Here is a 144179-nt window from a genome sequence, read left to right on the forward strand (position 1 = left end):
TAATATTTTCATTATTCAGTCACTGTGCAGAGACTGAGCCGCACGGCCAGCTAAGTACGAGTGACCACAGCATGATGATGTCATGAAAAAGAAGCAGGCTAAGGCAATAAAGTGCACCCTGCAGTTCAAATCAGAGGGACTCAAGAGGACGTGTAGAAATGCTGCTCCGGTCCTTTGAGCTTTGAATTAGCCAATCACACATTAGCTCAACTCCTAATTCTTCCCTTCACTTTGCTCCTCTTCGCACATCCTTTTGCAAGCAGATTTTAAATTATGCCACACAAAATTGAATTGTGCTTTAATTTCTAAAATGTACGAGTGCATAAACTAAATGTCACTGAAACCAGAAATATAAACAGAATTAAACATTTTATTGTGTAAATTAACTAGGTATTATTGTAAAAGTCTACAGAAATGTAACAAATCTGAAATTCTAAGCAAGGTGTCCGGAACGTATTCAGTCTTACTGCCATCGCAGAGAAGGCCTGCTCCCTGAATGTGCGTGTTTTTGTTTGAAAACAGTGAGCAATTTCTACCCTCTGATGTTAAGGATTTGCACACAAAACAGTCAGCAGTGAGACTGACAATGTACACAGTGTCTCTGTGTAGGGGAGGTGGTGGGGAGAGGGTCAGAGCGAGCAGTGCCGCGGGGGAAGGTTAGAAGCCCCTCAGCGGAGATCGTGGTGTTGACAAAGAGCAGGCGGCAGGCCGTGACTCCGAGGTTCAGACATGCTCTTGTCCCAAAACCTCAGCTACAAGGTGCAGAAGCCGGCTATACAGCCCAGCCATTGCTGTGCCCCAGCCCTCGTTCATTAAGCACTCGGATGCCGCGCTTGCAGCTGCTGTAAATGCAGCTCCAACCGCAATAACTATTCACAAAGGCTGAGTGCGCAGGTGGACAAGGCGCCAAAATTGCGTGTTTGATGCATTTTAATGCGGTGATGCGGACCACCACATTAAAAAGCGTTAGTCTAACGCCTGATGCATGGCACTTGGCAGCACTGGATACCACCTGCCCCGTTTTTAGGTCGAGAATGAGCGCGTATGAGCTGTCTGCAAGACCTGCTGGAATCACTCGGAGTGTAATCCTGCCTACTGCTTGCAATTGGTTCAATCTTCCGTTGCTTGTATTTCCTGTATTCGTTAGTGCTCCACTACATCATTTCCGGTTTTACGGCAAAGAGCACTGGTAAATTGCAGTGTCCTTTCTTGTGTGTTCTTTGGGGACTACTTGTTTAGGGATGACAGCTTGTTGAATAAGGCATATTACATGTCTTTTTTTTCTATTTCTTTACTTTTTACGAAGGGGTGGTAAGTCATTTTAAGGGGGCGTGTGGAAAATGTTCACCTGAACAGTTACCAGTTAAATGATGACACGTAACAAAACAAAATAGCATTTGCAGGAAACTTTGAGAAGCTTTGCCTCAGCATTTCAGAGATGAGTGCACACCTTCTGTTCATTTGAGGACATTCCTTTGGGAAATGGCAGCGCTTGGAAAGTACAGAAACTGCATGGAGAGAGCCAACATAGTTACATACCCTGATCGCAGCTTGCAGACCAGTGGGGAATTATGTGCATAACAATCGTCAATGTGTTCTGCTGATATGCATTATCAAATTGCTTATTGATTTTGGTGTTTGAATATACGGTACATAACGCACATCTGCAGGGTAAGGGAAAATATGCATTATGAGTTAAGTGAAGATTTCATAGCTAGAAAATTAATAAACTCTGAGTGATTTGTGAAGGCGGTTTCCTGGAAAAGCATTTGTAATTCGGCCTGGCACAAACGGGCATGCTGTGTTCTGTTTACTTGTCTACAAAGTGCAATTAAGGCCTGCCTCAGTTGTTTTACTTGTTTTCCATGGAGTGGAGGAATCCAGCTTAAGCATGGTAAAGAAGTAAATTGATTTTGCTGAAAGAGGAAATTTGGCAGCTGACTTTGTTTTTAGGGATTTGAGAGGGAAAAGCAACAACAAGAAGGGTATGAAGTTGTTAAGATGCTAAGGGGCCCCTGAAGGTTTTTCATCAGAGGATGTACTTTTTGAACTTCTGCAGTAAGTGATGCTGGCTGATGCATGAAAGATCAAGCAGGTGCTATAATGTCTAGACGTCTCGTCAGGGCACAAGCAGGGCATGCATATGAGGGGAGTCAAATTTAATTTTAAGGGCAAGAAAAGTAATAAAGACCATTGAGTATACGCTGAACTTTGTCCAAAGTCCCAGGGGAGGGTCAAAATCACAATCTTTCATGAAAGGTATTATACTAATGTTAAAGGGAAGCCAGATGTTTTACATTTTTTTCATGGAAAAATACAGATAGGGAATTGCACAGCTCAGCAGAAAACTCAATGAACTTTGTAGTAGAAGCTGTCTGGAAGAGAATGTTTTCTCTCAAAAAATGATTACTCGCTGATTAAATTAGAGGATTTTTAAGTCCCTAATGGCCAGGTGATTGGTGGCTTTAGCAGAGAGGCTGTAGTCTTGGCACCATATTTTTAAAGAGATTTTCACTGATGTTTTGCCATTTCTTCAGAAACCTATAAGAAGGAATGGGTGATACTTGAAGGACAGGCACATTTCAGAAATATTAAGAGCTGATTCCATACACGTTAATTACATACTAATGAACTCATATCATTACAAACAAGGGCTTGGACTGGGATGTTGTAAAGGCACTACAGAATGCAGAAGTAACGTTATTTCAGTTTCTGAAGCGGACAGAACTGGGATGAGTGATAGATAACCTGCTTCATCTGACTAGGCAATGTGAGAATCAATGGGAGACCAAAGTTGTCAGTTCATGCTTAAGAGAAGCACAGCACATGAAATAGTGTTATATAAACTGAAAATAGCTTGATAAGTGGGGCATAAACTTCCACATCTTACTCAAACGTTTTGAGCACAAAGGCGATAGGATACAGTGGAACACAGCACATTTGCTGGAGAAGATTTTTTTTCAGTTTTTAGGTTGAGCCAGGGCAGCGCAGGCACAGATATGCGAGGCAAGCTGTATTCGACTTGAAGTGAGAAAGCAAAAGACACGCAGTTGATGCACGGAATGCTGAACAAATCAAAACATTCACCCCCAGTCAAAAGATATGGGTTAAATCCATCATTCTTTTGCTCACCATGCCACCCCAGTTTAGACCTGGCCATATGCAAATCAATACACAATTACAATATCCATGGGTCTATACAAACAAATGGAACCACAAAGAGGCCTTAAATCCACAACAATTAAACTATACAACCCTTGCAGATTATAAAAAGAAATATCCTATAATAGGACGGATTCCCATCATTCACCAATGGTGACATGCTTCATCATCTGGGTCTCCTCCTAGTGTCACGCTCGTGGCACTAAGGGCTACGATCCTTTCAAAAGGAAAGGGGAGCTCGAGGATGTTTTTAAAAAATATATATGTATAGCTATACTATTTATAGCGACACTACATGCTGATTATAGACCTACAGATGTGAGTTATAGATTCATGTGGGAATTCTAAGTGCAGTGAAAAATGTGAGTTAAAATTGACCAATGAGAGAGAAAAACTTTTATTGATATCCCTCAGAGATCAAAATTAAAAACAGTGCAAACGACAGTTTTCAACTAATGACTGTCTGGATGTAAAGGGTCAATATGTTTCCGCAAAATTGGACATATTATCCTATGCCTTCTTCAGGACCACAAGATTGCTGCTACTGCAAGAGAGTGAAGTGTATATAAAACAAATTTATAGTGTATGAAAGGTTGGAACAAATACAACCTCTTCACCTGTATTCAGGAGTGCAAAACCAATTCCTCTGTAAATGACAAACTGATGTTAGTTTCTTCAAGAGAGTAAAATACAATGATCTGAAGTGTAAAGGTTGGTACGATCTCTTAAAAGAACTCAAGGATCCATAACAAATTATTTTTTTTATATTGAATGTCGTGACCAATCAAATCAATTAATTGTGCCATTACTTCATTGAGTATAATGCATGCTTACCCGTCTTTTACGAGGATAAGATGTCACCTGGCCACGGCTCAGGAAAAAGGAGGCACCGCTCTGTGAAAAAAAGTAGGAAGAGAACAAGAGTTGTACATGATACCTACTTTTTTCTCAATCTCTATCAAGCTTTGATATAGTGAGAACAACATGTACACAGACTAACAACGGAACAAGATGTCTAATTGGCTGACGGAATATTTAGAAGGAAAGTATATTTTAAAATCATAACGTATAAACAATTGAGACATCTGGTTAAAAACAGCATCTATATTGGACCACTGATGTCCCTACTTATCCCTTGATCCAAACCAGGGATACGGACGGTCTGCATCTCAGCCTGAATGATGTTCTAGCTTGAATGGGCAAACAAATGTATATCTCTCTCATTCTGCGCTGGTAGTATCAGGTATAATGTTTACCAATATATTGTTTGGGTATGATGTAGTGTTTACCAATATATTATTTGAAGTCATCCTGCGTCTAGCATAACACATTCATACTAAATTGCGTGTCACTCGCTGGTGGTTTCTGCGCAGGAGGTACATAGAGTTTGATTGTCTTCTGCCTTGTTTACGCTGGTAGTATCTTATATGGTGTTTATATTAATCAAAGACAACCAGCGTTTATCTTAATGCCTTCATACTCAATTGCATATAGCTCATTGGTGGCTTATGTATAAACAGTACATTTCATATCCGTTCTATGCGACCAGTGTGCCAGCTGCCCGAGACCTATATTTAAACGGTGCATCACGCATTCGTTCTCCACTCATGAAAACATATCTAGCAATTACTCCTATATACTTGTCGCTGCCCACGATATGAGGTCTGTGTTAGTATACTACTTGCTGGCTTATTTCCCTGAAAGGGGTGTGGGTATCTAGAAGAGCTTGTACGACTTTGATCTGTCGTAGTTATCACCGAACAACTCATTCATCTTAAATAGAGAAAAAAGGAAAACCGGCAAACGCAAACATTTATAAGAAAATGCCCGCTTAACCACCGCAAACGCTTACCTATCCGTCGGTACCTCTTAGCGGTACATAGAGCCGAGTGGGGAGGTAACAAGCAATGTGAAACGCCATGTTTAAAAAAGGAGAATTACGTATCACGCAGTGTTCACCGAGCCACCTCTCCTTGTGTTCCATTACAAACCAGGAACTTGGGAATTGTAGTTTCGAGGACAGTAATGTTATCGTGTGCCTCCAGACGGTGACGGAAATAGAAATGGAAAGGGAACTAGAATTTGATTGTTTGTTGCCTCGTTTACAGATATAAGGACTAACATAAAACAATCGATTTCAACAAACAGAACCACACGTGTTCCGCGCCTATACGGGATCATGGGAGTTGTAGTTTCCAGGACAACTCTTGTGTTTCTCTAAGCGGTGATAGAAACGAAAAAAGACTGAGCTTGACAGTACCCATGTACTTATTTCCAGACCTCAACCCATTGCATCAAGAGTATTACCAATATTCAAATATCGAGACCACATCAACTGCTAATGAGGAGGAGCTTTTGAACGTAACAATTTTCAAACCAGCACCAGTTTGAATAAAAAACAAAAAACAGCCAGTTGAAATAAAAAAACGGTTAAATAAAAGAACATAACAGGTTGAATAAAAAACAAATTCAATGCAAAACAACAGATTGCTTGAATGGTTTTTGACCTGCCTGTGTCAATAGAGGTGCTGGTGTTCAATGTATGCCTCGTCGTCTGTATGTCTTAAGATAGCCAGGTACGAGAGCATATTCCTGTATGTATCATGTATAATATATGTACCTGAATCGGTCACTCTCCCTGACATATAGCAATTTGTTGTAAAATTTATCAGTTCTTATATACCAGGACCACTATTTCACAAACTTCCTGTTCCTTATTTACCGTTGTGTTAGTTATCACAGTGTTACCCAAGGTATTGCGTCATTTAGACCAGACTTGTCACTCTGCAATCTAAAAACCCATCTTTTTTCTTCAATCAATAAGAACCTAGAGATGTCTGTAATGTGTTCAGGAATAAACGGTTTTTCAAAACAGTCCATCTAAATTCTTCAGGGCGATGACGCATTTCAAGAAAATGGCTTGTCAACTTTGTAGCCTGTTTTTTACATCTCACCGTGCCTTTGTGCTCGAGAATCCTCAATTTTACCCTACGAGTGGTCATGCCCACATATTTTAAATCACATGGGCAGGTGATAATTCTCGCCTCGGTGCCTACTCTAACCAGGGATCACACTCGGCAACTCTGGGCATTAGCTTGCCTCATCTCCACAACGGCCCCCCACATTCGCCGGGGATGCCTGGTTTCACCTTGGAGATACCCAGGAGGGACCATCTCACAGGGATAGCCAGGATGGGTTCCCCAGCGGTCTACAGTGCCACGACGCCTCAGGGCAGCAGTGCGCTTTACAAGACACATACATTTACATTTACATTTACATAAGGTAAATGAGTGTGTCACTGTTACAATTAGTACATTTCTTTTGCAGCCATGGTTTGTTGGTCCCTGTATCAACTGTTTTAGATGGTTGTGTCTGTGGGCAAGCTTCACATGACCCACATGTAAAGTGGCCCTGCACTGCGGGGAGATTCCATAAGGTCCCCACTCCTGGGGCAGGTTTGGTTTCTGGTCTTGCGTGGACAAGTTGATCTCGAAGGCTGGTGCTTCTTTTAAAAGAAAATAGAGGAGGTGGAATGCATTCATTGCCTATATTAAGTCTCCGCCAATGTTTGCGTACACTTCTTTGAATGCTGTTTGACATGCTGCTGAATGTGGTGACGAATGTGAGCATAGTTAGTTCAGGTTTTGGTACAGGCAGGTCTAGGAAGGCCTCCCTGTTGTTGTTAAATGCCCATTTTAGTGACCGTCGCACCAATCTTTTAGGATATTTTCTAGCACGTAGCTGAGAGGACAGTGTAGAGGCATGGTTCTCAAATCTCTCCTTCGTGGAACAATTTCTCTGCACGCATAGAAATTGGCCAAAGGGTAAATTATCAGTGATTTTGGATGATGGCTATCATAACACAATAAAGAATTCCTAGCCATCGGTTTCCTATATAGTTCTGTCTCCAAGCCTGATGGTGTAGCCACAATCAATAAGCCCAAAAATGCTAATTTGTTCCTGTCATATTCCACAGTAAATTTCAGGAAGTTATTCCTGCTGTTGAGCCATGTTAGAAATTGGCCAATCAACTCTGTTTCGCAAATCAGTCTCGACCCTGTGCCTCATGGGAACAACCCAGCCCGAACAGCCAAGCCAGGCCCTCCCTGGACCGGAAACAATCATCCTAGGACCAGTTTCGGGGTTTCACCCCTCTTCAGCCAGGATAGGTTGATTCCAGTGGCACAGTGAGCCCAAGACCCAGGTCTGGGCATACCTGGCGCACTTAGGGCGAGAAAGCAAATGATACACAATTGATGGACGGAATGCAGAACAAATCAAAACATTCAACCCCAGTCAAGAGATCTGGGTTAAATCCATCATTCTTTTGCTCACCATGCCACCCCAGTTTAGACCTGGCCATATGCAAATCAGTCTTGACCCTGTGCCTCATGAGAAAAGTCCAGCCCGAACTGCCCTCCCTGGACTGGAAACAAGCATCCTAGGACCGGTTTCGGGGTTTCACCACTCTCCAGTCAGGATAGCTTGATTTCGGTGGTACAGTGAGCCCAGAACCCACGTCTGGACATACCTGGCGCACTTAGGGCGAGAAAGCAAAAGACACACAATTGATGGATGGAATGCAGAACAAATCAAAACATTCACTCCAGTCAAGAGATCTGGGTTAAATCCATCATTCTTTTGCTCACCATGCCATCCCAGTTTAGACCTGGCCATATGCAAATCAGTCTTGACCCTATGCTTCATGGGAACAGTCCATCCCGAACTGTCAAGCCAGGTCTTTTCTGGACTGGAAACAAGCATCCTAGGACCGGTTTCCCATGAGACATTTAGTGAGTGGGGGCTTTAGAAATGCAACCACAAGCTTTTGCTTGTGGCCTAAGGCTTGCTGCTACGCGCGCGAGCACGCGCACCGCCGCCATCTGACTTTCTTCTCGCTTGCTCTCCAGACCAGCTCAAGCCCCTCCCCCACCACAGAGTGCGTCTCGCAGCCGCAGGGCAGCACGTTTTTTGCAACGTTTTTCGCTTCATAAGGGCCATGTAGTGTATGCAAATAATTCACTTTTCGTTTTCAAAGACCGAGCACCTCAGGATTACCTGAGTGCTTCCATGCAGACTGCCGCTGGGTGACCGGCTCCAGCGCTGTGGTCTGTTTGAATCGGTTGTGTCGTTTCCAGTGTCGGAGCACGTCAGGCCGTGGTGTCACAGGGAAACTGGGAGATGAAGTTCCATCTTGGCGCTTCATCTTGTAGCATTATGCAAACATTGCCAAATGTTTCGCATTTGCAGAACTAGATAGGCCGTTCTCTGTGGTGTTATCAATATCTTATATTGTTTTTTTGCCCCGAGAGTCGGATATCTCGCATCCGCCAGGGGGCATTTGCCATCATTGTCATAGAAACCCTTCAAGCGACGTGCTCAAACTTTCCCCTTTGTACATTTTCAGTCAGTTTCTTGTGCGCTCGAATGGGCCCCATCAAGAGTGCTCACTCGTCGTCCCTTAATATTCACTCCTCTCACATGCATACTGGACTCACTTCTTCAAAGACCGAGCACTTCGGGATTACCTGAGTGCATTCCACGCAGACCGCTGCCGGGTGACTGGCTCCAGCGCGGTGGTCTGTTTGAAATGGTTGTGTCGTTTCCAGTGATGGAGCATGTCAGGCCGTGGTGTCACAGGGAAACTGGGAGATGGAGTCTCACTACCTCAATAACTATCGCACTATCTTGCTCACTCAATAACTACATCACTAATTCTATCTTCATCTATATTAAACAAAAAACAAAATACATCTCTCTAAATTACTCTCAAATACTACCTAAATAAATATCACACTCTATCGCTAACTAACTAGGTCTCAACAATAACTATCTTCCATCTCTAGCTAACTCAGCGCCACCACAGCATCATTCAACACCACAACACCATCACTCAGTGCCACCACCCACTCTCTCATTGACTCACTTACTCTCATGAACAAACTCTCACTGACAGCCTCTCTCACTAACTGACTTACTCACTCACTCACTCTCACTTGCTGACTGACTCACTCTCACTAACTGACTCACACACTGAAAACATATTAGGGGCCTATACGCGTATAGCAGACACTATTAGGGATTCACTGAGAAGGGAAGCGAAAAACGGAAGGGTAGGAAAGAAGGCTGGTTCGATAAAAATTGTACAAGAGCATATACAAATCTTAAGAATGCCCTACATAGGAAGGAGCGAGAGGGAGTAGAAATAACTCAATCAAGGAAAATATATAATCACGTATTAAAATCAAGAAAGAGAGAATTAAAAAGGAATGCATGGGCTGAGTTACATAAGGCGCGAATAGAAAGGAACAGTATTGCTTTTTGGCGGGTGGTAAACTCACCTTTTATGAGACCTGAGACGACGACGAGACTGGAAACAGCTATAAGTGAAGGCCAATGGGTAGACCATTTTTCCAAAATGTATGCAAAGAAAAATGAATTCAGCCGCCAGTTAGACTGCCCTGCATTTTCTAGTCCCTCAAATGTGTCCTTCTCAATAAATATAGATTTTACTTCGGACGAAGTTGAACTTGCCTTAAAAGCCAGAAAGGGTGGCAAGGCACCGGGAGCAGATGGGGTGCCCATAGATATATTCAAACAGAACCTGGAGCTCTGGGCACCCCTAATAAAACAGGTACTTGCAGCAGCGTGCAAAGTTGCTCTAGTAGGGTCCTGGTCCAAATCATTAATGGTCCCAATCTTTAAGAAAGGTGATAGACAAAATCCCATATGTTATCGGCCAATTTCCTTACTAGATTCAGTGGGAAAGGTGTTGGGCCGCATTATTCTAAACCGCCTCCAGGAATGGGCTGAAGATAACAATGTATTAACTGACTTGCAATTTGGATTTAGGGAAGGTTTAGGGACAATAGAACAGGTCCTAAATTTAACAATTCTGACAGAAAAATACACAAAAGCTAAAAAAGCGAAACTGTACTTAGCTTTTGTCGATCTCTCCACCGCTTTCGACTGGGTATCCCACAAGAAATTGTGGCAGATCCTCGACGTGAACCTAATCCAAGTTGTAAGAGGACTATATTCTGATGGCAGAGCCAGGGTAAGGTTCGGACCAAATGGAGAACATACAGCTCCTTTTACAGTGGAGAGGGGGGTGAGACAGGGCTGTGTCCTGGCACCCCTCTTGTTTACTTTGTATACAAATGGTCTCGAACAGGAGATGCTTGTGGGGTGTCAGGACCTGCCTCAGATACAAAATCGTCCCATACCCACCTTGCTCTACGCCGACGATGCGGTGATAATGGCCCAAACACCACTAGAACTGCAGCAGGCCCTACACAAATATAACGAGTACATGGAAAGCCTTGATTTAAAGATAAACGTTACAAAAACCTATATAATGACTTGTGGGAAGGTCACTAGGAAGGAGAAAACTATTTTTATTGGCAATAATAAACTTGAAAACACAAAAACATATCCATACTTGGGCATCCTTATGGATAATAAGGGTTCCTGGAAACAGGCCATAAGGGCTAAGAAACTCTTATTTATGAAGACTACAACCGCTCTCGTGAATTTCACACAGAAATTAGGTAAAAGGCCGCCACTGGAACTACTCAAGATCTACCAGGCCAAGTGCGTCAGTGTGGTTATATATGGGGCAGGGATTTGGGGATATTGTAATGTATCAGAGTTACAGAAAGTAGAAAATGCTTTCATCCGCTATGTCCTGGCGGTTCCTCGATCCACCTCAACTTTTGTTTGTCACACAGAGATGGGGCTGCAATATTTAACGGACAAAATAAGTGTTCAGCCAGTTTTATTGTGGCATCGTATCTGGACCTCACTAAAAACACCTCTTAATCAGAGTGTTATAAGAGATTCCCTTAAATTATAGCAAGCCCTAGCTATTAGATGGCTGAAGTACATCAAAGATTTTATGATGGACTTCGGACACGCTGAATTTTTTAATGACCCATTAAAGATGAACAATATCTCCAGGAAGGATTTTAAAAAACAATGCATGGCACACCTGGAAGAACTTAGATATGGAAGTGAAGTCCACAAGTCCTCAGCCCGCCTAAATCAGATGATCCTATCGTCTGCAGAAATTCAACCGTATCTGACCTATAGCGAAACTGGATATGATAGATTTGTATTGATTCGTTTCAGACTAGATTCTTTTTACCATCTAGTTTCATTCCCAACAACAAATGATTGGTCGAAAAATCTAGGACCCTGCTCTTGCGATGGGGTAGCACCCCAAGCGACAAACCATATTGTTTTATTTTGTAAATATTATGGGGAACTCAGAAAAAGGTGGGTCCTTCCAATTTATAAAATTTGGGGTATGAGGCAATGTAGCCCGGCCTACCTTGCACTCCAATTATTGGAGAATGAATGTTATGCAAGAAATATAGCACTATTTTTAAAAGCTGTAATTAAATCTATGAAACATATATGATTTTTAGGAATTTACATAAATTGTATAAACTGCTTTTAGAACGTAATGTTATATGGAGAAAGTTATTTAATGGGTATACGTGAAAATGAAATAAGAATATAATATGATGGGCGGTACCTCATGGTAAATTAATTCAAATAAGTGTATTGTATATCTGTGCATCATGCTTTTATGTTTTTTTTTTATCTGAAAACGAAAACCGAATAAAGTGAATTTTGATGATTTGATTTGACTCACACACTCACACTCACTAACTCACTGACTCACTCTCACTGACTCGCTCTCACTGACTCACTCAAACTCACTCTCACTTACTCTCTCTCACAAACAAGCTCACTAATGAACTCTCACTAACAAACTCTCACTAACAAACTCTTACTAACAGACTCACTTTCCCTCACTAACTAACTGACTCACCCACTCTCTATCACTTACTAAATCACTCACTCTGACTAACTAACTATACCACTCTCTCTCACTAACTGACTGATTCACTCACTCTCACTGACAAACTCTCACTAACAAACTTTCTCACTCTCACTAACTAACTAACTCTACAACTCTCTCTTACTAACTAACTCTCCTGCTCTGTCTCACTAACCAACTCTCCCACTTTGTCTCACTAACTAAATCTCCCACTCTATCTCACTAACTAACTCTCTCTCACTTACTAACTGACTAACTCTCTCTCACTCACTAACTACTTACCTCATCAACTCTCTCTCACTGAGTAACTATCTCTCCCATTCTATCTCACTGACTAACTCTCCCACTCTGTCTCAGTCACTAACTCTACCACTCTCTATCACTAACTAACTGGCTCACTCTCTCTCACTAACTAACTATTCCACTCTCTCTCAATAACTAACTCGCTCACCCACTCTCTCTCACTGACTAACTCTACCACTCTCTCACTAACTAACTCACTCTTTCTCACTAACTAACTCTCCCACTCTGTCTCACTAACTCTCCCACTCGCTCTCACTAAGTAACGGACTCACTCACTCATTCTCAATAACAGACTCTCACTCACACACTATCAGTAACACACTCTCAATAACAGACTCTCGCTGACTGAATCACTCTGCCACTCTCTCTCAATAACTGACTCTCCTACTCACACTCACTGACTCATTCACTCACACTCACTGACTCTCCCACTCTCTCTCACTCACTAACTCAATCACTCTCACTAACAAACTCTTATTAACACACTCTCACTGACTCAGTCTCTATAACTCACTCTCTCTCAGTTACTCTCTCTAACTCACTCACTCTAACTCACTCTCTCTTACTCACTCTCTCTTACTCACTATCACTAACTCACTCTCACTTACTCACTCTCACTAACAAACTCTCACTTACAAACTCTCACTAACTCTCCCACTCTCTATCACTCACTTACTATCTCACTAACTAACTCACTCCCACCAACAGACTCTAACTCACTCTCAATCATTATCTGTCACTGACTCACTCTCACTGACTCACTCTCAATCACTCACTGTTACTAACTCACTCTCACTAACTCACTCACTAACATACTCTCACTCACAAACTATCACTAACTAACTCTCCCACTCTCTCTCACTAACTTACTCTCCCACTCTCTCATTAACTGTCACTCTCACTAACAAACTCACTAACTCACTCTCACCAACTCACTTTCGCTGAATCATTCTCATAAACTCACTCTCACTAACAAACTCTCACTGACAGACTCTCACTGACATACTCTCACTAACAAACTCACATTCTCACTAACTCACTTACTCACTCTCTCTCACTCATTAAATAAATCTTCCACTCTCTCTCACAAACTAACTCTCCCACTCTCTCTCACTTATTAACTAACTCTCCCACTCTCCCTCACTAAATAACTCTCACACTCCCTCAGTAACTAACTCACTTACTCTCACTAACGGAATGACTCACTCTCACTCTCAGTTACTCACTCCCAGTAACAGCCTCTCACTTACAAAATCACCCACTTTCTTACTCACTATCTCACTCTCAATTACTAACTGGCTCACTCATTCTCATTAACAGACTCTCACTAATAGACTCTCTCACTCTCTCACTAACTCTCACTAACTCCCCTAAACAAACTCAATAACTAACTAACTCACTCTCAATAAATCATTAACTATCTCTCACTAACTAACTCTCTATCACTGACTGACTCTCTATCACTTACTCTCTCTCAATAACTCTCTCTCACTAACTAACTCTCTGTCACTAACTGACTCTTGCGGAAAAAAATACTAACTCTCTCTAAAAACCAAAATCACTCTCGCTGAAAAACTAACTCACTCTCGCTAAAACACTTATTTACTCTCTCTAACTTACTATCCCACTAACTCACTCTCTTTCACTCAATAACTAACTAACTCACTCTCTCACTCTCACTCACTAACTCTCACTCTCTCACTAACTAACTTACTCTCTCACTCTCACTAAAACACTAACACTCTCCCTAACTAACTCTCTCTCACTTACTGACTCTCACTCACTCTAACTAACTAACTACCTACCTAACCTTCACCGTCCTGTTATTTATGCCCCCCCAAAACAAAAAAACATTGGCATAGCCAATAGGTCTCGCCTTGGGGACCTTATAAATGTTTAGCCATTCAACGATTAATGTTGTTGCACAAAGTATATTGTGCTGCATAACTAAATACATATAAGGGCCAGAAAGCGAGACCTACTGGCTATGCCAATGCTTGTTTTGCATTTGTCACCCCGAGTGGGACGGGTATGCCCAGACGTGGGTCCCGTGCTCTCCATGCCACTGGAATCAAGCTATCCTGGCTGAAGAGGGGTGATACCCCGAAACCGGTCCTAGGATGCTTGTTTCCAGTCCAGGGAGGACCTGGCTTGGCAGTTCAGGCTGGACTGTTCCCATAAGGCACAGGGTCAAGACTGATTTGCATATGGCTGGGTTCAAACTGGAATGGCATGGTGAGCAAAATAACGATGGATTTAGGCCCAGATCTCTGTACTGGGGTGAATGTATGACATTGTTCTGCATTCTGTCCATCAACTGTTGTTTTTGTATTCGACTTGAAGTCCCGCCCCCTTTCCGCCCATATTTGTCATTGGCTTGTGTTACTGTCCTTCGTAAATGCTGGCTTCTGATACGTTAATGGGCTTGTTAGTCCCTCCTTATTACCACCTTGTCTTCATTTGTAACCTCCCATGAGGACTGTCCTTTTTAGGTCTCGCCTGACGAAAGCAACGCATGCACTGCTCTCGCTATTGCGAGTACCTTTTGGAATCAATTCTGTCGAGGGCTTTCATGCACGCATCTGCATGGACAAACATGGCTGCTCTCGCCATTTGTCTATAGCAAACAGCATGCTCGTGTCCGTAGGGACTGTGTACAGTCCCACGCCATTTTGTTGCCATAGCAACGAAAATGCCGCTTCGCGTGTGCTTATATTTTTTCTGTCCTGCAGTTCCCCCAGGGCACAAGCAGGCATCCACTTCTGTCTTTTTGCTGCGATCAGCTGTCCTGTAGTTCCCCCGGGGCACAAGCAGGCATCCACTTCTGTGTTTTTGCTGCAATCAGCTTGTTTAAGGAGAAATCTAATTAACCACCCGAAGGGCCTCTTTGAATTACAGCCAGCCTGTGGCGATGGTCCGGGATGCTCTTGAACTCTATGCGCTGGCACCGCTCCCCTCGGGTCCTCACCTGCTGGAGCAATTTGAATACGGCTATTAATGACAGCTGGAGAGTTAACACAATAATAAAAAAAAACATTTAAACATGATCCATGCGGTGTGAGTATTCGCTAACTTGTGCCACTTAGGAGACAGACATAAGAGAACACACCCCAGTAGGGCGCGTAAAGGCCGGCGCAGGAAACTAACTCGCCGTGAAGCGCCGCACTGGAGGTTGTCTGTGTTTTTTTGTTAGGAGTTGTCCTGTGTTTTCAAGAATGTCGAGTTTTTCAAAGTGCTGGAGGGTCACCACAAGTGAAGTACCAGAAATGCACGAGAATTGTGAGCACTGCCTGGTACGAAACCCTACATGATCATTATGTTTTTTTTCCCATTATTGCACTGCTGCAAGATCTAGAGAACTGTTTGTCCCATTACAGGCAGAAGTGGAAGAGTATGGATTTAAACAACCATTATTAAGGATGCTATTAAACTGTGGCTCTTAAGTGTTCACCGGATCCAAGAGGCTCTGCTAGAAAAGTGTATAAGCTCTATTTTAGCCAGAGCTGGTTATATTTGCAGTTCTTTGATGTCTAGACAATTCATGTAGAGAGGGTTCCTGCAGTGCATTCTTCGGGGACGCAGGTGCTGTGGCGAATGGCTGGTTGTTCCAGTGCTCTCTGTTATCCTTAGTGATACTCACAAGTCGATATCAGCATATTCCTGATGGATCTGCCATACAAATACACCATGATAGCCTGTTGCAGAGGGCTGAAGGGGCCATTAAAGGCCCGCTCCTGAGTTAAAGTCCTGATGTGAAAGTAAGGGCCTGAGTTTAACGAATGGTATAACTGTAGACTTAAGGGCTATAAATCTATTTCATCTAGTAAGGGTAGTGTTAAAAACAAGTATTGGCAAAGCTAGTATGTCTCGCCTATAAGACCTATAGGTTTTGGCAGTTTTTATAGCCATGCTCTAAGGCAGTGATACTCAAACTACATCCCTGGGCCGCATGCGGCTATTCTGAGCTTCAAATGAGGCCCCTTGGTCAACAGCTGCTCTGGGCTGCCGTTTACATGAAAAATATGCTAAATAAACGGGCAACATCTATTTCATGGTTAATTGAAGGTAAAGAAAGGAAATAACTAGGGTGTCCTGAACCACTTAACTTTAGGAACACCTTCCTTTTTACAGACATCTTGCAGCAAATGTGTAAAAATATGATAGTCTTTTCAAAGTTCAAAAAGTGTATTTCATAAACATGAAGAATCCTTTCACCGTAGTACATCGTGTCAGTGCATTTAGGATTTTTTTTTAAGCGCATTGAGGACTTTTTTTAAGTGATAGGTTTCAGACATGAATTTAGAAATATTCATGCTTTTCCCTACCTTCACAACAATGCCAATAGTGAACTAAGAGGCAAGTCAGTTGTTATGTGCACCCTTTGGGTGGGCTGGCTTGATAGATATTATACATGAACTACATTATAGTTTATTGAATGAAACACAGGAGTAGGTTTTGTACAGCACACAGCCTGAAGTCACGTATTTCTAAGTCCTCTTATATTTGATAATGAAGAACAAGCATTGAAAATGCAATAGGTCTCGCCTTTGATGAAGTTAAAGCTATTTGCTTTGCTAATGGTATTGTATATCAAAGCAAATGGCTTTAACCTAATGAAAGGAGAGACCTATTGCATTTTTAATGCTTGTTACTTCTGTTGTTACAAGGTATGTCTTATTTGGTTTGTAAGCACTATTTTCTTTTCTGAGTTTCTCCTACTGCAGGCACGACATGCTTTCCTGCAACATTCAGCGCGCTTTCACTTTCCAAGCAGCCCGGACAACAGTGGCTGCTTCTCTGAAATGAAATAGGTCTTGCAATTACAAGAGTTTGAGCTATTGGCATTGTAAATGACAATGCCTTTTTTATGTGTTAATTATTTAAAAAGTTAAATAAAAGGCATGGTCATTTACAATGCCAATAGCTTAAACTCTCGCAAATGCGAGACCTATTGCATTGCAAATGCTTGTTCATATTTATCATGACAAAGTGGACAGAAATAAAATGAGTAAAGAGAGTGCAATAAAAATGCAAGCTCTGTAGATTTAAAAGAGCGACAATCGAATAGAAACAAACACATACTTTCAGCCAAGTGAAAACATACACTCTCAGGCTCACGAATTAACATAGGCGCTCGAGATAATGCACCTGTTAATTACTTGAAGGCAAAAGGAAAGTGGGATATAGTAATAAAAATAATCGGAAGCATGTATTTATACCATTGACTTCTATTGATACAGAGGCAATTTCAGACGGGAGACACAAAAAACGAAGAAATGTATTTTGCCTTAAAAATCTGGAGTCTCCAGCCACCATCGGGTTTATTGGCATGTATGTTTCCCTCCCACACGTTGTTTGCCCACGCCAGAGAAGCCCCCGTCTACAACAACCGAGCCCTCCGCTTTGGACACGGACAGCACCCCACCCATTAACCTTCGTCTTCGGAACGCTTTTCCAGACAGGCAATCACCCAGGCAGCCATGCCGTGGGAAACAGAGCACGCCTGGGGTCCTTGGGAAGCCGAGCCCCTTCCTGAATGTACAGTAGATGTGTGTGTATGTGCAAGAGGAGGGCTTCCTGCCTGTCACCATCAGGGACACCCAGAGGCGCGGGGACCCGGGGCTACATACACAGGGGCTGCACTACAGAGGTTTGTGTAACAGTATGGGGCGAGGGAGTGGACAAAACATTGACTTGCGCTCTGCAGAGACCCCGACTGCAGGTACTTAGGCTTCACAGAATATGGGGATCCTTACTCCCTACAGGCAGATGTACTGGAGCAGCATCATTTGTACCTGTGGTCGTTTCTGTGGAGGGCTGATTAAATCATTGAACTCATTGTTGTGTGTCTGCGTTCACTGAACATGTGACCCCTATTTCTCGTAGTATATCTGTGAACCCGACACCCGGCTGCAGCTGTGTGGGAGGGGGGGGGGGGGTGTTGGCTTGTCGGCACCTTTTGTGTGGATCTTCTCTATCATTTCTACGAATACACCATGTAGTTCGAGAGTGTGTCGCTCTTGGTCTTTGTCTCTGTCATTTCTCGTCAACTCGTCATTGTGTCTGTCATTTGTGGGATAAGCATGCCTGGTATTTTATTGTCTGTATCTGTCATTTGTGGGATCGAGTCTACAGATTTAGCTCTAATTTCAGGGATCATCAGTATCTGTCATGTCTCGGATCCCCTGTGTCTCTCATGCCTGAGACTCCCGGTATCAACATGCTAAGGGTCCATGTATGTGCATCGGTCATGCGATGAACTCGTTGTGTCGTTTGTATATGACATGCTAGGGGCCCCTGTATCTGTAACTCTTGTATGGGAACCTCTGTAGATCAGATATGCGACACCATGCCTCTGTCATGTTTGGTGCTCCCTGCATATATCTGGAACTCTCTGGGTCATGCATGTGGGCAACTCTATGAGCGCATGCATGGTGTGCCATGCATCTGTGTCTATCACGTCAGTAATACAGATGCTGTCACGGAATCGCCGAGTATGTATGTGTTATTAGGCTGCTGCTACTCTGGAGTCTGTGTATCTTGAGCAGAATTTCTTGGATTCCTGGTTTCTCTTTGTAGCAAGTCTTGGAGGCAGATTTCAGCCCTGTACATTTTTTGTCTTTGGCAGGTATGTGAGACCAATTACTTCCGGTTGCAGCATGTCTGACCTATACTCATAATTTCATATAGCATGTGTGAGAGACCAGTGACAACCCTGTGTAGCATGCATGGAAGGCCACGTATAACCACGTTCGGCTGTGTAGTATACCTGGGAGACCAGTAACTGTGCTGTACTCCTTGTATCGGTCTATAGTATACCATCTCTGAGGTGCAGCGTACAGCTCTGCTCTCTCTGTATCTGTATATCACCTGTTTACTGGTCCAGTATTAGGTTTATCTCTGTGTAGCATTTGTGAGGCTGATTACAGTGTCCTTTTATGCAGCATGTCTACGAAGCAGATTTCACCCCTGTATTTGTGTATTTTTATTTTTAATACTTTGCAAGCATGGTGCATCGTATCTTGGTACAGAAAATAATCAAACATTTGCTAGTGCAAATTCATGACAGAATAGTAATAGGAATGATTCAAGTATTGAACGTCACCATAGGGGAGGGAATAAGCATTAAATGCGGAACAGGAGGAATAAGGGTATTCCATCAAAAAATAAATGTTCTGGTGGATTATTGAAAGAAATTGGATTATTAATTGGGGTGGGTGACTACCCATCTCGGGGAATAATCACAACCCTTGTCAGGGGGAACCCTTACAGTTACCAAATAACCTGAGCTCATTGCTTTGGTAGCTAAGAAACAAAGCAGGCAGGCTTAACGCTGGGCTATGTGTAAAAATATTTACGAGGACCTAAACAGTAATAAGATCAAATTGCAAAACAATAAAAATCCCAAACCGCATTGATAAAACAGAGTAAAATTCAGTAAACACAATGGCACCAAAATGACATAAATCCAAGAAGGAGAAAAGGAGTACACTTAAAAAAGCCCCTAAGGGAGGCAATTAGAGACTCACAGGGTGTCAGGCAGAGGCCAACAGCAGGGCCCAGTTCAGGTGCCATTACCACTGGTCACCTGAGCAGTTGCAGGAATAGCCTCTATTGCCTCGTTGTATCCCTGTAGCTTCAACAGGAGGTCAGCCTTATGACCCTTTGAGTCCACTTCTTTGTCTTGAGTACAAGAAGGAACCTGCCCAGTCCTTCAGGGCTCCTCTCAGGTCACAGACAGCAGGTCCAGTCCACTTCTTCTTTTTCCTCAGGTCCAGGAGTGTTCTGAAGTGGATGTCTGGAGGTCCTATATATAAACGCATGTCATGAGCTTGTAGGTGGGAATGAATCTTTGGCATGCCATAACCAATGGTATAAAAATTCTTGGGTCCAACCGTACGCGCCGTGGGAATTTTTAAGTCACTCAACTTGGGCTCTGAGGGCAGCATATGTGTTTGGAGTGTAATATGGTAATCCTAACTTCCTCCCATATCTGACAAACAAATCTAGTTTGAGGCTGCCAGTGTACCCACAGTTAACCCAGAGACAGAAGTATTGTAGAACAAAAGCAGGGGCTCCCAGCAGTTGATATACAACAATTGACTTGACAGTCTGTTCTCTGCCTTTCATGTGCACCCCAAAGTGTTATATTTAAACCCAACACACATGTCACTCAGGATTTGACACTCAAGCAGTATGTGACATGGAATGTCAAAAAGGATCCTCACAGACCCCAACCAGAATATTGGGTGCGGTGCAGAGGAGTCATCACTGCCTATTCAGGTCAGCCTATAGTTTACACCTAGGAAGCATTTCACACTGTTTTTCACACCTACTCAAATACTAATCCCTGCCTGGGAGACGTTTGAGAACAAATGTAAATTAGCCTTCAGGAAATTCAGGAAGGGGTAAGGTAACTTTCTAAAAGTTACAATTCCTTAATATTTAATAAAAATCTGTCTTCATCATTGGATTGGATTTTAATACCTATCAAAATAGTTGTTTAATAATGTTTCTAACTAGTCCCATTGTTGAGATATAGCATTAGAATTTTTAATCTGCACTCTGGTTTTCTACACAGGACAGCTAAACCTCCCGCAGGGAAAAATTGTTTTTGGGTGCTAGTCACTGTAAGGAAATGTTAACAGTAAAATTCTATATGCTATTTTTAAGAACCTTGCACCCTACCTTGTGGACTACAAGGCCTACATAGGGGTGACTTATTAATATTTAAAAAGGAAGAATTGACCTGGCAGAAGGGTTTATTCTGACAAATTGAATTGCAGTTTTTACACTTTTAATGTCAGGCTACAGTAGGCCTGAAACCATGTTTCAACTACCATTGTAGTGGATGGCACAATAGGTGCTGAAGTCCACCAGTGGCATTTAACTTCTACACCTTTGGTACAGCTTGTACCATGTATGAGGGACTTTTAGGTAAGTTAAATATACCAATTGGGAGTATTCCAATTCAACCATGTTTAAAGGGAGAGCACAGGCACTTTATCACTGTTTATCAGGGAAAAGTGCACAGAGTTCTTAAGCCAGCAAAAATATACGGTCTGGCAAAAGGCGGAAAATACGGGGTGACCACGCAAAAAGGCAGAGATCCGAAAATTATGACTGCATCAGATTTTAGAGGTGTTTGGTACGAGAGCGCTAAACAATGAAGGCAGGAACCATGAGAGTACACAGTAAGATGAAGGTGTTCCTAAAGAATTTAAAGATAAGTTGGAAGGGTAATTCCTGATATGAGGAGCGAGAGAGTGTTTGCACCTTCAGTGCTTCACCCAATCAAGGCATCTTCCAGAACCTCTAAAGACAAGCCAGATCCTTCCACTGCTGGAAAAGGCCACACTAGACCCTTATGACCTTATCAGATACAAGCCCAGGATTAGTCTGGCTGCGGCATTCGGGACAGTCTGGAGTTTGCGAAGGAGTTTCTTGTCGATTCCGGCATTGAGAGCATTGCCGTAGTCCAACATGCTGCTGATGAGTATGTGTGTGACAGTTTTTTTGGAGTCGGTTGGGATCCATCTAAAAGTCTTTGGAAGCATGCGGAGGATGTTGAAGCAGGTCGAGGCTCGATGTTGATCTGGCGGTTCATTGTGAGTGATGAGTCTAGTATGATGCAGAGGTTTCGTGCATGGTCCGTTTGGTGGGGGGATTTTCGAGGGCGGAGGATCACCAGTAGTCGTTCCACGCGGAGGGGCTGGAGACAAGGATGAGAACTTCTGTCTGTTCTGAGTTGAATTTCGAGCAGCTGTTCTTCATCCATGTGGCGACAGCTTTCATCCCTTCTTGGAAGTTGCGTTTGGTGATGTTGGGTTCGTTGGTGAGGGAGAGGATCAGCTGGGTGTCGTCGGCGTGAGAGACGATGTTGAGCCTGTGGTTCCTGATGATGGTTGCGAGGGAGCTCTATATAGATGTTGAAGAGGGTGGGGCTGAGGGAGGAGCCCTGGGGCACTCCACAGTTGATCTCTGTCCGTTCTGATCGGTAGGGCGGGAGTTTGACCCGCTGAGTTCTGCCAGTGAGAAAGGAGGGCCTTGCCGCAGATGCGAGCGTTGTGGAGTCTGGTGGCTAAGGTGTGGTGGGAGACGGTGTTGAATGCAGCCAAGAGGTCCAGGAGAATGAGGGCTGCTGTTTTGTCCTGGTCGAGGAGGGAGTGGATGTAGTTGGTGGCAGCGAGTAGGGCAGTTTCGGTGCTGTGGTTGCTTCGGAATCTGGATTGGGAGCTGTCCAGGACATTGTTAGCTTTGATAAAGTTTGCTAGCTGGGTGTTGATGCCCTTTTCTTTTACTTTGGCTGCGAATGGAAGCAGGCAGATTGGCCTGAAGTTCTTGAAGTCCGTCAGTTCCGTTTTGGGTTTCTTCAGGAGGGGGTTGACATCAGCGTGTTTCCAGTCGTCGGGGAAGGTGGCGGTCTTGAAGGAGCAGTTGATCGTCTGATGTAAATCAGGTGCGATGGCAGAAGCGGCTGTGTGGAAGATGTGGTGTGGCAGGGGTCTGAGGGTGCTCCAGAGTGGATGCTTTTCATAGTCTTTAAGGTGTTTTCTGTCGTGAGCGGGATCCATTTGAGCAGGTTCTGTTGGGTGGCGTTGCATGAGGGGGGAGCTGGAGTGGTGAGATTGTCTTGGTTGTTGTAATTGTTGTAGAAATTGTTGTAGATCATCTTAATCTTGTGGTGGAAGAAGGTGCTGAGTCTGTTGTAAAGGTCTTGGGAGGGTGGGACGTCTGTTTCCTTGATGATGGGGAAGAGCTCCTTGGTGTTGTGTGCAATGGTGAGGATTCTGTCATGGAGGTATTTCCTTCTTGTGAATTTGATGAGTTGGTGGTGTGCGGTGGTGGCTGCTTTGTAGGCGGCGCGTGTTTCCGGGGATTTTGTTGTTTCTCCATGTCTTTTTGAATCGTCTGCATTCTTGGAGTGCAGGGTTGAACCAGCTTACTTTCTTGATGTGTCTTCCGGTAGCTTTCTTGAGGAGGCGGGTGTGTTAGCGCTGTTCGTGATCCAATGGTGGAAGTTCCGTACGGCAGTGTTTGCATCTGACGTAGTCGTGATGGGGTCCTGACGAGGGTGGAGGTGAGCTGGTCTTCGGTGACTCGTTCCAGCTTCTGCGGGGGAGACGGTGGGCATAATTGTGTACGGTGCTTTTTTTTTAAAGGAGCAGTGGATACAGTGGTGATCTGTCCAGGGGAGTTCCGTGGTGTGGCTGTAGGAGATGCTGTTTCCTCCGGTGAAGACTGGGTTAGGCGTGTGTCCCACTGTGTGCGTGGGGAAGGTGACTAGTTGTTTCAGTCCTATGTTGGTGAAGTTTTCTAGGAGGGAGGCAGAGTTTGAGTCATCATGATTATCCAGGTGGAAGTTTAGGTCTCCGAGTAGGATGTAAGTAAGTAAGCAAATCTTTATTTGCATGATTACTTAAAACCATTGCACAATAAAAACAACCATGTTAAAATCATTTCAAATTCATAGAAACATAATTTAACTCTGAATGAAGCCGTTATATATATGTATGTATGTATATTATCTACTGGCGGTCGCCAGTAGATAGTTATAGTTAGGACCGAGTTCCCATAGGAAATCTGAAAATTCTATTTTGAATAACTTTGGCGCCGGTTGACTTACCTTCGTGAAAATTTTTCGAAACTAAGGGGACGCTCCGCTCAGCTCCTACCCTGAAAGTCTCGGGGTGATTCGTCAAGCGGGGGCTGAGAAAAAAGGGGGGTCCCAAAACACGTTTTCCCCATGCATTTTCCCATAGGACCTTTAGTCGAAGGTACAGCCCGAACGGCTGAACGGAATTACACCAAATTTGGCAAAAAGGTAGCCCTTGGTTCACACTCGTGCCTTTTGCTTAAATGGTGTAAATCCGTTCAGTAGTTCCTGAGAAAATCAAAAGTAAAATCACATATATATCTGGGCGGAGCCTAACCACACATCTCATCATGAGATCTGATTGCCTGTCAGCACTTCATCCAAGAAGTGTTGGCAGCCATCTTGGGACCAATATACATGATAGCACCTCATTAAAAAGCATTGCGGTTAATAGAAGGTTTTAAGACTTTAGTTACATTATAAATCATTTGTTGATGGTACCATACCCATTTTAGGAATTGTGGTGTGTTCTAAGTGATTTTACCATGTGAAAAAGCCTTCTGCTGTGATATCATGAATCATGTTTGCGAGAACTATTTTCTCCTGCTTTTCCCACAGAGGTTTGGAAGGTGATCTATAAGCTAAACTGAGAGCATATTTTCTGTAAATTCACATTATCTTTCTCAGTCATGTGAGGATGAAGTCTGACATTCTCAGTAAAACATGTACATCCAACAAGGGCAGAGACTGTCAGTTGATTCCTTTGTGTTCTACTGCAGCTTCCCAGAGTGTTCTAAAGAACAACTAGAGCGCTAACAGTCCTACTTATGACAAATGTATGGCACACCTGAAGCCATCTTGGTTGAAATAAAGTGGTAACTCTTAAAACATTTAATTTACAAAGGAACAAAATGAGTGGGTTCATTTTGCCATAGAAATTAGGATTAGTGCTGCAGAAAGAAAAATTAGGGCACATTTTGACTTCTCAAATCCTCTAATATTTCATTAAAGAATTCTGACATGCAGACTGAAACATGCACTTTGAATACCAGCAGCAGACTTCCCAGGTGAGCAGTAGCTTTACTACAGTGATCTAATGAGCAACTAGAGTGCTAACATTCAGAATTTATGGCAAATGTGTGACACATCTGAATGCCTTCTTGATGGAACCAAAGTAAAAAACTGAAAGTATTTCCTACTGAGGAAACTGCAGTAAATGAGGAAATTAGGAAACTTCATAACAAATAAATCTCCCAAGATGGCCACCAGAGACAAGAGAGCCCAAATGTAGCCCAAATATCACCCAGATGTAGCCCAAGTATAACCCAATGACAGAAGTGTGCAAAACACTTATTTGTTGTGTATTTGCAGTTTTATATAGTGCAGACTTGTCAGGTATTGGAGTGCTTTACATGAGCATTGGTTACATCACACAAGATCAAATTCATTTTGGTTGTAGACATGGGGAGATTAAGTGATTTGACCAGAATCACAGAATGTTGAGCTGAAGCAGAAACTCCAACCTGGTTCCCCAGTTGCAAAGTCTGCAGCTCTGGAAGTAACACCACATCCTCTCCCCTAGGTGCAACATTTAATCAAGTGGTCAACTGGATAAAAAAACATAAAGATTACAAATAATTTAAAAGTTCTTTGTCACTATTTGAAAACTCAGAAAATATGTCCTCATTTTAGTTTTTTAGAGCACTAACCATAATTTTGATGCAAATAAGACCCTCTCATATATGTAATTTCTAAAGGAAATACTCTAGGTATTACAGTTTTGATTACATCAAGATGACGTCAGGCGTTCCACACTTTTGTAATAAATATAGAATGTTAGCAATCTAGTTGTTCATTGGGATACTGTTGAGAGGCAGAGGCCAGGGGCACGGACTCTGAATTGAAGGCAGGTAGGAGAGTGCAGATGCAACAATTTGACCACACTGGGCAGGCAGGAAGGGCAGTGGCAGCACAACAGACTATGGAGGGCAGTGGAAAGGGGGGCAGGGGCAACAAACCAACAATACAGGACTGGCAAGAGAGGCTGTGGCAATATAATAGACCATTGTGGGCAGAAGGAAGAGGCAGTGGTAGTACAAACATACATGCCAACAGACCCGTTCCAGCCAGCCAGGAAACGTCCAATGTTTTTAAGCTCAAATGGGCTTTATTTGATCTGTCTCCTATCTACAATCTCCTCTTTTTCAATGTAACTCAAAGGGGAAAATCAACACCCCAATAAGTGATTGTTTAAAAGACTAAGTATGGTGGTGTGTGTATAACTGTATATGCAAGTAAATGGATGTTTGATTCTTTATTAGCATGAGTGACTATGTGTGTGAGTAACTCTATGGATGAGTGGCATTGTGTAACAGGATGTACAGGTGTATGAGTACATATGATGAGTGAGTACATGTATGAGTGACTGTATAGGACTGTTGGTGAATGAGTGGATGTGTATGTGGATCTTACAATTACTGAATAGGTTGTTGTAACTGATATTGGTATGTCCATTGTTTTTGAAAATTTTTGTTTCTATTTTTGAATGTGTGTATCAAAGGTTATATTAGGGGGAGAGGTGGTCTGCCACTCTATCACAAGGATGATGTCATCAGTGATATCATTTGAGATGTCATGAGTGATGTCACTGACCATGTCATGAGTGATGTAATATGTGACGTCATCAGCAGTGCATTGCGTGTGTGTGAGTTATAATCAGCTGAACTAACTATAACGGGGGAATTTCAATGGTTTTGTACGAGTGAAAAGTCCAGCTAACTATAACGCCCCTGAAACCTATGTTTTTTTCAGTGAATATATATATATATATATATTATAAAAAACAGCAATGTATGAGTTGTCCTTATTAAGACATTTAGTCATATGCCAGAGATTGCAGTTTGCTGTAAACTTTGATTGTGTGAACCAGCAATATCCCTATTGTCCATGCCAAAACCTTTAGTTATAAGTCTGCAGTTGTAGTTCATTTTGACAGGAGCTGAGGGCACAGATGTATGTCCAGTAAGTGATGTTTAAATTTATTCCTACAGTGCCCATGCGACAAATCAGTGAAACGGTCATTTTGAATTCTCGTTAAATTCATAAAACCATGTATTAGCTGTAAGTGAGGCCGTTATGTGCAAAAACAGCAATTTTGCAAAAATGTTTATGGTAAAACCTTTAATCATGTACCAATAGTCACAATTCACTGTATACTTTGATTTTAAAATCCTTTAGTCCTATGCCAGCACTTGTAGTTCATTTTAACGGGAACAGAGACCAATGATTTGTGTCCGATAAGTCAGCTAAGTGCTGGTATTTAGCTTTATTCCTACTGCGCCCATGAATCGAACCAGGCGACAGGCTAACTGGATATCCCCACCTCCGAAGCATGCTTACACTGCCAGTTTGCATGTTGTTATCTTTTTTCCATTCAGGGCAGGTTTTAATATCATACTTCGTTCTTTATCTAATCTCTTACATATGCACAATAAGTGTAGCACATCTTCTTTTGCCTCACTGCATATTCTGCATGATGTTGTTGACTGTGTCCGTTTTCATGGGGGCAGATGCAGCATTGATGTTAAAATGCCCATCCTCAGATTCAGGTATTTTCCTTTTTACTCTTGTAAAGCCTGCACCTAAATAAGGTTGGGGGGGAGCATCTAGAAAAGCTCTGTATAACAAACCAGCCGTGAGCCCTCTCTTTTAATGCAGCTTTGTCCTCCACAAGGAACATTATTATTACTACTTTATTTACCAGCTCTTTGAAGCTTTTGGGTCCCGTAAGGCCAAACAGTCTATTGAAGCTTGTAAATAGGTCATGGATGCGCTGTTCTTTTTCTGGTTCAGGTCGTTCCATAAGTATGCATTCAATGTCCCTGGATCTGCTCCCTTTATTTTATGCCAGCTTTTAACGTAAGCACTCGTGTGTGCTATTTGTTGCTTTTGCAGACCAAACTCTAATCTTATTTGTGCCAGGGAGGTGTACTGCGGGACATTAAATATTAATCTCATTGTCTTCGACACAGTCCTGTCCAGGATGCCTGCATCTCTTCCTCTTAGGCGCTCACTTCCATAGGTGATGGTGGGGAGGAGCCTCACTCTGATCCCCTGTAGGCGATGGGTGAGGCTTGGACCAGTTATTTTATGTTTGATGTTTTTTAAAGCAACTGCCAGAGCAGTCCCTCTTCCTGTTGTGGTCGCTTTTGCTGGAGGAACATGCCTTTACTGTCCAATATAATGCCCAGGTATTTAAATTCTTCTATTGTGTCGAGTCTGAGTCCCTCCAAATCCCAGCGAAACAGGTGTGTGAACTTTTTCTGGTTTATTACCATCACTTTGGTTTTGTCTAAGTTTATACTTATTCCATTCCTGGCAGAGAAATTGCTTGTAGTTTTTATCAAGTGCTGCAGGCCTATCGGCGTGCGGCTAATTAGTACGAGGTCGTCGGCATAGAGTAAATTCGAGAGGGTGAATCCTCCCTGATTCGGAGCATGGTGATTGCAATTATCTAGTTCTGGTGAGAGAGCCTACATGAATAAATTGAACAGTCGGTGCCAAGACGCAACCCTACTTAAGCCCCCTGGTTGTTGAAAGTCTCCTGGATAGACAGTCACTGTTGAGCAACTTTATTTGTTCCCACATGTCAGTATGGAGCGAAATCAATTGAGACAAGAATCTTGGTGGTATTTTCATTTTAGAGAGTTTTATCCAAAGTTTCTTCCTGTCAATGTTGTCGAAGGCAGGTGTAAAATCTATGAAGCAAACAAAAAGCGGTTTGTTGATGTTTTTGACGGCGTCAAGTAGAAGCGATAAGGCAAATATATTTGTCGATGCCCCCATACGTTTTTGGAATCCTGTTTGATTGATCGGGATTGATGCCGATTCGGATGCCCTGTCTATGAGTTCTTCAAGTAGATGGCCCGCAAAATGTTTGGCATCATTGTCTATTAAGGTGACAAGCCTGTAGATTTTCGCTTCATTTTTGCTGTCTTTCTTATAAATAGGTGAAATGATTGAACCCTTCCAGGAATCTGGTATTCTTTATACTTCCAAGATATGTGTGAAGAGTGGCAGTAGTGCTGCCGCCCAGTAACCCGGGTCTTGCTTATATAGGATTGGTGGGATGCCATTAGGGCCCGGCGCACCCTCTGCTCTGCCTTTCGCGATTCTATTGTCGATCCTTTTAGTCAAGAAGGAATAGTTAATCTTCCTTGCCCCGACCAGTATTTTCTGCTCCCCTGTGCCTCAGGTACAGTGTCGTCTAGTTTGCAGTTAAAATGATGCCAAAGATAGTTCTCCCAGGCTTCTTCTGTAAAATGAGAGTTGATTCCCGGGGCCCTTGGGTTCTGTAAGTTGTTCACTGTGCGCCAGAACCTGGTGCTGTTATTTGCATCATATAGCAGTTTGGCCCATGCCTTATCTGAATTTTCTTAGTTTGCTAACCAGACTAGTTTCTTCTTGCTTGTTTTTAGCAGCCTTAGTCTCTTTTGAGTTTTGTCATCTGGACCTGTCTGACGAATAATTCGTACTGCTCTGTTTATTCAAGTCAAGTCAAATGGTCTTTATTCGGATAAAAATATTCATAAAAGTACAAATCATCACCGCCAATTAGATATAATATACAGGCATAAAACACACACATTAAAAATCGATTTCATGACAATATTGCTGATGATGTAGGTAAGATGTGCAAGGATGGCGATAAGGAGCAAAATAAATTCAATATACATAACATGTGAATGTCAACCCAACTTATTTACAATTCATGCAATAGACAATCCACGAACATTGAATACAAAATCAGTTTTGTCAATGTCAAAAGAAGTTTGTGCAAACGGGCAATAAAGTGCAAACAAATTCGGTGTAAACTCTATACAGACATCAGGCCTGACTATATCAATGTGCAAATAAGCAGTCTGTAAACATTGAATTGGATTAAACAGGAATGATAAATAAAATGCAATCTTATGGTGTGTCCATAGTTTTTCGTGAGCGTACCGCAGATTGCAAAAATGAACTTACTCTAAAAATCATGACATCACTTCCTAACTGCAATATTTCATGTATGCCAATTTGTAATCAGTGATAGTATGTGACCTAAAATAAGGAATCAAATACTGTTTGGTGTATCTAGTGTAAAAATTACAAAAGAACAGGAAATGTAGGGTTGTTTGTTTTTGACCATTTCCGCATGGGCAGAGCAAATGCACTAGATTTTTATTGAAACCAAGTGGGAAGCAGAGTGAGTAGTTTATGCTCCCGTCCCTAAGGCGAAAGAGCAGGCTCCTGTGCCATCTTCCAATATTTTTCTTAAGATAATCCTGTAACATGTCTTTTTTGTGACCAGGACTAGACAAAATGGAGGTATATCTAGTTATAGATGGTTTACGAAGCTTTGAGTGTTCTCTTTCCCTTCGGAATAGAGCAAACAGTGCCTCTCTCATGGTTTTAATGTTCATGCCCTCTGTATTTGAAGGGTGAAGAAAGATATGTTCCAATTCCACACTGGCCAGACTTTTCCTAACAGCATTAAGCCACGGTATAGAGCTGCCCCTGTCACATTTAAGGCAATCGTTAATTATTTCCTGAGTTAAGGTTGCAGCCGGATTTTGCCATATCTTTAGCCAGAACAAAGCTGGCCGAGATCTAATAAAATCCTCGACATAATACAGATTTAATTCTTTGTGGCATATATAGGTGGGTGATGAGATTTGTGCCCCTAAAATCTTTCTACAGTATCTATTTTCTTCTTTCTGAATACCACTGCAATTTGTGTACCCCACACCTCAGTGCCGTATGTTGCGGTGGGTAGACATTGAGATTTATCGATCTGTGTTAGGGGTATCACAACCTCAGCCCTCTTTGGCTGTCGTAGGCTAATAATTGAATTGACTGCCTTGGCGAGTGTATTTCTACCATGGACTACATGTGCTGACCATGATCCAGCGTCTGAAAAAATCAAACCCAGGTACGGGAAGTGCCAGTGCTTTTTAAAACATTGTCTCCTGATACTATGTGATCAATGCGATGTTTTTTGGGCCCGCAGGACATAATATATGATTTTTTTAAATTGGTGCACAAGTCCAAATCAGCCATAAAACAAACGAAGCCCATAATTAAAGTGCGGAGTGCTTTAGGTGTGCGGCCCATCAGGACCGCATCGTCTGCGTATAGGAGTACGGGAAGTAATTTACCGTTGATTTTCGGCACATCGCATGTGAGATTAGACAGGGATTTATTTAGTTCATTTATGTAAAGGATAAAAAGCAGGGGGGCCAAGACGCAACCTTGTCTGACCCCCCTACCAATTAAAATATCCCCGGAGACCTCTCCTTCATTATTTATCCTTACACGGGCTTTTAGGTCTCTATGCAAATGCGCCAGAAAGTGGACGAGTGTCTTGTCTAATCCGTAATTTAGAAGAATCTCCCATAATCTAGATCGGTTTACATAATCGAACGCTGACGATAAATCCATAAAACCTAGGTACAAAGGGGCTTTTTTGGCGATTGTGTACTTGCCTAGTATAAGGTTTAAATTCAAACACTGTTCAACAGTACCCACATTGCTTCTAAATCCCAACTGACAGGGATGTAAAATTTGGTTTTCCTCTGCCCAAAGCCTGATTCTATTAAAGATCACTCTACCCAAAATCTTCAATTTATTGTCTATTAAAGATATAGGGCGGTAGCAGCTGGGATTTGATCTATCGTCCTTCTTGGAGATGGGTACAATGATACTAGTAGACCAGGTTTCCGGAATTGTAGTGTTGGACAGGTTGTTAAAAACATTACAAAGCAAAGGGGACCAAAAAACAGGTTCAGATTTAATGAGATCAATTGATAAGCCATCAGGACCTGGGGCTTTGTTTCCTGCACTTTGGTTTCTGGCATCTACTACTTCAGATATAGATATAGCAACCTTATTTGCTGGGAGCAAAAGATCAATAGTTGTTACTGGGGCTGTGTATATTCTTGCGAAATGCTCCTCCCATAACTTGCTAGATATATTACAATTAATGGGAGTTAAATTGGATCCCATGGACCTCATGGCTTTTACCTCGCCCCAGAACCCGGTTACGTCCTTGAGTGCGGCAGTGCGTGCAAGCGAGTCCCACCTCTCCTTCAGGATCTCATCTGCACGCAATTTGGTTGCTTTTTTATAACGTCCTCTCAAGGCCGTGACCAAGTTCATGTCCCTCGGTTTTTCGGCCAATGCATTGCGAAGGTCCCGGTTTGCCCGTGAGCAAGTCCCATTAAACCATCTATTATTCTTACTTTGTTGCCTGACAGGTTTAGAAATTTCCTGTTTGATGCCAGTGCATAACCCAATAAAGGCCTGAATGATCTCTGTGTCATGACATTCACTAGACAAGCACGTTTCCACAAGTAAAGGATAAGATTTTATGATTTGTGCAAGTAGGGCCTTATTATCTATACCCTTCCAGATTAATTTAAGTTTGTTGGTAGATATGACCAAATCCTTTGCCCCTATTTCTTTTCGTTTGGTGTGTTTCTTAACAAATCTAATGGTTGTCAAAATTGGGTTATGGTCGCTGTAGATGGTAGATAAGATTTCGGCCTTAACTAGACAATTCTCAAGGGCTGATGATATAAAAACATAATCAATTGTTGATGAACAGCCACGACCCCTAAAAGTGGGCAATTGATCTTTGTCGGGTGTACCACCTACTTTTTCCATGACATTAATGAAATCCCTAGAGGATAAGTGATTAAACAATTCTTCTCCTCTTTTGCAAGGAATTACCGGGACAGATGTAGCTATAATGTTATGCATTCTATTATGTAAATGTGCATTGAAATCTCCCCCCAGACAAATTCCATCCAATTTGCCAAGGCTGTTTTCTTCCAACATATTATCAATAAAATCAAATAAAGTAATAAAATTCCTATTTGGCAGTGATTTAAAATCATTATTATAAAAATTTATAAAACATATCGTAATCCCATTTGAATATATTGTGGCCTGAAGATGACTATCCTTTGTTTCCAGGGGTTTGATGCTACTACCTGCATTAATTTTTATCCATGTGGATAGGCCCCCGCTGGGTCGACCAGCTTCAGGACTAGAGGCAGTGCTGTTATGACAAACAAAACCCTCAAGAAACAAACTACTGGTACTCCATGTCTCCTGAAACATCAGAACATCAAATCTGCTGACCATATTAGTCCATTCTACTATATTCATTTTTGATTTTAGGCCAGCGATATTCCAGCTTAATATTTTTAGATGTTGATCAGAGGACATAGGTTCACTAATGACGGTACAGGGGGGAGAGCGCTCTGCTAGACAGGCCGATCGGGAATTCCCGATGGGACTGGATCTAACCCTGCCCTGATTAGCTGTTGGTACTTCCTGGGGCTGTACTGCACTATTTGAGAGTTTGTTCGGAAGTCAATCCTGTCCGTCTAAGTTGGTCAAAACGGCAAACCGATTATGTACAGGATATGCCAAGCTAGCTAAATGTGGGATTCTTTGGGGTGGTCTATAAAAGAAAACTAGTGGTAAAGAAGTTATAGCCGTTGTGATACCAGAATGGTTGATATTACATTTTAATATGCTTTTTACCAAGGAAGGGTACCTGAAATTTACGACTATAATGTTTTTGGTCGAGGGTCCAACCCATCCCACCCGTCGCACCATCAAGATTTCATTGGCAATCTCCATACCCATCCCCTTATACTTAGATAGCCAATCAATGCACTTGTTCTTGAGTTGGTCCCAAGACTCATGTTGGCTTTCGTGCAGGGGTGGTACTCCGGATAAGACCAAAACATAGGGACATGCTTCTGGCGGCAGGTTGAGTACTGCTGCAGCGTGTTTTTTGGCCCGAGTGACAGAAGTAGGCTCATAGTTAGGATTCAACATTGGTTTTGTGAGTGCTGTCTCATGGGAAGTAGGAGGGGCTGTTGTTTGCAATGGGGTATAGCCAGAAGATAGATTAGCCACAGATACTTTTGGCAAGGGTAGTGTACTGACCGAAGCGCTCAACGTAGGGTTGCGTGACGAGCTCTCCTTATTGCCATCGCACTTCACACATATATTTTCTGCGCTAGGTATAGTACATTTGCCACATCCCCCTATAATGCTCTTGTTACTAGCCTCCATATCTTTTAATAGCCGTTCGCCCCTGATTTGATCGATGATAATGGTCCCTTTCCTTTTGGTGTCTTCTTTCTTTACTAGGCTTTCTAATCTATCCAAACGTTTAAAAATAAGATTAAACTGTTTGTCCATTAGACTTTTCAGTTGCTTAAAAGTGGAGTCCACAATAGTGTCAATTAAATTCTCGTTTGACCTTCCCAACATATTATTTACAAATGTTGGCTCAGTTTGTGTACATGAGGAATTGATTTCTGCTGTAGTGGTAGTCAAGGCTACACTACTGTTGGTAGGGCCGTATGGTTGTGTGCTTGCGACGACCATCCCCCCATTTGCTGTAGTTTTCCCTCGTAGCCACATACTCTGGGAGGTTGTTTGGGTTTTGTTGTTACGAGGAGGTTGTTTCCTCTTGCCTGTAGGTACTTTTCCCCCCGATAGTCTTTGGGTTTGAGGCCGTATTAACGAGATGGGGGGCAGCTTCAGTTCCCTGTTGGGAGTCGGCTATTTCAACAGAGACAATAGCGTTCTTATTGGCCCCTGGAGCCCCAGATAGATTCTCATGGTGGGTGGGATTTGTGACTATTATATTTGGTGTTAATGACACAGGGGTTATAGAATCACCATTATCAGGGTCACAGGGCGTAGATGGAGACAATGCGATGTGACCCAGAGATAATCTTCGTTCAGTGTCTTCGATTTCAGATGTAACCAACATGAAAGCATTTTCAAGCATGCTTTCCAAAGACGACGAGATGATTGGAGAAACTCTAGGGCCCTGAGCAGATGAAGTAGCAGAATGTTTCCCCTGGATTAATCGTGCTTCAGTCTCTTCTGTGATTGCTGTACTAACTGTGATTCTGTTTTTGATCACTAGAGGGAGACTGTTCCCAAAGAGAAGGGAAGGAGTTGGCCCATTTGGTCGCTAGGAGGAAATGTGAGTAAGACTATCTCACAGAGTAGGTTGGAGACAAAACCTTATGGAGGTGGGGGGAATTCCTCCTTTTGGAAAAAACTGCCCTCACTCACTCACTCATGTGGGTGTCATGCTTCATCATCGGGCGTTGCTCCTCGTGGGGGTGGCGTTGCAGTCCCCCACGAGCCCCATGAGAGTGCTCTTTGTTGGAGTTCTTTTTGGAGAAATGCCACAGTGGTGAGTGCGGGTGTGTGGGGGTAAAAGAGGGTGAGTGAGTTAAAATTACCACACTGGTACCCTAACAAACCTTTATTCAGGAGTCTGACAAGAGAAGGAGGGGTGAGTATTTTCCTTCTGTTCTATTGTCAGCTAGTGAAAGTGATGAGTGAATACGTTAGGCTGACATGTTTCATGCCTTAGATGGGTCCCTAATGGATCCCTTGGCGTTTCATCAGGACCGTGCTAGAAGTGAAAGGGATGAAAAAGAGGCACCTGAGAGGGCGACAGCCAGTATCCCTATGGTACCTATATTCAGGTTTAAGGCGTCAGTGCACCTAGAGGAACGACCACTAGGAGTTCCTCGATCCAACCCCACCATTAGTAAAGGCTGGCCACATCGGCGTTGAAGCGCAGAATGAAGAGGACTACAGAGCCTCTCGTGGAAGCAGCGTGATACCTGCCCTCCGCTGCTCGAATGCCGGTATTCGAGCAAAGGATGACAGGTATCGCGCATCGCATGTTGGGTTTAAGATCCTGAGGCAGATAAGGATTTGAGCACATTTTAGAGAGGATTGTGAGTTTTGGCCCCAGCTGAATAATCGGTGTCCTGGTGTCTTTGGGACCTTGGGTCTTTTGGGGTCCTTGAATATGTGGAATTGTAGTATGTTCTTAGTCAGTGCCGGGTATTGGTGTACTTGCTGCCACATTCCCTAATTGTGTGCCTACATTTGTTGCATCCCTTGCCTGGTAGTGCCTTTCCCCTTCCTGCACTGCGTCTTTACATTGCCTTCTATAGCTCGTACTGTCCTGGCCTCATCTTGTTTCATGTTTTGTCCTCAGTCATCTGTTGTTGTAGATTTTGTGTTCAGTCCTACTGCTGCCACTGCTTCTCTTTAGATTATAATCTCTGGGTGCAGTGGGGAAGGGAGCCCCCTGAATTTAGTACAACTGCTGCGTCTTTCACAAACAAGAATTTTGAGTATATCTTGAGTTGATAGCCAGTTTTTTTTAACTTCACTGATGAAGCCCCATCTATCTCTACTAGCATGGTACGATCCGCTGTGTCATGAGCTCCTGTCTTGACCTGGCTCTTGTTGGGTTCACCCAACATTTTGGTCTTCCTTTTCCTTGTTTTAATTACAGTTGTAACTGACCGCCTTTCTCTCCCTGTCCTCATACTCCGCCTTAAGTATTAGAGGGAGAGGTGAAATCTTTTCAAACCTGCCCCTCTTGCCAGAAAGTGATGAATAGGAGCTGCCAAATGGCAGGGGGCCACTAATCCGCCTGTCCACCTGTTTATGGGGAAGCGTTGGCCTGTTGGCCCCCTGAATAGCTGTACTGCTGAGCTGCTGTTTCCTGGTAGTTAAACTTTGATTTAACCCCCCCTCCCCAGCACAGCCCACAGAGTTCGTGAGAGCTTCCTGTGGTAGAAGGGCCGGTGGGAGGAGGGTAGAAAGTCCCGGCCCCTGCAGATGGCTGCACAGGGAGAGGGCCCCAAACCAAAAAGACTCCACAAGGGATCCCGGAGTCCTGTGGGCGAGGCAAATAGAGAGGAAGAGGAAAGGAAGGAAGGCGTGAGCAGAAAGCTTTCACAGGCCACCCCAAGCTGCAGCCAGACTTAGCTGGCCGCTTCTGCGGCACCCAGCTCTTACGTTTTGCAGCTGCCAGCTATGCCGTCAATCGCGGGGCCCCCCCACCCGGTCACCCCCACAACTCCTACCTCCTCTCAGCAGTGCAGGGAAGAATAGAGCCGATGCAGTCTGCTTGGGCCGTTCGGGTTGTACAGGCCGGTTAGAGCTGTCTGTACCCCGCAAAGCAAGCACAATCCTCCTATTCGGGTCTGTGGAGGGGGTAGCAGGAGCTGGAATACTGCTAACTCCGCTAACTCCACTGGCTCCGCTACTGCTTCACTTTTCCGCTCACCTGCTGCTCTTGCTGCTCCCGAAAGTTGAAATGGTTCAACTGATTGAGCCGAAGTAGAATGTAGTCTGTGGATGCGAGGGAGTGGGGTGCGATGAGGTCGGTGATGGCATAGATCAAGGGAGCGCGGGGGCCGAGCGGCCTGTAGATGAGGGTTTCCCAGAGAGTCATTTAGGTGTTGGTCTGGAAGTGGAGGTGCTCCATGAGGATCGTTGTGTTGCCCGACAGGGTGCTTTTGTGACCAACGGTGATGCCCTTCTGGACAGATGGGGTGGTCTGTGCACAAGATCTTGTATCCGTCTGGAATGGTGTTGGCAATGTCGGGTGCAGAGTTGGCGTTGGTCCAGGTTTCCTTGAGGAAGACTATAAACAAATGTACTTGAAGTCTCCTCTGCTTCAGACATCCAACACCTCAGACACTGCTTGCAGCTCATCCTGACTTGGATGTCCTGCAGCTACCTGAAGCATATTCCTGTTATTTACAAATAACAACAAGCGACATCTAGTGCAGACCTTGCACAATTAAATTCTCCTTGATGGCTTTGAACAACAATTTTCATCCATTGTCAAGTCACTTGTATTTACTCTGGACACCAAACTCACCCTCAAGGAACACATTGCCAGGAAAACAAAGATGTCCTAGTATCATCTTTCTCTTCTAAAGTAAATTAAATGGTTCCTTCCAGAGAGTGACTTCAGAATTGCTTTTCAAGCCCTCGTACTGTTGCATCTGAATGGTAACAATACCATGCTCTGTGGCCTTTTAGACTTCACATGAGAATTTGCCACACCATAGCACGTCTCTTCCAGGTCTTGAAGAAATATTATCTCATCACCCCCAGCCTGATGTAACTCCACTGGCTCCCCTTGCTAGATCACATCCTTTTCAAAACCAGCTGAATCTACAAAGCCATCAAATCAGCACCCCTGCCTATCTGGATGACAAGCTCACCTTCGCCAGTGTCTCTTGGCTCACATGCAGCTTAGACTCCATCAAATATGAGACAAAGAGATGTAAACAGCAAACAAATAATCTACAGGCCTGTTCCATCTTTACGCCCACAATTTAGAGCAACATTCTTGAATACATCAGGACCCGTCTAGCTGTACTCCAATTTGGGAAAGAGTTTATGGCTCACCTCTAAAGAGCATTACATCACACAACAATACTGCTCCCAGAACTCAGGCACCTCTCTGATTACGCATTGGCGGTTTCTTTGACTCTGTACAATGCTGCACTGCCTGTTGGCTACCAGGTTCATACTTACATACATGCATTACCCAAGAAGGAGCTAGATAATATGTCTTATGGAAAAGAGAGTGGCAAGAGACCTGTAGTGCGATCTATCATGTCTGTAAGACTGCTTATAGTTGTATAGAAGTATAGGGACAGCGATACCTCCGAGCTAGTTTTAACCTACACCACACTGCACTTTCACTTCTGGTGATCCCAGTCACTTTTGAAATCATTGTTTCTTTGTTTTGTGTTGTGATTGTCTTCCCCACCCTATTGCTCCACCCCAGGCGTTGGCTGAGCCGGGGTGTTTTGTAGCAGCCCTATGATGAAGCATGTCACACAATTGTGTGAGTGAGGGAAGTATTAAGACACACAGAACGCGCCACCACTAGACAAAGTCATTTTTTATTACTCCCTACTCCTTTTGGTGTGTAAAAAAACACAGAAAAAAAACCCTCCCCTAGCAGGGCATAGAAAAATGCCTGCAAATGGCAACTTGTCCCTTCAGTTAAGAAACAAATGATAGTGGTTACTCAAGCTATGCAATAACTTATTGCTCTGTATCACATTTAAAGCTTTAAAATTATGAAATTATCGATATGTACCTAAGTCCAGGGATTCTTCATGCATGGATACCGCGTACTGATCATGGTTACAAGTCATAGGCACTGTGGTCTGGACGTCCTGAAAACATGGACCTTTGCACAAAGCACACCCTGTGGATACCGAGGGCAGTGTACAGGTTATTATATATTTATGTGAGCAAAGAAACTCAGCTATTCCTGTTAAATGGACTTTACGTTTCTTTACCTAGAGCAGATACCGGCCCAAGTTATACAAAACTTTACAAATCCCCTGAAAAATTCTGGAATTGATTTAATGTATGCAATCTTAAGACTAGAAAAAGCGAAATTCACTAGCTGTACTTATCAATTCAACCATAAAGTGTCCCATACATTAGTCATCACCTCACAGGTGTCATTACAGATGACATAATACATGATATAACAGGACACATGGCAACGCCAATTACATCAGTGATGAGGCCAGGCAAGAGATGTATGCTATTTAACCCTGTACGTAGTATACATAGCACATGGTTAAAAGCCGGCGTACCGGAGTGGCCTACAGCCATGTTTGTAGCTAGCACTCTAAAGCATACAAAAAAGTGATGTATGAAGTGCTTGAATGAATCTCAGCCATTGGTAATTAATCAGGCCGCATTCCAATCCATCGTTATTTTGCACACCATGGACAATTGGATCCAGCAAATCAGTCTTAACCCTGCTTCTGTCAGAACAGTCCAAGCTAGGTCCTCCCTGAACAGGAACGCAAGCAACCTCGGACTGGTTTTGCCCTAGTTATGGTCTCATCACCCGGGTACAAGTTGGTTCCAATGTACAAGGGACCCACGCCTGGGCGTACATGTCCCACTTAGGATAACACACTAAGGTATACAAAAAAGTGATTGATGGAATGCTTGAATTTACCTCAGCCACTGGTAATTGCTCGGTCCCGCTTCCCAAGCCATCTTTATTTTGCTCACCAGGTCACCTCGGTTTGGACCCAACTATATGCAAATCAGTCTTGGCCCGCCTCCGGTTGGAACAGACCAGCCCATATTGCAAAGCCAGGTCCTCCCCGAAAAAGAACACAAGCAACCCAGGACCGGCTTTGCCCTAGTTGGTGGCTCATCACCTGGATACAGCTTGGTTCCATTGACACAGTCTGCATATGACCCACATCTTCCCATGACTAGCAGGGTTAAGACTGATTTACGTATGGCTGGGTCCAAACTGAGGTGTCAGGGTGAACAAAAGAACGAAGGGTTAGAGTGCTACCATGAACTATTGCAGTGGTTAGACTTATTGGAAGCAGCCTTCCTCACCTCTTGTGTCTTTCATGTAGCGAGCACTGGGAATGCCTGAACCCATGTTGGTGCATATGACATGCTTAATACCTCTGTATATGTCGGGCACAGATCTTAGTCGCCTACACCTTTTATACGTGTTTGCCCTATACCCGAATGCGCTGCAAATAGGCCTTGCTGGTAGTACATGCCATGTATTCCAAGATCCATTGCATGTTGAAATCATGTGTACTTATAACCTAATAACTATTGGCATTTGTTGTTATGGATAACTGGAAAATTAAAACATTTCATCAGTGCAATGCCACCCCAGCTTACATCGCAGATAGCAAACTCTGTGCCTTGACTGGTGAAATAACATGTTCCATCACTAATTACATTATCAATGATAACACTGAGGTGGCATCAGATTTTATGCTATATATAGATGAAGGGATGCAGTTTCGTTGACAGCAGACTGTCCTCTTCCTAGGCATGAAAATGATAACTGAAGCTGCAGTTCCACTTTTAGTTAACAGATATGCTTATAGAGGTTATATGTCAAAATGCTACAGTTCATTGAAAGCCAACTAATGTACTTACAGAAATCACACTGAGATTGTCGCTTTCGTTGTACTTACAGCTAACAGACATCCTCATCTAGATTGCAAAAGGCTGCAATTCCATTGACTGGAAACACAGAAAATGTATTTACTATATTTTGAGAAGTTTTATAAAGTGCTGTACGTCTCCTTTAGATTACTTCAGAATGCTTGGCGGGTGGGGGAACAGATGTACAGAATGTTAGAGCCCAGAAAAATGTCAGGAAGCCAAATGAGATGTTATTCAATTGCTTTCTCATTTCTGGTGACAGTAAACCATGTCGAACATAATTGAACCTCTAACCAGGTTCTGTATTGAGATCGGCTGAATGCAAATTTGAAACGTTCAGTTTTCAAAACTTTTCTGAACCGAATGTTGTGGGGTTCAGATCTTGGGTTTGGATGAGGCCATTCTAGAGACTAGGTTCTTGTACACCCATTGATGTTTTGTGCTTCATCACCTTGTATGAACGTTGATTGATCGGATTGGTGGACTTTGAGTGAAGGGTTTTTGTTGGTGAATCATGCTTTGTAAGCTTCTGTGGATTTATAGGTCCTTTTCTCTAGTATGATTTATGGGTGGTGCTGAGGACTTGATCCTGGCATCGACAGGTAGCCAGTAAAGAACTTTGAGGGCGGGTTTGGTGTGATCTGTCATGCATATATTTAAACAGGGCCAGGCTGCTTTCCTCTGAAGTCTTTGTAGTCAGGCACTTTTTGGGGGTGGCCAGAGTAGATAATATTGCACTAGTCAAGATGTACTAGGGTGAGGGCGGTGCAACTCAGTGTTGAGAGGAGAGTAGGATTTTTCAAAGAAGCGACAGTTGCAAGTAAGTGAGGTTGGCGTCGGAGGGGATCATCAAGTTCCTTAAGGTTTGCGAGGTAAGGGGCATGTTCCAGAACTTGAGCGCAAAACAAATGCTAGTCTTTCGGGCGCAGTGGCTACAGTCATTCGGATTTCACGCTTGGCACTATTCATGCTAGAGGATACTGATTTTTGATTCATCCTAGAAGATAAGACATGTGGAGGATACAGATGAATTACGCCATTACAGTGTTTGAGTCTCTCAGGGAAGATTGTTTGGTGTACAGTGTTGCAGGCAGCAGCAAGTGAGCATGAAGGCATTTTTATTGTCATCATCCAAGAAAAGGTGTTGCATTTCCTGCATGTTTTCAATGCAGTTTCTGTACTGTTGGCAGGCGCAATCTAAACAGTTGACTGTGGAGTAAGTAGCACAGTTCTCAAAGTTGTCTCGTTAGCTACTTTGCAATGTTTTTTTCATGAATGAGAGATGCCATGTGAGATGGGAACTATTGGTTCACTTCTGGGGAGTTAAATGACTTGTAGATTTTGGCAATTTTGGCCCAAAGTACTCTAGGTACTTTTCACAATGTTGGGAGGAACTGGAGTATCTGTTTCAAGTCTATACATTTTCAGTTCTTTTTAGATATAGATTTTCTTTGTTTAGTTGAGTGCTTGTTAAAAATGTATTTAGTGAAGTAGTCCGCTGGCTTTTATGATGATTTTGTGGTACCCTTTCACATGATTTTGTAGCAGATATTTTCCTCTTCTGTCTGTGACATGGGTTGATGAATTTCAACTTGTCAGGCTCTCATTGTATCATTTGTTTGTGGACTTGGGCCCCACCTTCAGTATTCTGCAACTGATTGGGCATCAAGTTCCCAGAGAAGATATGTTGAGTATAGAGATTGGCAAGCAGTGTTTGATATGGGGGCAATTGATTTTGGAGGCATTATAGGTTGAAGCGAGCACCTCTGTGCTTTTGTTCTAAAGAGTCTGAAATAGAGGGAGGAAGCACTGTTGCAGTAGATAGCACTGAGTTTGTAGACAAGATTCATGAGGTTGGTGGAGATGATTCGTTATCCAACCATACCTGAGTTTGCAGATATAGTCTACCCTTTTCAGTGCTGTATGTGTATATGAGATCTATTGTATTCACAACAGTGTGTGTTGGGCCACATACCATTTGGATGGATGCGAGAGCCTGCATATTGTTGAAAAGGTTAATATCCGTGTTTGTGTGGGGTCTGCCATTTCCCAAATAGTTGTCTCCCATTATTAAAATATTATTTTCTTTGGTCTGAAGATGGACACACTAAGAGAAGGCAATCTACCATACTCTGCAGTGAAACAACTAATAAAAGAAAGTGGCCAAGATACAATCTTGGGAAATGGACAAACAAACCCTGCAGCGACAGAATCAATTCAAACTCTTCCTCTCCTAATCTACAATCCTATATTTACAATATTACTTGAAAGAACCATTATCCAAAGCATGCAGGAGAACGATTCTGGTAGCAAGACTCTTGGTACATCCCATTAAATATCTTCAACCTCAGTGGTGGCATGAATCAACCACCCATCCAAACTATCGATTCTGTTGCTACGAGAAAGAATATTTCACCCATTTGTTACTCTGCTGCCCAAAATTTAGGCCCGTTTGCAGCTCCCTTTTGAAACATTTGTTCCTGTCTCATCTAAAATTGAGTCCTCTGAAAACAAAAGCAAGGACATTTTTAAAACTGTTAAAGAATTTTCAGCTCCCAGTGTAGCTGCCAGACACTTCACCCCTACTTCAAAATGGACTAATGAGCTAGCGACCTTCTTTTATGAGAAAATTACTACCATTCAAATCTCATTTGCAGAGCCACATCCTGATGAGGAAATGACCATTTTTCCGCTACCCCCCAATGCTTTGGAAAAGGGTCCCTCCCTCACTCAGTTCCCCCCCACTTTTACCAAAGGCATCCTTGAAGATAATGAAGGGCCTTAAGTCAGGTTCACCTTCAGACCCATGTCCTGCGAAAATACTGGCATCTGTGGCTGAGATCTTTAATACGACGGTTAACATCGTACTGAATTTGTCACTTAGTAATGGCCAGGTTCCTCCTAATTGGAAATGTGCAAAAATACTCCCATTGTTGAAAAAGCCCTCCGCCGATCCCTTAGTAGTATCCAACTACAGACCAATCTCATTCCTTCCTTTTTTTGCGAAAACCATAGAGTAATATGTAAATGCAGTGATCATCGACTATGTAGAATCAAACAGCAAAACACACACGAATCAAACAGTCTTCTCCACCCGAGCCAGTCCGGGTTCCGATCCAACTTTAGCACAGAGACTGCTTTGTTAGAAGTCTCTGATTCCATGAAGGAGAAACTTGACAAAGGAGGTAAAGTGGTACTTATCCTTTTGGATCTATTGTGGCTTGCGACACTGTGCCCCATAACTGACTACTGCAGAGACTGCATGAATGCGACCTAGGGGGCTCGGTGTTGAATTGGTTCACTAATTTTTTGAGGACAGAAACCAAGAGGTTTGGTCCCCCCCCTTTTGCCGCTCGTATTCCTCCTCTGAAAGTGGGTGCTCCGCAGGGCTCCATCCTGAGCCCGACATTGTTTAATTTGTATATGGCCCCTCTCACTCCCTTGGTTGAAGCTTGTGACGCAACAATAATTACGCTGACGATACTCAGCTGTTGTTCACATGTGAGAAGGGCAATGAGTTCGATTGTGAGAAGATAAAAAATTGTCTGAGAAAAGTCTTCTCCTGGCTCAGACTCAACCAATTGAAGTGCAACCCCGAGAAATCCGAAATTATTTTTTTCAGAATTCCCTCTCAGGATGAATGGAAACAATGGTGGTCTGCTGACATGTAACCCCCTCAGTCTCCAGTAAGGGCAGTCAAGAATTTGGGGGTGAAACTGGACGACTCTTTATCCATGAAATCCCAAGTACAGACTGTGGTAGGATCCTGTTTCGGCCTCCTGAGAATGCTCAGGAAATTCCTCCCCCTGCTATCTCTTTCGCACAGAAAGACTGTGGTCCAAGCCCTCATTACCTCCAGGCTGGATTATGTAAATGTTCTGTATCTAGGCCTCCCAGAGTTTTTATTAAACAAACTACAGGCCGTCCAAAATGCGGCTGCTAGGGCGGTTCTCATGCTAGGTCCTAGAACCAGGATCTCTCCCCATCTGATGGCCTTACACTGGCTACCTGTCTGTAACAGAATTCATTTCAAAGCCTTAGTCCTGGCTTTCAAGGCTCTACATGGCATCGGGGTGTACTACATCAGGAAAAGAGTTCTACACGATGCACCAGGGAGAACTCTAAGATCATCTCACCAACATCTGATAGCTGTTCCCAAATTCTCCCTCTCCCGTTGCGGTGGCCGCTCTTTTCAAGTACAGGTTGCTCGTGTCTGGAACCTTTTGCCGCTGTCACTCAGAACGGCGCCTGACTTAATGACTTTCAGAAGACAACTTAAAACCTGGATGTTCCAGCAACAACTCTAGATTCCTTTTTTCTTTCTGTTACAACTGTTATTTAGCTAGCCTAGGGTCTGACTAGCGCCGGGACACTCTTTTTAGTTCGTGTGCGCTCTACAAGTACCTTATGACATAACATGCCGAACTTGCAATGAGGCCATATCTTTATATTTTAATTCTTTTGATGTCACAGTCTTTGCTTGCTATGGGAATTTTCTAAATCCTGGAGAGAACTAATTACAGACTAACTACAAGATCCACTGAAATCGCCATCTCGCCCCTGTCCCTCTATAGCACAAAGAAGGAACAGACAGGACGATATCAACACACAAGTGGCCGCAACGGCCCAGCTCTGCACATCTGTTTAAGCACAGCGAACCCCGTTCGAAGCCTAAAGGATGCCTATATGACCGCAAGGAAGCATTCTGTGTGGGGATCACTGCAGGTGGTGGGAGGAATATACACTGATTTCAACTTAACCCAAGACTCCTCCATCAACCCAAGTCACACGCCCTTTTTTATTTGGAGAGGCTGTTCTTCCCGTTTGTATGCATCGCATTAGTGATTTTATCAGTTTGTGTACTTGTAAAGATTTTAAATATTTATACATCATTACATGGTTTGAAGATGAAGGGTGATTTCAAGTAATTTGTCCAGGAAGAAAGGGGTGTAACCAGTGCAGCAGACCTCTGTTATAATCAAGGAGCTGTTGTGGTTAATGATGCAGTGGTCCATTATCTACTCACAAGATGAGAGTGTAGTATTGGGAACTGTTAATTAGGACAGTTCATTGTTGTGAGCTAGCGCTACACCTTTTAAGTTTCTACCTTTCTTAAATTGTCAGTATGGATTTGTGACAGGCATGAAAGGGGTGATAGGGGTTGGTGATTGTGTTGTAGGCAAAGCATCGGTCAAAAATGTAAGCAGCTCGACAGTTGTACCTCAGGGCTACCTGAGTGTTCTTTTGTAAAATATGTTTTTTAAGGTTTTGAATCATCTTAACCATAACATCCCTTCAACAGTTTTTTAGGGAATTATTAAGGTTTTTTCCCAATACATATTATTTTCTCATCTTAATATGGGATAGTAACATCCCTTATGAAAGTCGTTTAGTGAATGTCTTGAGTTATGTAATGAAACACTTGGAGAACTGCTATCTGTACCCACACAGCTCGGCTGCTATCCCAGGCCCCTGCCCTCTTTATCTGCACCTCCTGCACCAATTACATGCTTCCTCTCTACCCGCATGAGATGAATTGCAGCTAGGAACTGAAAGCACTCACTATACATCATCACCAAATGAATTTCCTGACTCCGTCTGGTGTTGAGCTTCTTTCTAAGTGCTCCTGAAATTGGCAGACTTCGGTACCAATAAAGTGATAATTCAAGGACCACACAATTTTAGTCAAATGATGAAAATGAAAGTAGAGCCCACGTTGTGTGGGTTCCAAAGTCAAACAATTTCCATTTAGACCACATTTATCTCCTCTCATTCTTGCTTAACCTTTTCTTTTTTTTTTGCTCTAACTTCTTCCTTCAATTCTTTATTTCCGCCTTCCTTCATACTCTTCCGTTTCATCTTTTCCTTCTTTTTATTTTTTGTTGTTGTCCTCATATAACCTCCATACTGTTGTATAAGCATCCTCTCGATGACAGCAACCCGAATGCTTATATCTAAGAGGGTCTGATCTCAGCTGATGTTCTATGAGACCAGGCCCACACGACACATCGTAGACTGACCGAGAGGTGTAATCATTGGACAGTTCTACCCGCCATTCGAATGACTCCTAATCGAATAATCTCCAAAAGAGGCCACGCTCACTTCTATTACTAAGGCAATCAACCTTTTGATCTAACTCTTTAAAATATCTAACTGAATTCCACCATTCCCTCCTAGATGGATGGCATCTTGTACATCTGGCATCTCCTCCTCCTCTCATTTTGGATATCTTGAGCGGAGACCAATATATCCCGTAAATGGTGAAAAGGTGGTTCTTTCTTAAGGCAGCAAACTTAATTAAAGGGTATAATTTATCTAAAGATACTTGCCATAAGGTTTTCAGCTCTTCATCTGGCAAGCACTTAGACCCAGACCATATGGGGGGGATCCAGTTTCCTGTCCGCTGCCTCAAGTAGATAGTTTTACCAGAGAGCAATCTCCTTCTTTCTTGGATTTGGATCTTGGAGATCATCCTCCATTGCATCTTTTCCTTCTTTGATCCTGATTCCTTTTTTCATCCCTCTTTTATTTGTTCCTTCTTTCATACCCTCCTTTTCACATGAAATGCTTCCACTCCTCCTTCCCTTCCCAACTCCATCCCTCTAATTTTCATACTTTTCCAAACTTTTTCTTAATATATGTAATCCTGTCACTCCTTTTCTTCTTCCTTCTTATTATACCCTCCTTCAATATGTCTCACATTGTCTATCTGTTGTTGAAGTCCTGCTGACTCAAGTACATTAAAATTTATACTTGGGGCTATGGGTCAGCCAAATGCTTTTGATTGGATGTCTTTCTTTTCTATCTCATTTCCCCATTTCTTAGTCAGTGGCTTTCCTCCCTTTTCTCTGTTTGTCCCGACTCGGGTACATTTCTTCTTTACCATGTTCTGATTAGATAACTTGTAACTTTTTAGGGCTCGCGCCTGCATTGCAGTGCGGCGCACTGCTCGCGCAGAGAGAGACCATTTGTATGGGGTCTTGAAAGCTGACCACGCGCTCGTGCGTGTGATCAGGCTTTCGCGGGCAGGCAATGGCTTTTGCTTGTTTTTTTTTTTTTTTTTAAAGGCACGTGATTGGGCAAAGGCAGGCGCATGTCGCGCCTTTGCAGCGCCCATTCCCGACCGTGTCTAGCACGCGCAGCAGCGTGCGTTTGCCTTGCTGCCGCGCTCCCTCCCCCCGCTCCTCTGTGGTGCGCGCGCACTACTGGTTCCCCCACTGCTCGTTAATTCTGGGAGTTGTGTATAACATGAGCTCAAGCCGAAGGTATTGGGAGCGCTGTACCCGAGCACCAGTTCTTTTATACATGGTCCCATTTTGTTTTCTTTTTTAGGTACGGGGAGATTGAGTGATTTGCCTAGAATCACATGATGTTGAGCTGAGGCGGAGACTCTACCGTAGTTCCACAGCTCCACAATCGGCAGCTCTGCCCGTAAAGTCACATCCTATCCCCAACTAGTTATTTCTCTTCCTTGCCAAATAACATTAAACTCTGTAGGTTTGTGATCATATATATTTGACTAACCCACAAGGAGGAATTGTCGTATTGCTCTGGTGGTTTGGGCAGGAGGGGAGGGGTGAAAACCTGACCCCGGTGCTGTATTCTAGGGCCGGCAAGTGACCAGAGCTCACGGAATATCAACAGACTGAACGCGAACGACAACACAAACGATTAGTGAAGGCAAACACCGGCGCTGGCCCAACTCTGCTACAGGAACCAAGTGACCAGCTCACAGCATTCAGGGGGCGTTCACCGAAACCTAAGGAGGAAGTGGAACCATGAGCCCTCAGCCCTCGCACCCCCCCAACGGTCTCCCCGTGACTACAAAGCACATGGTGACAGCAGCGCCTTTGTACTCGTCCATAAGAAGGAACAAACCTAACAGTAACCCATTGTGGCAATGGTACTAAGAAACTGTCAACAACATAGATGGATGAAACACCACATTAGGCAACTCCATGACATCAGCACGTGGCCAGGTACACGGAAGAAGGACCCACACGAAATGGAAGGCAGCTGTGTGTGGTAACCTCTGCAGACTAGGCCCTCCAAGAAGATTTCAAAAGAACGTATGTCGGAGGAATAATGTTATAGGGAGATTTATTTGTCCAGCACATTCCCACAATTAATCGGTTTGGTCTCCTGGCGCTTTTTTGTATCCGCACGCACTTTACCCAGTATTTCTACCACTAGTTTTTATGTGAGGCTGCAGGCAGTAATAAACACTTTATGCAGAAGCAACTTTAATAACTGATGATGAAATTTTTCCTTATGGGAAATATATGTCACACGTTTATTACACAAGTTGGCTTAAGTTATTAAGGGCGATGTGAGCGTCAGAGGTGAGGTATGTAACGCAGCTCACGCCCTTCTTTAGAAAGCAGTAGCCGTTCCCGCCACTATGGATCTGTGTGAACATTATCTTCATGAAAGGGTGGGACGAAGGACACCGTGCCCATTTTCTTCTTTTAGTTGCGGTAGTCGATTGGTTATCCTTTACTTACAGTGAGGAATGTCAGTGCCTCTCAGGCCTGCTCCTCCGCATGGTGGATGCCAGTGACCTCTCCAACAGGTGTATGGACGCATCTACTGACCTATAAAGCCCAGGCCTTTTCAACCTACACCGCTTCTAAGTGGATTCCAGTGACGTAGCCGCCTATACCTCGCCGACATAATTTCTAGGTCAGTAGATCCTTAAACCAACACCTACCTATCAGGCCTGCGTTGGGTACGGACCTAGGAGTATGGATGAGCAGCGATCTAGCGGTCAACAGCTCTGACCAGATTGTGGAGGAGCCCAGCGACTGTGGGTCTCGGTCTCATTTCCTCAATACGGAAGAGCACAATTAAAAATAAAGATAAACAACAACCTCCAGCAAAGAGTGTGCCATTGTAAATACAAACCATCTCAATGGGCAAGATGTTCTTTTGGTGTGCAAACAAAGTGCGTTTGCTTCAACTAGATATGAGGGAGCTTGGAGGAGAAAAGTGAATGTGTAAAACCAGCAGCTCTGTTTCTGAATAATGATATTTAATTTGATAAAAATACCCAAACACATATCATAAGCATTTTCAAGCTCACCAGCACACTGCTTCTTGTCGCAGTCAACGAGACCACACACACGGCTATCTCAGTAAGGGACACAGTACTGTTCATACGTATACTTCGTGACAAACAATGCAGCACAGCGCTTAAGGGTCCCTTACATCAGAGACTGTACATAAGGTCAAAGGAATTCCCAAAGCGATGTGACAAACATCCTGGAATCCTACATTCTCACCGGAGGCCTTCCACTCATGCTGTGTGAAATTCCAGAGCACTCTCCTTTTTCATGGCTCAAATCAAATGCATTTATTTATTATAATGATTCCAATTAACTGGCCGCGCGATGCAATCATGAAATTCAGTTACTCCCCCTTTGTTTATTTCCCTTCCCCCACCGACGACAGAGCAAGCTTACAAAACCATGTTAACCGCGCTAGCTAATAACACGGAGCAGGTAACCCCAAGTTTATTAAGGGAGCGAAGACTGGCTGGATGGTTCTCAAATCTCGTAGACACTTGAAGCAAGGAGAGGAACTGTATTAATGGCACCCATTTTGTCTGAAGGAGCTTTGCGGTTCATGCGTGGGTGTTGGAAATCTTCTCCGTCCCTATTCTGTGCCACAAGCAGGGCTTGCACATTTATTCTCAAACATTAGTAACGTTTTCAGGGCTATACTTTGCTGCTCCTTGTTTTTCTCCTTCTTCCCGACTGCAGCCACCCTCCGCCATGCACTCTTAATGCACACATGTGCCCAGTGCAAGGTAACTCCTTCGGGCCGCCCTGGGTATGGTGCGTTCTGCCACCCCTAGAACTTGAGTCAACTATTAAACCTAGGGGTTTTGTGCATCAAAATGCACAAACTTTCAACAGCCCTTCTTGCTAAGCAGGCACCCCTGCCCCCAAGAGCCCCTCCACAGGGTCTGATTTGGATTTAAAATCGGCCTGGGCACGCTAAAAACAAGCATTTGCAATGCAATACGTGTCGCATTTTTGCAAGTGTAAGCTATTGGCATTGTAAATGCCAAAGCCTTTAATTTATATTTTAAAAACAAACATAAAACATTGTTATTTGCAATTTCAATACCTCAAACTCGCTTAAATGTGAGACCTATTGCATTGCAAATGCTTGTTAGTTCTTACATTCAAGGAACTAGGTTATTCTTTTGCTTTCAGCTCCCACGAAAGTGCACGTGTAGACTTGCTGTCTTACCTTCTTGATTGTGTGCTGCTTTTCCTGTCACATTCCCAACCCCACATATGCACAGTGTTGTTCTCCCACCTCTCACCTTGTGCATTGCTTCCCCAACACTTTCTACTTGCCATTTTTTAATAAATTCCCTCTATGGGGCTCCTCCATTGCTCGCCTCCACTCCTTACTGCTCCTCAGTGGCATTTTCCCCGCTAACCCTACCACCCCCACTGCTTCCCTGACATACGTGTCCCTTTTTTTTGTAGCTAATTTGTTTTGTATGTTTTTTTTTCCAGTGGGCCAGGCAGTCCCACTTCTTCCCTTTTTTTTTTCCTTTCTTTTTTTTATTTATTAAAGAAGGACTTCAGTACAGCAACTAAAAACACGCATTTGCAATGCAATAGGTCTCGCATTACTGAAAGTTTGAGCTATTGGCATTGCAAATAATAATGCAACGCCAGTAGATCAAACTTTTAGCAATGCGAGACCTATTGTATTGTTATTGACCTCAAAGCACCATCATACAATCGTCACTGCCCACAGGACATGGTTATACCCTACAGTACAGGGTAAGAGAAAGCAGCGCATGAACACAGGAGATAGCTAACAGGGTGATAGATGATACAACATGCCCACAAGCGATGAACAAGGATAATGAAATACCAACAGTCAGTGAGCAAGGAGCATGGCAACAAAGCACCAGACTGTCACTAAGAAGAGCTTACAGGGCCTGATCCATAGAAGCAGTGCATGAGTGCACATTACAGGAGGTGGATCCTGCCTGTCTGCTATAGGCTGCAGAACTAGGTCTCCTACGAGTGCATTGGCAGCTTGAAGATGGCAGTGCATCTGCACCTCAACGCACATGCCACAACCTCCACTTTCTTCCAGCTCAAAGAGACTTTGGAAAGGCAGCTTTTTAATAAAAAATGCACGAAAGCCGGCTTGAGCTGTGCAGTAACCAGTATCACTTTCCTAGGGTGGTGCTTGGACCCGGAGCAACAGTACTCGGGAGGATGGGACAGAGGGGGCCGCAGAAGATGGCGTGTTCGTGGCGCAGGTAGACACCAGATGGCTCTAGACAGAGGATGACTGAAGCGCGATGTGGCGTATTAAAAAGCAAACAAACAATATTTAAAGTTAAAGCGTGACTTTTGCGGCATGCAGTAAGTGGTTTGTGTGTAAATATAAAGCGTCTGCACAAGAGGCGCTGCCACCATATTTTAAGTTGAAGCGCGACCTCGCGGTGAACACTTTTTGTAAATATAAAGCACCCATATAAGTGCCCGTCCGTAGTAAATTGTAAAAAAGAAAACAAAATAAATGGGCTTGCCACTAAGCCTCAGACAGCATGTCGTGCCTACTTCAACAAGACATTAATTAAGCAAACAGTTCTTCCTAACTACGTATGAAAGCTAGAGAATAAGGACCTATGTTAGAGGAACTGTCCATATGGGAGGTAACAACAGGAGTGAGGGAGGTACTGAGGAGGGACAACTAAGCCTATTGACAAATCAAAAGCCATCATTGACAAAAGACAGGAACAGGAGCTAATTGTAAATATGGGCGGAACATGGGCGTATCTTAATGCCAATATCCTGAATACTGCATGTCTCGAAGAGACCGCGGAAGCGCTGCCTAGGCGAGGCCTAAAAACAATTAAAGAAAAAAAATCATGCATGAATTTCAGCTACAAAGCTACATATATCGAAACCAAATGATTCCCACAATGACATAATTATGGTTGGAGGACCCTTAATCACCCTACTAGTCACAGAAATAATATTTTATTACATAGCAGAGACGCTCTAATTTCACACTCATCAGCCAGTATCAGGGGCTAAGACCAATGGCAGTCACTCCCGGGCCCCTCGGCCGGCATTGGATTGGTAGGATTACAGATATGCACTTCATGGGCTCCAAATGTCTTTAGTTTGAATTGATCCACCTGAACTGCAGCATATGTTTTAGAATGATCACTATTCAATGCCATATTCTTGAGGCAGCCTGCACAAGTAGGAGTAGGTAGGAGTAGGGACTTTTAACTATCACATCACAGTTTTCACTTGGCTATCAACATGGCTTTCACCACTTGTTTTCTACATGAATTTGGGACCTTCCTCACATATCGTAGCAGAGCTAAGTTTATTGATCTCTCCAGCAACACGTCTACCATTTTCTGCATTGTGTCAGACACATTCATCCACACATCCACATTCATCCAAAAAGTGTATACTTTTTTCAATTCCATGCGAATTGTTAAAAGTCAAAATGAGGTGCCTTACATGTCTCACAGATATGATGAGTTTCTGGGTGTATCCTGTGTAGTCTTTCAGCAGTGTAATCCACATGATGTAGGTATTTAAAGTGGTTAACCCTGTGCCTGTAGTTCACGTAGATCTTAGCAATTTGTTCACCGCAAAACAGCCAACATTTCGCATTTATCTCAGTTTTAAGTCCATGTTCCTGCTCACTCCAGCTACGTACTACTGCTCCCTTCTTCACAGCATATTGTATAATCTGGAAAGCCTCGACTCCAGTGACATAATACTCCGAGTCAAATGTTTAAACTCTGGATGTTTGGCCGGATAAGCAGGAACTTCAAATTGTCTCTTTTTACCCTACAGTAGGTAAAGACATCTGTGGCTGCTTATCCTGTTTGTATTGTTCAAAAGATAGAATTGCCCCCCCTTAATTATCTGCCCCATTTGATGTATGCCCATTTTTTTTAAAGAGAGTAAGTAGTTACTGTCTCCTCAGAAAGAGGCAAGAGCGTGTTATGCAGCAATGGAATAACTGGCGAGTAGATTATATCTTATTGTGAATGCCTACACATTTGCCTCCAGACCCAGTAGACTGTGGCCACGGTCTGTATCGCTTTGTGCTGGCATGGCATACAGATCCGGAATTGAGTATGGGGTTTACCTTTCTTAATTTGTTCCCTCTCCAATATCAAATGTGATAGTAGCTTCATGAGGTGGAACCAATGTCCGAGGTAAAGACCCTGTGCAGTTAAGTAGCTGGTCTCCACATCCTTCCTTATATGGCTAAAGATAGCTAAAGGTATAGTTAAATTTTCTGTCTGATCTGGTCCATGACAAGGTCATATTTGTGCTGTTAGTTTCTTCACAACCTTTATGGATGTATATGCCTAGGTATTTTACCTTTTCCATCTTCTAGTCCAGTGGGTATTCTGTATCTGATTTTGAAGTTACATGTGCCACTGGGAATAGTTCAGATTTTCCCCAATTGACGACTATGCCAGAATGGAGCCCAAATCGCATGACCACATGAATAATAGATAATAGGTCTACCGATGGGTTCCTCACGAAAAGCAGGAAGTTGTCCATATACATAGAGTCCACTTTATTACCCGTTTTAGAATTTAGTCCACTTGCCATATGTTGCTCCCGAAACCAGCATGCAAGTATTTCCATCGCTATTACAAATATCATCGTCAACAGCGGGAAACACTGGTGTGTGCATATCCCACACTCCTTTCCTTAAATGTGGATTCGTTTAGCATTTTTTTAACCGCTCCAAGATGGGCATCTGTCAGTTTAGAACAGTAAATAAAGAAAAATGGCAGTTGCATCATGAGGCGTAAGCGCATGCACAATGATGCAGACACACACACGTCATCAAGCTACGGACTGCAATGGCATCATAGCACATGTGAGCATATGCGAAGTGACACAGATAGGTGTATATATCATCGCACTGGATTTTGGCAATAATCATTTTATTTTGCTTTCGCCAATTCTGAACAGCATCTGCAAAAAAGCATTGGCAGAGCTAAAATGCGAGACTGATTTGCTTTGCCAGTGTTTTTTTTCAAGTAGTTGAAATATACTTTAATGCTTCATGCCTTCTCTTCATTTAATCTTGCATGATTTCTTACCTCACACACTTATTTTTTTTATTTTCCATTCTTTCATCTTCCTTCCTTCATCCTGACGTCCTTTTTTTTACTCTTTCTTTTCTCAATCCTTTCTTTCATTCCTTAATTTTGAGTCTTTCATCATCCCTCCTCTTATTCAATGATTCAATCCTCACTTTCTTTTGTTCTCTATTCCTTCTAGATGTAAGCATTGCTTCTCAATTCCTTTTGCCTTCCTTCATCCTAAAATGTAGTCGACACCCACATAATAACTCTCAAAACAATGTCACATGAGTCCCAGTTATTTCAGGACAGTTAGCAAGGCTAACCTTCAAGACTCTTCTGGGATCATTGCGATTTCTAAAGTTGTCTCATATAAAGCTCTACCCCTTCGTGGTAGAAATGTTTCTCTTGAAGTGGTACGTCCATGGTCATATCTGCTCTTTGGGAAAAGGGATAGCAGCTCCACCGTGCGATACCGTCACTTGCATACCTGTCATAACTTATGTTTTTCTGAGTGTGGCCCACTGAAGAGGGTGATCCATCCATAGAGATAGCACAAGTTATGCCTCCTCAGTCACTGGAAATTGTCTCTGTGTAATTGGTGGACATTTACAGACCTTTTCCGTCCGGGATTTCCATAGGTAGGTGGTTGTCACCGGCAGAAAGAGCACAAGCATCAGAGGTACTTCCATAAATTGGCTGACCGCTTCAACACCATTTGCACCTGCATTGTGTCTGCTCAAAGGAAGCTAGCCTTCCTTCACAGGATAAATGAACAAACACACCTACCAAGGGAATAACATTGATGTGATAACCCATCACAAACTAGCCAGAATATTTTGTGGATGAAAATTCAAGGGCTGATAACACCAATATCTGAATACATATTGAAGGCCTACTACAATGTCATGAATCGAGAACTACTTCTCATGCCAACAAACTATTTGTAAGGGATAGAGCATTCTAAGGAAATGATTGCATTGCACCACATGCCATTTGTTGCTTGATTCTGCTTATCCAGCAGCTGGCATGAAGAAGTTCTGCTGACTATGAACATGGTGTACTTACAGAGATACATCGTCCCAAAATGCCACTCTTTTGCCCAGTTATAGCATAGCAGCCTTACTGGCTAAGTCTTAATAGATTGTTTGTCTTCAGCCGTACTAGACATTTTTGCAGAGTTTTGTATTGTAGCTGATAATTTCACTCATTAGGTCCACTGAAGGACCCGAAGAAAAAAATAATTCCAGTCTTGTGTGGGAGAAATAATGTGTGCTGGCCAAACCAGTTCCATTTAGATAAGGGAGCCCATTTTCAAGCCAACCCTGCTGTTGAGCATTAAGAAGACATGGACTGAATCCGGTGTTTGACAAGGGAATACTTAACCCAGGCAATTCGGAAGTCAAGGCATGACATGCTAGGGACTCTACAAGAGTAGCAGGTGCTACATTGCTGTTAATATAGGTCTTCACTTCTGCATTCATACCGATGCACCCATTCAAAGCCTGAAGGGCTGCCTGTCATTTCAGGCTTTTGCCTTTTCTCCCCTGGCAGAGGACCCTTCAACATATTTAGTGGTCCTTGCTAGGTAAGTGGGGATCTGTTTGCCTTCGGTGGTTTCGATGCAGTGGAAGTCCCATTTAAGGCATTACTTCCCAGGCAATTTTCCTATGGACTGAGCTTTCTTCATAGCAGAAGAAAAACTGTTGTACACCAGTGGGATGCAGAGCCATGCTTTGTGGACTGCTGCTTTCCCAGTGTGCCATTCTGTAGTTGTAGCACAGTCTGGGCGTCAGCGCTCTAACTCAGTCAGTTCTTCATCTAGAGTAATCCCTACTGTTTTCCACCACATCTGCAGCCTGAATTGGCATAGTTGTCTATCACTAGAAGCCAAGTTTAGCTACTCTTCATGAGGACACTACTTGTACCTAAATCCGATCTGAGCAAAATGATATCATTTGAACTGCAAAAAAACTGCAAAAAATAGTATCAGGAAAGTCCCTCCTTCCTTACCACAGTGTTGCTGGCAGTATAGCCTTGTGATTTCTCTATAATGACATTTTCCACGAACTTGACCCTTAAATATTTAGCTTCATGTAAACACTGTCATATCACCCCAACAGTAACCCAAATTAGCTAAACTGATAGTGGTATGGATAGGGTTGCTTCAAATACAAAATCATATTCTTCTGCTAGAATAGAATGCACTTTCTCACTATGCACGACATACTGCTAGCTGAAACTTAAGATTTTTCACATATGTCAGATCAAATTTTTAATATTTTATTTTATTTTGTTACACTTGTAGGGCACTCGTTTCTTTATAAGGCTGAGCAATAAAACATACAAGCAGACAGTTGCAACAACTCGTATCAAAATGTAAACTTTATTAGTGTTTGAACGGTCCTGATTGCAAATGGAATTCTGTTTCACAAAATATCCGCATGAACACACAATCTATGATCACAATCCCACCGTGGTCTCTTATATTTCGACGCTGGAACTGACAACATAAGCTAATAGCAGTCTTGAGCCCATAAGTCAATATTTATGGGATAATTTTAACTGTTAATTATTGGGAACAGTGTCTTTTAATATCTTCTGCTCAAGATATAAGGGTTTATCACCTTTCCCCCTCCACCCAGAAGCTAGGCGAGACTCTCAGCACGAGAGTCATAGAATCTCTTTGTTCTTCAAAGATATGTTGCAGCAAACAGATCAAAATGTTAAATGGATGGTTAGCACAGCATTTCTTTGTTTTTTAATACTGGTTAAAAAAGCATTCAGAATGATGATGCTGCTCTCAGAGCATTAATCAGCACACATGATAGGCTCCTCCCTGGAGGCACGTCCTTGAAGTAAGTATCTACGAATGAATCATCCCCACTATATGAAAATAAGCATTGTAGACACGGAAACCTGTTAGCAAAACATTAAATACACTGTCCCACAAATACACTGTCCCATATTGCACTTTATTTACTTTCTTTATGCATTTCTTGCTGAACCTTCTTTGTGGTGTCAGTGTACTACAAAAGAAAAGAACATTTCAGAATATGTTTTACATTTCTTTGCAATGGTATTTTATATTTAAGATGTGACATAATAATAAACATTGTTGCATAGAAACACATTTAGAAAATTAGCACATTATTCTCAACAAAATAAACACAATTCTCAAAACATTGACAGACTTTTACACTGTCTCACACAAACAAACAATACTAGGAGGCCGATTCCGATGTCGGACGGACTCTGGTTCATCCGACATCAGTCAGGAGCCATAACCGGCCGACCTGCTGTCGTTGGTTACAGCCCTGCAAGTACGATGCGACCGAACCCTGTTCGGTCGCACTCGTATGCTTCACACAATGGGAGCATGCATTTCGAGTGGAATTCATTCTTGCATTGTGAAAAGCAGGGGTGCAGTTCATCCCTGCACCCTGTGGCTGGCACCCCAAGGTGTCCACCACCGGGTGCAGGGATCAACAGAGGGGCACCATTTGGCGGCCTCGCACCCATGGGGGCCCTACTGGGGGCCCCTAAAGACAGTTTCTGACTGCCTTTTCGTGCCGGACAGACTCTGTCGTGAAGAGGCAACTGGGGGAGTACTGAAGGATTTCCGGACGGCGGACTACTCTCCGAGCCCGTCGGAAGCCATCCGGAAATCCGAGTCGGATTCCTTTCCGACCGAGCCCATCGGAATTGCTTGGTCAGAAAGGAATCCGGCCGACACGTTCCGATTCGGTCGGAAGGGCACCGCCCACCGTTCGGAGCTCTTCCGGCCGGAATCGGCCCAAGAGTGGATAGCGCTCAGATGCTCCAAACTCTAAAGAGTGCTAAAATCAATTAAATCATCATGTGTTGTAAAAATACCTAAAGAGTAACATGTTTAATACTCCTCTATTGTTATCTTGGGGTTCAGGTAACATTTATATGCCCCTTCAGCCTCATGGTTTATGATGCCACCTGAACCCTCATTCGCAATATAGCCCAATATTATGTAACTACCTGTTATTTGTTCTCTCTTTCTCTTGCACAACTGTGTAGATATAATCTGAAAGAAACACGTTAGTTAGATTCCTCACCTTAGAATATCCCCAGGCGTCAGACTGGATCCGGAAGATTTTTCGTCAGCAATACCCCTTGCGCGTCGCTAGGCGTCGTCTGCGGCTCCGCGTCCGTCGTCGGCGTCGTGCGCCGGGATGACGTCGTCGGAGTACTTAGACGCCGCCCTCGCGCGCTGACGTCAGTTCTTCTTTTTTCCGCGCCAGTAAGCGCAGATCCGGGAGAGCTACCCCTTTTAGTCTTTTTTGACTAAATCTTTTTTGATCATTTTTGATCCTTGTCTGTCGACATCTGGTGCCGGTAGGATGCCTGGGTTCAAGGCTTGCGAGGATTGTCATCGACTGATGTCGGTGACCGATCACCACCGCCGGTGCCTCTACTGCTTAGGCCCCGACCACGACGCGGAGTCGTGCAACGACTGCCAGGCCCTGACTTCGAAGGCTAGGCGGGAGCGGTCCCGCAAGCTTCTCGAGCTTCGCCACTCGGCTCCGCGTCGTGCGCGATCCCGGTCCAGGAGGAGGTCCAAGGATCGCTCGCGGAGCCCTAGCCGACGCCATCGATCGTCCGGCTCCAAGTCGTCGGGTAAGTCCAAACGTTCAAAGAAGTCCAAGAGGCGACACCGCTCTTCGGACTCCCCTCGCCGGTCGCGCGACTCGGCCGAGGGTCAGGGTGGTTCCACCCCCGCGGTCCAGGCGGAGCCGCAGGTGCCGCGTCCGCCCCCATACCTTCCGGTCCCTGGGACTGACGCGGCGCCGGCGGAGATCAGTGCCTTCCTCTCGGCCATGAGGAGCCTGGCCCCGCCGTCGACGCCCGCTGGCGCGCCTTCGGGCCCCGCGGACTCGACTGGGCGACCTCGCCTGCCGGCGGCTCCGGCCCCGGCGCCGTCGACGACTCCGGTCTCGACGCCGCAGGTCCCCGCGGGGCCCATGCCTGGGCCCCAGTCGACGCCGGTTGACCTAGTCACTCCTCCACCGGCGCCGACGCCTGAACCACCGACGCCGTCACCGGTGCCGCCGACGCCTGTGACGCCGACACCCCAGTTTAGCCCTCATCCGGACCCGGCGCCGGCGCGGCGTCGACCGACGCCGCATCCGACGCCGCTTGAGTCTTACCATCTCTACAGTCCGGTTCCGATCATTCCTCCTGTTTATCAGGAATCGGAAGAAGGGGGCGACTGGGAGGGGTTCGAGGACCCTCTGGCTGTTCAGTCACAGCTTTCTCAGGACTGGGCAGATGAACTGGGGGAGGCCAGTGGGCTGGACACCTCGCCAGACACTGGATTCACTTCTCCTCCGACCGTGGCTTCGGAGGAGGGTGCAGCATTTTCTGTGGTGCTGCGCAAGGCGGCCGAGGCCCTTGGGCTCGAGTTGCCTGCCGTGGCTGTGAGGACTAACATCCTCACTGAGGTGCTTCAAACCTCAGCAAGCTCCACTGAGCCTCTGCTGCCGTTCAACGAGGCCCTCACTGACGTTCTGCAGGGCACCTGGTCCAAGCCCTCCACAGTTCCTCCTGTGGATAGGAACGTTGCCAGGCGCCACCGCCCTGCTCCGGGCGACCCCAGTTTCCTGTCCCAACACCCCACCCCCGAGAGTCTGGTTATCCAGGCCTCTACCTCCCAATCCTCCTTCCCGACCGCTCCGCCGGACCGGGATTCCAAGAGACTCGAGCAGTTTGGCAAGAAACTGTTCTCATCCCTTAGTTTGGGCCTGCGGTCCTTAAATACCGCCTGTCTCTTGGACCGTTATTCCCACTCCCTGTGGGATACGGTGGAGGACGTGCTGCCCCTGTGCCCGGAGGAGGTCCGGACGCGTCTTACCCAGGCTTTGGCCGATGGGAGGGATGCAGCACGGCACGCCATACGATGTGGGCTTGACACCACGGACTCGCTGGGTCGGGCGATTTCAACCACGGTGGCGCTCCGCCGCCACACCTGGATGCGGTCCACGTCATTTTCCGGGGATGTCCAGACCACCCTCATGGACATGCCCTTTGATGGCACTCGCCTGTTTGGTGAGAAGGCGGACAGTGCACTGAACCGCTTTAAGGACTCCCGGGCTACGGCCAAGTCCTTGGGCCTTTCGGCTCCGCGGGCGCACACCTCCGCTTTTCGCCCCTTTCGTGGCCAAGGAAGGGGCGCCTCCTCACGTCCGCAAAGCCACCAGCCGCAGAACCAACCTGCGCGCGGTCGCGGACGTGGCTTCCGCCGTGGCGGAAATGGAGGCCGACGTGGTCAGCCCACTTCCACCCCGGCAGCATCCGCCTCGAAGCCCTCCTAGTCCGAGCTTTCAGGCCCATACCACGCCAGTGGGTGGCAGAGTTCGCCATCACCTGCTCCACTGGCGGTCCATTACATCGGACAGGTGGGTGCTGCAAATCGTCCGAAGGGGCTACTCCCTCCCCTTCGAGACGACCCCTCCAGCCATGCCACCGCAGCACCACCGTATCTCGGGGGATCATTTGCATCTTCTCCGCGAGGAAGTTTCGGCTCTCTTGGCCAAGGGGGCCGTCGAGCGCGTTCCGAGCCCAGAAGTAGGTCGTGGTTGTTATTCCCACTACTTTCTGGTTCCCAAGAAGGGCAAAGGAGGTCTACGCCCTATCTTGGACCTCCGGAACGTCAATGCCTTCCTCCGAAAGGACAGGTTCAAGATGCTAACGTTGGCTCAGGTTTTAGCTGCCCTAGACCCTGGAGACTGGATGGTAGCGTTGGACTTGCAGGACGCATATTTTCATATCCCCGTCCTGCCGGCCCACCGGCGTTACCTGCGGTTCACGGTGGGCCAAGAGCACTTTCAGTTTACCGTGCTCCCCTTCGGCCTCACCAGTGCCCCTCGGGTGTTCACGAAAGTGTTGGCGGTGGTCGCAGCTCATCTGCGCAGATCAGGGGTTTCAGTCTTCCCCTATCTCGACGACTGGTTGTTGAAGGCGGGCTCGCCCCAGGCAGTCGTCTCCCACCTCCAGACTACGGCGGATCTCCTGCATTTGCTGGGGTTTTCCATCAACGTGCCGAAGTCACACCTGAGTCCCTCTCAGAAGCTCCTCTTCATCGGAGCGGTTCTCGATTCGGCGCAGTTCCGGGTCCATCCACCAGAACAGCGGGTCCGGGATATACAGGCCCTGATTCCCATCTTTCGGCCTCTATCCCGGGTTTCGGTCAGGCTAGTGTTGCGGCTTCTGGGGCTGATGGCCTCCTGCATCCTACTAGTGCATCACGCCAGGCGGCGCATGCGGGCTCTGCAGTGGGACCTGAAGTTTCAGTGGGCCCAGCATCACGGCCACCTGTCCGACCATGTCTTGATCTCGGAGGGCACTGCACAACAGTTGCAGTGGTGGCTCACGGACCGCGAGTGGGTCACGGGCAAGAGCCTCTCCCTTCCCCAACCGGAGCATGTCGTAGTGACGGATGCGTCCCTCCTGGGTTGGGGTGGCCATATGGGGGAGGCGGAGATCAGAGGCCTCTGGTCTCCGGCGGAGTCTCGTCTCCACATCAACCTGTTGGAGTTGAGAGCGATCCGGCTTGCACTGAAAGCCTTCCTTCCCTCTGTCAGGGGAAGTGTCGTGCAGGTGTTCACGGACAACACCACCGCCATGTGGTATTGCAACAAACAGGGCGGGGTGGGGTCGTGGACCCTTTGTCAGGAGGCTCTGCGCCTCTGGACGTGGCTGGAACACCAGGGCGTCACCCTAGTGGTTCAACATCTGGCGGGCTCTCTGAACGCCAGAGCAGACGAACTCAGCCGCCGGTGCATGATGGATCACGAATGGCGTCTGAACTCCGAAGTGGCGCAAGGTCTCTTTCAGCAGTGGGGAGAGCCTTGGTTAGATCTATTCGCCACCGAAGAGAACGCGCAATGTCAGCAGTTCTGCGCGTTGGAATTTCCAAGGCGGCGCTCGCTCGGCGACGCTTTTCGTCACGAGTGGAGTTGCGGTCTGTTGTACGCCTTTCCGCCTATACCACTTCTGCCCAGAGTGCTGAAGAAGATCAGGCACGACCGGGCCCAAGTCATCTTGGTGGCTCCGGATTGGGCACGAAGATACTGGTATCCCGAGCTACTCAGTCTGTTGACCGATCCCCCGATACGTCTGCCCCTTCGGGAGGATCTTCTGTCGCAGCAGCAGGGGACGGTCCTCCACCCGAACCTGTCCAGCCTCCACCTCCATGCGTGGAGATTGAGCGGCGGCAGTTGATGCCATTTGACTTGCCTCCTGAAGTCTGTGATGTCATTCTGGCAGCCAGGCGTCCCTCCACAAAGTCGGTATACGCCTGCCGGTGGAACAAATTTGTGGCATGGTGCACAGCAAAGGCTGTGGATCCCCTTTCCGCCCCTCTTTCTGAGGTTCTCCTCTTCCTTCTTTCTCTGGCCCGGCAGGGCTCTGCCCTGGGCACCCTGAAAGGTTATCTTGCTGCCATCTCCGCCTTCTTGCGGCTTCCTGATCAGCCTTCTCTTTTCAAGTCCCCTGTGGTTACACGCTTTCTCAAAGGCATTACACACACGTTCCCTCCTGTCCCTTTTGTAATGCCTCAGTGGGACTTGAATCTGGTATTGACATTCCTGATGTGCGCTCCCTTCGAGCCTCTTCACAATTGCCCTCTTCGTCTTCTAACTCTAAAGACTGCTTTTCTGGTAGCCATCACCTCGGCTAGACGGGTGAGTGAGCTCCAGGCTTTATCTTCAAAGCCTCCTTTTCTATCTGTTCATCCGGACAAGGTTGTCCTTCGGCCTCGTCCCTCCTTTCTTCCTAAAGTGGTGACTCCATTTCACCTTGGGCAGTCTGTCACCTTGCCCACCTTCTTTCCGCCTCCGCATCCTTCCAAAGAGGAAGAGAGGCTTCACCGTCTGGACCCAAAACGTGCGCTCTCCTTTTATCTGGACCGCACAAAACAGTTCCGGGTGGACGACCAGCTTTTTGTTGGGTACGTGGGCGCTAAGAAGGGGAAAGCTGTGCACAAACGAACCATCTCTCGGTGGGTCGTTTTGTGTATAAAAATTTGCTATTCCTTGGCTAAAAAGGACCCTCCTGTTGGGCTGCGCGCCCATTCTACTCGGGCCACGGCGGCTACTACTGCCTTGGGACGGGGAGTCCCTTTGCAGGACATCTGTCAGGCGGCGACGTGGGCTTCGCTACACACGTTTGCCAGGCATTATTGCCTTGACAGCCAAGTCCGGAGGGATGGCTTCTTTGGCCGTTCTGTCCTCCAGGACTTTCTGGTGTGATCTTGGTTCGCAGACCCACCACCGGGGATGGTATTGCTTGGGTATCTATTCTAAGGTGAGGAATCTAACTAACGTGTTTCTTTCAGATGAACAAGTTACTTACCTTCGGTAACGATGTATCTGTAAGAAACATTAGTTAGTTAGATTCCTCACTGACCCTCCCATCCTCCCCGTTCTGCGAACTGACATCTAGGGTTAAGGTTATCCTTTTCAGGCCCCTAGATTTTATTTTTGGCACCAGTGTCGGTCTTTGCATGGCTCTGCGTTCCTGGCGCGGAAGGCTATGTACAAGAACTGACGTCAGCGCGCGAGGGCGGCGTCTAAGTACTCCGACGACGTCATCCCGGCGCACGACGCCGACGATGGACGCGGAGCCGCAGACGACGCCTAGCGACGCGCAAGGGGTATTGCTGACGAAAAATCTTCCGGATCCAGTCTGACGCCTGGGGATATTCTAAGGTGAGGAATCTAACTAACTAATGTTTCTTACAGATACATCGTTACCGAAGGTAAGTAACTTGTTCGTTAGGACCAAGTTTCTATAAGAAATTGATTTTTTGATTTGCTAACAACTTTGGTGCCAATTGACGAATCTTAACAAAACTTTCCAAAAAAAAGTTAATCCCCCTTAACTTCTTCCTGGAAAGATTTAGGGTGATCTTTCCAGTGTGGGGCTGAGAAAAAGGATGGTCCAAAAACATGTTTTCGCTATGCAATTTCCCATAGGAATTTTAGACACATCTGCAGCCTTAACAACTGAACACAAATATACCAAATTTAGCATAAAGCTAGATAATTCCCCTGAAAGTGCGCTGTTCGTGATTTGGTGTAAATCCGTTCAGTAGTTTTTGAAAAATTTGGGTTGAACATGTATAGATATTTTAGGCTGCGGTTGGTACTTTTACGATAATTTCACAGAGTATCGCTTTACTGCAAGCTGAAAACGTGCAATCTCAATGTCTGGCCTGGCCCTTTTGGGGGAGGAGGGCCACCCTCTGCAGTCAAATAAAAATATATTTTTTTGTGGTACTACTACGAGGGTTAGCAGGGTCCCATGTCATTTTTCAGACTGTATTGCGGTTCAGTGTGAAAAAAACGGTAGTGTGGGGCGTTGCGAGACCATGGAGGTTAATGGCAATGTGATCTTGACTGCCTGCAGAGTGTTGGGCACAGGGCCTGACTACAGGACATGACACTGAAGGCTGTGTGCAGTGGAGAGATGGCTGACGGCAGGGGTTTGGGTGCCTCACCATGCTTGCTTATGACCTCACATATTACATCACTTATGACAAAGTCTGTGACATCATTAATGACATCAATACGACAAATGAAATGACATAATTGATGACACTGTGCATGGTGGGAGCACAAGTTATAGTTACCTCAGTTAACTATAACTTGTGAATTTCAGTGTTTTTTGTATTTGAAAATGTTACATCAAACATGAGAGGCATCCACTCAGGGCCCCTACTGACCCCTGCATGCCACACATCTACCATAGAGCCGCCATCGCACCCGACCTACAATGCACCATCAGCACCACCTTCGAGACCAGCATGTTTCTCGATGACTGGAAACGCGCAGAAGTCAGGCCCCTTCTCAAGAAATTCTCAGCAGGCCCAACAGAGCTCAAGAACTACCGGCCCTCTCTCGCTCCTCCCCTTCGCGGCAAAAGTTGCTGAGAAGACCGTATACGCAGAACTAGCAAGGTTCTTCAAAGGCAACACCATCCTCGACCCCTCTCAATCCGGATTCCGCAGAAACCACAGCACCAAGACCGCCCTACTCGCCGGCACAGACGACATCGGCACCCTCCTCGACCAAGGCCACACCGCGGCTCTGATTCTGCTAGACCGGTTGGCAGCCTTTGACACCGTCTCCCATCACGCTCTAGCAACCAGACTGCACGACGCAGGCATACAAGGAACCGCCCTCGACTGGATCCGACCATTCCTCACCGGAAGAAGCCAAATGATCAGACTGCCACCCTTCCTCTCTGAACCCACGGAAATTAACTGCGGAGTCCCACAGGGATCATCGCTCAGCCCAACCCTCTTCAACATCTACATGACCCCCCTCGCCGGCATCGTCCAACAGCACGGCCTCAGCAAAGTATCCTATGTCGACGACACCCAGATCATCCTCTCCCTCACTCAGGACCCCACCACCACCAGACTCAACTACCAGAAAGGAATGCAACACGTTGCAGCCTGGATGAGCAACAGCTGCTTAAAACGCAACTCTGAAAAGACTGAAGTCCTGGTCCTGGTAACCAACTCATCGGCGTGGAACAACACCTGGTAGCCCACCGCCCTTGGCAGTCCCCCGACTCCCACAGACCACGCCAGAAACCTCGGCATCGTACTCGACTCCTTCCTCTCCATGAGTCGTCAGGTCAACGCCATAGCCTCCAGCTCATTCAACACCCTCCGCATCCTCCGAAAAGCCTTCAAATGGATCCCCCCCGGGTCAAGAAAGACAGTCACCCACACACTCCTCACCAGCAGGTTGGACTACGGTAACGCCCTCTATGCCGGCATAAACAAGTCCCTACTCTGCAAGCTCCAGACCATACAGAACACCGCCGCCAGACTCTTCGTCGGCATCCCACGACATGAGCGCATCAGCCAACAACTACAGAAGCTCCACTGGCTCCCCATCGAGAAGAGAGTTACTTTCAAAATACTCACCCACGCCTACAAATTGCCTACACAACATCGGACCCAAATACCTCAACAACAGAATCACCCTCCACGTACCCAAAAGGAACTTCCGATCCGCCAACCTCGTCCTTGCTGAAACCCCATTCATCCATAGAGCTAAAGCAGGAGGGAGATCCTTCTCCTATATCGCGGGCAAGACCTGGAATGAGCTCCCGATTGACATCAGACGTGCCCCCTCCCTGAACACCTTCAGGTAGACTCTCAAGACCAGGCTCTTCGGCTAAACAGAACTGCTGACCCCCCCCCTCCCCAGTGCCTTGAGACCCTCACGGGTGAGTAGTGAGCTTACAATTCCCTGATTGACTGATTGATTGATTGACATTTTAAATGGTATTTTCACGTAACTATAACATAATTTTAACCTTTGTCATTTTTCTTTATAATCCTATGCTTAAAGAGTTTGCTGGCAAAATGGCAAAATACTTTGTCATTTTCTAGCTCTGCGTGAATTAAGTGAGCTGATTTGGGGTGTCGGTGATGTTGTAGAATGTTATGTAGCAACTGCTCTCCACCTAAATCCCTGGAACTACCCAGGGTTCCCTGCTTCCTTCTTGAAAAAAAAAATGTGTATGTGTGTGTGTGTGTATATATCTATATATATATATATATATATATATATATATATATATATATATATATGTAAAAGTCCAATTGGTCGCACACTGCTCTACCTACCAGCGTGTTGCCCCAAAGAATTGTGGTCCCTGAAGTCCGCGTCGGCGGGTACGCCTATGCCCGAGTCTTGAGTGCAAGTAAGTGTAGGCTGCTAAAATAAGTGTTCTCAGGTAAAATACCTCTCGTAGCGCGCAGGTGCGTAACCATGAGCTCGTCAGCTCCACCGGCTCAAGGAGCCTGAATATTAACAAAAGTCCAATTGGTCGCACACTGCTCTACCTAACTGGATTTGTTATATAAAGGCTCCCTTGAGCCATTTGGGCTGACGAGCTCTGGACCAGCACCTGCGCGCCATGAGAGGTACTCTACCTGTTTTTACGTTATTGGCAGTCCACGCGGCACCCCTTTACACTTACCTACTCCCTGCTGACGAGAGGCAACTACCTCGAAACACGTGTCCAGGGATGGCTAATGCGACACATACTTTTTTTCAACACTGTGGCATAGGCGTACTCGCCATCGCCACTACATCTACCAGAGTTCCTTGGGGCAACATGCTGGTGTGACGAGCAGTGTGCGGCCAACTGGATTTGTTATATAAAGGCTCCCTTGAGCCATTTGGGCTGACGAGCTCTGGACCAGCACCTGCGCGCCATGAGAGGTACTCTACCTGTTTTTACGTTATTGGCAGTCCACGCGGCACCCCTTTACACTTACCTACTCCCTGCTGACGAGAGGCAACTACCTCGAAACACGTGTCCAGGGATGGCTAATGCGACACATACTTTTTTTCTACACTGTGGCATAGGCGTACTCGCCGTCGCCACTACATCTACCAGAGTTCCTTGGGGCAACATGCTGGTGTGACGAGCAGTGTGCGGCCAACTGGATTTTGTTATATATATATATATATAATCTACTGGCGGTCGCCAGTAGATAGTTATAGTTAGGACCGTGTTTCCATAGGAAATCCGCAACATTCTATTTGGAATAACTTTGGCGCCGGTTGACGAATCCTCGCAAAAGTTTCAAAATAGGTGGGGCGCTTCGCTCCTACCCTGAAAGTCTCGGGGGGGATTCGTCAAGCGGGGGCTGAGAAAAAAGGGCGGTCCCAAAATGCGTTTTTCCCCATGCAATTTTCCATAGGGACCTTTAGTCCAAGGTGCAGCCCGAACGGCTGAACAGAATTACTTGAAATTTGGCAGAGAGGTAGTCCTCAGCTCAGGGATGTGCCTTTTGCATATATGGAGTCAATCTGTTCAGTAGTTCCTGAGAAAATTGCAGTTAAAAGCACATACATATCTATAGCCGCGCACCGTGCGCGCACCGTGTGAGCACCCTAACGTGCGCGAGCGTAATTCTGATTGGTGGTTACATGTTAGTCAACGTTCGAATCGGTCGAAATCAGGAAGTGTCGGCCACCATTTTGTTTGTTTTCAGTGCGAGAGTGAAAAAGGAAGGTGGCGAACGTGAAAAGGGGGCAGGGTAGAGAGTTCCTGACCCCCTAGCCTTTGTCAGGGGGTCCCTGAAGGACCCCGAAGGCAGAAAAAAACATTTGAATTTTTTTTTTTTTAAATCGCGTGGGTGCGCGCACCGTGCGCGCACGGTGAAAAACCCCAAAAAGAAACAAAAATACGTAGTTTATTGTAAAATAAATATATTAAAAAAATAATAATACATACATAACTTAGCATTTAAAAAAATGTACAAATTCACTGAAAAAACCATAGGTTTCACACACGTTATAGTTAGGAATTAGCATTTAAAAAACCTTGCAAATTCACTTAAAAAAACATAGGTTTCACACATGTTATAGTTAGGTGGATATTTCACTCGTAAAAAACAAATGAAATTCCCCCGTTATAGTTAGTTCAGATAACTATAACTCGCGCGGCCGCCACGCTTATCACAAGGATGATGTCATCAGTGATGTCATGAGTGATGCCACTGACCATGTCATGAGTTATGTCATATGTGACGTCATCAGCAGTGGATTGTGGGCGCGCGAGTTATAGTTATCTGAACTAACTATAACGGGGGAATTTCATTGGCTTTTTACGAGTGAAATATCCACCTATCTATAACATGTGTGAAACCTATGGTTTTTTAAGTGAATTTGCAAGGTTTTTTAAATGCTAATTCCTAACTATAACGTGTGTGAAACCTATGGTTTTTTCAGTGAATATATATATATGTGTAATAATCTCAGTACACTCTGTGTGTGTGTGTGTGTGTGTGTGTGTGTGTGTGTGTATGTATGTATGTATGCATATATATATATTATTATTTTTATGAAGTTTTATATAGCGCAAACTTGACCCGAAGGTATCGGGTATCAGAGCGCATTACACGAGTACCAGTTGTGTTACATGAGGACACAATTTTGTTAGGCACGGGGAGATTAAGTGATTTGCCTAGAATCATAGTATGTTCAGCGTCATTGCCGGGACTCAAACTTGGTTCCCCAGATTCAAGGTCGCCCGCCCTAACCGTTAGGCCAACTCCTCTCCCAGATATATGTATATAATATACATTATCACAGTACACCTGTGGTTTGTCATTGGTACATTATTGCTAACCCTAAATTACAATGCATCTCAGCCAGTTTTCGGAAAACTTCCACTACACCGATTTGTGGACCATCACCTTTTTTACTTCTCTTCATTAAAACTACATTAACCCCTTCGGTGCTCATGACGGAACGGTTCCGTCATGAGCCACGGTTGAGCTGTGCTCATGACGGAACCGTTCCGTCATGACCACGCCCGCGCAAGATTCCGTCAGCACAGCGGCGGAATCTGCGCAGCATGGAAGGGGTTAAAGTCACACCTGTTGGTGATTGGGGCTCAGCATCCTGACTGCCTCTCACATTCAACTCTCTCTCATGCTTCCATCTTCCAGTTCCTCGCCCTTCTATCCCTCCTGGCAATGTGTACCCTGCAGCTATGTCAAATATGTAATTTACGTTTTACTGTTTGTTCTATCACTCATCGTCTCCAACGCCTACTTTTTAAATATTTACTTATTACCAGTTCCATGTAGCATTAATTAGACCAACAGTGACTGTCTGCTACACATAAGAACAAATTGCCACATAAATAAGAGCAAGTACCCAGTTAAACACAAGATGAACTGCATAAAATACAAAATCTGATGGACTAAAATATAGTGAAAGCCATAAATAGACGTTACAGGTTGCATGAGGTAAAACAAAATAAATCACAGTACACTTGTTACAAATTACATTATACAATAGAGTTGTATATAGATATTGCCATATAGTAAAATCTAGTTGTCCCTTTTAACTTTTTTTTTTAAAACTTTTTTTTTTAACTTTATCATTTTCATAATAAGACATACAGCGTATACGTACTTACTTTTGGCTTGTTCAATAAAAGAAAAAAGCACAATTATCGCTCATACAAATGACATGGATTTACATATATAAAAACATTCCGACCTTCGTACAACATGGACCACTTAACTGGCAATACCACAAACTAAGTATGGACATTAACATTGGGGAAAGCAGTCCTTGCATGCAATACATTCAGATGCCAAGTCTTGGTAATACATCATTATACCCTTCAAGCATATCGAGACATTTAAATAAGGACTACACAATTAAGGGCCACCTAACCCACTCCAGATGGTACAACTCCATCGGGCAGTTGCATGGTTGGGCCATATCTTTTGGCCGAGAGGTCGGTGGCTGCGTGCTAGTGAATAACTCACTGTTCGTGTTACAGTATGTGAGACTGTTCAACCATGATTTGACCGTGAAAGAAGACCTCCGCCCCCAAACAAGTGCAATCTCCCTTTTTGCCAACAAAAGCGCAGTTGCCATGAACCGACGCACCCCCTTGGGAAATCCAGGCACATACCCCAAGAGTGCAACCTCCGTCAAGGGCTCAACGTCCAAGCCAATCATCTTCTCAATCTCCTTACAGACAACCCTCCAGTAAGACCCAATTTTGACACAATTCTAGACCAAATGTAAAAAGTCAGCATGCGGAGCCCTACATTTAAGGCATGTATTTGGTCTGTCTGGGTTAAGCCTATGCATTATTTCAGGGGTTATGTAGATTCGCCATAGAAACTTGAAATGTAATAGTTTGTACCTGCTATTGAGGGAGACTTCCTTAATTTGTGTACAGCAAAATTCGCAGTGCGAGACCTGGAGCGGGCGACCCAGGTCGCGCTCCCACGCCTCTCTAATTTTGGCGTCTCTACTGGGGACAAGGGTCATACACACCCTGTACATTTTATAGAACAAATGATCACCAGAAGAGTCGGCAATGACAATGGACAACAGGGTAAGTGGTGCAGGCTCTAGGGGGAACTCAGCAATAACTGTTCGCAGAGCACTGTGGATCCGGTTAAGAATAAAGTGGTCCATGCATGTTGCCTCACTAAACCTCCCCTCGTCGGTACTGGAGAAAACGTGTCCCTCTGTGAATGGGTCCCCAATTGTCGTTATGGCATATTTAGTGAGTGTGAGTTGCACTAATTTCTCCTGCATAATCGTAACCCATGGGTTGTTCAATAAAGGGATCCCGGGAGAGTATAGTGCGGCTGCCTTGGTAACGGTCTGCAGCTTCCACCAAGCTCAACTGGTAGTAGAAACGGTTTGGATTTCCTGGGGGTCCCTAGGGTATCCCTGTAGCAATATAGTATTTAAGGTGGCAGGCAGAACCTTATCGGCTTCTGGTCTGACAAAGGGGATCCGTGCATCAGGATGGTACCATGAGTACGCATAGCTGCACTGCGCTACTAGATAATAAATCTGTAAATTAGGGACTCCGAATCCCCCCTTACGTACAGCAAAGGTCCCTTTTTAGGTTTCGCCTGCACAGGGCTGTGCTTGTGAAATCTATCATATTTAAAATAAATCTTAAAAGGGACTTACATCCCGCCCTGGTCTTTGTTTGTGTGTTTGCCACTTAGTTTTCCTCCCTTTCTAATGGTTAAAGCATGCTGTTTCCTGTTGTTCCTTGTGTGTTTCTGTTATCAGTTTCCCCGGCCCCATGTACTCCTTTTCATCCACTGTGGTGGGTGGACCTTCTTTTATTCAGTTTCATCATCATAACGTTATTTCGATCACAAAGATCTTAAAGTACATGGAAAAAAAGGCAAGTTAAAATGCATAAAATGATAACCGCAATAAAAAAGATACAAGTCTTTCATATATACAGATAAAAAATAAGCCTACACAAGGGAATTATCCACTTGCCCCTCTGGGTCTTATAGTGGAGGCAAAAAAATAACAAATGCACGGAGGATTCAGGGCTTTCTTTACAAGCTGGTTGTCATCAGAGGGAACATTAGAATGCCACTTATTACAAAACTTATACCCAAATTGAAGAAATAATTTACATGTAAGGGTTGGAACAATTTCTTCAATGGTTTCGTCGAACAATGGAAGAGGTTTAAAGTTCATAAATTCCTGGGTGAGAGTGCCCACCAGTTTAGTCGCATCTTCCACCAAGATAGACTCCCAGTAGACAGTTTTTACCCTGCTCTTTGGGATTAAGCACAGCTTCACAGGGTTAGACCAATACACCTCCATCCCTAATTTCCTCTCAGGTCTCTCAAGGTTCTAAACCAAGGGATGGTAGTTACCTGGGGCTGTTTCAGAAGGCCCATCAACGCAACTCGGCAAGGTGCAAGCTCCTCAATAGACCACAGGCGATGCCAAAACATTAGGTGCTTGTAATCCAATTTATGGGCCAGTTTTCTTTGGGCCAGGGCCAGATAGATTGGGGTCAGGGGGGTACTAGTTGGTCGGTTAAAAAGCGAGCTTATGAAACGGTTCTCTATGGTGGTAAGACAATCCGTGTTCCTACTACTCCTTAGTTCAGCCCTATACAATGTGCCCCTTTAGGCGTTAATATTGTAGATTTTAAGCGCTGGGGCCACTTACCTGGCCAAGGTATTTTTAAGGATCTTACTTATGTGAGGGGTCTGATGGATTAATGACATCTGTATTTTCTCAATATGGGGTGTCCAACATAGACTTGGTGTTAAACGAATGCCCAAATAATCAAAGAAAGAAACTTCTTCTAAAGTACTGTTCCCTGCGTACATACATCTGTTGGATGACTTTGCTATCCCTTTGGAAAAAATCATATATTTCGTTTTAGCCTCATTTAATTCCAGGCCACGCTCATAACAAGAGTATAACATCATTTAATAGGTGTTGGAGGCCTTGTGCGGTCTTTGATATTAATAGCTTATCGTCAGTGAAGAGGAGTGCAGAGGAGGAGGAGTCAGTTTCCCCTGCACCACGGTTTTTGTTTACCTTATCTCTCACTGCCTGCATGCATTTGAAGCGTGCTTGTAGATCTTTCTGGTGAACGCAGCATTCACTCACTGTGGCCCATTGAGTAACACCGCCGGCTCCATTCAGGATGATCTTTCTGCCGTCTGCTCTGTGTCTTCAGGCCTAGAAAATCATTGCCAGAGACAGGCCAAGAGACCGCAGACACAACCGCCAAGTAGGCGCATATCTTGCAAAACCACAAATTATCATAAGCTGTATTTAAACCCAAGTAACTTGTACTTTTATTAACTTGACATCAGTCTCTCCTTATTTAACAACACATATGTACTCTAATCTTAATTTAGTCAAATACTGTTATTTTACGTAGAGGAATTTGTGTGCATTTTCTGTCTCTCTTTTTACTTACACTAGTTTGTGCATAGACTTTTTTCTTCTGGTTGTATCCCTTTATATATTTATTCGCAAGCTATACATATTGCCACCACTTTCCTTCTTTCTTTGTTTTTAAGATTTATTTTGAAAATTATTTCTCATGTGTGTTAACTAACTATTAATTTTATGAATGTTAACAACGTTTTTTAGGTCTCGCTTGAGCCAGCGCATGCGCTGCTCGGCGAGACATTTAGTGTGTGGACATTTAAAATTCCTACCAAACGCTTTTGGCTGGCATAGAGCGTGCGGTTACGCGCACAATGACGATCAGAGGCGCCATCTGGCTTTCCTCTCTCGTCATAGTGCGCGCACATCGCACACCACCCGCCAGCCTGCTTTTGCCGTTAGCCGTCGCGCGCGCACCTCAATTAACTTTCGCGCATGTCTTCCACTCGCCAGACTGCTTTTGCCGTTTGCAGTCGCGCGCGCCTGCACCTCAATAAACTTTCGCGCATGTCTTGGCCCCCACTCTGCTACTCACTCCATTTGGCTTCACTCTGCCATCTGGCTTTCCTCGCAGCACCCCTCCGCCGCTCCCCCACCACAGAGCGCATCCCGCGGCCGCGCGTCCCGCGGCCGCGCGTCTTGTTTTTGGTTACGTTTACTAAGAAACATACTATCTTCCCAACTCAGCATTTTGACTAGAGTACACGTGGACCTGTTTTTCCTTTATTTTTTCAGCCAAGCTCACCTTTCTTGTGCACATGTGTCTTTATGCTCAAATTTGTCAGAGCATAGCAACAAGACTGGCCCATGCGAGGAGGTCTTCTGTGCGTGACTTGTTGAATTCTATGCTGAGATAGGGGGCTGTAGAAGCGGAAGTAAAGTCAATAAGTATTTATGCAGAGACAGCAGATGTTCACTTCAGCGGGTACATATGTGACTGGGCTGAATCACAGTACCTTTTTAAGGGAACCTTCGGAGGCGAGGTGTTTACTTGCTAATGATAATGTACCCAGCAGACCTATTCCTGCAAATGTTTGACTGCTGGCCACCCTGCAGTATTTCACTTCCACGTGCATACCACGAATTAATGTGCAGACTGCAGTTTAATTTTTGTGATTTACTCTTAATCCATGTACACACTTAGTACAAATCACATTTTTTATAGGAAAAGTCAATTGGCACAATACATGTTGAATTCGGACAGCACTATCAACTCTGCAGCAATATCAACTCTGCGTCTTATTAGCTTTAACTAAAACTGCCATGCAGGCATTAGCTGCTCTCGAAATATTTACCCATTCGAAATCATCTGGTCGTATCCTTAATTCCCACAGGAATATTCCAACCTGTTTGGCATTAGTAATTAGCCGGTTAAGGTTCAAGGCGTATGGATTGTCAGCTATATTTTGAAGCGTTCATGCTGACACTAATTGTTTCACGCAGTGAATGTGGTTTTCGAAAGAAGCAGTTTTAGATTTACGGTTGCCTGGCCAAATTCACCACCACTGAGGCCAATTCTACCTGTAAACACCAGCTCTTGAATAAACATGTAATTGTGCTCAAAGACATTTGTTTTTGAAACGGGACCGAACGTTTTTGCGTTAGGTTGGTTCGCATTGAGTAAGGTTTTGGCGTACTATTTATTTACTTTTTAAGAATAAGCGCCTGCATTTTACATCCTATACTTGATGACTAGCGGGGAGAGAGTGGTTTAGCACCATTTATCAACGTGTTTCGACGCTTTCTGTGTTGTTTTTTAAACTTTTTTTTCTTTGTCACCAAAAAGTTGATTTATTTGCCATATTACGCTGTCATAGGCGTGTGAACGTTAGGCTGCTACCTTAAGCACATCTGTTACTGAAATGCCACCCCCCCCAATGTTTGTTTGACCTGAATTGAGCTTTATTTTAACATATTCAAATTCAGTGACCTACTTTTTCTCTTTTTAATCCCAAATAATACAGCTGTATTTTATAGTGAGGTGTGACATTTTTTATTTTTTTCTCAATATATGTCCACATGTATAGTCAGACCAGAAGTTCAAATGTACTTTGTGTCCATGAAACTCTGCATTTTTGTATAAATAATTTGCAGTACCAGCCATGCTTAAAATTGTGTTTCAGAAAAATGTTCAAAACATTAAAAATATTTTGTTTTGAGGTTTTGTATTATATTTGACGTTATTTGCCATTTTAGAAAGATACAATGAACTGAAAATGAGGCACATTTCAACCTACTGTGACTCTAGTCTCCTTAATCTTGAAAAAAAAGTATGACCCGGTAACCAAGCCTTCTCTTGCAAAACTTGATTTAGTTACATTTTTAGTGTTTAAACACTTTTAAAACACGTGGACATTTCTAACCTTGCTGCATTGTTTATATACTTGACTCGCTGTTTACATTTCTACAGCTGTAACTTTAAAGTCCATTTCACATGGTTGAGGGGCAATGACCCCCTCCCCCCACATCCTGAATGAGACCTAGAGCTTGAGTATTGATGGACAGAGGGTTCACTGTTGGTTACATCTGCTATAATCTTCACACAAATTAGGAAGTCTGAGATCATGCGTTATGTTATATAAGGCCAATTGGAGTGTGTTTTGATAATGAATAACGTTATGGGTAGTAAAGAAAAAAAAGAATCCAATATATTTACCCCTCTAAATATCTGTCCAGTAAGCAATATTACAATTGGCACCATCGTTTGAGTGTTGTTAGTTGTGATGGAACTAATGTGCAATGTTTGCATTGGAATATATTTTTTTTTGCAGAGTTTTTTTTTTAGTAACAGAGGCATGTACTTGCCTCTAATTGCGAAAAGTCTCAAATTGTATATTATGATTGTGTATTTCAGCATTTAAGGCGACATAGTAGGGTTTCGCTTTCTATAAATACTTTACCCTTTTGTTAGTTAGCATCTGTATCCACTCATACGTTGGACAGACAACTCACCAGCTTGATGTCTTGGGTCTGCTTCTGATAGTTGGAGACAAAGAAATCTTAAATTGAAACTGGTAAAGTTAGGACACCCTTCGGAGGGCTAGCTGCATATTGTGGAATTTTAAAAATTTTAATTTCTTATGGCATGTCTAAAATTATAGTATAATTTAGCTTCATTTTATACATTGAATAAAATATCCTTGTAGTGCTTCTTCATTTGCATACCTCATCTAATATAACTACATATACTTGATTTTTGCTTTTGTTTTCTAAACCGGGTCTCTATCATGAGCATGGCTAGGCTATATGGAATACTCTGTTATTAATTAGTATAAGGACTACTTTCCCGACACTGCCTCATAGCCTCTGATTCTGTTTTCAAACCTAGGCAAGATTTCTCTTTTGAAGCATTATATGTTCCACTATGTGGGCAGAGGTGCTCTGTTGATCAATAGGGGAGCTAGGATTGCAAGTAAACACCATTTCAAAAGAAACCTTTAGTGTTAAGCTTCTGATAATGTATGTTTACAATAACAAAACTACAACGTGTGTAAGACTCCTAGCATTTACACAAGTTTAAGCTATTGGCATTGTAAATGACAATGCCTTCTATTTATGTTTTTAAAACCAAAACAAAAATTAAAGGCATTGTTATTTGCAATGTCAATAGCTCACACTCGCGTGAAAGTGAGACCTATGCATTGCAAATGCTTGTTTCTTTCTGTGATTCGCTCTTGACTCCACAGTGGGTGGTCATTTGAACACTGGAAGTTCAACCACACACTTTTCTGACATGGAAACAGCTGTCAAAAAAACCTAATTTTTCACATCTCCACGAATGTTTGGAAAGCGTTTCCTCCTCCCGCCAGTTGCTCGATTGCATTTCATGCTTCTTGACCCCTTGGCAGCTGATATGGAACATGAGCTGGGTTTAAACGGATTTGTTAGCTCGTGTCAACACAGCTTAACATATATGGGAAAACTAAATATATCATACAAGGCCTTATGAAGTTCTAGCCATAGTTGATAAGTGGTGCACATCTATATGGTGATTTTATCGCATCGGCCCCTTTAAAATCTTAACTGTTATTGAATCAATAAAAATTGTAAATAAAAACAAAATGCTGTTTTTTTTTCTCTTATTCTCTCTTTCTTTTGTACCTTATAACATTCATTTTTATGTGTATGATATATCTCCTTAATTGGGGCTGTTAAAGTCTTTTTTGACTGGTGAGGCCAGATAAAAAATGTTGGCGAGGCCCTCATAACCTATTTTCTACAGATATAAAGTGGGTCACTTATTTTTTAAATGTACGTTTTTTTATTTTAATAAATTACGTTTGCACATTCTCTCACCCACTTCCGTAGGCAGGCAAGAAGTACTTCAGCGCTTATCTGCCAATTACAGAAGCACAAGAGTGATAGTATGAAGAAGACAATGAAAAAGCACAAGAGAAACAAAAGTTAAACATGCAAAGGGACAAATCCCTTCCCCCCCCCCCCCAATATATCACCCACCCTTCTTCTACACAGGTCTCATGCATCTCTCTTTGTGTCTCATCTTATTCTTTCAGTGGTTTTCCCCAGGACTCTTCCTAGGCACTTGTCTTGCTTGCAGTTACTTTGGTAACATCTCGAGAGCTGTTGTGGAATCAAATGCAGAAGTCGAGATATCTTGGACATGTTCTCTTTCTATACTCTTTAGATAGATTGGTCAACGGGGGTCCCAAGCAGTTTCATATACCCCTCTCCCGAAGCTGTGCTAGTTTTTTTCAATTTCACCTGCATAGCCCTTGCGCTGTGCTTGTTTCTATATGTTGACATTGTAATGATGTGGATCTTCATCTCCCATAATTCTCGACGTGTTATGTGGGGGGATTGCTTGAATGGATTATTAGCCTGGTCCAATAACATCCGTCACCTCTTTAAAAATCATGTTTGCAAGCGTACACTGGTTGGATCCCATTTCCTTTGTCTTGACGTTTGTGATTGAAGCAGTGCTTCACTTAGTTTGAACTTACTTTAAGTAAGTTGTGTTGCCCTTTGCTGCATACTACAGCTCATGTTTTGCTCCGGCATTCTTAAGCGCACTTGAGACTCTCTGGGTTGTGTTTACATTTTGCTATGTCTCTAACCGGATACTTAAGGGTTTGTTCCCTCTGTCTGGAGGCCTTAGGCTATTTTGCCTTTTTCTCAGCTTATTTCTAATGTTCTATGGTCCTCTTAACTGTTGGACCCAATTTTTCTGATACTTATGCTTATACTTATGCTTATTTACAATGCTGAATGCAAAAATAACAGTTGATTGACAGAATGCAGAACAATGTCATACATTCACCCCAGTACAGAGATCTGGGCCTAAATCCATCGTTTTTTTGCTCACCATGCCGTTCCAGTTTGAACCCAGCCATATGCAAATCAGTCTTGACCCTGTGCCTCATGGGTACAGTCCAGCCCGAACTGCCAAGCCAGGTCCTCCCTGGACTGGAAACAGACATCCAAGGACCGGTTTCGGGGTTTCACCCCTCTTCAGCCAGGATAGCTTGATTCCAGTGGCATGGAGAGCACGGGACCCACGTCTGGGCATACACTTCCCACTCGGGGTGACAAATGCAAAAACAACAGTTGATGGACAGAATGCAGAACAATGTCATACATTCACCCCAGTACAGAGATCTGGGCCTAAATCCATCGTTGTTTTGCTCACCATGCCGTTCCAGTTTGAACCCAGCCATATGCAAATCAGTCTTGACCCTGTGCCTCATGGGTGCAGTCCAGCCCGAACTGCCAAGCCAGGTCCTCCCTGGACTGGAAACAAACATCCAAGGACCGGTTTCGGGGTTTCACCCCTCTTCAGCCAGGATAGCAGTTCGGGCTGGACTGTTCCTATGAGGTTCCGGGTTCGGCGACGCGGGCAGGTTGAATAACCTCCAGGGGATGTCTGTGTAGGAACGAATGTGTTTCTCCCTCTGTGGACGCGCCATGCACCTGATGAGGAGCTCTTTTTAACATAAATTAGTGACCCCCTCTTAAATCAAATACGTAAGGTAGGGGCGCCTATTAAGGGTTGACCAACATTTTTGTTCTCACCCTTGTTTTTCTCACCCCACTGTAGATAGTTTCTTTCGAGCACACTTCACTTCACTTTAGGTCCTGACGAAGCGCCACGAGATCCTCCTGACTCAATGTGCGCGAAACATGTTGACCATAAGAGTTGAGCGTAGCTAGCCACTCATCCGTCGTGAGCATATATAGCTTTTACGCCACTCACTCCCCCTTTTTAACTAGGTGGTTGACTGAGCCAATAAAATTCTATTTCAGACCAACCAACCTTTTTAATCACCTACATCTACACTCCCGGGCCCTCACACGCACGCACCATACGGCAGGGAACAAAAGATCTCCGACAAAGAGCCCCTGTATGGGTGCCCGTCGGGTATTGCACCGCCGACCCGACGAGGAGCAGAACCCAGATGATGAAGCATGACACCTAGCTTGCTGGGTGTGTGAGGGTTTTAGTTCCACCCTGAAGGGATTCCCTTCCCTTGTGCACTTTCTTTTGTTAGGTTGAAGTCTGAATTGGAATACTTTATTCCCTGTCGACTTCCTGTCCTGCAGGAACTACACATCTCTTGTTGACACTGTTCCTATGAGGCACAGGGTCAGACTGATTTGCATATGGCCATGTCTGAACTGGGGTGGTGGAGTGAGCTAAAGAAAGATGATGGATTAAACCCAGATCCGTTGACTGGGGGTGAGTGTTTGATTTGCTCAAACGCTCCATCCATCATCCCCTGTGGTATCGCTTTGTTCGCCCTAAGTTGGCAGGGTATGCCCAGACGTGGGTCCCTTGCTCACTTTGCCATTGGATTCAAGATATCCTGGCTGATGAGGGTTATAATCCCGAAACAGGTCCCAGGATGCTTGTTTCCGGTCAAGGAAAGGCATGGCTTAGCAGTTCAGGCTGGACTGTTCCTATGAGGCACATGGTCAGACTGATTTGCATATGGCCATGTCTGAACTGGGGTGGTGGAGTGAGCTAAAGAAAAATGATGGATTAAACCCAGATCAGTTGATTGGCGGTGAGTGTTTTTGATTTGCTCAAACGCTCCGTCCATCATCCCCTTTGGTATCGCTTTGTTCACCCTAAGTTGGCAGGGTATGCCCAGACGTGGGTCCCTTGCGCACTTTGCCACTGGATTCAAGTTAGCCTGGCTGATGAGGGTTATGAACCCAAAACCGGTCCCAGGATGCTCGTTTCCGGTCCAGGGAAGGCATGGCTTAGCAGTTCGGGCTGGACTGTTCCTATGAGGCACATGGTCAGACTGATTTGCATATGGCCATGTCTTAACTGGGGTGTTGGAGTGAGCTAAAGAAAGATGATGGATTAAACCCAGATCAGTTGACTGGGGGTGAGTGTTTGATTTGCGCAAACGCTCCGTCCATCATCCCCTTTGGCATCGCTTTGTTCGCCCCAAGTTGGCAGGGTATGCCCAGACATGGGTCCCTTGCTCACTTTGCCACTGGATTCAAGATAGCCTGGCTGATGAGGGTTATGAACCAGAAACCGGTCCCAGGATGCTTGTTTCCAGTCCAGGGAAGGCATGGCTTAGCAGTTCGGGCTGGACTGTTCCTATGAGGCACAGGGGCAGAATGATTTGCATATGGCCATGTCTGAACTGAGGTGGTCGAGTGAGCTAAAGAAAGATGATGGATTAAACCCAGATCAGTTGACAGGGGGTGATTGTGTTTGATTTGCTCAAATGCTCCGTCCATCATCCCCTTTGGTTTCTATTTACAATGCTGGTCCCTTTGATTGTTGGACCCTCAATTATTTGGGGCTTATGCTCTTTAGTAAGTTTCATTCATCAAATATAATTAGAGCTTTGCTACTGTATCCTAATGTATAATTAATGCAACATATTTGTATTGGTTTAGGTGCAACTTTATAGGATTGATTCCCTGGAACAGCTGTACAGCGATTGGTCTTCTTGGTTGTCAGACTCGTAGTTCTCTGAACTCTTTTCCTTTTTTCGTTGTAATCCGACTTAGTAATTTCTTTTTATCATTTAGTGCCTTACTAGAGCGTTCTGTCCATGCTTTAAATTAAATTTTTATTATTGCAATGCATTTGCAACCTTATAGGTGTGTTTCGGTAAATAATGGAATGACATTAAATCATCTGTGCAAGTTTCTGTAACTCTTAGAGGTTAATTATAAAAACCCCTGATAACCTGTGAGTTTAGTAGAAATATCACTTGAATAGGTCAATATGGAGCCAGTGCTTTAAATTGGCCTGTATTCACCAGTTTATAGTACCACCAGTAACAGCACAATATATTTCCTTTCTCAATAAACAAGTCATAACATTTTAACGGAGTTTCAGTAACTTATATTGCACAACTGTTCACTAAGCTACAACTTACAACACAAAACAGCTTATTATTAATCACATAGGCGAAACCTATTGCATTTACCAGTACTTGTTCAATGAATGGCCAACAACTTGCAGTTTGAAGCCTGCTGCATGTATGTCTTTTGAGTTATGGTTTTGAACCCCCCCCCCCCCTCACAATCCAGCTTTATTTAATGGGGCGCGACCTTGAAATAATTTCTGCTCTTGTCCTGGTGCAAAGCATGGTTTTAAGAATGAATGTTCTTTAATATGCATTGCTCTACCACACTCTCTTTTTAGCCATCTGGTACCTTTCCTTCTTTCCCTCCCACTCTTTCTCCTTTTCTTGCATCTCTCTTCTTCATTCTTTCTCTCTGTCATCTGTATGATTATGCTTCTATTTCCTCCTCCCTCTCCTGCCGTCCTCAACATCTTGTCTCAATTCTGTTCATTCCTCCTCTTCACCGTCTGTCTTCTGTTCTCTGTCCTTGCTCCTACCTTCCTCTTTTATTCTTCTCTCTTCTCTTGCAGTCTCTTTTACTTGCACTTTAAACTACGCCTTTAATCTTTCATCCATTTTCCCCAATTCTCATTTTTTTTGGCTTTCCCATTCTTTCTCTTGATTTCTCTGCTCCTTTCCTTAGCCATATTTGCCACCATGATGTTCCATTCAGCAAGCTGTTGTTGCATCTTCCCACTACCACTTATTGTCAACCCTGTTGCAATCGCATTCAGGTTATGTAGGGGATCTGTCTCATATTAAATAGACAAAGCAAGAAAGTCTATCAGTATGCCAAGGTGACGCACAGTGTCAGTCATCAGGCTAACAGTCATTTCAGTGTTTTGTAGTTCCCTCTTTGGATCAACCAACACTGAGTATAAGCAAGTAGAGACAGGACACATTGTAAAGTGTGCTATATGAGTATCCTGATAATAATAACAAATAGCAGTTTCATGTAAGTAGGATCTCACAGGATGTCACAGTCTGTCTGCTTTGTCTATGAGTCCTGTAACTCCGACCTTTGTCTTTCATTTTGCAGGATGAGGGGTTTCTCCCTGTTTCTCTATTTTGGTGACAGACTGTCAGGAGGACTATAGGTGTTTCTTTGGGCTATTGAAGTCAACAATGTCAGTAACTGAAATATTCAGCCAAAATTGAAATGAAAATCGGAGCATTATAAATCCAGCGAAAAAAAGTATCATGGATGGTATTAAAACTTGAAAATCACACAAATATCTTGGAAAAGGAAAGAAAAAAGTAAAAATGTCGAACAGTTAAAAACTGAAATAAAATCAGTGTAGTCTGGTTTAAGACCTCATATGTGAATAATGGCGAATTGCTGCCAGTTACACCACTGCTGCAGGTAGTAACACATTTCTGGTAGGTACCCTAGCGGCGTGGGACCATCTAGGGTTCAACCAAATTGGTCCTCTGCATTCCTTTACTCCCATCATGGATTGAGGTGAAAGCTACAGAAGTGATTACTTGGTTCATGGTCTAACGAGGTATAATCTGACTTTTTCGTAAAAGTTTGTCCTTCCCATAAAGCTTTAGGCCAACACCTCTACATCAGAAAACTGTTCCTTAGAGCAAGTGGGATACCAACTACTTTTCAAATCAATTGCTGTTACTTGCATGGACGTCCTGCATTTTAGCAATATTGCAGACAATTTTAAATTTAATTTGTGAGTGTTTCTTTAAAGAGATGGTAGGAAATCACAATGAAAGCATAAACAAAATGATTAAAAGAAGGAAGCACAGCTAATGCCTAATAACATTTGCTGTTTTTTTATGTTTGTTGTTCTTAGAGTAAAAAGACTTTGCATTCACAGGTCTTGTTGTCCTCGCAGTGTGATTGGGTGGGGAGAACTGATTCACATTCCCATGTTTCTAAGGAGGGCTGTCAGAAGCTTTTGTGGGGCCCAGGCCACTAATGTCCTGCAGGCCCCTCTTTTTTACTTCAGCGAGACATTGGAAAGAAGAGCAATGTCCTTGGACATATTTCGAAGAAGGTCCAGGGTCTGGGGACTGAGGTTACCCAACTCACAACGAATATATCACAGACATTTAGCAGTGGCAGCAGAGGGCCCTGAATAGAGGCCTGGGCAAACATTCATGGCAGAAACAATACCTTGACCAACCCTTGAGGTGTCTGTTTTACAAGGAGGAGTGTTAGGACACAGAATGTGGTGTAATTACTTGTTAGTAATAGATTTTTTTTTAGTTGTTTAGAGGTTTTATGGGGGTAAGTAAGCAAATGTATCTTTACCAAGATGGCATTTCAATTGAGTATTGGCAGGCTTTAGGAGGTACAAAGGTGACTGGCCCCTCCAACCCTGGTTTGATTTGAGAAATGTATTTTTCCTTAGTATCTACAATATTTATATATTCATGTCATCCTTCATCCTTCAACATCAAATAAAAGATACTACTTTTGCCTTACCTTTTGGTACCTCAAGCTCTACCCATGATACTCCTGATCTTTTGGGTCATGAAGGTAGTAACAGGAACAAAAGGTAAACCGGTCTTTTGGGGTACCAGTCACTCTCTCTAATTCTTTATCCTCAACAGCAAGTAGGAGACTTGAATCTCTAAGCGATGAGATAGCAGTCCAGACTATGATGGCATTGTAGGTAAAGGAATTCATGATGTCTCTCCTGCTTCCCCCGTCTGTTATGAAAAAAATCATTGCTAAAACTAAAACTAGCCCAGCATTTTAAATACACTTTTGTTTCATTGGCTGAAGGTGCACCAGCCTTCTGTCTTTCCGATGTGTATACTGAATAAATGTGCACTAAGGCCATGTATGATGTAATTCGCGTTAACTACAAAATTAAAACCCTTTTGAAAACAAAGTATCCACAAGAGGCATAAACTAAAGCTTTTGTTTATTTTTTTCTTTTAGGCTGGCCAGAACATAAAAGGTCCTCTGTTCAGTTTACACTGCGCCTGGCGATGACTCAGAGGAAGGGCCCAGTCATGTATCGGATAAAGCAGGAAAAGTTCGAAACTGTGCAGAATGAATATAGTTTGGAAGATCATAAAGGTTACAAATGTAGCATCATGCTAGAACGCAAATCCGTTAGAAGGACTCTTCGATCAAGGCGGGAAGCCCTTATGAAGTGTGAAGATGTGGTCCAAGATTCCGAGACAGGAAGCACATCTTCAAAACAGGATAACCTCAGGGAAGAAAGTATTAGGGTTTCTTCACCATCCGCTGTCTCTGATTTGGTGGAGAAGAAAGGTATGAATCCTGATAGAAATTCAATTGCCCCAGCGAATGAGGGGCAAGAATTGACTAAAGGTGTTATCCTCGTCTGTAGTGAATGTGGGAAGACTTTCACGAGAAAGTCCGAGTTTGCAGAGCACCAGCAGAGACATTCTGGCGAGAGGCCGTATGAATGCACCTACTGCGGCAAAAACTTTTGCCAGGCCTCCACGTTGCGCCGCCATGAGAGAACACACACCGGCCAGAAGCCCCACCAGTGCACGGATTGTGACAAATCCTTTGCACGCTCCATTTCTCTACTGAAGCACAAGATGACACATGCAAAGGAGTCACAAACCAAACCACTTTCTGGCACGCAGACTGACCCAAAGACAGAAAAGCAGAAGGTTGCAGCATCTTCTTCTGACGTTGAGCAACACATAGACCAGCCTTTCTCATGTCCTGACTGTGAGAAAGTTTTCAAATCCTCTTCAGCCTTGGAAAAACATGAGCAGAGCCACATTGCAAAGGTCTTCCCTTGCAATGAGTGTGGAAAGATTTTTAACAGGCGATCTAACTATAATATACATTATATGGGGCATGTGGGCAGTAAGCCTTACCACTGCACAGAATGTGACCGATGCTTTGCCAGAGAAAGTTTGTTGCAGATTCATCAGAATGTACACACTGGAAGCCGCCCTTATTCCTGTCCACAGTGTAAGAAAAGCTTCACTACCCCAGCCTTGCTTCGTCAGCACCAAAAGAGGCACATACGAATGAAGCCTGCTCACAACAGCCAGCCTCCTGGTGAGCCACCTTTCAACTGCAAAGACTGCGGCAAGAGCTTTTCCTATTACTCCCGTCTGCAGAGGCACCAGAAAATTCATGAGCTAACCTCTATGATCTGTGGTGAGTGTGGGAAGAGCTTTGTGAGGAAATCTGACTTTACTGTGCACCAGCGGATCCACACTGGTGAGCGGCCTTACAAGTGTTCTTTCTGTGATAAAGGTTTCTACCAGGCCTCCATGGTGCGCCGCCACGAACGCATCCACACAGGGGAAAAGCCCTACCAGTGCCCAGATTGTGATAAGACCTTTGCACGTTCCTTTTCACTGATAAGTCACAAGAAAACTCATATAACTGGGCGAAAGTACAGACGTCATTCCCTTGATGTGACCTACTCCATCTTGCCAGGTGAACCAGAAAAAGTTGTCACAGAAGTAGCACCCAGTGTCACAGAAGCAGTGACTGAAGAGCAGCCCTTCTATTCTGATAGCACCGCAACTAATAGTTCCTTATTGGTACCAATACATCTCCAGCAGAGCGACATTGACTTAGTGATCCCATGCAACAAGTGTGGTGAGACGTTCCACTCAAAATCAGACTATGACCTACACTATCGTACCCATGGAGCAATCAGACCCTTCCGCTGTGGTGCTTGTGACCAGCGCTTCTCCCGCCATTCACTGTTGCTAATTCACCACAACACCCACACTGGGAACCGGCCTTACACATGTCCCTTTTGTGAAGACACATTCTCAGACCCTTCTACGCTTCGCCAGCACCAGAAGAGGCACTTTGGGTTGAAGCGTTCAGACAGGGTGAGCATTATCTACGATAATCACTCTTTGGGTACCTCCAGTTGCAGTGCAGCCACCAGCGATGCCTACACAGATTCTAATTCTCCTCTTTCTATGTTCGCCTCCAACAGGCCTACGTCCAAAGGCAATACCAAAAATAACGGCTCAGAATCAATGGTGCATCCTTCTCCATGTTCTTCCAAAAGCACTTCACCGATTAGTAATGAAAATTATGACTGTGTAGATTCTAAAGCCCACCTAGAACAGACCATTGGTGAAAATGATAACTCCACATACATTGAGGTCTCTCCTTTAGACCTCACATCCAATAACCCAAAGCCCACTGCTGAGGCAGAGTTTATTTGTGAGGATTCTTTGGTCCATCCTGCTGTACTCACGTCCAACATCTCAACACCTAATGTTGATGCAAATGATATATATGAAGACTCTAAGGTTCACCCTTCTCGGCTGACCTCCAGCAGCACAGTGACCACCACCAACACACAGGATACCTGCACAGATTCCAATTCCCACACATCTGTGAAGGATTCCAAATGCTTAGACCATGCTCATGTCTCTCCTTTTTCCGTTGCAAAATCCGAGAACTCACCATCTAGGCGCAAATCCAATAGAAGAGCACTCATCAGAGACTCAACATTTGCCTACACAAAGTCTGAATATCAACCCTCTGTGTGCCCCTCTGACAGCAAGATACCCATCAGTGATGCAGTTTTTGTCCCAATAAAATCAGAGTGGCTGCCTTCTTCGTGTACCTCAAAGAGCAAAACACTCACCAGCGGTCAGGCTTGGGACCATATTAAATCAGAGGATCAGGCTTCTCCTGCCATATCGTTTAGCAACACACTTGTGAGTCACTCATCTTGCAGTTCCAAAATATCTGAAAGCAAATCCTCAGTATTGACCTCAAATGGCACACTAGACAGCCAGCACCCTGCGTGTACTAAAAAGCGAAAACCTCCTATCAGAGATCCGAATTTTGTCACCATAAAATCGGAGAATGATCCCTCTATTGACGCATCTGGAATTAAATCTTTTATGAGTGATCTCCCTGTTTTACACATAAAACCAGAGGACGAGCCCATTTTGTGCATCTCCAGCAATAAAACACCCATCGACAGTCCAACATTTGCCTGCGCTCTGTGCAGCAAGGTATTTTCTCTATCTTCTCACTTGGTGAGGCACCTAAGGAGTCATGAGAAAGGGTCCTTGGTGTGCGGCGAATGTGGGAAGACCTTCGTAAGGAAGTCAGATTTCACAGTTCACCAGCGAGTACACACTGGTGAGAGGCCCTATCAGTGCTCTTTCTGTGACAAGAGTTTCTGTCAGGCCTCCATGGTGCGCCGTCATGAGCGTATCCACACCGGCGAGAAGCCGTATTCATGCCCTGATTGCAAAAGGACCTTTTCACGCTCAACCTCGCTGATGGCCCACAGTAAGGTGCATGTAAGTAGTAACTTTGTAAATATAATTTCTCAGTCATGGCCCTCACAGACTCAGTCGAGCTGAAAAACCACAACAGGATGCAAAGCAATTGCTAGCCATTACTTCTATGTACAAAACAAATGAATCACTCGCAGTGAACATGCATACGTACTTGACGAACCACCACAAGTATCAAAACTCTGAAATGCATTGTACCATTAAATGTAATGACCAAACTTGTGTATTGTCTTTTAGTGACCTTGACTTGTAATATTTTGTATTTTGGGAGGGGTGATCTAAGTATTGGAAACATAATTTTAAAAAAATGCAACCTAATAATACCTTATATTGGGAGGTGAGGGCATAACGACTTAGCGGCTTTCCCAGTAGAAAACAGACAAGTATTGAATAAGCGTGAAGGAAGAATTATTTCTCCAGAGTTAAGGAAAGGATCATTAGGCATGGAGAATGAATTTCCCGCTCAGTGCCAGAGAGGACCTCTATGGAGATAGCCCAAGCACCTTTGCTTACTCCGTTCCTCCTTTCCATCTAGTATGCCGCACATATGCAGTTTTTCAGTCTCTGTCAGTCTTATCTAATTGGTGTTCCCTTGGTTACCATCCATTTCCTATCCTTGATATGATCTGATAAATGTTTGCTTTTGTGGATGTGTTTGTCGCCACTGTTAACTGGGGTTTGGCCCTGCAGGAAACATCTGAGTTTATGCAGTTACCATTAAGAGTTTTCTAAATGCAGTTTTCTATCTTCCATTTGGAAGTTCAGTCTTTTCTACTTATTTTTTACTTGACCCACAATGCAGCTGACTTTACAAAACAGGGCACAGAAAAATGAAAAAGATAAATAGGAGAGTAGGCATGACCTCTTATGTCTTCAGAACAGCATTAGCCACATCTCCTGCAGAGTTGAGAATGCACTGCATATATTGTGGTATGATTCTAAAATATTCAAGAACATAATGAAAGCTTGCAGAGAGGCACGTTGTACCTGGAATGTCCCAAAAATAGCTGTGTAAATTTGTAAACTTCCAACTAAACAGCTATACTGGCAGCATCTGCCAGCTGCCTCTATTTCACGTTTGTCATGTGCTTTGTTGGAGAAAGATTTCTAATCAACAAATGTATTCATTTCATCTCACAAGAGTCTTTTTTGTCTCCAGTCAATGTTTTACCACCACAATCCTTCAAAATCATCTGGAAATATGCTGCAATATCATGCTACCAACATGCACATAACAGCTCAATACCGAAAAACTGTGAACTTTGCCCAGGTTCTCCACCCAGTATTAGCACCTCAAGGCATTCATGATTAAGAATACGAGTGACTATTTTTAAGTCTGACCACTAACAGTGTAAAGCTCCATGGAGCACTTTGGGTTGTCTCCGGTCAAATGGCTAAAATGCTCTCAATCAAAGCCTATTACCAGAAGCCTGACAACTATGTGATACACAGAGGACAGAAAAAACGAAGGTGATGACTCGGACCGAGCCCGGTATTTGGCATGGAAGGCAACTTCGGTTGTGAAGGAATTTAAACACTCTGCTGAAGAACCAAGATAAGATCCATAGACACCTCATATTTGAAGGTCAACAGAAAGATCACCTTCCAGCAGCCCAAGAACCTCTGAGACTACCAAGAACTAACACAAAGGCAAGGAAGAAATAAAGCTACCAGAACTGATGCCCAAAGAAGAACAAAAACTGAGCAGGTCATCAACACCAGTAGTCATAAGAAAAGCAAAACCAAAACAACTGAGCAAGAAGTAAACCTGTTAGCACCTGACCCTTATGGTAGCAAGTCAAGCATTCCAAGGCTTACTCAGGGAAGTGGTGTAAAGTAGAAACTCAAACATGACCCTTCTTACAACCCAACTACAATTTGAATTGTTTTCTAGGACATGGCGGGAGAAGAGGAAAACGGGGGAGATGGGGCAACAACAGAAGAGTCCAATGGGAAGACGAGAGGACAGCCATGAACACCCGGAGTCAGACCAGAGGCCAACAACCGAGCACGAGTGGAACAAGGGATTAGTAGTGAACCTCACCGAGAACACCTGCAACGGTGATGAACACTCAGTCCTTAACAAAGGATCGGGATTTGTCCCCACAGTTTTCTTGGATAGATTCCAACTACGCTGCGAATTGAGTGAGTTCTTTCGTAAAATCCGTATCAAGACGTTCTTCATGGATAAGGACAAACCTGAGAACGATGACAACCACACAACACTGCATCTGAAGTCCAACTTTTTTCCCCCTTCATCTCTGATGCCCCCAGAAGTCATAGCTTTTGCAGAAAGTGTGACCAAGGAGGTGGAGCAACTTCAAGCAAAGAAAGGCGTCTTCAATAATCTGAGCAACAATGAAAGACTGGCCTTAAGATCTTTAAGTTCAAGATCTGCTATCGTAATCAAGCCTGCCGACAAAGGTGGTTCAATGGTCATTCAGAGTACGAATGCCTACAGAACAGCATGCATTAATCTCCTGGCTGATGATTTTTTTTTCAAGACCATCAACAGAGATGCCACAGCACGACTCAAGAAGACAATAAGAACACTGACCACAGATGCACTAGATAGCAACTGGATTTCAAAGAAACAACTGGACTTCCTTACTCCAGACGACCCGAGGGTACCCCTTTTTTACACAATACCTAAGATACACAAAGGTAAACTTCCTCCTCCCTGGAGGCCTATTGTGTCAGGCATCGGGTCCCTCCTTGAACCCCTGTCCAAGTATACCGATTGGTTTCTACGACCCCTGGTGACACAAATCAAATCATATGTACAAGACTCTAAACATCTACTCAACCTTTTGACAGACATAGCACATGACCCAGTAGAAAATACCATGGTGTGTCTGGATGTGGAAGCGCTATACACCAGCATTCCGCAAGAAGAAAGTATTCATGTAATAGAGGTGCTATTGAGACAGGAAGAATGGCAATGGGAAGCACCGGTCAATTGGGTCATTACCCTCATGCACCTAGCCCTGACGGAGAATTTTTTTAACTTTGAAGACCAGATGTATCTACAAGTCCATGGTACTTCTATGGGCAGCAAATTTGCGCCGAGCATAGCGTGTTTGTACGTGGGCCAATTTGAGGAACAACATTTCTGGCCCATGAACCCTTACTCTAATGACATCTATAAGTGGTTTAGATACATCAACGATATCTTGGTCATCTGGAAGTGGGACAAGTCCATTCTGAATAATTTTCTTGATTGGATGAACCAACTCAACCCACATCTACACTTCACCATGACCACAAACAGCGAATCGGTTCCTTCCTGGGTGTTAAGCTCATCGCCAAGGGTGGTACCCTGATCAGTTCACTCTACACAAAACCTAAAGACAGAAACAGCCTGCTACATTTTGATAGCGCCCATTTGCGTGCCTTAAGGGAGAACTTGCCAGTTTCTCCGGATCCGCAGAAATTGGACGGACCTAAAAGACTACAAAAAAGAAGCAGAGATACTAACCAATAAATTACAACAGAAGGCCTACCCAAAAAAGATCATTGAAAGAGCCAACAAATGATCACGTAACACCCCGGGGGAGTCCTTACTGGAATCGCACGAAAAACCAGTGAAGGACACATTGATATGTGTCACAACTTATAATTCCTCCGCAAACGACATTAATAAAATCATCAACAAAAAATGGTCGGTTCTAACATCTAATAAACTTACATTTGAAAAAACAATGTTTTCGTTTAGGAGAAATAAGAGTCTAAGAGACACACTTATACACACATAGACCAAAGACTACTAACCAACTCACTCTTTGGAACAACCCACCAGTTACAGGTCACTACCCATGTGGGTCATGCGTGGTGTGTCCTCTGACAGAACACACCAAACGAATCGATCTTGGTATGACATATCCGTGGGAACAATGTTCGCATGCTAACTGTAATAGCAACCGCGTGGTTTATGTTATCAAGTGCCCCTGCCAAGTTATGTATGTGGGCATGACCATCAGGAAAATAAAAATACGAATAAGCGAGCACTAAAGCACGATCAGGTGGGCAATTGCGGCAACCAAGCTTACCGCCCACTATCTCGAAAAAAAAGCACAGTGACAGACATTAAAGTGTCTATCATTGAAAAGGTGATTGGCACTGGTAACCTTTCCGATATATACTCTTAGAGCGAGAACAACGATGGGTCTACCGATTGAAGACCCACATAACTGGACTCCATGATTCCATCCCTTGGCACCAACTTAACAAAAGATGATTCCAGTACTGTATGAGTAGCATGCATATAACTAATTTAGTCCGCACTCATTGTATAGTTCTGACTGTGTTCTGGTAATAATATACAAATAGCATAATGCATAAATATCGTGATCAGCTTTGAGGATTAGCACATAGCCACCAAACTGTGCCGGAATCGAAACGTACAATTCTGAGGGCCTTTACCACCTCAAGTGGTCCACATCTACTACACGGTGTAGCATTATAGAGTCTGTACCTACCGAACATGACTTCACTGATGTTCAGTGATGCGCATCGCAATAAAGTTTTTTGAAAAAGTTGAATCCGAGCTTATATATACATATACGTGGTAGCGGTATAGATATTGTGTCCACAATATCACTGGAGTACAGTGATGCGCATCCCAATAAAGTTTGTTGAAAAAGTGGTATCCTGACTTACATAAATAATATAACTCTTACAAATTTGATCCATGGCGTTCAGCCGAGCTTTCTAGTGTGCCCACTCTTGATATTTGTTAACATGCAATATGGGTTCTGGATGATTGTGGATCTCACCATCTGGATGGGAACCATTGGTATTACTACATTTCCCAGGGTTTTTCCAAAGCGGTGACGCAATAGTCATGCGTCACACCCACCTTGCACGATCCTGACCGCACCCAGGAGGCGGCCCAGCGATCCGCTTCCGGGAGACGCATTTAAACTCCTTCCTCCACCGGCTCCGAGTAAATGCCCGGGGATCCGCACCGAATAGGTCGCTGAGTGGGGCATCTCGTTTACTGCAACGTAGTGTGTGACTGCAGGGCTACCCCTTGAAGTCGTGAGGTGCCCGGAGAGGAGTTCCTCTCCCACAGTGGGGTAAGGGATGCAGTGTGAATGAGTTGTAAGAATGGCTAATCACGGCGACTGATAGCAGCATTGTGCTGTTTGGGGTGAGTGACAGGTTTTGCAACACTATGGTTGTGCACGCACAAGTATGTGGACAACGACTATGCGATAATGATCGCCACAAACACAATATTTTGCCACCTATGAGAGTGTGGTAAAACTATAAACAGTGACTAAATCACATGCCGAGTTGGTATGATGTATGATGTGTTCTTCACTCTGTGTTAACAGCACAGGTGCACCAACAAGCACATCACACATGGGAAGTAGTGACATACATCCACTGAATGATACACTATGATCTTCTTTTTGTTTGTTTTTATTCACAGATGGAGTTAAAAGAGAAATTGAAAAGATAATTATCTTCATACAAATAATATGGAGCAGCTACCTGCCCTTAAATAAACAGCAGTATAGGGAATCTCCTTCTGCATTTTCCAGGGAGGGTATTCTGTTGCCCTGAAGAAAGTCCATTACCTAACGAGTTCCATATAGGACTGAAACATGTTGGCTTTAGGGTCATAGGACCATAAATACTCCCATTGACCCCCTTTTACATTTTAATAACCTTAGCAGATCCAAGAATAAAGGAATACTGGGATCTGTCTGCGGTTTTTAATCTTTATTTCCCCTTGGTCATTTTCTCACTAAGAGCTCCCTGAAATATGGTCGAGACCACCCTAACTTCTAGGCGTCAGGGTGACCCGATGATGAAGCAGGGCACCACTAGGGTGTGTGAGGGTAATTAAAACAAGAGGAATTGTTTCCTTCCCCACTCCCTAGTGGGTCTCTTCACAAAAGGACTTCCCTTCGGTACCTCATTTGGGTCTACTGTTGAAAATATGTGGTCCCCAACCACGCATTTAAGGCGTACCTTTCGTGATTTAGTGGAGTAGAAACGCAATAAAAGGTTAATAACAATCAATAAATCATCCATCTGTTACTTTATATTATCAAAGTACTTTATTCTCACACACTAAACACTACACAAGAACTCCCAGATCCTCAATAAATCTTAGGACCGAACATCCGGGACTAATGCAGTAGAGCCATTGCAAAGCTGATACTCACAAGCTCCCCCTTATTTCCCCTGGCTGCAGTTTGGTGATTGCTAAGGCATGGGAGGTGTATTCACCTTCTTACCACCCCTGTATAGCTATCCTAGTATTAACCAGTTATTGCGTTTCTTAGCAAGCATTTTGCACACAGAACCTTGAAGGTGTGGAGCAGAGGCACAGTCAACATGAAACTGAGCCCAAGAAGTGCTTGCCTTTACCTTAAACCTCTTCTAATGTCACTGATAAGACACCTAGGGTGTCACTTGTTTAAAATATGGAGAGTGGTCCTGTGGCTGCCTTTCATTGCTCCTGGCAGCCTCCAGAACTCTTACAGCACTTTTATCTGACGCCTATGGCCTTCTAGGGTACCACAACAAAGAACAGATAAATTGCAGGCCATCTCAAGGTCTTATAGGATGTGACTTGAGGACTCGACCTTTGAAGTGGCCTCTAGGTCATGACAACTCTTCTTTTGTCTGCTATTGTTTTTAAAATGGATGTCCCCTGCCTTCCTGACCTTTTTACTCCGGGGAACCAGGGAGGCTGCATGGTGCTGTGGTCCTCGACTCCATCTGACATTTATATTGGAGACCACCTTCCCCCGCTCACTTTTGGCCACACTCAAAAATCGAACTGGGGAGGTGAATGCAGCAGTACTCACAGGGCCACTCGGCAGACCTGTGTTCTCCCTTGGCTGAAGGGTACCTTTACCTCTGATGAAGGTATTTTTTTTGTGTTTAAAAAAAGCCCCAGCAAATCTACAACCTCACACGTACTCCAGGTTTGAAAACTAAATTCTGCTCAGAATGTATTGATCCGGTGAGTAACTCTGCTGCTTTGCTGCTGGGATTGGGCACCAATTACCAGAGACACCTTGCAGGGACCTTCTTCTTCCTTGAATACCTTTTTCCTTGTCCTTCCTCCTCATTTGGGCTCTCCTTTTCTATACAGCATGTGCAGGGCACCTTTGCAGCACCTCTTTACACAGTGAGTGGCCTTTTCCCTTTCATCTTCCCTAGTAGGTTCGGGACCGGATCTTTATTCAGGTCTTTAGTGAACAGTCAGCTGGGATGATGACTGTTAGAACCGGCGGTCTCTAGTTGGCAGAGGTATACACTTCTGACAAATAGGGACTAACCAACTCTAGTCAGGGAAAGGGGATTACACACTCAGATAACCCCTGCTACCCCCTTGGTAGCTTGGCAGAGCAGACAGGCTTATCTCAGAGGCAGTGTGTTAAGCATTTATGACCACATACAGTAATAAAGTGAATACACTACAGATGGACACGACACAGAAGTTATTATAAAAATAGTATTTTTATATAAGGCTTAGCACAAGACCAAATAACGACAAAAATATACCACAGTCTTAATAAATACTCTTTGGAAGGAAAAATAATAGTTCAAGTAAGGTTTCTTCTTGGCAAATAGTTCTTTAGCAACAAAATTAAGTATTCTTCTGAAACACAGTTCTTTGGCAACAATGTGACCCCCACAGGAGTCACACGACGTCGAGTCTACAAGATTCCCAAGGTTCGGCGTCGACCGCGAGGAGCGCTACGTCGAGCCTGGAGTTGCAACAGACCCCATAAGTACAGTACCATGAGAAATTAAGAAAACAATGATCCACGGCGTCGAGATGTCGGCGTCGAGGTCGGCGTTGATCGTGCCTCGAAGTCGGGTCGATCTGCAGCGGCGTCGAGGGCCGGAGCAGCGCTCACGGCGTCGAGAAGGGCGTCGAGTCGATGCGATCAGCAGCGGCGTCGGAACGGGGTCGCTTGGAGGTGGAGCCGATACTCACTCCTCACTGGCGTCGATACCGGCGTCGAGACGGGGTCACTTGGAACTGGGGCCGATACCCACTGCTCACCGGAGTTGCTGCTGGCGTCGATCGGGCCCGACGGCCGGCGTTGAAGGCTCGGGACACTGGAGCCGTTACTCATGATGTCGAGCTGGATTCGGCGGCGTCGGCGGCGTCGAGACTGCAGATTCTCCCTTGTGTACTGGAAACAACACTTTCCAGCAATTCAGCAATTCAGTAGATGGTGAAGTCCTTTGGCCCTGTGACTTCAACAGGAGACTGGCACTCTTCCAGCCCTTGGAGATTTCCTAGCAAGCGTTTAGAGAGTACACACCAAGTTCCTCTCTCCTTGTTCCTTGGCAAAAATAAAGAAGCAGCTTTCAGGTTCCTCCACAGCAGAACAGCACTCTGGCAGAAAGGGGAGGCAAGTCCTTAGATCAGCAGGCTTCTTGTCCTTGGTACAGGTTTCCTTGTCAGAAGTGATCTGAGTTCTTGGTTCAGGGGTCCTTCTCTTATACCCCTTTTTTCCTTTGTTCCCTTTGTCCAAGCAGGGAAATTCCCCCCATCTCAGGTTCGTTGTGGGTGTTGCCAGGCAGAGGCACCTGGAGGCGGAGCCAGTATTGTCACTGGCAGGAGCAGGGCTATCAGTCGCCCAGCAGGAGGTGGAGCTAGTATTGTGTCAGGCAGGGCAGGCTACTCTTCCCTCACTCTATGTGTAAATGCCTCATTCCCCCCACACTGACTCATTCATACCTCTGGAGCCACCCAGCCCCTGACACACACACCAAACCAGCAGAGACCGGTGGATAGTTGGACAAGAAAATAGCCACTTACTAAAAGGGCTGTTTTCAAACATAGAATTTAAAAACCATCCATCCTAAAGGGTGTGTTATTAAATTCTGAGTTCAGGGATACTAAACTCGACTTGCTACCATGCTCCCTGAGTCAGATAGATTATAATGGAGTTAATAATCAGTCTGCCCAGTCTGGCCTATTGGAGGCAGGTAGCCCTTCAATAGTGAAAAACGAAAATGGCTGTAATTCACTATTAGGTCATGCCACACACATCAGGGCATGACCTACCTTTTACCAGCAATGCACCTTGCCCTAGGGCCTACCATAGAGGTGTCTGAAATGTGGCAAAGTGAAGGTTTAGAGACTGGCAAGTAGGTTTCCTTGCCAAGTCGACATGGCAGTCAGGGACTGCACGCAGGCGCTGCGGTGGCAGGCCTGAGACACATTTTACAAGCTGCTTCTGTGGGTGGCACAACCAGTGCTGCAAGCCCACCAGCAGCAGTTAACTTACATGCCCTTGGCACACGCAGTGCACTAGACTAGGGTCTGAACAGTAAGTCAACCAAGCCAATCATGGTAACACCAATCAATGTAACAATTTAACATAGGGAGCACTTGCACTGTGGCACTGATCAGCAGTGGCACAGTGCCCAAAGCAATAATCCAGCTAAAACATCGTAAACAGAGGAGGCAAACAGAAAAAAATGGAGGAGAGACTCATGCCAATGATGCCAGGTCTAACACGTGTCCCCTCCAGCTGAAATGTGGGGAGAACTACCCTTCACCCAGGGAGTCCTCATCACTAAGGCGGAAAAATCTGGACAGACCATCAGCATTGGCGTGATCTGTACCAGGGCGGTGTTCCACCGTAAAGTCCATCCCCTGTAGGGAAATGGACCACCTCAACAGCTTTGGGTTTTCACCCCTCATCTGCATTAACCATCTGAGGGGCCTGTGGTCTGTCTGAACCCGGAAGTGAGTCCCAAACAGGTAGGGTCTTAGCTTCTTCAGCGCCCAGACCACAGCAAATGCCTCACGCTCTATCGCACTCCACCTTTGTTCCCTGGGAAGTAACCTCCGGCTGATGAAGGCTACAGGTAAGTCTCGGCCCTCCTCATTCATCTGTGCTAGAACAGCCCCCACACCATGCTCTGAAGCGTCTGTCTGGACAATGAATTCTTTTGAAAAGTCGGGTGCCTGGAGGACCGGTGCTGTACACATTGCAGTTTTCAGGGTGTCAAAGGCGTGCTGACAGGCGTCAGTCCAGATCACAAGTCTCGGCTGCTTCCTGGAAGTCAGCGAGGTCAAGGGGTGCACAATGTTGCCATACCCCTTGACAAACCTCCTGTAGTAACCTGTGAGACCCAAGAAGGCTCTCACCTGAGTCTGGGTTTTGGGCGGTTCCCAAGCCAGGATGGTATCTATCTTGGGTTGCAGGGGGGCCACCTTGCCGCTCCCTACTTGGTGCCCCAAGTACACCACTGAACCCTGCCCAATCTGGCACTTACTGGCCTTGATTGTGAGGCCTGCTCTGCGCAGGGCCAACAACACTTCCTGGAGGTGGCGCAAGTGTTCCTCCCAGCTGGCGCTGAACACTGCTATATCGTCCAGGTAGGCGGTGCTGAAATCTTCCAGCCCGGCCAATACCTGGTTAACCAACCTCTGGAATGTGGCAGGGGCATTCTTCATCCCAAAGGGCATCACACGGAACTGGTAGTGCCCATCTGGTGTGGAGAATGCAGACCTCTCTTTTGCCCCATCAGTCAAGGCGATCTGCCAGTACCCAGACGTTAGATCAAACGTACTAAGGTACCGGGCAGCCCCCAACCGATCGATGAGCTCATCAGCTCTGGGGATGGGGTGCGCGTCAGTCTTGGTGACCGAATTGAGTCCTCGGTAATCCACACAGAACCGAAGTTCTGGTGAAGCACCAGGCGCTGCAGCCTTTGGGACCAAGACCACTGGGCTGGCCCAAGGACTGCTAGAGGACTCAACCACCCCTAAGGCAAACATCTTGGAGACCTCCTCCTTGATATATGCTCTGACCTTTTCAGTCACCCTGTAGGCCTTGTGCCTCACAGGAGTGCTGTCCCCAGTGTCCACATCATGGACACACCACTGAGTGACACCAGGGATTAAGGAGAACAGATCAGGGAATTGTACCAACAGATGGCGACAATCTTGCTGCTGCTCAGGGGTCAGTGTGTCAGAGAGGACAACACCATCCACTGACCCATCTTTTTCTTTTGCACACAGGAGGTCAGGAAGAGGCTCACTCTCCTCCTCCATCCCAGCATCTGTGGCAAGGAGCATGCCCACTTCGGACCTTTCTAAGTGGGGTTTTAACCGGTTGACATGCAGGACCCTTAAGGGGTTCCTGGGAGACTTCAAGTCCACCAAGTAGGTGACATCGCTCTTTTTCTCCACAACCTCAAATGGTCCAGTCCACCTGTCCTTGAGCGCACAAGGTTCCACAGGGGCCATGACCCAAACTTTCTGACCAGGTTGAAGCTCAACCAGAGTGGCATTCTGATCGTACCACCGCTTCATCTCTTCCTGGCTGGCCTCCAGATTTGCCTGAGCAAGATCTCTGAAGCGCCGAGTCTGGTTCCTAAAGGCCAGCATGTAACTATATACATCCTGGGGAGGTTTCCTGGGAGATTGCTCCCAGCCTTCTTTAACCAGACTCAAAGGTCCTCTTACCGGGTGACCATACAAAAGCTCAAATGGGCTGAACCCTAGAGACTTCTGTGGCACCTCACGGTAAGCAAACAGCAGGCATGGCAAGAGGACGTCCCATTTACGCCTCATTGGTTCTTCAAGACCCATGATCATGCCTTTTAGGGTCCGGTTGAATCTCTCAACCAGCCCGTTACCTTGAGGGTGGTAAGGAGTGGTAAACTTGTAGGTTACCCCACACTCCTTCCACAGAGACTTCATATAATTCGAAATGAAGTTGGTGCCCCGGTCTGACACCACCTCTCTGGGGAACCCCATGCGGGAGAAAACACCCATCAGTGCCCGTCCCACCACGGGGGCTGTCACTGTGCGGAGAGGGATGGCTTCCGGGTACCGGGTGGCATGGTCCACCAAGACCAGGATAAACCTGTTGCCCATGGCTGTCTTGGGGTCCAGTGGCCCCACAATGTCAATTCCCACTCGCTCAAAGGGGGTACTGACGACGGGAAAAGTTTGGAGGGGAGCCTTCTGCTTCCGCCCACTTTTCCCACTTGCCTGGCAAGTTTGACAGGTCCTACAATGGATATCTGAATCCCTTCTCATCTGGGGCCAATAAAAATGGGTGACAAGCCTGTCATAGGTCTTGTCCTGCCCCAGATGTCCAGCTAACGGAACGTCATGAGCCAACCCCAGTAGGAAGGCTCTGAAGCGCTGGGGTACCACCAGCACACGGGCTGACCCAGGCTCAGCAGCCTTAGGCTCGCTATACAGGAGGTCGTTCTCCCAGTAGACCCAATGTGATCCTGACTGATCACCTGTCGTTTGGGCTGAGGCCTGCTGCCTCATACCCACAAGAGAAGGGCACACTTTCTGCTCAGCACAAAATTCCTCCCTGGAGGGACCACCATCCTGCTGCCAATGGGTCAGCTCGGGCAGGTCTCCCAGTTCGGCCACTTGTTCTCCTGTCGGTTCCAGGGCATCCCCCTCAGGGTCTGCTCCCTCCTGGACCGCGGGAACGATGGGGGACGGTTTCCCGCGACCCTGCCTCTTCTCTTCACGGTTGGGACCTGGGCCATACTTTCAGGCTCCAGGGCCCCATCAACACCCTTACTGACTGACATGGACCGGGTGGTCGCACACACCCACTCTGGCAGACCCAACATTTCCAGATGCGCTTTTCTCTCCACCTTAGCCCAAGGGGAGTCCTCCAAATCATTACCCAGGAGACAATCAACAGGCATGGCGGGCCTCACAGCAACCTGAAGAGTACCTGAGACCCCCCCCCCCACTCAAAAGGAACTTGAGCTACCTCACACTGACTCTGTGAGTTGTCAGCAGCTACAACGGGGTAGAATGCATGAGGGACCACCTGCTCTCTGGACACCAAGTGACACTTGACAGCTGACACACTCGCTCCGGTGTCTCTGAGAGCTTCCACCCTATGGCCATTAATGGTCACCCACTGCCTATATTTCTTAGTTTTACTAGGCAGAGGGGTTGGAGGGACCATTTCCACATCTCCTAAAGAGACCAGGGACATTTCTGCGGGACCCCACCCACCGGGGGCACCCATCTCATTCCCTCCCAGGGCTACACTCGCGACCTGACGAGGGAGTGCACGCGGCGGTGCATTCGGATCCTTCATGGGACACTGGGGATCATAATAACGGTGTCCCACCTGCTTACAAACATAGCAGGTCATGGGGCCACTGTGAACAGGTTTACCTGTCGGGGCCTCTGGCTTCTTTACAGGGGGGGGCTGGGAACCCTTCCCTTGGTTCCCTTGGGGATTACTTTGGGGCCCTTTCTGAAACTCCCTCTGTTTACCCCTGTCCCCCCCACTCTTCTGCTGGGGACCCTGCCCACCCTTGGCTGAGTCTCCCACTGGACCCTTGTGGACCCTGGTACTGACCCAGCGGTCCGCCTCCTCAGCAAGTTTTCTAGGGTTAGATAGCTTGCTATCAACAAGGTGCTGGCGTAGCTCTGGAAAACAGTTATTAGACAAGTGCTCCCAAGCAAACAAATCATAAAGAGCATCATAACTATCAACCTTGCTACCCTTTATCCAACCATCCATGGCTCTGCAAAAAAAAAAGACACATATTCAACCCACGTAGTACCAGGCAACTTCTTACATTCTCTAAAGGTTTGTCGGTACTTTTCTGGAGTTAAGCCATATCTCGGCATTAAAGCATTTTTCATATGAGTATAAGACGCCCTTTCCTCTTCAGGCATGCTCAACAAGGTATCTCTCCCTTCATTTGTAAAGCGGCTCCACAACCCCGTTCCCCAATCTTTCTCAGGGACCCGGTGGGCCAACAATGCTAACTCATACGCTTTAAACCATTGGCTAATATCTTCATTCTTACTGTAATCTTTGATCACATCTTTAGGAAAATAAAACCTACTTTCTGCAGGCACAGATGGAGCGCTGCCACCAGAGGGATTCAACTCTAAACTCTTTTCTTTAAGTTCCATCTCCCTCAACATCTTCTCACGTTCAAATGCTAACTTCTCTCTCTCAAAATCTAATCTTTTGCTCTCCATTTCAGCTTCTCTCAGGCTCTTTGCTTTTTCTAATTCCAACTGCCCTCCTAATTTAAGTTTTGCCATTTCTAACTTGTACCCCCTCTCCCTCTCGCTGTCTTCTAACTCTTCAGGGGAAAGGCTCCTAGAGGAAGCACTACTGCCGGGAGATGACACTGGCCGATCTGCGGGCTCTTCCTCCTCTTCTTCCTCTTCCGGTACCACCACCGGATCAGAGGGATTTCTGGCCTCTAACCAGGCCTTGAGCGCTTTGAGGAAGTCGTCTTTCCTTGTGAGACCTGTGGTAGGAACTTTAAACTGCTTGCAAAATCCTTTTAGATCCTTTAGCACGTAGGAATCTATCTTCTCCTTATCAAATTCCCCCACAACAATCTCCACAGGTGTAGCAGCTCTGGCATTCTCCATGGTCAAAACTGGTAGTGTTTAAAAAAATAAGCTCCAGGAAAGCGGAGAACAAAAATAGAATATCCTACCAAAACAGATTGTGGCTGCGTTATGGTCTGCTTTCACTATGTAGCGTACACTAATCACTGCACATGAGTCATAAATGCAAAGTTCAATCCCACCGCTGACCACCAATGTTAGAACCGGCGGTCTCTAGTTGGCAGAGGTATACACTTCTGACAAATAGGGACTAACCAACTCTAGTCAGGGAAAGGGGATAACACACTCAGATAACCCCTGCTACCCCCTTGGTAGCTTGGCAGAGCAGACAGGCTTATCTCAGAGGCAGTGTGTTAAGCATTTATGACCACATACAGTAATAAAGTGAATACACTACAGATGGACACGACACAGAAGTTATTATAAAAATAGTATTTTTATATAAGGCTTAGCACAAGACCAAATAACGACAAAAATATACCACAGTCTTAATAAATACTCTTTGGAAGGAAAAATAATAGTTCAAGTAAGGTTTCTTCTTGGCAAATAGTTCTTTAGCAACAAAATTAAGTATTCTTCTGAAACACAGTTCTTTGGCAACAATGTGACCCCCACAGGAGTCACACGACGTCGAGTCTACAAGATTCCCAAGGTTCGGCGTCGACCGCGAGGAGCGCTACGTCGAGCCTGGAGTTGCAACAGACCCCATAAGTACAGTACCTTGAGAAATGAAGAAAACAATGATCCACGGCGTCGAGATGTCGAGGTCGGCGTTGATCGTGCCTCGGAGTCTGGTCGATCTGCAGCGGCGTCGAGGGCCGGAGCAGCGCTCACGGCGTCGAGAAGGGCGTCGAGTCGATGCGATCAGCAGCGGCGTCGGGACGGGGTCGCTTGGAGGTGGAGCCGATACTCACTCCTCACTGGCGTCGATACCGGCGTCGAGACGGGGTCACTTGGAACTGGGGCCGATACCCACTGCTCACCGGCGTTGCTGCTGGCGTCGATCGGGCCCGGCGGCCGGCGTCGAAGGCTCGGGACACTGGAGCCGTTACTCACGATGTCGAGCTGGATTCGGCGGCGTCGAGACTGCAGATTCTCCCTTGTGTACTGGAAACAACACTTTCCAGCAATTCAGTAGATGGTGAAGTCCTTTGGCCCTGTGACTTCAACAGGAGACTGGCACTCTTCCAGCCCTTGGAGATTTCCTAGCAAGCGTTTAGAGAGTACACACCAAGTTCCTCTCTCCTTGTTCCTTGGCAAAAATAAAGAAGCAGCTTTCAGGTTCCTCCATAGCAGAACAGCACTCTGGCAGAAAGGGGAGGCAAGTCCTTAGATCAGCAGGCTTCTTGTCCTTGGTACAGGTTTCCTTGTCAGAAGTGATCTGAGTTCTTGGTTCAGGGTCCTTCTCTTATACCCCTTTTTAGGTCTCGCCTGAGCCAGCGCTTTAGCGCTGCTCTGGCGAGAGCTATAGAAAGCGAGATTTGCAAGTGCAAACAGGCCGCCAACTACAGTGCATGTGCGTCGGGCGCGCGCACCATTTGTCTGCCTGCTGATCACTTTCGCGGCGGCTTTGATGTTCTCAGTGAGCCGCGCGGCCACTGAGAACATCAAAACGGCCGCGAAAGTGATCACCATTTGCCACCCCCTCCCTTATCCCACTTCCTGCTTGTGCTTCTGAGAGTTGAAGAAACTGCAGTAAGTGGAAGCTACAGAGAGTATTCAGGCACTGAGATCCGGGTTATTTATGTTTTCGCTGCTGCCTTCATGACTGCTGAGAGAGGGGGTTGAGAGGACAGTGCATAGTGCAAGGGGTAGTAGAGGCAAGCCATGGATCACAGACGTTGCCACTGGTTAACAGTCGTCAAAGTCGAGCGTTTTCAGCTGAATGAGTGTTTTAGTCTTACCAGTAAGTTTCATTACTTTAAGCCTATGTCTTCCTCTGTCCTGTCCTCCGTCTAGTTTCAGCCTTGGAAGCTGGGTGTCTCTGGGAATGGTTAAGTTCATTCTGGCTTTAAAAATTTGGCTGGACTGTGCCCAGGGTCCAACTTGGTGGTGATGTGATTATCACGCCGGACGTCGAATGCCTTTTGTTTATAGCCTCCCTCCTCCACTCCCCAGGGTGTGAGCTTCCCAGCGTGTGGTGTCTTTGCACTGGCATGTGAAGTTGCCTCCCTCTGAAGAGTGCCTAGCTGACGTCAGCCTCACGAGGGAGGGTACAGAGAAGACTACAAAGGGCACCTTCACTTATGGTGCTGGTATGGCATTTTCTAATATTTAACCACGTGTGAGGAAGGGTACAGCTGTCTTTGTTTAATGTGTGGTAAATAAAATTCCTTTACCGGGACTTAATTTGATACGGAAACATAATAAAATAGCTCAGTAAAATGAGAGGCAGAATCCGTGGTAGTAGAGGTTCGGAATGGGCTTTATTCCAATGAACGATTATAATCGGTTGCTCCAAGTTCCATCACCACGGAGGTTCAGGAAGTGAAGTACATACTTTATTGACAAGAAATGACTTTTATAGTACATACATTACAATGAAGCGAATGCAGTAGGCGTAACAATTGATAAGGAAAATGACGATTCATATGCGTAACCGAAAATGGGTGGAACAAGGAGTAAAAAGGAACATAATTGGTTATGATGTCATATATAGGTGGATCTATAAGATAATACTTGGCATAGATGCGCGCGCAGCAGCATGACGTGTGATTGACGTGCAACTAGGGGGTGAAGGGGACTTGACATTTAGCTCTACATGTGGAGACGAGAAGTCTGGGGGGGTCAAGTCAACCTAATCCCAAATCATATCTAACATCCTATGTTTAAAGAACTATGTTATCCATAAAAGAAGGACTCTCGGACAGAATCTATTCTATACTGACTGTGCGTGCGTGTACAAGCGTCTAAGTGTCTACACTAAATGCGAGGGGGTAGGAATATTCCATGGTAACAGGACTATGAATTACTTGCATAAAGACAGAGAAGCCGAGCCATTGCTCGGTAGCTGGAAAGAATGTTTACTTAAACTACTAGACAGGAATGCATTGGCTGAGGGGGAAGCAGATAACTCGAAGGTGAAATACAGTTCTTGGCAGAGAATAGGCTGATGTCAGGCTTCGTGACCCGTGCAGAGAACGAGACAAAGTTCATGGTCACAGATGCAGGCTCAGACTGGAGTTTTCAGAGGCAGAAGGCAAGAAGAGTTTGATGACAGAATCAGGGCCTACTTGCCTGGACTGTAAAATGGCATAGGTAAACCATATAAAACCGGTGGCTTTTCATACTTAGGAATGGAATATCCGGCCTATTCATGGCGGATCTGACAGAGGACATGTTGACGGTGGACGCACATGTGTTTGCGTCTTCATGACTGGAACTGGAGGGAACATACATGTACTTGTAACATGCACATAGAACCGTTGGGGTCCAAGATAGGGGACATAACTGGCCAGAAAAATCCATATTTCCACATTCCCTCCTTGTCCCCTACTTGCCCGTCAAGAGATATCAATCTTCATTAATCCATTGATCTGTTCATATAACATCATTTGTTCTTCTTTCTTCTTTCGGGATCTTGAATGAAAATCTTGATGTGGAATGCACGACGTGGCACACAGACCACAAATCGCTGGTCCACATTGCAGACATAGACAGCAACTGAATAGTATGAGAAGGCCAATACCTAGGAATGATAGAACTCTCCATCCCCAGGCTGATATCACACTCCAAAACCAACCGGACCAAGTCCAAGTGCCTGGGTTCTGGTGTATCTGGCTTACAATCTTATGAAGGCGAGTTATAGCTTTATATACAGATGGCAAATTTTCTGGTATGAATACGCAGCAGCTTGATCCGATGACCCTACAAGCTCCGCCCCTATCAGCCAGGATGACGTCAAGGACAAGACGATTTTGAAGCACAACAATCCGCATAGCAGACTGCTCTTCTGTTAAATTGCCTAAGGCGGAAATAGTTTCATTCACTACCGCTTCAAGGGTTCTAGTTAATCTACGTATCAGCTTACTATTAGTAACAGTACCTATATAGGGAAAGAGACCTTTATTGAAATCTGTGTATTTTTCCCATGCTGTTTCAGTGTAATCGACAATTGGGAGATCTCTCCGCTCTCTGTTGTGTACCAAATGAATATTTCTATAATAATCAGGAGGAGCTAGGAAAACAGGTGGCAAAAGGAATGCAATGTAGCAGGTACCATCCCAATCTAGAGGTAGACGCATATATGCAGTCTGACCACATATATGCAGTCTTCCAGCGCCATAGACTAGGTGGCGTTTCCCTGGTTGTGTATGCTGCCCGCGCCTGGAATGCCCTCCCCCTTTCTCTCCGATTGGTTGAAGACTCTGGGGTTTTTAAGAAACTTCTAAAAACTTACCTCTTCTCGTAGGGTTGAGCTTTAATTCTGTCCTCCTTGAACGGCGCCGGGACACTCTTCGAGTATCTGTGCGCGTAATAAAAGTAAATAACATAACATAACATAACATATAAAGTAGGAGTGGCGATAAGCTCTAAATGAAGATTTGCCTTGATCACTGAATTCTACTGTAGTAGTGCATTTACTATGGCCCATATGTATGGAACCAACTTTTCTTACACACAATTCACCTTTCGCTGGGAATACTGACATGGTTGGTAAAACTAGTTCAACTTCGGATTCGACATTTAGAACCATGAGATTAGGAGTAAAGTTACCTAATCCATATACTTCATTTTCTAGGTCAGTTCCTGTTCCTTTGGGGCGACCCTCCTGGTCAGGGTAACAGACTTTGAATAAAACTAGGTTCAGATTTCCCCATACCCACTGGTCTTGGTAAACGGCTGTATCTGAGTCTATGGAATTGATTAAACTAAACCATGCTCCACAGGAGCCATTATGTGTAAACGGATGTGGAAAGAAAGGCAGGACTCCTTCATAATTCTGATAGGGAGGGAGCCGGCCACACACCCAACAATTAGTTGCATTACTAGTCTGATGGGAATGATGTAACATACTAATGAAAGTGTTATTGCGCAGCGCAAGTCTATAAGACAATTCATGTGGCGGTAGGTCACTAAAAGAATGTTCAGCAGTAACATTGTAAACATTTCTGGCAATAGGGTAATATATGTGCAACAATATACTTGCAGTAATTATTGAGAGACTTAAGAAAAACAAAATTAATAACGTCACTATGCAATGACTACGCAGTGATTTACAATACGCCTGTCGTTTCATCATTTTTCGCGACTGTCCATGATTCAGGTCTAGGCGATACATGTCGGAAACAGATTCAACCGCTTCACCTAGGAGAGGACTTAAACAATCAAATCGTCCGACGGTCTAGGCCTTAATTTTAGTTTATAAAGTTCGGAGTCACTTTTTTCCACAAAAGGAAGTTTTGAGTCAATGGGTGAAGACACACAAGGTGTGGTATTCACATCTGATTTCAGTCCATGAAATTTCTTGATATGACTTGAATGAATCCATCCTTTCCTGCCTTCAATCTTCACGGCTGTCCTTGTGGTCAGCAGGACCAACTTGGGTGTCTTCCACCTGGGCTCCAGCTGAGTCTTTCGGTCGAAATTCCTCACAAGGACGAGGTCCCCCGGAATTACGTCATGGGGTTTCACCTCAGTGTTGTCGGGAAAGGCTGCAGCTACCTGTGAACGACAAGATTGTAGTGCAGACATCAAGGAAGCCAAGTAATCTGTCAGCATATTACAGTCAATATCAGTTATTTTGCGTGGTATAGGCGTCCCCCACATATTTGGTGGTCTGCCGAAGATCACCTCATACGGGGATAGCCCTGTTCGAGAGTGTGCTACCATTCTTGTGAAAAAGAGTGCAACTGGTAGTGCTACTACCCAGTCGACACCTTTCTCCCTGCATATTTTGGACAATCTAATTTTCAGGGTCTGATTATGTCTTTCTACGAGACCTGCTGCCTCAGGGTGTCGGACACAGTGGAATTTCCACTGATAACCTAACAAAAGTGAAACATGTTTCATTAATTCGGATGAGAACGGCTGGCCGTTATCTGAGTGAACAACACGTGGTAAACCGTATCGTGGGAAGAATTCTCGAACTAACTGTTTGGCAGTAGTCGGGGCAGTGTAATCTGAAACTGGGTATGCCTCCGTCCAGCGGGACAGAGCGCAGACAACTACGAGAACATATTTGAATCCTCGACATCGTTCCATCTGGATATAATCCATCTGGAGTACTTCAAAAGGGTGATTAGGAGGATGAAATCCACCTTGTTCTACGGGAACACTTTTTCCTGGGTTGAACTGGCAACAGATCATACAGGTACGGACCTTTTGTTTGGCTGCTGCTCGTAAATGTTTATTGAACCAAATGTGTTGAATGCTATCTAGCATAGCTTTTTCTCCTAGATGTGCTGGACTATGTATAGTGTTAATTATAACTTGGACCATTGAATCAGGAAGGAACCATACAGACTTTTCCTTCATCATCCATCCTTGGTCCGTTTGGATCCCTCCTAACTCAGTCCATTTCTTTATTTCGTCTGGTGTAGCATGTGTCTGTATGTCAATTACGTCAAGGGTAGGATCTTTAACTGTCATACAATGTGTCGGCATCGGGACTATTGTCTTTGTCATGTCGGATGTTTGGGTTTGAGCTGTCTGTTTAGCTGTTCTGTCGGCTAGATCATTGCCTTGAGAAATGATATCAGTAACCTTCGTGTGAGCCTTACATTTCATAATTGATATTGCAGTAGGTAGATGTATTGCATCTAATAAGGCATGAATGAGGGGTCCGTGCTGAATGTGGGCACCGTGGGAAGTTAAATAACCTCTCTCTCGCCATAGCACGCCGAAGTCATGTACAACTCCGAATGCTTAACGTGAATCAGTGTATATGTTGACTTTTTTATTTGTGGCTTGAATACAGGCTTGTGTCAGAGCAATAAGCTCTGCGGCTTGAGCTGACAAAGTATTTATACGATTAGTTTCAATGACTTCAGTATCTGTTGTGACTGCGTAAGCAGCCACCAACTCTCCTGTATTTGTCCTCATACATGAACCATCTACATACAATGTCAGGTCTGGATCTGACAATGGGACATCGGTTAAGTCTTGTCTGGGTTTCGTCGTTATTGTAATAACTTCAATACAGTCATGGGCTAGTGGGTCTGTTCCGGTTACTGGCAAAAGTGTGGCAGGATTCAATGTGTTACAGCGTCTGATTTCTATATGTGGCTGAAACAATGTAAGCTCGTACCCTGTAAGTCGCGCTATAGTCAAGTGTTGTGTTTGCGTTCTATTTACAAGAACCTCTACTGCATGTGGTACTTGAACTGTCAATGGATGTCCTAACACTATGGCATCGCTTTGTCTGATTGCTAAAGCTGTCGCTGCCACTGATTTTAGGCATGCAGGCAAAGCCTGAGCTACGGGATCTAATGTACTAGAAAAGTAAGCACATGGTTTGTGTGCTCCTGCTTGTTCCTGTGTGAGTACTGACAAGGCAGTACCTTCGCGTTCTGTAACAAAGAGTGTAAACTGTTTTCTGTAACATGGCGTTGCTAAAACAGGTGCTTGACATAAAGCTTTCTTTAGGCTTTCAAAAGCTTGTGTATGTTCCTGAGTCCAAGGGAGAACAGTCGATGTGGCTGCCTCCTGTGTTGTCAACTGAATGAGCGATTTTGCTAGAAATGCATATTGAGGGATCCACTGTCTACAGTATGAAGTGAGGCCTATGAAAGCCCGCACCTCCTTTTGTGTCTTGGGTATTGGCATGTTAGCTATTAACTGAATGCGGTCGGGTGTAAGCTGCCTTCCCTCCTTGGACAGCGAGTGTCCAAGATAAATAACTCGCTGGACACAGAATTGCAGCTTAGAAGGGGACACCTTGTGTCCCTTTTCAGCTAGAAATTGTAAAACTGTCAGTGATGCTTTCTCACATTCGGGTTCGCTTCTAGCGGTGATCAACAGATCATCGACATATTGAAGCAAGGCAGTGTTAACTGGCATGTGGATACTGTCAAGTTCTCGTTTCAGTGCTTGGCTATAGATGCTGGGGCTTTCTGTAAATCCTTGAGGTGCGCGGGAGAATTTAAAGCTACGTCCATTTAAACTAAATCCGAACAAATATTGGCTTTCCGGATCTATTGGGACGCTGAAAAAGGCATTCTTGAGATCGATTACAGTAAAGAATGTCGCTTCGGAATCAATAGCTGTCAGTAATGACGAGATATCTGGGACCACAGGAAATTGTGGCACAATGCATTTGTTTAATTCGCGCAGATCAATAACCAATCGATATACTGGCGGGGCCTTTGGATCTGTTCGTTTAAGAATCGGAATTATCGGTGAATTACATACATTGGAGTCTGTTTCCACAACTACTCCTTGGGTAATGAGCTCGTCAATGATTTGTAGTAAAGCCACTACAGCATCTGGTGGTAACTTGTATTGTCGCATTCGTGGCAGCACCACTCCTGCCTTTAATGTGACTCGATATGGTGTAATATTCATGCATCCAACATCAGTAGGGCCTTGCGCCCATAGATGTGTAGGTAAAGTCTGCAGTCGGGGATCCATGTCTCTAGACACATAATGACCTTTAAAATCACGTAAAAACAACCTTACTCCTTCCGGAGAACAACATATTATAGCTCCTAGAGCTTTCAGTGTTTTTATTCCTAACAGATTTTCTGGACATGATTTAGTAAGCAATAAATCTGTAGTTCGGGTCAAAGGTCCTATCGTAAGTGGGAGAGGCTGTGACACTTCATTAACAATAGGTTTTCCTGAAAAACCAAGGGAAATATTCTGTGAGCCTGAGAGGGGTGCCCCTGGAACTTCACTACGTTTTATGGTCGTTCGACTTGCCCCTGTATCGAGTAAAAATTTTCTGTCTTGGCCTAACAATTCACTATGTACATAAGGTCCTTCTTGATCTACAGGGATCTCGATAAGGGGTAAGTCAACTTCCCTCTCTAGGCTTGTTCATGCGTATCGCTGATAATCAGGATAGTCGTACTGTGCGGTCTGGTACAGTTGTCGTGTCGTGGTTTGTGTGGCAGCAACAGGCAGCGCTGGTGCAGCTGGCACAAACTGTATAGACTGTTGTGAAGCTGGCATGGACTGTGCATGCTGCGGAGCTCCTTGTTCATTCTGGTCCTGTCTAGGTGGCCGTGGTCTTTCTTGTGTTTTACCTATGGCGATATTATGTTTCAAAACTGGACAATCGTGTACGTAATGACCTGGCTTTTTACAATAATTGCATGTCCCTTTTACAGGCCCGGCTGAGTCACCGGAATGTGTCATACCCTTTTTATGTCCTTCAGCTGGGACTGTCTGAGAAACTAACATTTTCATTTTTGTGTCTTTCATGCGTCTGTGTTCATGTTCTTGTTCCTCTCTAATTCTATTGTGATGGTAGTGTAACATTTGTAACATTTGTGATGGAGTGTTACCTTGCCAGGTACTCTCGAATTTTAATACTCTATTCTTTACTTGGGGCAGGGCATTTTCTACTAATTTTGTTACAAACAGATGTGGGTATGATTCGCTACTTGCTTTTAGGCCACTATTTATACCAAAACATTTTTCAAATCGGGCATAGTAATCACTAGTGTCTTCATCTTGCTTCTGTTTACAGGCTGAAATTGTACCCCAATCTTCCTTTTTCGTAGTTAATAAACGTGGCAGTACCTGTACTAATAAACCTGGTAGTGCTTTAGTTTTATCCCCGAGTCCTGCTCCTGCAGTTCGGGCCTTTTCTTCTGCTTCTAATACTGACCATTCTATCTTTTGGTCTCCTACCTCCCACTCTTTTTCCCTGAGTTTCTCATAAATGCCAGCAGGCATCAATACCTTTAATATTGTCATAATGTCGGGATAGGTATACTCTCCCATGAGTAACATGTCTTTAATTTCTCGGTGAAAACCCGCTGGATCTTTGTCATGACTGGGTACCACTTTCTTCATTTCTAACAATTCTATTTTTGATATGGGCGTATATACAAATACGCGCTTAAACTCATTGTCCTCGCCTTTTATTGGGTGCACTTCTCGTAAAGGATTCTGTCTATCCATGTAATACGTGGTTCTTTCCTTGATGGGCAATGAGACACGGTCTGAACATACAAAAAGAATATACTGCTTTCTTGATTCTAGAATTTCTTTAATTAATTTAGTACCTGAACCTTTCCATCTATTCATAAGCAATTCAGTCAATATGTCAGGTAAGGGACCAGGGTCCGAATGCTGACTCTGATATAGTATAATGAGTTGTTGAATCATATAAATCCCAGCTAACCGCTGTTCATCTGGGGTGAGATTCAAGAATGCGCGTGCTACTGTATCATCACTATATTTTCCGGGACTGTCAACCCAATGGACAGCTGACCTAGCTAATTCTTGTTCATCCATAGAATCGAGAAAATGATAACCCCTTCGTTCTCGGAGTAGTTTGTCGGCGGCTTGGAACGAATGCTCGTTAGACCTGATGTTAATTATAGGTATTCGGAAATTCCTGTTATTATCTGGACATATCGGACGTATCGGGTCAATAAGACGTCTATTACTATTACAAGATCTTCCTTTACCTACATAGGCTATGGTGTCTGACTGTCCTGCGGGCAGTCCTGACCTTTCCTCCTCGTTTTGTTCGAACTCGTCTACCGCTAATCTTTCTTCGTGTAGGCGTTCTATTTCTTTACGGATCTTTCGGCACATGGCTATTATACAATTTTGTTTATCATGTCTACCTTCTGATATATTCTGGCTCCATCTGGTAAGAATTTGCATTGCTTCCGGGTCTACCCCCGGTCGGTCTTCATTTCTGATCACACAATTTATGAGGAAACGTAACAGTTCCCCCCGTATCTCCACTTTCTGGTATTCCATAGCTCTGTTAATACATTCTGGATCTCGCCCTGTTTGGACAAAATGGTATATTTTATCTAGATGCGCAGTCATTCCTGGTAACTTCCCTAAGTACACTGCGGCTCGTCTGATACGCAATGATGCCAGGGTCATTTCGTCCTCTTTTCCGGGCACAGGGTCATATCTACAATCTACAAGAAGTTCCTTAAGCGTACGGGCATTTATGAGTTTGGGGGTACGTGAATGTGCTGACTCTTGAAAGGTAAGTTTATTTATTCTGGGTGGCGTAGAAAAAATGTTGCTAGCACCTCCCGCAGCCCCATCTGGGGTGTCGGGTGTGAAAGGATTTGTTGAACGTGACACAGCAACTATAGGTGTGGACACAGCTATAGAAGCAGCTGTAGGAACAGATGTAGAAACAGATGTGTTTGTCGGAACTTGTGACACGATCTGTTGCTGTAGGGATACGGGTACTGGGTCTTGGCGTTGAGCCTCCCTGATAGGCGGTCTATGTGGGGCGGAATTAGCATACTCGGGAGCTGCGTCATCTAAATATGAGGAAAGAAAAACATCTTCTGCGGTTCTAGGATGCCCCTTAGGATGTACCTTTATTGGAAATAATGGGGGCGGCAAGTCTTTCGGTGTTTCTGGAGTAGCTTTAGGTAATCCTTCGGCCAGAAGGGGATACATACCATTCATAAGGGCATTCCTTTGTCTGTCTACTTGTTCTGATTTCACTCGGATACCTTCCTCAATTAATAGATTTTCTCGAACTTTATTGGAATTCTCTTTACTCTTCTCCTCCTGTCTACGTGCTTTTTCTGTACGTCTATGAGATTCTTTACGCCATAACTCAACGGCATCTTTCTGTGACTGTCTGACTTTCCTTTTCCATAACTCTTCTTCTACTTTCATGATGCACTCTGCATCCCAGGTTCCCGCTGTGGGCCACCTCTGACTTTCTGGTAATTCCTTGGTGTAGTCTACCCATAAATCAAGAAATAATATAGCGTCTAAGCCATGTTTATGATACATGAAGTACCCTGGAGTGTCCCTAGGAGGAATGGGAACGGCTTCTTCGAGTACCCCTTTTCTTGTAGTGATCTGTCTTAGTTTCGAAAAGAGCGGCATATTGAGAACTGATCTGATACTTAATCTTGAACACACTTAGTACAAAAGCACAATAATGAACAACCATTCATACCACAATATGCAGGACGTTTAACACATTAAACATTAAACATTAAACATTTTTTTTAACCTTTAAAATAACCAACAATGATGATCGTCTGCATAACTAATCACCAAGCATAATTCTTTGACAATAACTAGATACTTCGGAATACTTGATATACTGCTAAACAGTACATATACACTGCTAAAACAGTGCAGACCGGATTTGTGTACCCAAACCCGTCTTGACCGGCACAAACTATGTGCACGTCAGAAATGCCTCCCCAGCAATGGTACTCACCGGGTAGCTTCGGAAACGGAAGGCCTCGGAGACTGAACTTGGACCGGACTGGACTCGACTCGACTCGTCGGAAACTGGACTTGACTTCGAACTGGTGGGCCTCTGTATACCTCGGATCTTGCTCTCTCAGCTAGGCTCTGGTCGGGATACTTCGCACTTCTCACCGCCTCGTCTGGGTGTTGATCGCAGCCTCAGTCGCCCCCGCTTGACCGGAGGGAGATACAGGAAATCCTGCTGGTACGCGTTATTGTCCGTCCAGCTGTGGCAGGAGACCGGGCCTGCAACTCACCGCCGGCGCGTGAGATGAGAAAGTGTCCCTGTTCGGGCGCCATTCATGTGGTAAATAAAATTCCTTTACCGGGACTTAATTTGATACGGAAACATAATAAAATAGCTCAGTAAAATGAGAGGCAGAATCCGTGGTAGTAGAGGTTCGGAATGGGCTTTATTCCAATGAACGATTATAATCGGTTGCTCCAAGTTCCATCACCACGGAGGTTCAGGAAGTGAAGTACATACTTTATTGACAAGAAATGACTTTTATAGTGCATACATTACAATGAAGCGAATGCAGTAGGAGTAACAATTGATAAGGAAAATGACGATTCATATGCGTAACCGAAAATGGGTGGAACAAGGAGTAAAAAGGAACATAATTGGTTATGATGCCATATATAGGTGGATCTATAAGATAATACTTGGCATAGATGCGCGCGCAGCAGCATGACGTGTGATTGACGTGCAACTAGGGGGTGAAGGGGACTTGACATTTAGCTCTACATGTGGAGACGAGAAGTCTGGGGGGGTCAAGTCGACCTAATCCCAAATCATATCTAACATCCTATGTTTAAAGAACTATGTTATCCATAAAAGAAGGACTCTCGGACAGAATCTATTCTATACTGACTGTGCGTGCGTGTACAAGCGTCTAAGTGTCTACACTAAATGCGAGGGGGTAGGAATATTCCATGGTAACAGGACTATGAATTACTTGCATAAAGACAGAGAAGCCGAGCCATTGCTCGGTAGCTGGAAAGAATGTTTACTTAAACTACTAGACAGGAATGCATTGGCTGAGGGGGAAGCAGATAACTCGAAGGTGAAATACAGTTCTTGGCAGAGAATAGGCTGATGTCAGGCTTCGTGAGCCGTGCAGAGAACGAGACAAAGTTCATGGTCACAGATGCAGGCTCAGACTGGAGTTTTCAGAGGCAGAAGGCAAGAAGAGTTTGATGACAGAATCAGGGCCTACTTGCCTGGACTGTAAAATGGCATAGGTAAACCATATAAAACCGGTGGCTTTTCATACTTAGGAATGGAATATCCGGCCTATTCATGGCGGATCTGACAGAGGACATGTTGACGGTGGACGCACATGTGTTTGCGTCTTCATGACTGGAACTGGAGGGAACATACATGTACTTGTAACATGCACATAGAACCGTTGGGGTCCAAGATAGGGGACATAACTGGCCAGAAAAATCCATATTTCCACAAATGGAACACCCAATGTAAATATTACCTTGGACTTACGGTCCCGAGAAGAACCTGCACACACTAATATTGGTGTTATCTAGGACTGGTGCTATGGAGAGTGGCTTGGCAGCCGACGGGCATGGACGCGTGAGCGACGAGCTCCGCATCCAGCCCAGACATTAATCCTGCAACGAGAGTCCCCCCAGCGGTTTGAAGCTCCCGGAGGGCTTCCCCTGCCACCTCGGGATCCCAGGAGCAGTCGGGCGGGGTGGAGCGCGGCGGAGAGGGCTGGCGCGGTGCCGGTGACGGAGGCGGACAGCCGTCGGCCATGTTGAGCGGCCTGTGAAGGGACGGGCGGCAGCGGCCCACAGTGCCTGAGGGGCCGGCCGGAAGTGCGGCTGAATCGGCTGCGGGCACCGGAAGTGCCGGTCTAGCCCTGGCGATCGGTGGGACACTGCAGAGTCCGCCTTCTATGCGGAGCCCGGGACTGGGAACCCTGCGAACACCCTGAGCTAACGGCGGTGGCCGCGCGGAGGTGAGGCGGCGACACAGTGGACGGCGCTGGACTTGTGCCGGGAGCGGGGGGCCTGGAGCTGGAGTGGAGGCAGTAGGACCCCGTGTGTTAGGTGGACAAGCGAGGTGGGTGACCGGCGCTGCGAAATCCTCGAAGGTGGTGGCTTGGCTGGCCGCAGGTAGCGGACTCGAGGGCCTGGCTGCTGGATGGTGCACACCTTGGTGCGACGGCCCCAGAGCTCCCCGGAGGACAGCGGTGGGGGTCAGCCGGTACTCCCGGCCACAGCGGAGATGACTGCTTTGAAGAGTGATGGGGGCCGCTCCCGTCAGGGCGCCCAGTGAGTGACAGGAGTGCGCCGGAGCCCTTGTTGCCCGGAGGCGAGGGGGAGCAGGTCCCTGAGGCCGGCGAGGGGGCGCACTCCCCGCAGACTCGCGGAGCAGGCCTGGAGGCCGATTGGGGAGGGGCCCCCTGACGAGCTGCCTGGCTGGAGAAATGGGCAAGCCGAGACCCAAGCTGGGGGGGAACACAGCGGAGTCGGCGGGAGACTCTACCGGTGGCCGAAAGGACGGCGCCGGCACTGACTCTGCGCCGGGCCTGCAGCAGCGACAGCTCGACCAAATCCTGCAGGCCATAGCGGACACGAAAGCGGCGCTGCAAACAGATATCGCTCAGGTGTCTTCGGATCTGGGGCTGCTCCGAGCGGACCACAGGAAGCTGGTGGACAGGGTCAAGACCTCGGAGGACAGGATGGACCTGGTGGAGCCAGCGCAGAAGGTATTGGAGGGTCAGACAGCGGATCTTTTGCGGCGGGTGGTGACTCTGGAAAAGAGGGCCGAGGATGCTGAAGGGCGCAACCGCCGCAATAACATTCGCGTAGTCGGGCTGCCTGAAAAGATTGAAGGAGGAGATATGCTAACCTATCTGGAGACCTGGCTACAGGAGGTGGTGGCGCCCGAGGGACTCACGCGCTTTTTCACTCTGGAGAGAGCGCACAGGGTTCCGGCCCGTCCCCCGGACCCGGGCCGCCCGCCTCGGCCGGTGGTGGCCCGCCTGCTGCATTATAAGGACCGGGATATCCTCCTTCAGAGGGCCAGAGCTTCAGGACCCTATCAGGTGGAGAACGCTCGGGTATCTATTTACCCGGATTACCCCATGGAGGTCCAACGCAGACGCACCTCATTCCAGGCGGTGGAGAGTGCGCTGCGGGAAGAGGGGCTGCAGTACTCTTTGTTGTTCCCGGCCCGCCTCCGAGTTGTGATGGATGGGGCAACTTCCTTCTTCACTGACCCCGCGGCGGCCTGGAGTTGGCTGGAGTCGGCCCGGACCCGAGCGGCGGCGCATGCTGCTGGGGAGGGGCCGCAGGGTACCCCGACGAAGGCCCGTCGCAACAGACGCCACAAGGTGAGGACAGCGGGGGCCCGATCACCGGGTGCGTCCCAGACGGCTCTGGAGAGGCGAGCTGCACTGCGGGCGGTATCGGTGATTTCCGGGGCCACGGCCTCTCAGCCCAGTGAGGATTCGGGCTCCAGGAAGGGCACAGAGGACTCCCACTCGGACGGTGCTGTCGACGAAGCGGAGGTGCTGCCGGATGTTACCCCGGGGACGGCAGATGAACTGTTGGACGCTTGAAGGTTTGGGGAGTGCCTGGGCCATGAACTGAGGGACATGGGTAGGGAGGACCGGGTGTGTGGAGAGAAGGAGGATGGGCCGGGCTTGATGGGGCTCGGGGAGGGTCTGGTGCCTGATGGGGTCCACGGCTGGAGATTACTGAGGGGTCCTGGGGGTGGGGGCGGGGGGAGCCTACGGGGAGTGGAGCGCTGGGGGAGGATTGGCGGACTCTGGGCGTGGATGCTCTGGGGAAAACTGCCGTCAACCCGTCAGGCGTAGAGCCACCACCTCAACCTCACGGACATAGTGAGACTCTGGTGGCTAGCAGAGTGTTTGGTTTCTGTTTGGGGTATTATTTGGATGGGTGACTGTGGTTTAGAACCTGTTCTGGGGAAGGGAGGGTAATCAGGGAGTTGGGATGTTTTGGGGTTCCAGGGGGTTGTCAGTGTGCCTAGGAGGGGTGAGAAGAGATGGTTAGTTCGGCGATGGGATGGGGACCCCCCCTGAATTGAGAATTGTGACTTGGAACGTGAGGGGGCTCACCTCCATGGTGAAGAGGCATAAAGTCCACGCCTACTTAGTGCGGAGAGGGGTTCAGGTAGCCTTCCTTCAAGAGACCCACTTAGACAAAGAGGAGGGGAAGGCATTGCAGAGGCGCTGGCGGGGTCAAATGTACTATACCACCTTCTCGAGGTTTGCCCGGGGGGCTCTGATCTGGGTGAGAGCAGGTGTCCCTTTTCAACCCTTGATGACGTTGGTGGACCCAGAGGGCAGGTTTGTGGCAGTGCAGGGGCGGCTGGACGGGAGGGACTTGAGCATGTGCAGTGTCTATGCCCCTAATATGGACCAGGCTGCGTTCTTCTCCAGGCTGTCGGGGCAGTTGGCGGCGTATCTGACGGGGCCGGTGGTGCTGGGAGGGGACTTTAACTCGGTGACTGATGTGGAGCTGGATAGGTCCCACCCACCCCTGGCGCAGTCGGTGGTGCGTCGGGTGGCCAATAGCCGACGTAGCTGGCAGACTACTTGGGGTCTGGTAGACACTTGGCGTACTCATCACCCGCTGGACAGGGATTACTCCTTCTATTCTGCCCCTCATGAGCTGTATGTCCGATTGGATGGTATACTGTGTTCCCCGGACGTCCAATTGCGGATGCGGCATAGCGAATATCTAGCTAAAACTCTCTCGGACCATAACCCCTGTATGGGGGTGCTGCAGTGGTCCAGGCAACGGCAAGTTATCCCCACGTGGCGTCTTAACCCCCTGCTTCTGGAGGACCCGGTCTTCCGGGCTGAGGTTAGTGACTGCATAAAACAATATTTCGAGCGGAACTCGGGTACGACGGTAAGCCGGGCGACGGAATGGGACGCGTTCAAGGCGGTCGTCCGGGGGGTTTGTATATCGTCCACGGCCGGAGTACGGAAGACTTTATTGAAGGAGGTGGATGGGGCGGAGGCCCGGCCGCGGGCGGCTGAACAGGCGCATCAGGCGGGGACCGGCGAGTTGGCTGCTGTTGCCGAGGCACACGAGGGTGTGGCGGTGCAGGTGGAGAAGCTCCGCTGTTTTGACCATAAAAGCTACTTAATGCGAGCCCACGCGGAACGGGATAAGGTGGGATCCCTTCTGGCGTGGTTGGCGAACCCGGCGGCCCGGGGGGAACCGATACTTTCCTTGGTTGAAGCGGGGGGTGCCCCGGTTTATTCCCAGATGGGGATAAATCAGCGGTTTGCCGGATATTACGCTGGGCTGTACGACAGCACTATGGAGGGGGAGCCTGAAGGCCTGGCGGGCTTCTTGCTGGAGGCCCGCCTTCCTCGGCTGGACCCGGAGATTGGGAAAGAGCTTGGTGGTGCCATATCGCTGGGCGAGATTCGTGCGGCGATTAGGCACATGGCCCGTCGGAAAACCCCGGGGGCGGATGGGTTGCCGGTCGAGTTTTTTGCGGCGTTTCCGGATCTGTTAGCGCCGCAGCTGCAGGTCCTATACCGCGAGGTCTGGCGGCGTGGGTGCTTGCCCGCCTCAGCTCGAGAGGCGATTGTGATACCCTTATTGAAGCCCGGAGGGGAGGCTGACGCGCGCACGGCGTATCGGCCGCTCTCCATGTTGACAGTGGACTATAAAATATTGAGTAAGATATTGGCGTCGCGCCTTTTGAGTCATATGACCGCCTTAATCCACCCGGATCAGGCGGGCTTTATTCCCCGACGCAGCACGGCCACTTCCGTACGACGGTTGTTGCGAGTGATGGAAATGGACCGGGAAGTCTTCCCGGAGGCCTGCACCCTGTCAGTCGACATAGAAAAGGCCTTTGATAGTGTGGAATGGCCCTATTTATACCGAGTGCTGCGGGAGTTCGGCTTGGGGGAGGACTTCGTACGCTGGACCACGTTGCTTTATAGCGATGCTACGGCCCGAGTGAAGACGGGGGCCACCATATCGGCCTCCTACCGTGTGCGGAGGGGGACGAGGCAGGGGTGTTCCCTCTCCCCCCTGTTGTTTGCACTGGCCATCGAACCGCTGGCGGCTCATGCCCGACGAGGGGGCGCTTATGTGGGAGTTTCCCTGCGGGAGGATACGCACTATATCTCCCTCTATGCAGATGATCTGCTGATGTTTTTGGCGGATGCGGAGAGAGCGCTGGAAGGAGCGGTTGCTCTCTTGGAGGAGTTTGGTCGGCTGTCTGGGCTTAAAGTCAACTGGGGTAAGACGTGTTTGTTCCCGTTGTCGCAGGGGGTACGGCCCCCGCGGGAGTTGGGCAATATCCGATGGGAGAGTAGCTGTCTCCGTTATCTGGGGGTTAACATTTACCACACCCAGGCTGATTTGCTGGAAGGGAATGTTGGTAGGGCACTTCGAGGCCTACGGGGTAGCGTGGGGTTTTGGAGTTCGCTCCCACTCTCGTGTGCTGGGAGGGTGGCGCTCCTAAAAATGGTGGCGCTGCCACGGCTTCTTTACTATTTTCGCACCCTTCCTATATGGATCCCGGCGTCGTTTTTCGCGAGGCTGCGGGTATTAGCCACGGGCTTCATCTGGGGCTCGGGCAGGCGTCGAGTGGCGCTGACCACCTTGCGGCGACCCAGGGCGGAGGGAGGCTTGGCGGCGCCGGATTTTGAGTGGTACTACTTGGCGGCCCAGCTCCAATGGCTCACGCAGGCGGTGGCCAGGGAGTACAGGGGCCCGGAAGGCCCTCAGGGCAGACTAATACCGCGCCATGTGCTGGCCTTTATAGTCCTTCACCAGAGATTAGACCTCGCCCAGCTCACCTTGGAGGAACGTACCCTCCGGTTATGCTGGAACAGATGCCAGAGGAGGGCCACCATAGTCCACCCCTATGCCCCGGAGATCCCCCTGGGGATGTGTACGGCGTTCCCGCATGGGGGAGATTGGTCGGGATTAGCGGTCTGGGAGGAACTGGGGGTGCAGATGGTGGGGGACTTATTTAGAGAGGGAGTACTGCTGCCTTTTCAGGACTTGCAGGACTCTTACGGGCTCCCGCGGGGAGACTTCCTGCTTCATGCGGCCCTGGTGGCGAGCCTCCAGCGGCATTGGAACATGGGGCTTTCGGAGCCGCAGACTGCCGCGGGTTGCCAGTATGTAGTGATGGCGGCGGGGTCGGCTAAGGCCATCACTTGCCTCTATCGCCGGCTGTCAACGGAGAGACTCCTCCCCCTGGGCGCTCTGAGGGAAAAGTGGGCAGCGGACCTTGGAAAGGAGATCCCCGAGTCCACGTGGACCACGCTGGTGCGGAGGGCCTGGAAGGGAACGAGGAATGCCCGGTTCCAATTAGTCCAGTTTTTTACGTTACACAGGGCATACCTGACGCCGGCCAAAATACTGCGATATTTCAGGGGAGCGCACTCTCCGTGCCCGCGGTGCGGGGTAGATGGGGCGGACTTTCGGCACATGTTTTGGTCCTGTACGCAGTTGGGTGACTACTGGGAAGCAGTGGTGGATTGTTTGAACCAGGTCACTGATCGCTCCATTGCCCCGGATATGGGGACCTGTTTGTTGCTTTGGTTCCCCCACACTCGCCGCACGAAGGTTACTAGCAAATTTTATGATCTGGGGTTGATAATGGCCAAGAGGGAACTGACTCTGCACTGGAAATCCCGGGGGGGACCTAACTTCTTGCGCTGGAGATCGGCGTTGGCGCTTTGGGCGGGGGCCGAGGGCACCCTCCGGGTGCAACTGGCCCTCCGGAGAGATGACGAAAAGGCGCTGGCGACGGCCCGGGCATGGGAAGCGCTGGTGGTAGAACTTCAGGGGTTGATGTCCGAGGCTGGGGCTGAGGAGAGCGGGTCTGACGGGCAGGAGGTAGTGGGGAGCGGGGAGTAGAAGAGGCGAGAAGGTGGGCACTGACCGCCTACACTTTTGGCTGGGCTAGCTGGAAGGTTCTGTTGGTTTAGGGAGTGGTTGGGCTCCTGGATTTTATTGACTAGGGAGGGGGGGCACGTCGAAAGAGGGTACGGAGTAGGGGAAGGGGGCACACTGACAGGGGGTGGGGGAGGGGGGGTAGGGGACCGGGTGGGAAGGTTGAGCCATCTTCAGGAGAGTAGGGGATGCTGATACATGTATGGTATTTCCTGGACGGGGGGGGGGGGATGGCGAGATGATTGTTGTTTTGTTGAGTTGGAAAACAATAAAAATGTTTCAACAAAAAAAATCTAGGACTGGTGCTATGAAATGAATCGTCTTACTCCACAAAGTTCACCAGTGGCCTCGGAAAATAACAGCGCACAGGCCCAGAAGGCCGCAGAAAGGTTGCATCTTCACTCTGGGCCTCCTCGGCGTGGCGTCATAGTTCACAGCTCCTTACTATTCTGTGTGGATGTTGCATGTGCTGGTTAAGAGTTTCGTCTGAAGCTGAGTTTTCATATTTTATCCAATATCCGCACATGCAAGTACATTCAGGTGGCCCTAGATTAGTGCTCACTAGAACAGGCTGCTATTTTTCCAGAGTTTTTTTTCTTTGTAAGTACTTAAAAAGCGTTCCCTTATGCCAGGTAAACGTTCATATTTTCAGGAAAAAGCCAAAATGAAAATTTCGCAGATGCTAAAACGTAGGCTTGCCTCAAGGAGTAAAATAATACGCATGATGGCTGAGTCACTGGGGACAATAGCAAACTGAGTTCTGCAACTTATAGTGGGATGCTTTTGCCATGCCTTCCATGCCTCCCAGCATCCAAGGAAATTAATTCTCCTGCAGTCCATGTCTACCTCTACACCTCTCTCTCTCTACACACCTCTCTCTCTCTCTCTCTACACACACCTCTCTCTCTCTCTCTCTCTACACACCCCTCTCTCTCTACACCCCTCTCTCTCTACACCCCTCTCTCTACACCTCTCTCTCACTACACCCCTCTCTCTCTCCACACCTCTCTCTCCACACCTCTCTCTCCACACCTCTCTCTCCACACCTCTCTCTCCACACCTCTCTCTCTCTCCACACCTCTCTCTCTCTCTCTCTCTCCACACCTCTCTCTCTCTCTCTACACACCTCTCTCTCTCTCTCTACACACCTCTCTCTCTCTCTCTCTCTCCACACCCCTCTCTCTCTCTCTCTCTCTCTCCACACCCCTCTCTCTCTCTCCACACCTCTCTCTCTCTCTCCACACCTCTCTCTCTCTCCACACCTCTCTCTCTCTCCACACCTCTCTCTCTCTCTCTCCACACCTCTCTCTCTCTCTCTCCACACCTCTCTCTCTCTCTCTCCACACCTCTCTCTCTCTCTCCACACCTCTCTCTCTCTCCACACCTCTCTCTCTCTCCACACCTCTCTCTCTCCACACCTCCCTCTTTCTCCACACCTCTCTCTCTCTCCACACCTCTCTCTCTCTCTCTCTCTCCACACCTCTCTCTCTCTCTCTCTCTCTTTCCACCTCTCTCTCTCTCTCTTTCCACCTCTCTCTCTCTCTCCACACCTCTCTCTGTCTACCTCTAAGTGGCAGCCGGAGCCTGATCGCACTGCTTGTCCTTTACAAAGAAATAAAAAGGATTGGCATAGACAATAGGTCTCGCCTTTGGTGCCTTATAAGTGTTTAACCATGCAACAGTTAATGTTGTTGCACAAAGGATATTGTGCTGCCTATCTAAATACTTATAAGGTCCCAAAAGCGAGACCTATTGGCTATGCCAATGCTTGTTTCCTTTGTTCCCTTTGTCCAAGCAGGGAAATTCCCCCATCTCAGGTTCGTTGTGGGTGTTGCCAGGCAGAGGCACCTGGCCTATTCACTGAGCAGGGCAGAGTCGTCAGCCACCCAGCAGGAGGCGGAGCCAGTATTGTCACTGGCAGGAGCAGGGCTATCAGTCGCCCAGCAGGAGGTGGAGCCAGTATTGTGTCAGGCAGGGCAGGCTACTCTTCCCTCACTCTATGTGTAAATGCCTCATTCCCCCCACACTGACTCATTCATACCTCTGGAGCCACCCAGCCCCTGACACACACACCAAACCAGCAGAGACCGGTGGATAGTTGGACAAGAAAATAGCCACTTTCTAAAAGGGCTATTTTCAAACATAGAATTTAAAAACCATCCATCCTAAAGGGTGTGTTATTAAATTCTGAGTTCAGGGATACTAAACTCGACTTGCTACCATGCTCCCTGAGTCACATGGATTATAATGGAGTTAATAATCAGTCTGGCCTATTGGAGGCAGGTAGCCCTTCAATAGTGAAAAACGAAAATGGCTGTAATTCACTATTAGGTCATGCCACACACATCAGGGCATGACCTACCTTTTACCAGCAATGCACCTTGCCCTAGGGCCTACCATAGAGGTGTCTGAAATGTGGCAAAGTGAAGGTTTAGAGACTGGCAAGTAGGTTTCCTTGCCCAGTCGACATGGCAGTCAGGGACTGCACGCAGGCGCTGCGGTGGCAGGCCTGAGACACATTTTACAAGCTGCTTCTGTGGGTGGCACAACCAGTGCTGCAAGCCCACCAGCAGCAGTTAACTTACATGCCCTTGGCACACGCAGTGCACTAGACCAGGGTCTGAACAGTAAGTCAACCAAGCCAATCATGGTAACACCAATCAATGTAACAATTTAACATAGGGAGCACTTGCACTGTGGCACTGATCAGCAGTGGCACAGTGCCCAAAGGAATAATCCAGCAAAAACATCGTAAACAGAGGAGGCAAACAAAAAAATGGAGGAGAGACTCATGCCAATGATGCCAGGTCTAACAATGACTTCACAAGGTACACTTCTTCTCTTGACACTACAGTCCTCATCGCCTCTTTCCAATAGGCAGTTCTTCTTTTTCTCCAGGCAGTTTATGGGTGCTTATAACATGGATTTTATAAGGATGTTCGAACTAGAAGGAAGCCTGCCGTCCATGAACCTGCCTTTGGCACTCTAGAAAATCCCATCCACCTGCGGGGTGGATCTTGTTACTGGTCTATGAGAATACTGGCACACTGGCCTGGGTTTCTACCCAGTATTTACCTGAGATTTACGTACTACAGTGTGTATTCCACTCGTAATCCTCTGGGGCCAGTATTGAATAGTTTCTGAAATGTTTTGTAGCCCTCCAAGAATGATCAAGCCACTGACTTTGTCATCTGGTGTCATCAGGAAAGAGGGGTGAGTCCTGGAGCTCCCTGTCAGGAGAACCGTAACTAAATGTACAAGAGTAAGAGAGGGTGCTTCTCTCAACTACCTCAATTTGTTTTTTGCAACTTTTTAAAATAATGTTTCCTTCACATGCACAAGGTCCATGCATTAATTTATCTCATGTTTTGAATTATGACATCGGGCATGGAAAGTATCATCATAACTATTTTTCATAGGTGATCACCAATGTTATCATAGATATTAAAGAGGAACAAAGCGTTCAAGGAGCATCTTGATTTTGATACTTGATTCTAGGTAGTGTTTTGTTCCTCTGCTGTGTTTTTATTTCGAACAGCGTAACACAACTGACATGAGTTGTAGGGTCTCCGCCAATCATAATTTCTCTTTTAATGTTAGTCTTGAACGATAACCAGACCGTTTTAAATATAATTTGCTTTTACCTAACCCTGATCATTTTTCCATAGCATATATGTTCCTAATCTTATCCCCCCAAAGAAGCATCTACACTGAATAACAAAATTGTGGGATGTGGTGGTAGGATTTTCTATATAATGGTTTTTAATGTAGAGCACTATCTCTTTCCAATAATGCTGTACGCATGTGCAGGACCGCCACTTATGGACTCTCCACAACCACTCCAACATGTCTAATCTACCTCTCATTCGGGTTGTGGCTCAGTACCATATTTTTATGATTTTGTAGCCATTTTCCTTGTTTCCACCTATCAAGTACTTGTCTTCCCAAGCCCACATTTTAGTTTGTGTCTCACCTGGAATCTCTTTATTGAGATTTTTGTTCCTCGTTGAGCACATAAGTAGGTTTTCATGAGCATCTTCAGTTATGACTATGGCAGTGGAGATAGGATTTACCTTTGAATCTTTGTGAAATAATATTGATTCTCTCTTGGTTTTTCCCTCCCTGTGAACTCCCTTACCTGTCTCAAGCCTGCCCAATGTAGTAGCTGGATTATGCGAAAGTCATCTTTGCGAGTAAGATTGAATAACTCCCTGCATTTGTCTCTGTTAAGTAATTCACCTTCAGCAGATAAATTGCCCAAGGAAGCTGAGATGTGTAAGTTCGACCTCCAAATTCCTTCATCATGTGTTCCGGCATAAAGTCTGGGTTGTGTACTGATATGGTTAGAGGCAAGAGGAATGTAGTTGTACTAGTCTTTTTAAAAATATGTGGTTTCACTACCCCAGTAGGTCTGACATGGACAATAGGAGGTCCGGGCTTACAGATCGACTTCTGGAGAGAGACACAGGAAATATCTTAGCAGGATGACAGACATGTTTGTTTTAATAATACCCATCGTTTCTTGTATGTTTCATAGTTCCACTCCAATGCTGGCCATAGGTGTGCTGCATAAATATAATTTTCGATGTTTGGGAAACAGAGGCCACCATCAGATCCAGTGAGGTTTTTGCTACTTTAGTAGCATCTCCTCTCTATACAAATGCCAATAGCCCATTCTGAATCTGTTTTAGCAATGGTCCAGGAAACTGAGTGGTAGTGTCTGCATGTAAGAGGTGTTGTAAGAAATTCATTTTTACGTTGTTAACTTTACCTATCCATGTGATGTTTTGTTTCCTCATTTATATAAATGTTCATAAAGACTTAAAATGAGGGGTGTATTTTCCTTTTGAGCATGTTTGAAGTCTTTTAGCAAACACAAATCGATAATGGAGGGAGCGCTCAAACTTTGCAGACACTCACCCCCAGTTACTATTAGATCTGGGTTGAATCCCTCATCGTTCTTGAGCTCCCTTTGCCACCCCAGTTCAGACCCAGCCATATGCAAATCGGTCTTGGCCTTGTTCTTCATATGAACAGTCCAGCCCGAACTGCCAAGCCAGGTCTGCCCTGGACTGGAAACAGACATCCTGGGACCGGTTTCAGGGTAACACCCCTCCTCATCCAGGCTAGCTTGAAGCCAGTGGCAAAGTGAGTAAGGGATCAACGTCTGGACATACCCTGCCAACTAGGGCGCACTAAGCAAACAGAGAAGATGATGGATGCACTCACCCCCAGTCACATCGTTCTTTAGCTCTCTTCATCTCCCCAGTTCAGACCCAGCCATATGCAAGTCAGTCTTGACCCTGTTCCTCATGGGTATAATCCAGCCTGAACTGCCAAGCCAGGTCTTCCCTGGACCAGAAACAAGCATCCTGGGACCGGTTTCCGGGTAACATCCCTTATCAGCCAGGATAGCTTAAATCCAGTGACAAAGTGAGCTAGGGATCCACGTCTGGGCATACCGTGCCAACTTGAGGCAAACAAATCAAACACAAGGGAGATAATGGACGGTGATGATGATGAATTCATCCCAGATTTAATAGTGACTGGGGGTGAGTGTCTGAAAAGTTGAATAAGGAGGCTGGACTGAAAGTGCCTGTAGCTCTGTCACTCAGCAAGCGGAGATTATTGCGAGCAAAAAGACCATTCTTAATGCCCAAAGGTATAGCAGGCAAGTGTTCAATGGCTCAAAATGGGTGCGCATCAAAACATTGAGAACCAGAATCAAGTTCCACTATGGCATCACAAAGGGCTTCCCCGGAAACATATGTTGGAAATCTTTAAGAAACCACAACCTTCTACGTGATTAGAATAAAGAAGGCTGAATTGGTAACCACAAAAAAAAGCCAAAAGATCCAACAAGTAGTCTTTAAAAATGCCCAGTGCAAGTCTTTGCTGGGCCAACTATAAAATAATCAAAAAGGTTTCCGGCTTTTTGGCATGTAATGGATCCATCTGTTAGTTGCCGCACTAAGCCACAAACTTGTTCCCGCCCCCGGTGTACACAAACTTTGTGGAAGGGCACCTTCCCTCAAGATAACATCAATGACTTTGGTAAGGAGATGATATGGAATCCACTGCAGCTGTTCAATCTCTATGGATGGAGGTGCAGGTTGTGCAGGCACTGGTCCAAGACCATGCCCTGCAGCTACAACATAAGATCCTCCCAAAGCAGCTATATAGTACAAGTAGTACCCAGGTCATGGGTGTTAAAGGGGTCCCCAGGGCTTCCAGCACAGGTTGTGCCACCCTGAGTGACCCAACAAAACTAGTGACAGCCGGCCTGTCATTGCAAACTGCTAGAACTCGACTCCGCCCTCACCATGTGTGGAAAAGTCAATGCACTATCTCTGATACAGGACAGTCACTCCTAAAGATGGTCTCCTAAAGATCAAAGGTGTGGATAATGTAAGTACAAGCTTATATGACCCTGTAGTACCCTTTAGCATTAAAGAACACTGTAAGTGATAGACAGTCCATAGGATAACATGGGTCCAAGGTTGGCATATCCTTTATGGTACCTCCTAAATATGTTTGGTATCAAACAATGTGACTTCTCACCCCAGACCCAAATCTTGTGTCGAAAGTGATGTAGCATGCACACAGGTGGCTACCTTAGAGGTTGCCCCCCTGGTTGCCCCAGCTTCTCTATGCTCTAGCTGGCAAGCCTGCATTTCCCGTGTTTGCTGCCACCAAGACAGGAATTGTGACCTCTTGCCAGGCAGTGTGATCACTCCCAGGAGTCGGGAACAAAGGCTTGGGCAGGAAGAAGTTCACAGCTCCTTCCTCCTGAGCAGGCTAATGAAGTGACACATGAAAAGCAGTGAGCTTCAAAGGCTGCTCCGCCTCTGATATGCATCAGGTCTGACTCCCAGAGGATTGAACAGCCCTCCCACAGTCCCAAGCACATTTGCACCCAGACAGGCAGGACATGAGTTAGTCAAGGTGGTGTACACCCCCAGAAGACTAGCCTCTCCTCCAGGGTGGGCAGCCTGGTCTGTACACTAAAATTAGATTTCTGTCATCTTCAGGAGTGGCAGAATAGAAGTTGCTGGGTAGGAAAGGTGGCACAACTTTCGGATGTGTGCACCTCAGGGGTGGACTGGCTGTAGGGACAAGCAGCCCATTGGCTACTTGCTCCCACACCCCTAACTCCACTAAATGTAGGATTTAAGGTACACCCCTAACACCAGAACTGCAGTTCTGAATAACCTGCTTCAAAGAGGACAGAAGAAGAGACCTGTGTTAGCAACAACAACACTTGCACAAAGCTAGTGATACCCTGCACCTCTGCAACGCTCCTGGTACTTCCTGATCGAGACTTGTCCTAATCTGTCTCTCGGTTCCCCCAGACATAGGGACCCCTGTGTAAGCCTGAAACACCCTCAGACTCCACTGCACACTGCAGTTAAAACAAAGGGCCTGCTGGTCATCGGGCCCTTTGAGGGACCGCCCAACTCTAAATGATCTAATGCATTGTGACAACTGTAGTCCTGCTTTCCACAAAGTTGTAGGAAGCTACTGTGTTCCCCCCGACCACTGGACGGCAAAAGTTTTTTTCTGCTCTACTTAATCAATCAATCAGGGTTTGTAAAGCGTGGCTACTCACCCGTCAGGGTCTCAAGGTGTGAGGTCCTTCCTGAATTGGGTCAGCGACGGGAATTATCTTAAGTGGGTGGGCAGGGTGTTCCAGATTGTGGGGGCAAGGTAGGAGAAGGATCTTCCTCTGGTTCTTGTCTGTGGATCCGATGGACGGTGGCCAGGGTCAGCTGGGCAGAGTGGAGGTGTCTGGTGGGGACGTGGAATGAGAGGCAGTTGTTATGGTTTGCTGGTCCTGCATCGTGGAGGGCTTTGTACGTGTGCGTGAGGAGCTTGAAGATGATCCTTTTGTTGACTGGGAGCCAGTGGAGTTCTCAAAGGTGTTCGGAGATGGACCAGTCTGGCTGCGGCGTTTGAACGTTATGAAGTTTTCAGAGGTGTTTCTGGGTGACGCCGGAGTAGAGTGTGTTGACGTAGTTGAGTCTACTTCTGATGGGTGTGTAGGTGACTGTTTTTCTCGATACGGTGGGGATCCATCTGAGTGCCTTTCATAGCAGACAGAGCCTGTTGAAGCATGATGAGGCAACGGCGTTGAACTGATGGTTCATTGTGAGCGAGGAGTTCAGTGTGATACTGAGGTTTCGTGTTTAGTCTGTAGGGGTGGGCAAGGTTCCCAGTGTGGAGGGTCACCAGGAGTCATTCCATGCTGAGGGTGAGGTCCCTAAGATGAGGACTTCGGTCTTGTCTGAATTCAGTTTGAGGCAGCTGCTCTTCATTCAGGTATCGAAGGCCCTCATTTCTCTGTGGAAGTTGTTTCTGCCGGTTGTTGGTTTGTTGGTGAGGGAGAGGATAAGTTGGGTATCTGTCGTAGGAAACTATGTTGAGTCCGTAGTTTCTGATGATGGTCGGGAGGGGGGACATGTAGACGTTGAAGAGGGTGAGGCTTTGGTAGGAACCCTGGGGGACTCTGCAGCTGATCTCTGTGGGTTCGGAGAGGAACAGAGGTAGTCTGACGCACTGTGTTCATCTAGCGAGAAAAGAGTGAGTCCAGTCCAGGGCCTTGTCGCTGATGCCAGCGTTGTGGAGTCTCTTGATTAGGGTGCAGTGAGAGATGGTGTCGAAGGCGGCTGAGGATGAGGGATGCGGTTTCGCCTCGGTCGAGGAGGGAGTGGATGTCGTTGGTGGTGGCGAGTAGTGCAGCCTCTGTGCGGTGGTTGCTCCTGAAGCCAGATTGGGAGATGTCCAGGAGATGGTTTGCATCAATGAACTCAGAGAGTTGGGCGTTGAAGGCCTTCTCAATGACCCTGGCTGGGAAGGGGTGCAGGGAGATAGGTCTGAAGTTTTTGAGTTCTGTTGAGTCGGCGGATGGTTTCTTTAGCAGAGGGTTGATCTCGGAGTAATGGTGGTGGCTGCTCTATGGAAGATGTAGTGCGGACATGGGTCCCAGGGGGCACCGGAGTAGATGCTCTTCATGGTCTTGAGAGTTTTTTCAGTGGTTAGCCGGTCCAGTTGAGCAGGCTCTGCTGCGGTGCGCCGTGGTTGGGTGCGGTGGTGTCGGGCTTGATGGGAAGGTCTCGGGTGTCGAAGCTGTCATAAATAAGCCCGATCTTGTGGTGGAAGAAGGTGCCGAGTTTGTCGCAGAGGTCTTGGGAGAGTGGAACGTCCGTGGTCTCTCTGCTGGGCCTGGGGAACACCTTGATGATGGCGGAGAGTTCTTTACAGTTTTGTGTGTTGCTCTTTATGCTGTCCTGGAGGGCCGTTTTCTTAGTGGTTTTGAGTAGGAGGTGGTGTGTGGTGATCGCTGGTTTGAAGGCTGTGTGGGTTTCCGGGGTTTTGTTTGTTTTAATTACCGCTGCCAAGGCTTGCTGGTCACCAGAACGGCAACCGGCCCCTTTACTCAACGCTGCACCTAGATGGAGCTCCATCCAACCTTTGACTGATGTCAGCAACCACCCCGTTTTTGTGTTTTTGCATCTTTTTCCAATACAGCACAGTCCCAGCAGTAAAAGCAGCTCTCCCGCGGCTCCCGTTCAGCATCAGGGACATCCAGAACAACTCTACACCCAGTCTCCATGGGCCAGGTAAAACTGAACTGACTGTTGTGGCTTGGTCCTGAGACCTGCATCATCTTTACCCTACAACGGTACCATGTCATCTCAAACTGCAAGTAACTGTTAATAGTGGTTTTTCTCATTGACAGCAATGATAAAGTTTAACTGTATTATTTTGCACTGATTTAATATTGCTTAAAAAAGCTATAACTCCAGTTATATGTATGCTATAATGTTCATTTTAGTGTCTAAATTAGGATAAAACTGCACTCTATTTTTATAAATTGGTGATGGATTTCCATCGAGTCGGTTCAGTTACTGATTGTCCATGTTGGTACTCTGAAATGCTTAACACATGTCCCTCTATTAAAGCCTGACTGCTCTGTGCCAATCGACCAGGACTAAGCTAACGATTTATTAGTGTGTATCCTAGGACTATCTTTGGGGTATGGTGATAGTGTTGCATGGTGAGGTCTAACCCCCACACCACATGATACTCCACCTTCCAACAGAAGCAGCTTAATTAGAGGACATATGCTCATTCCCAGGCATTCTGGGTACCACACACTCCTGGCCCAATCTGGAGCAAATAAAATAACTTCGGACCAGTCATTCCTGATCTATTTCAGAACCTGAGCCGGGGGAGAGGCATACAGACGTCCCAAGCTCCACACCAGCTGGAATACTTCTCAGAGAGAGAAGCTTCTTGGGAACTGCAGCTCACAAAACTATTGACATTGCATGTTTCAGCAGTCTCGCATTGCTGAAAGACACCCTGCACCATCTCCAGATGTAATTACTATCTGCTAAACGTTGATGGCTGGGTTTGTCAGAACTGGCATTTAGAGATCCCTCTAGGTAGTTCATGACAAGAGAAATGCCCTGGTGGTTCAGCCACATACAGGGGCATAGAGCTTACTAGCACAGCACCCAAAACTCAACCCCTCCCTGCTAGTTGCAGTACCACATGGCGGTTGTGTTGTCTGTGAGATTCTAAACCAGCCTCCCTTTGATGGTTGGGAGACAGGCCTTTAAACGCCAACGACATAGAGCACAACTACAACAGATTGATGTGCAGTCAGGTTTCTGCTATAGACCAGAGTTCTCTGATCCCCTATCCCAAATGGCCTCCCTAATCAAGCTGTTATGCATACATCACTACTATGAGCTCTGGGTGGGATAAGGAGAAGAGTTTTCCACTTGCCTAATTGCGGTCGAGGAGCTACCACTGAAGGTCCTTTGCAGTCTGCTCTGAAACCTGGATTTAATGTGATAGGGTCCTCTGGTGCTCTGCCCACTGGGAATTCAGTTCCCTCTGCAGATGCCATCTGGCATTTTCGAGCAACAGGATGCAGGAGGCCAACAGTCCTAGGAGCCTCGGAGTCATCCCCACTGAGATCCAGGTCCGAGGCTGAAACATCCAGGTCATATCCTGAATTTCCTTGACTTTTCACTCCAGCAGAAGGGCACACATTTTCATCGTATCCAAGCTGGCTCCAAAGAGCTGGAGTATCTGCGAAGGAATCAGGTTGACTTCGGCATGTTGATAGTGAACCTTAAAGATAGTAATAGGTGCATCGTTGTCTGCAGGTGGTCTATAACTGCTTGGGGCAAGCCTGTCAACAGTATCCAGTCATCGAAGTAGGGGAAGACCGGAATCCCCAAACTCTGTAAATATGCTATGACTCCCACTATCACCTTCATAAACACCCATGGGGCACTGGGGAGGCATAACAGAAATGCTTCTGGCCCTCTGTGAACCAGATATAATGCTTGTGGCCCTGCAGGAGGGGGATATGGAAATACACATCCTGTAGGTCCAGTGCTAACATCCAGAATCCAGGACAGACAGAAACTGGGCTAGCATTAACATCTTGAATTTGTTCAGTTGCAGAGAGGCATTGATAGGGCGGAGATCCAAAATAGGATGGATCCCCTGTTTTTCTTCTTAAAGAAGGAAGTAGCAGAAATAACACCCAGTTTCTGCTTCCAAGGCTGTAACCCTCTTGAAGGCCCCTTTTGGACAAACAGGCCTGCACTTACTGGTGCAAAGGAGTCATGTGGTCATCCGTTAGCTGCCCTGATGGGGGTGAAAGGTGCAGCAGTGTAGAGAGAAATTGGTGAGTGTAGCCCTGTTGGACAACGTGGAGGATGTGTTCTAGAAAGGATTCACTTAAGCAGTTTTGACATTTTGGTTGTTTGGGGGACTACTGAGCTGTGCGTTATCCCTAGTGTTTTCTCTGGGAGTACTGGTATTGACCTTGAAAGGGTGGAGAAGTTTGCTGTACTGGCGGCAGGATCTAACACTTAGAGTATGCTAAGCCCGTGGTGTTGAGGTGGATGAGATGTGGCGTGAGTGTCCTAAAATCTTTCTTGAGAAAATCCACCTTCTCACCAAAGAGGCAAGAGCAATCAAATGGCATATCTATTAAGGGTACTTCGATATCCCCTGAGAAGCCCATACACCTCAACTAAATGTAGTGCCAAAGCACCACACTCGTAATAATACATAAGAGGGTCCCTGTAAAATCCATAATAAAGGGAAAAGAAGCAGGGAAATACAATTAAATAAACAACACAAAACCCCTTCCAATTAAAACACAAATAATGTCCCACAAAAGATCTGACCAATATCTCTCATAAATTTGTATTTTATTATCAAAGATATTTTTCTTTTTTATATACAATAATATATATCACTAAATCAATAAATATATACAGCGATATTCTTCATCCATAAATGGAGAAATTCAGAGCACGACAAAGCAAAAACAGTTAATCCAGGTACATGACTCAACAACAATAAACATACAGAAATAAATATATAGAGAAAATCAGAACAAACCGGAACAATTATAATACATAATACATATGACAATAAGATACATCAAGGACAATATACAGAACAAAAACAAATCAATGCGCCGACGCGCGTTTCGGAATCCAATGTGCCGTCCTTCCTCAGGGGGCTGAAGGTATAGGAAACCAATATTTCACAATGACTGATATATTTCATTCATATATTTAAAGATTCAAGTTCAAACATTAGTTGAAGCTTCGTCAATAGCATTTGTTGCAACACAAGTAAAAAACGTGGGAGCACTGTAAGTCACAGAGTATATCCCTGACAATCTCTTCCAAAGTCTAGGGGTTATCAAAAGGTCTCCTGGGTAATAAAATCTTTTTAGCCAATGATAAAGTCCGCCTGTAGCTATGGATATTTAAATGTCTTAATCCTCTTAGTACATGGACTTAAATCATAACAATTAACTCAAGTATGATACATGTTGGATGTGGAAAGTAGTCCAATAGCACTTCATCTCTCTCAGAAAAATAGAATCCAGAGAAAGCTTTTCAGCACGGATCCAGGAACCACCGTATACCTTCTTCTCGTGAAATGCAGAAAAAAAGAAAAATATCTTTGATAATAAAATACAAATTTATGAGAGATATTGGTCAGATCTTTTGAGGGACATTGTTTGTTTTAATTGGAAGGGGTTTTGTGTTGTTTATTTGAAAGCACCACACTCGTGCCAGCTGCCTGACCCAAGCAATTGGTTGTGGGCAAGCAAGACAGGATAACCAATTTTGCTGCACCCTGCATGGTTTGGCCTAAAGACTCTCAGAGGTCACCTGAGCAAGATTTGATTGACCATATCCCATAGTGGTTGGGTGTAACGACCAAGGAGATGTCTGGAATTCACTAAACGTAGGGCAAAGCAGGCAGAATAAAACATTTGCTTGCCATAGGTTTTTATACATGTGGATTTGTGGTCAGGTGGAGTTGGAAGAAAGGCATTAGGGTTAACTTTATGAGGATACCTGAATCACAAGATCTCTGTTGGATGTTGTGTGTGAACTGGTATGTGGTGAAAAGCAGCCTGCCTTTAGTCTGGAGGACAAGAAAATGGTTTTGCCCAAGTGCTCAAGCCTTAGTAAATCGCAGGAGGGGGTCATTAGGCGCCTGGCGAGGCTAAAGGATCTATGTTAGAATGTTGGTTTTAATCCTCGTAGTGGGGAGTTGCAGGCCAAGGACTTTTGTCTCTCTTCTTATTACAGCAGCCAAAGATGCACTCTCCTCAGTGGCAAGAACAGGAGGGGAGACAAATCCATTGTATGGGTAGGTATCTAATCCACTGGCATCCTGTGATTCCTGATATCAATTGTCTTCATCATATAGTGGAGCAATTTCGTTCCTATCATCACTGTAATTCTGGCTCTGATCCGAATTTGAGCCAAAAAGTTGATGTTGTGTATGTGTGTGGCCGCACAGTAAAGGTATTGTGTCAGAATCAGAAGAATTGGCAAAGGCCTGTGCTCTGGTGGGTTTGGAGCCCGACCTCGGCTGAGACAAGTTTAGCTCTGAATAGGATTTCCCTATATGGTGTGGATCCTACTCCAGCATCGATGTTGTTTGGAATGACGTGGAGTGTGGTGCCAGGACTGAAGTCCCAAATCCGCCAGAAACACTGACTGGATGCCCTTGTGCATCATTAGGTTCCAAAGAGGGAGCCAGAAGCAGAGGTAGCTAGATGCATGCCCAAAATGCTCAGCATGGTCTCCCTAAAAGCCTCAACTTGTTTCAATGTCGTCGATGGTCCTGGTAAGTTGTGCTGCACCGGGACAAGACTCAGAATTATCTCTTCAGAAATTCTGAAACGAGACAAGGTGGCCCCGGCCGATTCCCACTTGAACGTCTTGTCTTCTTTGACTTAACCAATGACTTCGACCATGACAAAGATCCCCCATGGGAATAACTTTTTTACTGTGCGATATTGTGCTTCATTTCGCTATCCTCTATGGCCTTTGGGTTCATCTTGTCAGAGTTGTTGCAGTCCTTAGAGTCCTGGGGCCCTATTATGCAAAGGGCACACTTTCCCCGTTTGCACCCAGCGCACCTTAAAATAAGTGCGCTGGGCGCAAACATGGAAAGTGCACCCTTTTACATGGAATACACTGCCCTCAGGGCAGCCGTGAACATGCCCTGGGGGCAGCGCATTTAGGTGAACAATGGAGCCGCTGCTTTGAAGCCGGTCTGTGTTTCTCTGTGCAGGTGGCAGCCCACCTGCTCTTTTAAAGGGGATTAGACATCCCTTTGCAGGCGGGTGAAGTCTGTGACTGCACCCGCCTGCAAGGGGATGTCTGGGGGGGTCCATGGCGCTCCCCTCCAGAGGGTGACAATCAGGGTGTCCACTGACAGTGCCCCACCTTTTAGGTGGCACATTCTCAGTGTGCCTCCATACAGCTTCTTTGCCTCTGCGCCCGCGTCTATAATAGGGCACAGGCGCAGAGGCATAGGGATACTCTCGTTTTCATGGAGCCACGCCCCATGTAAATGAGGGAATGCCCTCTGAAGATAGCACTGGCGCTTTATGTCCTATCTGCTTTACGGAAGGGGACGCACAAACATCTGCTGCACCTTCAGTTATACTAAAGTGCCCCAGGGGTGCGCAAAGCCGACACAAATGCCTGTTGCACCCCGGGGCACTTACATAATACGGCCACAGGTGTTCAGACTCCAACCATCAGAGCCATACCTTGTGAAGATGTCACAAACATCTGTTTGAGAGAGTCCCTACAAGGTTTAAACCTTGTTGTTTTAGAAGAGGACATTTTCCGCACCCACTAGTAATATTTTGAGGAAAAGTTTAGAATAATACTGTCATAGACAAAGGAAATAGAGCTCTGGATCCATTTCTGCAAGCACTGAAAGAAAGGAACTGATGTCCGCGCACATGGGTGGCATCTCTATGTGGCCCCATTCGTCACTTCTGGAGCAGAACGTCATTGACACAGAGCCGCACAATGCCACCTGCTGGCACACAGAAGTACTACTTTTGAGTTTTCCAGACTCAGTCTGACACCTGAGAAATATTCAGAAGGTGATGAATCTGTGGTTTGAAGTATCCATCAGAAAAGCCCCTTTCCCAAATCTGAACTCCACCCAACCCCGACCCCTATAAATATTCTTATCATCCCTAAACATCATCCATCCCTGAAGAAAAAAACCTCTACCCCTAAACTCCTCCCAAGTTAATGTTATTTTGGATATTTCTGTATAATTATATTTTCTTTAAAATGTTTCCTTTAACTATCAATCTATTTGTATTTGCAGGCTCGCAGATCCCTGGCAGACCAACAGCTTCTCTAAAAAGATGTACAGCTTTCAGACCGTGTGCCCTCATATCTGGTAGACTGGTATTAGCAATACTAGCCTGGATCACAGCAGCTCTCCAAGTACTCTGTGAAGTACTCATGTCCTTGCCCAATAATGTATCTTGGAAATAAAACCCAGCGGAAAGGTTTGGGTTCCACTTTTATACTTAATTTCCAGCAAGGGAATTTGAACCCAATATTTTCATTTCAGGGACTGGTTGGTAGTGGTTCCTTTTCATAACTTCCACGCCCCTGAGAAGGATAAGAGGCTGAGAAAGCAGGTGAACAATCAAGGAACAATCAAAACGAACACTGCCTACAGGTTATTTAGTCTATTGCAGTACGTGACTGATGCATACAAAACAGTCCATGGCAGATGTACCTTTCACAATAATATCATAAAGACCTAGTACATTAGGGATACCATATTATCTTTAATTTATTTCACCAACATCATAAAAAAGAATAGAGACAAAAATAATTCACATAATAGTATAGACATCCTAAGCTGCGCACACACACACACACTCTATTAAGCAAACAAACAGACACGGACTCGTACGTGATCAGTCATTCCAACACAATAACAACACATTAAAATGTACTAAACACAGTCTTATAGTACAGAACAAAATTGACATCACATAAGAGCATCAAACAATGTAAGATTCTAGAGCACATTCAAGATAAGATGATAGTTATACAGCACTAGAACAATTCCTGTTCAGGTTGATTCTCCAAGGCACAATCGCAAGCAAAGGGAGCACAAGGGCTCTAGCGCCGACGCGCGTGATCTTATGCCCTTGTAACCTGGCTTATGTCGGGGAGACAGGGCGAGAAGCCAGAAAGAGAATTGGAGAACATAAATCTAATATTAGACTCTCCAAACAGACTGCCCTCTTGGTTAACCACTGGATGCAGTTTGACCATACTGTGGAGGATCTTAGGTAGATCTTCCTAGAAAAAGTCAGGCCCCAAGCGGGTAAAGAACCAACCTCTGTATGTAGGAAAAGAGAGGTCTTTTTGATCTTCACACTTAACATAAAGGATAAGGGGCTGAACTAATCTCTCCCTTGGGAGAATGCTCTTTTGCAGTAATCGTTGTAACTTACCTCCCTATTAGTGCCTTTTGCCTATACTAGGTTGTACGGACCTGTTTATCCTTTTATATCTTTGTCTCATGTAATTCGTGAATTTTTACCCGCATCTTGCGTATATAGCCTTTCAGTATGTTTCCTCTTATTATTTTACCTAGTGGGCAGAACTCATTTTGCTTTATTTTCTTCCTAATTGTCTTTTCTTGGTCTGTAAATATTTTTCTAACACCTCTACATCATGGCGCTCGTGTCCATATTCCGGTTGTTGTCCTTCCTCTATGGCCATTGATCTGCCTCGGGAAGTACGTCAGTGTTAGTCTGCCCTTTATGTCTGGGCTTTTGTTAGTCCCGCGGTCTATTAAATGCGGCTCATTATGTTCCATTCTTTGAACCCCCGGCATCCCGGCTGCCATTGTGCTGTTACCTCCCCCGGAGGCCACGTCTGACCTGACTACATCTCAGTGAAGGTAGGATTATTGCCTGCACATTGCTCCGCTCTACTTCAATGGTTCCTTTCCTGGTTTCACCTTATGTGTACCGGATTGCCATAACTCTGATTTTATCTTTCCCGCGCTGTGTTATTCTAGAGGGTTTTTGGCCCATTAGAATTCTATTACGTGGCAGCTCTATTCCAGCTATACGTCCACGTTTGGGCTCATTACTGTTAAAGCGTTCTCCCAGATATAGCTATATTCATTGGGGTACCTTTCTATGTTCCCGTATATCCCCCGCGACTTCTGTAATATTGCACCCGCCAGCTTTCCACTTACACGTTTAACACTTTTGAATCCTGATATTACTTTTGGATTTGTTTGTTAGCAACTGTCTTGCCGCATTCATGCCCCGCTTGGGATACTTAGACCGATTGTATCCGCCCTATATGCCTCTATCTAAGTTTCATTTAAATGTTTTGTTACACAGCTTAATGCATTTTTGGACTTTTTAGATTTTATGCTACTATATCTGGACCTCGCTATCTGGCCGCGTATCGACTTAATATTCCTCATACTGGGAAGACCTTGGCATCTTGAAGACAAGTCCGGGCCCACAACCCCCTTGGGTAAGTTGTGATCTTCCACTTACCTGAGGCTTATCACACACCGTTGTTGTGATTAGCATGTTAGATTTTTGTCACAATTGTCTATTTTGGGGTTTATTTCTCCTTTTTCTTTTGTCTCATATTTATGTAGACATTGTTCACCAGACTGACGGAAGCTCGTGTTTTTATATATCTATACTTACGTCTATGTCCTGGCATTCTAACCCAGGGATTGTAGACTATGACGCTTGTCTAGCATTCCATTGCTACTTTGGCCTAATTCTCTCCTCTGTGGTTTTATCATCTCGGGCATCTATTACTATTGGGTGATCTTTGACCATCTCTGACACCTTTTTGACTCATTCCTTTTGTACACACAATTTTTTCATACACTGGGTTTTCTTTGGTGTTTATTCTATTCCTGATTCACTTTTAGTATCACTGACTTTTTCTCTATACAGTTTCAATATCAGTCTCTGTACCTATCTTCACTATATTCTGATATTTTTGATGCAGTGTGCTCCTTTCCAGTGTTTAACTTAATTGTTTATAATATAATATGAATTATTCTGATATCCCTTTGTCTCAGTCCGCTTGATGGGTAACTCTGTAACGCTTGAGAATATATAGGGGATGTACTACAATTGTGCACCCTGTGTTAATCTGTATCAGACATGAAATATGCTTATGTTTATAGTATATATTTGTTTTTGTAGGCTTTTCCTTCTCCTTCTGCTTTGCCTGCACACGATCTTGTCGCCCTGAAGAAGGTGTGACCCTAGCGAGGGTCTGACACCGAAACACGAGTCGGCCCTAGAGCCCTTGTGCTCCCTTTGCTTGGGATTGTGCCCTGGAGAATCAACATGCACATGAATTGTACTAGTGCTGTATAACTACTATCATCTTATCTTGAATGTGCTCTAGCATCTTACATTGTTTGATGCTCTTATGTGATGTCAATTTTGTTCTGTACTATAAGACTGTGTTTAGCACATTTTAATGTGCTATTGTGTTGGAATGTCTGATCACGTATGAGTCTGTGTCTGTTTGCTTAATAGAGTGTGTGTGCGCAGCTTAGGATGTCTATACTATTATGTGAATTATTTTTGTCTGTTATGTCTTTTTTATGATGTTGATTAAATAAATTAAAGAAATATGATATCCCTAATGTCTTTATGATATTAATGTGAAAGGTACCTCTCCCATGGACTGTTTTGTATGTATCAGTGATGTACTTTACTAGACTAAATAACCTGTAGGCAGAGTTTTGATTGTTCCTGTTCATAACTTCATCTACATTTTGCAGTGAAGACAATACTTTGTGTAAGGTGTTGCTTCTCCCAGCTCTCCCAGCAGGTAATAATGAAGCTGGCTTCAAGCAGGACTACCAATATTACAAGCACAGTGAGTGTGAAGATGTGAACCAGGCTGTCATCACCCTTCCTGAATGGGGCACTCAATGGAAGATAAAAGACCATAGCCCTGCCTATAAACTTTTCCGCCTCTAACAACTGAAACTGCTGACTTGCCCCCATTCCCCTACTATTACCAAAATGCAACTCTCAGAAAGGTCTAATCAACAATCACCTGCTAAATAGTCACATAGAATTTTTAAGAGCAGCCCTGTTTCCTTCCTTTGACACCAGAGTCTGGGGCTAAACCATCCAGCTCAAGAATGCAGGCAATACACTTCAACTGTCTGAGAAGACTCATCAACTCTTCCGTTTTATGCCACGTCAAAACCAGGGCTAATCGAACATGGATCCAACTCGCACACATACACTCTCAAACAACATGGGGCCGTATTATACATACTTTTTTAAATGTGCGCCCTGCGCAATCAAGAAAAATCCGCCGTATTAGGGTGAGTGCGCAGCCCCCAGGGCAGCCGCGAACTAGTGCTGCCCCCAAAAATGGAGCAGCTGCTTTGAAGCTGCTCTGTGTTTTCACAGTGCAGGCAGTATCCTCCTACACTTTTGAAGGGTATTAGAGATCCCCTTGCAGGCAGGTTCAGTGAGCGACTGCACCCATCTGCAAGGAGATGTCTGGGGATCCATGGGGCCCCCTTCCTCCCTCCAGAGGGCTGCACCTGTTAGGTGGCACACTGTCAGTGCGCCTCCTGAGAGATTCCTTGCTTCTACACCAGCGTCTGTAACACGGCTCTGTAACACGGCACGGGCGCAGAGTCAAAGGGATTCCCTCATTTACATGGAGCCACGCCCTCATGCAAATGAGGGAACGCTCTCTTGAGGAAGTGCTGTATGTGCGCCAGCGCTTTCAGTATTACAGAAGAAGATGCACAAGTGGCTGCGGCCCCTTATGTAATATCAAAGTGCCCCGGGGGCACACAAAGCGAATGTAAACACCTGTTTCACCCCCGGGACACTTCTATAATGCAGCCCATGGGGTCCTGCTAGCGGGGACTGTATTCACAACATACACTCAACATATAAATGAGAATGTCAGCATATGATCTAGGCGTGAAACATGAACGTAACTTTACATGAGCGTACCGATATTCTTTGTGCTGCATTTTGGAACAGAGAAAAAGGCATGTCTAAGTATTAAAAATACAAAAATGACATGCTGCTACCCCCGTGTACTGTAAATTTCCCCGGGACATGGGGCCAATATACAAGCCCCTTGTGCTGCCGGTGCGTCACTTATGTTGATGCACCAACGACGCACTGTGCCTGCCCATATTTGCAAAGCCACGTAAAAGCACCCTGCATGGCTTTTCATAGCCTTGTAAATATGTCCCCCCTTCTGCCATTACTCTGCGTGAAAGAGGCATTCCATGGGTGTTGCTGTGGGTCTTCCCATGCAACATCCATGGAACCTGGCGCAT

General features: G+C 45.7%; 1 protein-coding gene and 1 long non-coding RNA gene across 2 annotated transcripts; both read left to right on the forward strand.

Annotated features, from left to right (window-relative positions):
- Window positions 1-17825: 17825 nt before the first annotated feature.
- On the forward strand, window positions 17826-88989 carry LOC146833863 (uncharacterized). The gene is made up of 2 exons (XM_085601758.1): window positions 17826-17963; window positions 85428-88989. Exons 1-2 carry the CDS (start codon window positions 17861-17863, stop codon window positions 88835-88837), a joined length of 3513 nt encoding a protein of 1170 aa, XP_085457884.1. The 5' UTR covers window positions 17826-17860; the 3' UTR covers window positions 88838-88989.
- A 51635-nt stretch (window positions 88990-140624) lies between these two features.
- On the forward strand, window positions 140625-142183 carry LOC146833864 (uncharacterized). The gene is made up of 3 exons (XR_014960279.1): window positions 140625-140759; window positions 141239-141352; window positions 142048-142183. It is a non-coding gene; the product is annotated as an uncharacterized LOC146833864 (long non-coding RNA).
- The last annotated feature ends 1996 nt before the right edge of the window (window positions 142184-144179 follow it).

This window comes from Triturus cristatus, chromosome 4_2 (assembly GCF_964204655.1).
Source record: "Triturus cristatus chromosome 4_2, aTriCri1.1, whole genome shotgun sequence".
In the NCBI taxonomy this organism is placed as follows: Eukaryota; Metazoa; Chordata; class Amphibia; order Caudata; family Salamandridae; genus Triturus; species Triturus cristatus.

Excerpts from the sequence above, each read along its gene's own strand:
- LOC146833863 (XM_085601758.1), top strand. The coding sequence starts at position 17,861 with ATGTGTGTGTATGTGCAAGAGGAGGGCTTCCTGCCTGTCACCATCAGG. Across the intron at positions 17,964-85,427 it reads ACAGGGGCTGCACTACAGAG|GCTGGCCAGAACATAAAAGG; the intron begins GTTTGTGTAACA and ends TTTTTCTTTTAG.